Source organism: Hirundo rustica, chromosome Z (assembly GCF_015227805.2).
Source record: "Hirundo rustica isolate bHirRus1 chromosome Z, bHirRus1.pri.v3, whole genome shotgun sequence".
NCBI classification, from domain to species: domain Eukaryota; kingdom Metazoa; phylum Chordata; class Aves; order Passeriformes; family Hirundinidae; genus Hirundo; species Hirundo rustica.
The window spans coordinates 16427244-16571422 of record NC_053488.1 but is presented as its reverse complement, the minus strand read 5'-3'; the positions used below and the strand labels follow the sequence as shown (position 1 = coordinate 16571422).

General features: G+C 41.4%; 1 protein-coding gene across 1 annotated transcript; it reads right to left on the bottom strand.

Annotated features, from left to right (window-relative positions):
• Positions 1-53906: 53906 nt before the first annotated feature.
• OXCT1 (3-oxoacid CoA-transferase 1) lies at positions 53907-142494 on the bottom strand. Its single transcript, XM_040089497.2, has 17 exons — positions 142305-142494; positions 138771-138879; positions 137351-137441; positions 125974-126109; positions 121468-121617; positions 119643-119749; positions 113023-113083; positions 96314-96421; positions 93615-93726; positions 93054-93148; positions 92329-92377; positions 89119-89191; positions 88284-88359; positions 70839-70928; positions 66001-66081; positions 63876-63977; positions 53907-57730 (listed from the first exon to the last, which is right to left on the bottom strand). Exons 1-17 carry the CDS (start codon positions 142374-142376, stop codon positions 57695-57697), a joined length of 1548 nt encoding a protein of 515 aa, XP_039945431.1. The 5' UTR covers positions 142377-142494; the 3' UTR covers positions 53907-57694.
• Positions 142495-144179: the final 1685 nt, after the last annotated feature.

Genomic DNA, 144179 nt, shown 5'->3' with positions numbered 1-144179 from the left:
CTGCTGCGCTGGGTCACTCTTCCACAGGTGCAGTCCTTCAAGGACCGGCTGCCCCAACATGGCCACTGGGCTCGTCTCTCCATGGGCCTCCCACAGGCTCACAGCCTCCTCCAGGAGCCTACCTGCTTGGTGTGGGTCTCCTCTAACAGCTGCAGGTGGATCTCTGCATTGCCAGGACTCCAGACATCTTATCATCCAGACCAAGGCAGCTGGATCAGTTCTGGAACCAGGATCAAAATCCCATCAACTGGATCAGTGCTGGAACCACGATCGATATCTTGTCATCTGAATCAGTGCTAGAACCGGGACTGGCAAAACTTCAGTGTGGAAGAAGGAGCTGTAAGAGTTCATCCAGGATGTGCTCCAAGTGCTGAGATCAGGTGGGGTTGAGGAGCTCCTGGGCTGTGGTCTTGACAACCTGGAGCAGATCGAAATGTGGAAGCTGGAGATACGGGAAAAGGCCCAAGGCATCATCGCGGGTCTGTATCAGGTCAAAGCCAAGGTAGACAGAGCTGTCAGGAGATGCAGGAAAGCTGGGAATGGATTGAGGAGCACTCACACTCACAGGTCTTTATGAGCAACTTCCTCTGGAGTCTTGTGGCCACAGAATGGGGACCCCAGGACCCATGGAGACTACTATGGATCCCCCATCAGCATCAAACCCCTCCAGTGCCCACAGAATGGTGACCCTGGAGACCTCCTGTAGCCCCACTCTGCTACCAAAACCAAGCCTGCAAAGCCAATCCACCCCTCACCTCTCTGAGTCATGTATTGAAGAATTAACATTAAAATCCACACTCATCACATAAGCTTCACTTAACAAAAACGATCAAACTAAACAAAAGGGAAAAATCCTGACACAAAACCCAAAATAACAACAGAACAGAGAACAAAAATGAACATTTTACACAAAATCCACCCCTTGACCCTTCACCACAATGACAACAAAATTTCCTCACTATCATCCTACTCTATAAGTCTATTCAGTACTTGTTTTGTTTGTTACTTCTCCCACTTAGTATCCTTGTCTTATAATCCTCATGCTTGTCTGCATTCTCCACCAAAAAGACTGTCATGAGTTGTTGGTTTTGCACAGCTTGCTTTTGGTAGCGGGAGGACCATAGGGGTGGCTTCTGTGAGAAGTTGACAGAAGCTTCCACCACGTCCAGAAGGGCCAGTCCATGTTGGCTCTGAAGATGGATGTGCCACTGGCTAAGGCTGGGCCAATTAGAGATGGTGGTTATGCCTCTGTGACAACATATTTAAGAAGAAATCAAAGTCTCTGGCACAATTTTAATTCTAGAAGCCAGAGAAGAGGAAGAGATGAGAACATGTGAGGGAAAACAATGTGGTGACACCAAGGTCAGTGGAGAAGGATGGGGAGGAACTGCTCCAGGTGCCAGAGCTGAGATTTCTCTGCAGGCTGTGGTGAGACCAGGGTGAAGCAACTGTGCTCCTGCAGACCTTGGAGGCTCTTGGGAATGAGAAGATCCATCTGCAGCCCATGGGGGAGGTGACCATGCCAGAGCAGGTGGATGCCTGGAGGAGGCTGCAAGTGGAAGAAAAGCTTTGGCAACAAACAGACCAAACCCCCCATCCCCATGTCTCTGAGCTGTCAGTGAGATGTGGGGGGAAGGGGGTTGGGGAGAAAAAGGTGGGTTTAAGAGTTTATTTTGATTCTCATTATTCTGCTCTGATTTTTTTAGTAATAAATTCACATCGTATCTCTTAAGTCAAACCTGTCTGACCCTTGGAGTGTTTTCTCCCAGTCCTTATCTCAACTCACGAACCCTTCATTAAACTTTCTTTCCTCTGCCCAGCTGTAACAAGGGAAGGTGAGTGAGTCGCTTTGGTGGGTGCCTGGAGTTTGGCCAGTGTCAAACCAAGACACCTGGAGAGATACAAGGCTGCCCCAAAGCCACTCTCTCACTTCCCACTGCAGCTGGACAGGGGACAGAAAATCTAATGAAGAGTTCATGGGTTGAGGTAAGGACTGGGAGAGATCACTGTAGTAGTTATCACATTCGCTGGATACACGGAAGGTCTCTGGTTCGAAACCAGGCAGAAACACCAATTAATGTAGTGGTTTCATGTTCGCCAAATTCTGGTTACTAAACTTAGTGCAGTGGTCCTAGTGTTTATTCTCTTTTTGTGGGAGAGAGACTAGGAGAAAAGCAAAGCGGGCTCAACCTTAAAAATTAACAAATACTTTTATTAACACATGCTAAAAGAATGGAAAAAGAAAGTTGGAAAAAAAACTAGAACAAAACAGAATGAAACTCCAAAAACACTCTTCCCTCCACCTAAAGTGTTAACTTTCCTACAAAACAACATAAAGAGACAAAACTTGTAATTTTCATGTCAGTTTCACCATTTGAAAATAGTCTTTCATGAATTCTTTAGGAGAAAACTCTCTTAGAGTTATGGATCCCACTGACAACCTAGAACAGTTCTTTTGCAGGTTTTAACTGTCACAAAAACAACCACCCGGAGAAACCTGCCTTTGTGACCCCTTCCATTAGCAGTTTCTCAAGCTGCTCATGGGTCATGGGTCTTAGACTTTTGCATACTGGGTGTCACCTTCTAAAGATTAATAACTCCAAAGGCAAAGGATTCTTCATCTCAAGGTACAGAGATGCCTTCTCACTTCTTCACTGGTGCAGAGGGCTTCTCATCTCTATCTCTGTTCAAGCATCTTATGGGATTAATATTACTTAGTCCGTCACAAACACCTTTGCTCAAATCCACACACAAATCTAAACAATCATCTCCCCAAATGCACATCTTTCCATGATTTAAAGGGATAATCTAAATATAGAGTTCATTTCCATGGCTCAGTAAGAATGGAACAACAAACTCCTCAACCCTGTGTCTTAATAGTCTTTTCACTCTCGCTCCACTGACTTCATGCTATTTCTTCTTTATGTTCACTGTGTCCCTTTCTTTTCTCTCTCAGAGAAGGACCAAGCCCTGGGAGCTTCATGTTGCTAGGAAAGGATTAAATCTGCCAAGAGTCTCTTCTCTCCTGCGGTAGCTCATGGTGTTAGATGTTCAAGACTACGTGGGTGAGGGGAGGAAGAACTCACACAGAAACATCAGAAATCAGAGCACCCAGATAGCCTGGAGTTCTTGGGTTTGGCTTCCCGAGATTCAAGTGGTTTTAGAGTCTTTTTGCCTTCTGCAAAGCCCTGAACTGGACACAAGAAAGAGTCTTCAGGTTCTGATTTTCAAGGTTGCGCGCTTTGTGTACTGTTTCTTATCTTACAACTCTCTCAATGCCCAGCTGAGGTCTGTGCAGCTGCTTGGGCATCTGACAACTCCCCCAGCACTGGGCTGTCGCTGCCTCTTATACTAATTGTTACATACTCTTTATTTATAGTTATTTGCCAATACCTATCACACTAAACAGATCATCCCTACTTTGACCCAATCTCCTTAAACTACTTTGGGCCACTGTCACTGCAGAAAATGAAGGAAAAAGAGAGAAGAAGCAAGAGACAACACCCAAAATCCTCCATCTTGCTCCCATCTACTTCCATACTAAAATCCCAAGACTACGATTTTCCACCCTGTGATAAGCTAAATTACTATCTTTCACACTCTTGTGGCCTGTAATTCATCTTGCAGTGTAGGAAGCCTCTCCCATGGACTGAGATCAAAGCCAGTGTCTTCCTGGACTCTGGGCTAGGGTCCCAAACTCCCGTGTCCAGGTCCCAGACCCGCCCTGTCCAGGTCTCTGACCCTCCAGGGCAACCAAAGGAATGCCCTGGAATCCGACACAGAATCACAAAAAAAACCAGGCAGGATCATAAATACCTTTTCGGCCCACTCCTCAGTGTAATTCGGGATGGCCTCAGCCTAAATGGTGCCCATAGCTCTCATCAGGGGCCCAGCAGAGATCCCTCCCGTCTCTAGGGAAGTTTGGAGAAAGTAGCTGTTGTAAAGCAGCGACATCTCCTTCCCCCACCCACGTGGGAGCTGATAGAATCCAGCCAGGCCTCAGGCCAGCTCCCCCCCAGAAGGGGGAGAAGTAACAAGCCCAGTTCAATGTTACCTGTCTCTCTCTGGCCAAATTAAAAAAGGGCTGACCTGCAGGAAATCGAAGGTTTTTATATTGATACTTCCCAAAGTTGCAATTGACATTTTCAGTGGTCAAAACAGATGCCAATATTCCAACTAACCCTCTGATAGGTCCCTGTCCTTTCTAAAGCAATTTCCAGGTCCTGACCCAGAAAATCATTCCACATTCCTCTATGACTAAAAAAGTAAACTGTGCCAACCCATGACATTCACCAATCTTTAGGAGAGGAGTCTCTCTTAGAGTCATGGATCCCACTGACAACCTAGAAAATTTCTCTTGTGGGTTTTTTAACTGTCACAAAAACAACCGCCCGGAGAAACCTGCCTTTGTGACCCCTCCCATTAGCAGGTTCCCAAGCTGCTCATGGGTCATGGGTCTCAGACTTTTGCGTATTGGGGTGTCAGCTTTTAAAGATTAATAACTCCAAAGGCAAAGGATTCTTCATCTCAAGGTACAGAGATGCCTTCTCACTTCTTCACTGGCGCAGAGGGCTTCTCATCTCTATCTCTGTTCAAGCATCTTATGGGATTAATATTACTTAGTCCATCACAAACACCTTTGCTCAAATCCACACACAAATCTAAACAATCGTCTCCCCAAATGCACATCTTTCCATGATTTAAAGGGATAATCTAAATATAGAGTTCATTTCCACAGCTCAAATGGAATGGCAAACTCCTCAACCCCCTACCCCAATAGTTCTTTCACTCTCGCTCCACTGATTTCATGCTGTTTCTTCTTTATGTTCATTGTGTCCCTTTTCTTTTCTCTCTTAGGAAAGGGTTAGGCCTTGGAAGCTTCATCTTGCCAGAAAGGGTTAAATCTGCCCAGAGTCTTTTTCTCTCTCTTTCTGCAGTTCTCAGTGTTAGGTTTTCAAGGTCACGCTGGTGAGGCGGGGAGAACTCCCGCTGAAAAAGCAGAGATCAGAGCACCCGGGCAGTCCAGAATCAAAAAACCAGGCAGGATCACAGATGCCTTTTTTGCCCACCCTCAGTGTAAATCGGGGCGGGCCCCGGCCCAGGCGGGCCCGTAGCTGGTATCAGGGCCCGGCCGGCAGCGCCTGCCCGGCCCCGTGCTGGCAGCAGCTGGGCCCGGGGGCACGGCCCGGCCAGGGCCGCTCCTCTGGGCCCGCCTCAGCCCGGCCCGGCCCTGGCCAGGACAGCGGGGCCCGGCCGACCCCCGGCTGCTGTACGATGTTACCTCTCTCTCCAGCCAAAGGGAAAAGGGCTGACCTGCCGGAAGTCAGTTTTTTTTATATGGGTACTGCTAAAAGTTGCATTTGACATTCTCAGTGGTCAAAACAGATGCCAATATACCAAACTAGCCTTCTGATAGGTCCCTGTCCTTCCTAAAGCAATTCCCAGGTCCTGACCTGGAAAATCATTCCAGATTCATCTATGACTAAAAAACCAAACTGTGCCAACCCATGACAATATGATTCACCAAATACCATCATAGGCAAACCAGGCTCAATTTACACATATGAAGTGAATTTTTACTAACAAAATCAGAGCAGGATAATGAGAAGTCAAATAAACCCTTAAAAACACCCTCCCCCAGCCCTCCCTCCCTCCCAGCTCTGCCTCCTACCCCAGCAGTGCAAGGAGACAGGGAATGGGGGTTGTGGTCAGTTCATCCCCCAGGGCTTCTCTCGCTGCTGAGGGAGAGGAGTCATTCCCCTGCTGCACCATAGAAACCCTCCCATGGGAGACGCTTCTCCATGAACTTCTCCAGCACAGCTTCATCTCAGGGGGAACAGCTCCCTGCAAATTGCTGCAATGTGGGTCCATCCCATGGGCACCAGTGCCCCTCAAACTGCTGCAGAGTGGGTCACTCTTCCGTGGCTGCAGTCCTCCAAGGACAGGCTGCTCCAGCCTGGGAGCAAGGCCTCTTCCCACAGGTGTCCCACAGGCTCCTCTCAGGCACCCACCTGCTCTGGTGTGGGGCTCATCCTGGGGCTGCAGGTGGGGTGGATCTTTGCATCCCTGTGGACCTCCCTGTGCTGCAGGGGTGCAGCTTCCTCACCGTGGGCTGCACCAGGGGCTGCAGGGGAATCTTGGCTCTGGCACCTGGAGCACCTCCTGCCCCTCTTCCTTCACTGGCCTGGTGTCTGTAGAGCTGTTCTCACATGTTCTCACCCCATTCTGCTCTTGCTGAAATTAAAACCATGCAACTTTTTTTTTTTATTTCTTCTTAAATTCATTCTCACAGAGGTGTTACCACCATTTCTGATTCGCCCAGCCTTACCCAGTGGCACATCCATCTTTGGAGCCACCAGGGATTGGCTCTGCTGGACATGGTGGAAGTTTCTGGCAACTTCTTACAAAAGGCACTTCTCTGATTCTCCTTCCCGACCTCCCCCCCCCCCCCCCCCCCGCTCCCCCCCCATCAAAATTAGGTTGTACAAAACCATTACATGAAGAAATGCAACTGAGTTAGATCTGACATGGTGAAGTTCTGTGATATGTCATCAGTATATCAACATGTTAATCTCTCTGGTAGTGAATTTTCTTCTATGTTGTTTGAAAATTCTCAGATTACGTTTTTTTCCTGCAAAGTACTGTCTCAAGACTTTCAAATAAAAGGTCAGCTATCTGATTTGTCCCTTACTGGTGATAGATCTGCTTCTGAGGTTTAGTCTTCAGCCAAAAATAAGGGCAAACTTCTGATCTTAGCTAGATTGTCTTAGCATATATTAATTATATTATTTAAAAATTGCCATGTATTTTTAGGCTGGATAAAACAATGTAGGGTTTTGTAAGACTGTAGAGCTCAGAAGATGCATAAGGGCTCCCTTTGCCACCTGCTGAAATACAGCCATTGGTAAAGATAAGCCATCTCTGTCACAGACAAGTGTAAAACAAGAATGGCAGACAGCTCCACCTTAGAGAGATGAGGACACCAAGTCTGGCAGGTGAGGATGCTGACAGCAGGAACAAAGCACCAAGAGACACTGACGTTCAGCTACCACTTGGTCTCTCTAAATCAAGACTGAGTATTTTTCTGGAAGATAAATCATACATAGATCAATGACTCAGGGTGAAGCTTTATAGCATGTGGCACATGGGTTGGACTGACTAACTGAAGGTGTCTTCCAGTGTTTATATTGATTAATCAGCTGACCAGGGGAGTGAATGACAGATCATGCATTCAGTGAGAACAACAGGCAGGAATCCAGGCAGGCAGGGCATATGAACTCCTGACCTTTCACTGTGCAAATCACTGCCCCTTAAATAAATAAAGCCATAACATATTATATAGGAAGGTACGCAGGATTCTGATTTCCCCCTCTATGGTAAGGCTTTTTTCCTTAGGAAACTCTCTGTTTATCTCTATGCTTTTTGTTTGTTTATTTGTTTTACTATGAGACAAAGGATAGGAGCAGTACACGACTTTTTTTGGTAGGTCATGGTTTTATATCCTACATTGGAAAATGAAATGTAGCATGAAATTTACTTTTTGTAGTAATGTGAAATTGGATCAAGTAAAAGCAATTTCTGGACTCTTAGCAGGGAGAGCACCTTAAAAAAGGCTGAAAAGGCCTCCCTTCAGTTTTTAAAAAATAACCATCAGATTTGTACCTTGTCTCACAGTGATTTTATTACCATCTGATATATGAATGATATTGAATTACAGATGGATCACCATATCAAAACACAAAATTATGATATTTTCCTTTTTTCTAATGTATTGTTCAAATTCTTTTTTTTTCCTCTCTGACTCAATAAAAAGCATCAGGCTCTATGCAGCTGCAGCTAAAAGATCTTCCACTATAAAACATTGGCTCTGTTTGCAGCAACTAGGACAATGGTTTTTATTTTAATAACAGTGTTCAGTGATTCATGTTAATAAAAAGATCCTCAAGAAGTATAGGCCTTCAATGCTTGGATTTTTTTAAAATTAATTATTCTCCCATCTGATCATGTTAGTACAGTTCAGAAATCTCTGGAAAAAGTGTCATATTATGACAATTACAGTTATTTACCCTCAGGCTAGCAGAGCAGATAGCTGCCTGGGAAGTTGCAGCAAAGTAGGGAGGAAGTATCATAGCCTCTTACCCAGTGGCTTCTCCTTGCACTTGATTCTGCTATGCGAGCTGGGTGACAAAACAGGAGCTGTCACAGCGCTGCCCAGCTCCCCCCACACATCTGCCTGGCAGCACCATGCAGCAGCATATGCTCTGCCACAGCCCACAAGGTACAAAACAGCCTCGGGGTACAACAAGAGAAGCTCTTGAAAGAGCTTCTGATAAGATGCTATTTACCAACCCCATAAAAAAACCAGAACAAAACAAAACAAAACAAAAAAAACCACAACAAACCAGACCTCATCAAATAAAACAGCTCTGAGACTACACTGATCCCTAGAAGTCCTCCAAAATACCTCCTCACAGTGAATATTACATAGCACTAATATACACAAGCTGGCAGAATAAGTGAAGTGTGTGTTCCGCCATGCATCCTTAATGCCGGCAGCCTGTGCATGGGGAAAACAAGCCCACTCAGAGAGCAACTCTCTTCTTTGCATTTTGCATTGCCATGCAGAGTACCTAGCAATACTGCTGAGCCCCTGTGGTTTGAGTAAATAAACAGTTCCAGTTTGTAATTAGTATGAAGCAGAATGATAAAATGTAATGAAAAAAGAGACCTTCACTAGGCCATAAATAATTGTCTCTGACACGGCACTGAAGAGTGATTTGTCCACGTACAAGAACGAGGCAGGACAAACAGCAAACTGTGAGAGTTTTATACATGAATAAATTAAAATTATCTGGTTGGAAAATAAACACACACATGCATAGTATACACAGAGATTTCACTGACAAAATTGCTGTTCTTCTGAAGCCATAGTGGTGGAATGATCAAACTCAGACAAGTATTCAGATGCTTGGCTTCTCCTGCTCAGGCAGCCTTACCACAGGAAAGGGATTAGCAACCAGTAACAGCTTAAGCAGGTGCAGAATGAGCTCCCAGACAGCAAAAGTGCTGTTAGATTTGAGAAAGTCTGTTTCCATGGTTTCTACAAAAATATTCCAGGTAACATTAAACCATTTGCTTACCCTGTTTCAGTGATATTCCCCCACCTGATGGCAATGGTGCAACAAAAAATCCTTGCCCTAGCATTCATGTCTTTTAACTGGAGGATGTCCATTCCATGCCAGGAAGCCACAGGTTGAGCTCCCTGCATTCTGCCATTTTGCAGAAGAGGTGGGTGATGGTGCCCAAGTCACTTTGGCTGTCCTGGTGTCCATGAGCCCCAGGAACAGCTCAGAGCATCACTGCAACCACTGTAGCCCTGAAACTTCCCAGTCGCCACTCCAGGATGTAGTCACCTGTTTAAACCCTGTGATTACCTCCTCACCTTCTGTATTCATTCATCAACACTCTCTGTCCCTGCTGTCAGCTATAAAGACCCTGTGGACCCCAAGGGTCTGCCCAGATCCCCACTGCACTAGGAAACCTCATCTAGAAGCGTGTGAGCACCCAGCACCTGCCTGAGCTGCCCAAGCTGCCAGCTATGGGCTCTCCTAGAACACCACATTGTAAAGGATAATGAAATACTCCTGAGGGTGGCGGGAAGGTGACTGTAACCATGCTCAGAAGTGTGGCTGGAGCTCACATCCCGGTATGAATTAATGTGGATTAGAGTAGGCACACATCAAAATGGGTGGCTGGTCCCTGTGGGGGCGTGAAATATCCTGGAGCAGTTAGCCACTGGAAACTATTGACAAAGAGCAGTGGATTTTTTCTCTTGAAATAGAGTATGGACAAACTAAACAGAAAGAAGGAGTTTTAAGGGTAAGAGGTGTGTGCTTGGCACTACAGCAAGAGGTGCAAACTGCCAATAATAGTGTCAGGCTGGAAGTGGGAAGACAGCGGTCAGCATCAATGGACAGTGGAGAGGGTGACATGCAAAAGTGGGATTGGTAGACATGTGAATAGGAAAACAAGATGTGAGAGACAGAGATAGTGGGAGACTATATTTGATGGCTCAGGAAGGCTTGATTTCTATTTGCGCATCTGCAGGCAGACAAATTTCAGTCTGAACTTTGTTTTTCATGGTGCTGGTGCTGGGTGGCATCAAAGAATGGTGCTTTTATCTCTGTTGTCTCTGCAAGAGGTTCATTCCCATCATCACATGCGACTCAGCCTCAGTTTCACAGCCTTTTAAGGCCACCAGAACTGTAGCCATTAATAGAACCCAAAACTCAAAATGGTACAAGTCTAAACAAAGTAAAATGCTTTCCTGCAACTACATTTTTCTCTGATGACATACTAAAGAATGACCCATACCTGGCTTCAGATACTACACTAATGGGGGTTCTGTAAAAGCCTGTATATAATCTGTACCGTCCTGATTAGAAATGCATACACAGAAGGAAGATGGTAATACTATGCATTAGAACCACTGTGAATTGCTTTATGTAGTGCCTTCTAAAGTTTGTTCTTTGGTTTAAATCTAAATGTGGTGAAAGAAAAAACAATCTCTGTTCAGATCATCTGGGAAAATATTGTTTAATGTCATTAATATTATAAAAGAACGAATTACAAACCCACTGTTTCTTGTATAAAGCAGTCCAACTCTGTAGACTCAAGGGCTTTTTGAAATATTCCTGCAGACACATCACTGGAAAAGCCTGCTGGTGTCTCATAGCACCATCCCCACAGCCTGCTTTGGATGAGCACTGGGCACTTTGTGGACTTTACTGCATAGGTTTTCACAAAGAGTCAGGGTGTTCCATGAGACCAGCAAAACCTGGGTCTTTATAAGAAGGCAGAAGGCTGCTGCTCAGCCACGGTCTCTAGGGCTTAAAAGCATCATCAGCAGAGACTTCCTGTGTTCATGCATGACTAGTGTGCGAGAGACTAAATATCCATGAGCACTGCATGATTTTAAAGAATAAACAAGTAACATTGGGTGCATTCATTGCCTGGACAGTCCAGAAAAACCTTCATTTTGCACTTTGAGTGATGGCACTGATCATGTTCTTCACCAGCAGCATGACTGCTGCACATTCTGAGTAGGAAGAGGGAATTACATCTTCTGCCCTCAAAGGACAAGGCAATTATTCCTTTTGCGGGGAGTGAATATGCAGGATTTCTGCAAACTGGGAAGAGTGACAAAAATATTCCTAACAGAATGATTTGATTTTGCTAATGGACAATGACAAAACTGTCCAGAGCACCTCACCTAACAGACCAGCTCCCGCTGTTTCAATACACAAGAGTCCCATGCACACATGGAAGTGTGGTGCACCCCTGCAGAAGATGCTGACATTGCAGATCCACATGCTTCTCATTTAGGGCAGTGGGAGATTGTGAAATGGGCAGCTTTTAATAATCCTTGGTCACAATTTCTATGCAGACGCTTTGTAAAGGATCCCTAAACAATGTGCCAGACTCCCATGGCTACCATTAGAGATGTCCTATGGACATCTATGATTATAGGTAATTATTAGTCATCGTTATGAACAATTTATTGACCTTTTTGTATTTCTTTATCAAGTTAGCCACAGTAATTTTACCAGTTTACCCACAGTAAAGTGCTTAAAAATGTAATGTAAAGTAAATACATTTATTTCCAAACTGTGTTTTTCAAACAAAAATAAAAATTCCCTATTGAAAGATAAAAATGCCAGTAGGTTGTATTGCTCTGAAAAAAGGACAACTGCTGTCAGACACACCACATTTACCTGCCTGCATGTACACAGACATGTGTTGTAATGCATTAATTGGGTTTATATTGGGTTTTATTGGACTTGTAATACATATCGTGGTTTTTCCTTACTCACCTGTAACCTAACTCTTCCACTGCCACTTCTCCCTGATTGGATGATGTCTTGTCCCTGCCTCTGGGCCCTGCCCCCTGTGGAAAAAGCCCCCGTACGGGTGGGGCAGAGGTCTCTCAGGCACCGGAAAGCTATTGGGAAGATCTCCAGCCAAGGCAGTGCAGAACTGGAGAATAAAGCAATATTCCCCCCCCCGGACAAAGAGCAGGCTCTTCCTTTTGCCATTGGCAGTCGTCTAGTCTCGTGGAGAGTTACCACAGACATGTCTATTCAGTTCCATGATTTGGAATTGCCCAGAGACTTGTCTCCTTGCCAGGCCATAGGTCTCAGTTTCTGTCTGACCCTGCTGGCATTTCCAAAAGAAATCTCCCTGACAGATGAACTAGTTTGGTCTTTCATGTTCTATTAACCAAAACTGATCACTAGGGCACCCTGCTGCAACAGAGGAGGAAAGAGCTAGGCAGTGAGGAGCTGAAGACCTATTGACTGACCTTAGATTCAGATACTGAGTCAATGTTTTCACAGTATTTTCCCTCATAATTAAGTTTTTCTTTTCATCCTCCTACCATGCACAAAAAAAAAAAAACACCCCCCCCAAAAAACCACCAAACCAAAAAAAAACCAAAAAACCACCCACAAAACAAACAAATCATTAAAAATAAAAATTATTAAAAAAAAGAAAAAAAGAAAAAAAAACAGGAAAAAAGCAGGGTTGCATGCTACTGATGCCATATGGGAGGCTTCACATCTTTCACATCTTTCCCATGTCTGCTGTCCATGCAGAGCAAGCAAAGCACACACAGCAGCAGCATGAGTAGTAGGAAAATGGACATGCTGCCTCATTGCTTCATTTAACATTCCTTCATAGTCCTAGAAGTTGTAGGTGCTGCAACCCTGTTGAGATTTTACCCTCAGTCTGATGTGGGTTATTTTTGAAGTTTGCAGAAGACATTCAGTTAGTGCAGAAGCAAACAAAAATATTCTTTTTTTAGAATAGACCATACTCTTAGAAAATGCTGCATCACATTCTCCCAGAGACCCTTAATTCTCAAAAAATTCAGCATTGTTTCATTGTGTACACCATCCTGTCAAAATTACCTTTTTTGTTGGGGTTTTTTTTTTTTTGAAAAATTGTTAATTCAGTGGCATTTGCCTACCCTTGGAGAATATAACAGAAGAAGATAGCTAAAACTTGTTTTTCTGTTCCCAAGAACTGATCTTCCACGGTTAACGCTCCACACACAGCACCCAGCAGGTCCCATGACTTACTGTGGGAGAAGTCTAAAATCCAGAACTCTGTCCCAGGCAAAGACAACACATTACTGAACATTAGAGAGACAGTTAAACAAGAAGCTTTTTTGCAAACAGTTCCCACTTGGCGGATGTTATCTTTTGAGATATCACAGACCCAGTTGATAGGACTCAGCAGTTTGAAGAAAAGGTTTTAAGCAAAAAACTTCACTTAAATAGAACTTCGTGGTTTCATGAAGAAAGGCTGGAAAAAAAATGCACAACAGATGGACACAGGAGGGTAATTTTAGTGATGATAATTTTCTGAAGATTCAGCCAGGAATAAAAATTTTAGAAAGTAACATCTCCTACTTTTCAGGGGTATTGGCAGGGCAATGAACAGGGGTACTCTTATAATGACCAAGTGCCAGGTGGCAAGCGTCAAATTTAGAGGGACTCCAAGACATCCACCCATCTGCCAAGACATTCTCAGGCCACAAACTCAGCAAACTCAGAGCCTATGATGATAAAGCAAGATACACCCATAGGAAGAGAACAGGAGAGACTGGGGACATCAGGGGCTCTCCAGTAACTGCAAATTGATGTGCTATTGGAGGTGCTATTATTTCCTGCTGTTTTTTAAACCACCACAGAGATATAAGCAGAGCAAGAAGAAGGAAACATGCACTGAGACTCCTCTGCATGCCCCAGCAGCAGCAGAGCAGGTTCACTGCCCTGGCTCATGAGTCACTGTTTTGGGTAGAGCCAAAGAGAAACCTCAGAACCCCAGAGAGCTGTGACCAAATGAGCTCTTCACAACTTTCCTCTTCAGATACACAGAAACTGTCTTCTATATGAAAGTACAAATTTATCCATAACCAATATACAGTCATTTGATCCTGAGCTTATAATGTGTTTCAGCTCAAAAATCTTTTTTCCTCTCCTCAGCATTTAGCATCCAGCTTATTTATTAAGAGACATTATATCTCCTCTGACCTTTGTTTGACCTGGCTAAAGGAGCTAAACTCATCAGAGGAAATGTTGTAATTATTTTAAAATGCAATTACCAGTTCTGCTAACAACAGAGAACAGAGAGACTACAAAGTCAGGGGACTTCAGTAGTAACAATTAAAATAGGAAGGTGCCTTAGAGGTTTTAGCTGGAGACAATCATTAATTTCCCAAATATCTGTTTCCCCATGAGACAGAAATTAACAAGTCTTCTACTAAAGATAAGGATAATTCACTTTACACTCCATGATAGGAAACCTGTCCAGCATCTAGCCAGCCTCCAGCTGGAACAGCTCTTTGTTGACCTTCTTGTCTTTGCCAGAGTGGATCTCAGCAGGTGCCCCCAGCCACAGCACAGGCAGTGCGTGCATGAGCTGTGGCAGGAGGCAGAGTACTGGCTGTGCCAAGGAGCACTGTTCTGCAGGTTATTAGTAAATTTATTTTCCACTGACATAGACATTTCCACTGACATTGGCTTCATGTCCAATCAAGTCTATTTTCAATCTTTTTTGAAAGAAAAAACAACCCCATATTTCTTTTCTTTATCCAAGTTGTGATTTTAAAACACTCATGTTTTTACTTTGACGTGTCAGAAATGGTAGGGCAGCTTAAAATTAACTGGGAAATCTGACCCCTTATTTGGGTAGGGACCTGTCATTAAATCAGAAGCAGTCCCTATGACAAACACTCCATTTCCAAGGAAGAACAGCAGAAGAAATAATTCTGATTCAAATTACAGCCTCCTCCAAGAAGTCAGTGGCTGAACAAACTGGACATGAAGCTGTGCCTGGGACATGGCACTGCTCACCAACATCTGGGAAGAGGTGCCCTGGAAGGGCACCCTGGAGGCATTTGTTCAGGAGGCCTCCTTTTTCAAACTAGAGCCATGAAGAGGTGCTGGGCACGACATTAATACAAACCTATTCCAGAAAGAAGGATTAATCAGCTGCGGAGCCCTCTACCCTATCTGCCTCACTGTGCTTAAATCAAGGTGAGTCTTAGAACATCTCTATGTGTCCAAGACATATATTACATGTAGAAAGATAGTGTGTCTGTGTGAAACCCTGTCGTGGGTTAAGCCCACCTCGAAACTCAGCACCACACAGCCACTCACTTACACTCCACATCCCAGCCCCTCCCTGGTGGAATGGGAAGGAGAATCAAAAGTAAAACTTGTAAGCTGAGATAACTGAAAAGAAGTAAAATATATTAAAAAAAAAAAAAAAAAAAAAAGATAAAACTGAAGAAGAAAACAAGTAATGCACAATAAATTGTTCCCCACCTGCTCACCAATGCCAAAACTTGCCCCAGTACCTGATTGGCTCCTTTTCAGGTAATTCCCAGTGTTTATGTTCTGGCCATGTCAGTCTGTGTATGGAATATCCCTTTGGCCAGGTCGGGTCAGCTCTCCTGGCCATGCTCTCCCAGCCTCTTGGGCCCCTGATCACTGCAAAGCATGGGACATTGGAATGTCCTTGACACAGGGTAAGCATTAATTAGCGACTATCAAAACACCACTGTGCCTCCAACATGATTCTCATACTGAATCCAAAACACTGCACTGTACCAACTACAAAGAAGAAATTATCCCAGTCAAAGCCTGGAAAAAGTTTCTTCTATAAATGCTAGAGAAACTGCTTCCATTTGCATAGAGGAAGAAAAATACCTTTGCCCTGCAATCTGATATGGCTTGTAAAAGCTGTAGGAGATTATTTATTTTCCTCATCTGTAGTTTCTCGGTTTTTGTTCAGAGATTCAGGTGGTTTTTGAGTCTTTTTGCCTTCTGCAAAGCTCTGAGCCAGACGTAAAAAAGAGACGGAGTCTTCAGGTTCTGATTTTTCAAGGTTGCGTGCTTTGTTTATTGTTTCTTATCTTACAATTTTCTCAGTGCCCAACAAAGATCTGTGCAGCTGCTCGGGCATCTGGTGACTCCTCCCAGACTGGGCTGTCGCTATCTTTTATACTAATTGCTACGTGTTCTTTATTTATAGTTATTTGCCAATACCTTTCACTTATACTAAAAAGGTCATCTCTACTTTGATCCAATCTCTTTAAGGTACTTTGTGCCACCGTCACTGCAGACAATGGAGTGAGGGAAGAAGAAAGAAGAAGCAGGAGACAATGCCCCAAATCCTCCATCTTGCTCCCATTCACTTCCATACTAAAACCCTAAGCCTACTGTTTTCTCACCCTGTGATAAGCTAAACTACTATCTTTCACACTCTTGTGGCTTGCAATCCTTCCTGCAGTGCAGGAAGCCTTTCCCATGGACTGAGATCAAAGCCAATGTCCCTCTGGGCTCTGTTCCAGGGTCCCAGACCCCCCTGTCCAGGTCTCTGACCCTCCAGGGCAGCCAAAGGAATGCCCTGGACTCCAACAGTAGTTAAATTTTCCCAAACTGCTACATTTTCTTCTATGAGTAAAAACATGCTAATGGAATACTACAGCTCTTTGTTGGCAGGCCACAGTTTACATCCTGCAATGGTCTTATGGGCCTTTGGCCCAGTGCTGGTACGTCTCAGGGAGGTTACAAGAGAGGACGCAGCTTAAAGCTCCTGGCAGAAGCTGGAGGTGAGTAAATGGCTAGGGGTTACAATTAGGCTGTCTGCAGGAGGTGTTGGGACACTTGAATCACGCGAGAGCCTAATGCATCACCACAGAGCTGCCTCATTGATTACCTGTCCCACTGCCTGCCCAGGCTGCACTCCAGAAAAGAGAAACAGAGCAAGAAAAAAAAAAAAAAAGGGCTTGTGTACTCATGGATACTGCCTGCATTCATCTCTGTGGCAAGTGCTTCTCCCATTGCTCAGGATTATTTAATCCTGATCTTTCCTAGCTTTCCTGAAAGCTTGGTTCTTTTGATTTATGAAAGAGATGCATGCATGCCCGTTCCAGTGCTGGAGCTTCTGGGCACAGCGTTGGTGCCAGCCAGAGATGGAGCACTTTGCTGCATGCCAAGGCATTGTGCAGGGTTCAAGGCAGACTGTAGGGATGTGGTGTAGTGGTGCAAGAGTTGTTTTATTAAGTTATTAAGTTATTTTTGTAAGATTTATAAGTTATTTTTGTAATGGTTCATTCCACTGTATCCCCCTGTGTTCTGTAATGGTTTCCCCCCCTATGAGTTAGTTATATAACCAGACGTTTTATGTCAGTCATTCCTCCCCTGCACCTGTCCCTGTCAAACCCTCCTCTCTCTTCTTGGTTGCCCTGTCTGTCACTTCAAGACCCTTCCCTGGATTCTGGAAAGATCCAAGAGAGGTGTTGAGTGATAGGCTGATGCCCGGGGAATCCCCTCCTCCCCTCTTGTGATTCGTTCATTGTTCAGAAGTTGACACCCCTGTTACACCCCTGTGTTCCCTGATTGGCTGACCCACTGTCGCCACCCCTGGATCCTCCCGCGGTTATAAGTGGCTGTCAGGCTTTGATCTAGGCTCTCTCTGGGCAGCAGTTGTCTGAGGCGGAGCTCCTTACCAGACTCCCCTTAATAAACTACCTTTTACCCTGCTCAAAGAGAGTCGACCCTTTTTCCGTCACCGCAGTCATGATGCCAACAGGTCCATTCGCCAGTGTGGGGAACCAAAAACCCACCGGGAGGAGGTTACTTGCCCAGCTTGTAACCCCGACCGATCCATGTTGCCGCAGTGCAGAACTGAGCTAGCCTGTGGTCAACGCCTGCTAGGCGTGAGGGACACTGCGACAGTGTGTCGGCGCCCAACACATGGCCCCCTGGACGAAGTGGACTGTGCAGCATGGACTGGGACTTCGAAGAGCCCCAAACCAGTCCTTGGGTGTCGTGCTACCTCTGGTAAGAGCGGTTTTTAAACTATCTCCCAGAGGAAGAAGAAGGCAGCTCCAGAGCACCCCCGGAGTCTTCTTCGGGCAATGGACTGACAACTCCAGGCTTTCTAGGTTCCCTGGAGGGAGTGGGTGTCTCCTGCAAGCGGTACTTGCTTTTGGTGGGGCTCCCCCAGAGGGAGACCCAGTTTGGAGGAATATTCCTCAGGAATCCTGATAAAGGATTTAGGCTGTGCAGCCTGGAGGGGGTGTGGAGGTTAGTCCCAGCCCCCTGTTGGAAACGCTCCTGAGAACTGTCTTTCATTACTTTTGTTGTTTAATCTTTTACTTCGGTGCAAATCGAATTAGCGCGGTGGCTTTTTTCCAGTTTTTTGCAGCCACCAGTTTTGCTTTTGCGGTTCCCCCAGGTGGGCAGAGAGGACTGTGGCTCGGTTTTAGGAGATAAAAACCATGGTTGGGTTTTACTTTTGGTTTCAGTTTTGCCTGGGTGTTAGCTGGGAGCGACACATATCGGGAGAGATGGGTGTAAAACTCTCTGTCATTCAAAGGAGTATGTATTATACTTTTATTTCAGTTTCACAGAATGCTCGATTTAAATTTTCAAAAGGCAAATTAAAAGGGGTTGTTCTCTGGCTTTATTTGTGTTTTCCGCAAGTGTCCCCTGACCAGATTGGCAGCCCCGAATTTTGGGGCACTGTAAGAAAGAAAATGACTCATTTGGCTGGGTCGGGAGACAGAGACACTCTGAAATATTCTAATTTAGCAGCGCAGCTGTGTTCGGCGATCAGGTCTCAGAAGGGAATGCAGAAACGGCCGAGTTGCGAACAGCTGCCCCCCAGTTCCCCTGCCCCTCTGCCCCGATCCCCTTTCCCCGGAAAAGCATTCTGAAGGGAGTGGCGGGAATTCAGCCTGCCGGCTCAGGCTCCACTGGAACGCTCCGACTCCCCCGCCCGCCCAGCCGGCGCAGCCCACACAGCCAGCGCCTGGCTGCGCGGGATCTCTCGGGCAGCCCCAGCCAGACTGCCCGAAAGCCTTCACCGTCCCTGTGTTTCCCAGTTCAAAAACCCCGACTTCAGTTTTCTGTTAATAGGGAAACAGAAGCACAATATGGGTCCCCCTTTTCCTATCCACAAGATGGCGGCGACTGCGTGGCGAGGCAGTCTCCATCCCCCAGTCCTTCCCACGGTTTCTTTGATCCAAGCCCCTCACCCCGCCCTATCCCTGTGACACCCTGTCCCCGCCGCGCCGCCCCCCCACCCCGCCTGCCTCCTCCGCGCCACTCATCCCACCTGATCCCGGTGACGTCGCTTTCCCCGCCCCGTCTGCGTTGCCAGTGTCGCTTTGCCCCGCTCGCTTCCCAACCCCCCCCGCATCATCCCTACCCCTGGATGACATCATCCCCTGAGCGAACCCCACACACCGCCCCCCCCCCAGAAGGCGGATGTCCTGGGGTCCTGGTTCCCACGCCCCTCCTTCCAGTTCCCACGGTCCAAACCCGGAAGCTAGTGAGCCAGATGCCAGTGCCGATGGAGCAGCCGGCTCCCCCCCGTCCCTACCCTAGCCCCTCTTACCTACCGAAATTCCCATGGAGGCCAAAACATCAGAGCTACTTACCACCCATTCCCACAGGCCACCAGAAGAGATTTGTGCAAAGCCCGTAAGGGATATGGATGGGATAGTCCCTACTTCCGTGGTCTTTTGCATGCAGATCTCTTAGGGGCAGAAGCTGTTCCTGCCAATTTAAAGTAGCTGTTTTCTTGCTTGCTTAACTCCACAGAATATAGGATCTGGGAGGGAGCATGGAAGCAGCTGCTCAGGGATTCCCTGCCTGGTCTCCTGAACAACATGGAGACAAGAGTGGATGGTGACGGGAACCCCCTCACTCTTGAACATCTCGCTGGTGAGGGGCAGTGGACAGGGGCAACTGATCAAGCTGCCATACCCCAGCAGTGCTTCCATATAGTGAAAGAGGCAGCCTTTATAGCATTTTTTGGGATGCAGTCTCATGGTCCAGTGATTCCTTATTCAAAAATAAGACAGGGCCAAAGTGAATCTTTTACAGATTTTGTGAGGCTCTCTAGAGCCATTGAAGTCCAAGTCAAAAGTGAAGGGGCACGAGAGGGCATTTTCGGGGAGATTGCATTTTCAAATTCAAACGATTTATGTCGCACTGCAATCTTGAGTCTTCCCCTAGACCCTCCACCCACTCTGCAGGACATGCTTCGGGTATGTCAGGTAAAGGTCCCGTTTATGAGCAACTCCACAGGACAGCGGCCCAAATTACACCATGCTGCGACCATCGAAGCTGAAGGCTCCTGAGAGACATCGAACACCAGGAGAAGGCCTTCTGTTCAAGGCTCCCAAAAATGTTTTCTATGCGGGAAATTGGGGCACTGGTCCTCCCAATGCCCCCTTAAAAAAGAAATTGAGGAATTTAAAAACAAAAAAGGGGGAGGAGAAGGGGGGAAAGGGAGAGGGTTTAAACCCTCGCAAAAAAACTAAAGGGGGAGAGCAGGTCCACCCTGCGTAAAGACAAAAATGGGGTGGACTGAGCAGAAGGGGAAGGGGGGGGGAGCCAAGGGAAAAAGAAGGAAAAGCTGCCTTGCCCCATTCGGGGTGACAGCACAAAGAACTTACTGGAAATGACTCACACGGACCATGACATTGCAAAACCAATTTTGACAACTGATTCTAACTATACACCCTACTGGTTACGGCTCACAGAGGGTTTGCACCTGAAAGACGTCGATTGGAAATTGGTGTCAGTCAACAATGCTGAGCAGGGCAATTGGCCAAGGGTCGAAGGTAAGCTCATCGTTGTGGGGGATTGCAAACACACTTCACAAGAGATCGAAATCCTCCCGGGAACACTTGACAACAATCCCGGGAGATTCGTTCTCTGGCGACGTTGTACCCACCCACCAACATTCTTACCAAAAGGACAAATAGTAGCGCAGATCATACCCTCCTCAGAATGCCCGGAAGACAGCATACCAACAGCTTCTCCAGTGCATAACATCACAGAGACAAAGCCCCAGGTGGCGTGTGAGTTGAGTGTGGGTAGGGAGGCCCTTAACATCACTGGCCTCCTAGACACAGGGGCAGACGTGATGATCGTGCCTACCAAGTATTGGCTGTCACATTGGGCCTTGCAAAATGTGGCTGGACACATGCAGGGTATAGGGGGAATACAATTGGCTAAGCAATCAAAGAGTGTGGTGCAAATTAAGGGGCCAAAAGGGCAATTGGCCAGTTTACGCCCTTTTGTTTTGGATTATAAGGAACCTTTGTTGGGGAGAGACCTGATGGCCCAGTGGGGGGTCACAATTGACATCCCAGACCCCTCACAGAATTTTTGGGCAGCGGCCGCTGAGGAGCACCCTACCCACAAGCTGAATTGGAAAACAGATTCACCAGTGGCCGTTTTCAAAACAAAAATTAAAGGTGCTTGAAGAGCTCGAGGAGGAGCAGTTGGCCAAGGGCCACATTGTAGGGACAGCCAGCCCTTGGAATCCTCCGCTTTTCATCATCCGGAAGCTGGGGAAGGACAAGTGGAGGCTCCTCCAGCATCTCAGACAAATTAACAACGTGATTGAAGACATGGGCTCTCTCCAACCTGGTATGCCTTTCCTTACCATGCTCCCACAAAATTGGAAATTGGCAGTAACAGATATAAAAGATTGTTTCTTCCAAATTCACCTACACCCTGACAATGCCCCGCGTTTTGCATTCTCAGTTCCCACCATTAACTTAGAGGCCCCGAGGAAATGCTACCATGGGCAAGTTTTACCCCAAGGGATGAAAGTATTGCCAGTCATCTGCCAGTGGTATGTGGCTTCCTTGCTGTCCCCGGTCCGCGTAGCCGCAGACAAAGCAATCATCCATCATTATATGGATGATGTCCTTGTGTGTGCCCCCACTGATGATGTCTTGTCCCACGTGCTTGACCTGACAATCAATGCCTTGGTTGTTGCAGGGTTCCACCTGCAAGAAGAAAAAGTTCAAAGGATGCCACCTTGGCTTGGAGGTACCTTGGGCTGGAAATTGGCAAGCGGACCATTGTGCTGCAAAAATTAGAAATTAAGGCCAAAATCAAGACCCTCATAGATGTCCACCAACTGTGTGGGGCATTGAACTGTGTGAGACCCTGGCTAGGTCTGACCACCGAGGACCTGACCCCTCTTTTCAATTTATTGGAAGGGGGAGAGGAGCTGAGTTCTCCCAGGGAACTAACCCCGGAAGCAAAGGAGGCGCTGGAAAAGGTACAGCATCTCATGTCCACTCGGCAGGCTCACCGGTGTGATCCAGACCTACCTTTCAAATTTATAATAATGGGAAAATTGCCACACCTCCATGGGGTCATTTTCCAATGGAGAAATAACATCAAAAAGAACCAGGGCAGAGAGGACCCGCTCTTAATCATAGAATGGGTCTTTCTCAGCCATCAAAGGTCCAAGAGAATGACACGTCCACAAGAACTGGAGGCTGAACTGATCTGGAAGGCCAGAGTCCGGATCAGGGAATTGGCCGGGTGTGATTTCGAATGCATTCACATTCCAATTGGATTAAGATCGGGCCAAATTACAAAGGCGATGTTAGAACACCTGCTTCAGGAGAATGAAGCACTGCAGTTTGCTCTGGATTCCTTCACCGGACAAATTTCCATTCATCGGCCAGCCCACAAAATTTTTAATCAGGATGCCAAATTTACATTAAGTTTGAAAAGTATTCAGAGTAGGAAGCCTTTAGAAGCCTTGACAGTTTTCACTGGTGCATCCGGAAGGTCCCACAAGTCAGTCATGACTTGGAAGGACCCTCAGACTCAGCACTGGGAGGCAGATGTTGCCGAGGTGGAGGGATCACCTCAGGTTGCTGAGTTGGCCGCTGTCATCAGGGCTTTTGAAAGGTTCCCCGAACCCTTCAATTTAGTAACGGACTCCGCTTATGTAGCGGGGGTGGTATCCAGAGCAGATCAGGCCATACTGCAGGAAGTGTCTAACACAGCACCGTTTGAGCTGCTTTCTAAGCTTGTCAAACTTGTCTCCCAGAGAGAGCAGCCATTCTTTGTGATGCATACGAGATCACACACTGATTTGCCAGGGTTCATAGCTGAGGGGAACAGAGGGGCTGATGCTCTTGCTGCTCCTGCAGTGATGGCCCCATTGCCGAGCATTTTTGAGCAGGCAAAGCTCAGCCATCAGCTTCACCATCAGAACGCACCTGGCCTTGTTCACCGGTTTCACATCACTTGGGAGCAGGCTAAGGCGATTGTGACCACGTGTCCCTCCTGTAACCAGCATGCACTTCCCACCTTGAGTGCGGGAGTGAACCCCAGAGGTCTGAACAGCTGTCAGCTGTGGCAGACTGACGTGACACATATCCCCCAATTCGGCCAGTCTAAATATGTACACGTCTCAGTGGACACCTTCTCCAGCGCAGTCTTCGCTTCCGCCCACACAGGGGAGAAGACCTCGGATGTAAATAAAACACCTCATCCAGGCTTTCTCCTTCATGGGCATCCCGAGGGAGTTAAAAACTGATAATGGCCCAGCGTACTGCTCCAGGGAGTCCAGCAGCTTCCTGCAACAATGGGGAGTGGGACATAAAACCGGCATTCCCCATTCCCCGACAGGCCAAGCCATGGTGGAGAGGACCCACCGGGAGATCAAGAGCATCCTCAACCAACAACAACAGGTTTTAAAAACAGAAACACCACAGACCCGATTGGCCAGGGCTCTGTTCACCATGATTTTTTTAAATTGTACTTTTGAATTTTTAAACCCTTCAATTGTTCGCCATTTCGGGGCAAACCCACAATTAAACATCAAAGAGAGGCCGGTCATGGTCCGGGACCCTGAGACTGGAAGGACAGAGGGACCTCACTATTTGGTCACGTGGGGTCATGGATACACTTGCGTGTCCGCCCCCACGGGGCTGAAATGGTTGCCATCAAAATGGGTGAGACCCTATGTCCCGAAGAGGGGGAGAAGAAAAAACTACCTCAAGTAACACAGGCAGCATTTAGGCAGAGAAGGAGGGAAGGTCTTTCCCAGGATGGGCTCCTTTTCCTAAATGACCCTCTGTTCGAACAATTATTGTTTGCTTCGGTCATTTTAGTTACGATGGAACCTGTCCAGCGCCAGTCCCCAGTGCTGAGGAAATTCCACCTGCTTCTCAGCATCCTCCTGCTCGCCAGTCTCGCTGTTCCTGTCTCCGGATGGCTGGTGCCCCAGCCCAAAGCCAACGTTTGGGTGACTCTGGCCAGGGCAATGGGGCAGGACCACATTTGTCTCTCAGCCACATCAGCAGACAACCCACTTATGACCTGCCTTGTGGGGATCCCGTATGGACCCAAGGAGTTACCCGCCAAGCTTTTAGAGATCACAGAGCAGACCAATAGAGAGGGTGCCTCTAAGGGTCAATCTGTATCCCAGCTATCCCCACCTGATTATTTTCTTGACGTTGAAATTACATTCCCCGTTAGAAATCCGTTTCTGTTATGGAAAAAATACATATCCACCCTTTTAACCTTAAGTTTTCCCCTCAATGAGTTAGAAATTTTGGGTTCCTCAAATGCTTCTTTTTGTGTTCATTTTATGTTTACCCCCCTTTAGGGTCAGGCGAGATCTTATCAGTTTGTCTATCAAACCAAGGACGTTTACACAGCCAAAATATGGTGCAGCTGGATCGCCCATGTGGAGATGGCTTCAACAACTGATAGGAGACCCCTGGCCCTTCCTAAAGGTGTGGTTTTGATTTGTGGGGATAGAGCATGGGCAGGCATCCCCCCTCACCTTGTAGGAGGACCATGTACTTTTGGCTGGTTGGGCATGTTTTCCCCCAACAAGACCACTCTCATGTATTGGCAGCGAAAAAATTCCACCAGCAAAAAAGTCCAAAAAAGAGATTTGGTCTCGCTCGATGCCAGCTGTGACTCAGAAATTATACATTGGTCAAAAGTAAAAGGAGCGGCAGTCACAGTCTTTTTACCCTGGGTATCGACTGCGAAGGCTCTAGGTGAGCTCCAGGTGAGCTAGCTCACCTAGAGTGTTGGGTGGCTAAACAAGCAAATTTAACTTCCAACACGCTGGCTGGCCTCCTATCAGATGAGGAAGTAACAAGGCAGGCCACACTGCAAAACAGAGCAGCAACCTCCTCCTCCTCCATGGACATCGTTGTGAGGAGTTTGAGGGGTTGTGCTGTTTTAATCTGTCAGTGAAGGCTGAGGACGTCCACAAGGCCATCCAGAGCATCCGGGGCATGATAGATGACATCAAGAAAGAGACTGGTGACTGGCTGAGTGGGATGTTTGGGAACTGGGGCATTTCGGGCTGGGTAGGCTCAATTATAAGATCAGTCCTGTTAATTTTATTTATTATTGTATTAATTTTAGTTATGATTGGTATTGTCAGAAGAATGTTAAATAGGTTAATTTCTACCACCACACACTTCCCCTCCGTAAACCAAGTTGCTGTGCCATCCGTGCCTGAATGGGAGGAGGGCATGGAACTGAAGGAAGACTCAGAGGAAGACGGAAACCTAGAAGAAGAACCTCAGATGGAGTGGCCCGTTCAACTAGAGTGGTTTGCTGAGGCATATCCAGACTCCGAGTATCATCCTCCCCTGTTCCAGTTATTCTCCTCTTAAAAAACAAAAAAGGGGGAGATGTAGTGGTGCAAGAGTTGTTTTATTAAGTTATTTTTGTAAGATTTATAAGTTATTTTTGTAATGGTTCATTCCACTGTATCCCCCTGTGTTCTGTAATGGTTTCCCCCCTATGAGTTAGTTATATAACCAGACGTTTTATGTCAGTCATTCCTCCCCTGCACCTGTCCCTGTCAATCCCCCCTCTCTCTTCTTGGTCGCCCTGTCTGTCACTTCGAGACCCTTCCCTGGATTCTGGAAAGATCCAAGAGAGGTGTTGAGTGATAGGCTGATGCCCGGGGAATCCCCTCCTCCCCTCTTGTGATTCGTTCATTGTTCAGAAGTTGACACCCCTGTTACACCCCTGTGTTCCCTGATTGGCTGACCCATTGTCGCCACCCCTGGATCCTCCCGCGGTTATAAGTGGCTGTCAGGCTTTGATCTAGGCTCTCTCTGGGCAGCAGTTGTCTGAGGCGGAGCTCCTTGCCAGACTCCCCTTAATAAACTACCTTTTACCCTGCTCAAAGAGAGTCGACCCTTTTTCTGTCGCCGCAGTCGTGACGCCAGCAGGTCCATTCGCCAGTGTGAGGAACTAAAAACCCACCGGGAGGAGGTTACTTGCCCAGCTTGTAACCCCGACCGATCCACGCTGCCGCAGTCCAGAACTGAGCTAGCCTGTGGCCAATGCCTGCTAGGCGTGAGGGACACTGTGACAATGTGGTGCCCATCCTCGTGGTATCAGCTGCCTCCTTCATTGCAACTGCAATAGAGAAATTCAAGCAAATAGAAATTCAAGTAACTTCAGTACTTTCCTACCTGCTTTAGCCCTGTAGTGACAGCTTTAATTAGTGTAGATAATGCCACAAGAATAAAATCCTGACATAACTTAATGTCTCTTGGTGGTATATAAATGTCAAGACATTCATGGAAGAGAAGTGTTGCAGCAAAACCAATGCAGTATTTTCATTTACTGAGTGACAGATGAAGATGCAAATGTCACCAGATGGCTGAAGGGTGCTGTGCAGATAAGTGCAGGTGGCTCACTGTAGCATGCTGCCCAAGCTGATGTGAACCATTGCTCCTGGGAAGGGGACACCCCAGGCAATTTGTACTAGAGCTGCCCAGGAGTCCATGCCAGGACCAGGCTTTGGTCATTCATCATACACTCATTGAATAATTTGGTTTGGTAGGGGACCTTAAAGATTACCTAGTTCCAACCCTCTTGCCATGGGCAGGGAACCTTCTACCTGACTAGGTTTCTCAGAGTCCCATCCAGCATGATTTGGACATTTTGAGGGATGGAACACCCACAGCTTTTCTGGGAAACCTGTTCCAGTGACTCACCAACTTAGGATTTCTTCCTAATATCTAAACTTAGCTCCTTTGAGTCCTGTCCCTCTCCAGCTTTCTTGTAGACAGCCACCATAGATACTGGCACATGTTCTACAGTCTTCCAGAGACTTTTCTTCTCCAGGCTGAAAACCCCCAACTCTTTCAGCCTCTTTGGCCTATATGTTGTGGGATACATCCCTGCAGCTCTTTCCTCACTGGAAATCCTGCCCATAAATCATGCACAGGCAGAAGAAAACACAGGTCCTTGAGGTAGAGATGGGGGAGAGAGGCAGAGAGGACCCTTTTACCAAAGTCCTTCACACAGTGAGGATTTGAGCTCAAAGGCACCTTGGCAGTATAAGCAATGAGTAGTAACAGGATATAATCTGGACACAGGATTTCAGTCTGAAGATGATATGACTTTAAATTAAATTAGCCTTTATGTTCTGTTCAAATCATAATCTAATTTTACTGACATTTTCAGAAGTCTCCAACAGTATACACAGCACAATTAATGCATTAAAAATTCAAATGGCAAGTCAGGGATAAGCTTAATAAATGAAGAACAGAAATTGTTTTCTAAAAGGGAACAAGCTCGCTCTTCCTTATGCCTCATTTTCATTGTTGGCATTGAATGTTATTTTCCATTTCAGGACTTTTAAATGCGGACCCAGGTTTCATCAGCACATGTAGCTCCAACCACTGAACACTACCAGGTCCCCAGGTCATGATCATAGCTCTGTGCGGCCTTCCAGCACCCTGTCACAACAGGAGCAGCCCAAGTCTGCCAGACACAGCACAAGAACATGTGCAAGAGTTTCACACGCACCACTTACTGTGTGGCTGAGGATCTCATCCCCTTCACTCCTGCTGAAAAAGAACCCAACAGCAGTTGGAAAGGCCAATCAAGACCTTGCAGTTGGATGAACTCGTAATTTTATGCATCTCCTGAATCCCTGAGGAAATATCCTGGAGTAGCAAAAAGATTATCTACCTTTTATTCAGCCACAAAGGGATTTATCTGAGAAAGGTGCTACAACAGAGAAATTCCCTCATGTGATGATGCCAAGAAAAATGTTGATATATAATTTAGAGTAAACAGGCTGAAACTCCACATTATGCAAAGCAAATTCCTGTTAAAAGCAGGTTTTTCATAAGCAGGAAGCTTAGGCAAAAAATCAATGATTAAAAATGTCAGTTGATGGTCATCATCTAAGAAATTACAGAAATGGCCAGAAAACACTGTAATGTAGACATGTTAAAACAGGCTCTAGTAAAAAAACCAAACCAAACCAAACCAAAACAAACAAACAAAAAAACACCCCGAAACAGTCAAACTGTTCTCTCTCTACGCATTAATGACATCCTTTCCGTCAGCAAAGAATTTTTCCAGCAGTGCTCCACACTGTGAGGAAATTGCAATACATGAATTTATTTTCCAAGTAGGTGATTTAAAAAAAAATATTAAAGCAAGACAGAATCAAATTCTTACACTTCTTTCCTCTGAAGGACTGAAGGTCAATTTTCCCGACTATCAAGATTTTAGTCTTTAATGCACCTATTTTCTTAGGATTTTTGTTTTCTTTTTAAATCAGATAAGCCCTTGGATAGGATAGACTGATTTTTGCAGCTAGTGCTGCTCCAGGAGGCACGTCTCCTTTGCCCGTTTCCTGTGTGTTTGTAGGTCTCCTGTCCTGAGCACTCTCCTGCAGCACCTGCCCACAAGCATGCCTGTGAGCTGTGGGTGAGAGACAGAAAAGAGATTAATGGAAAAGCTTCCTTGTAGTCCGTGTGCAAAGGCAGATACCCTGCCAGACAGGAATACATCTCCAGTTTTGCCCACTTCCAAAAGCCTTAGTTTATCTGCAGTCATGTCCTCAGCAGAAAAGTTCTCATCAAGCTGATCACATCCCATCAAAGGGGAGAGCAGGCCACATGTGGGGGGTGTGACCATCACTCTGGAGCACGGGAGGCTGTGGAAACCCAAAGTGACTGCTCGGAGTGAGCAGAGCCTTGGAAGGAAAGACTTCGGGGTGCAGCAGGGACTAGAGGGATTCTGGTGGAGGTTTTGTTTAGTTGTCTTTTCTTTTAAATCCTCATTCCTAATCTGTCTCACTTAGAGGTTTTTCATCAATCTTTCAGTTTGTTGCTCAGGCCCTGGGGTTCAGAGTCTTTTGGTGTCCTTGGCGACTGTGTCAAGGGAGTGGTACTGTAGCTGCCCTCAGAGCTCGCACTGGCTAGAGACCCATCAAGAAAGGGGGAATCTATCCACAGACCATTCCATTCCCATTCAAAGGCAATATGAGTGACCTTAAGAAACAGAAATAATGCAAAAGGTTCTAGAAGCTCGTGATTTGTAATATTACAGGCTGTGTGACTTGGAAAGGCATCTTCGGAGGTCAGCTTGTCTAAACAGCTTCCTCAAGCAGGTCACCCAGGGCAGGTTGCACAGAGCAGCATCCACTTAAGTTTTGAACCTCCTCAGGGATGGAGATTGCACACCCTCTCTGGACTGCTTAAGGCATGAGGATAGGCATGATATCACTGACAGGCATGATATCACCATCATAAGTATTTCAGTCTCAGCTTTTATAACATGTGGCCATGTAGAAAGTAGTTTTTCAGCTCATGCTTAGCCCAACTAGAAAAGTCAGTTTTCTTCAACTTCAGATGTGTCCAGTCAAATATATTTCCCACTAAACTAGTGAATCTGAGAAATGTTTAGCTTGGAAAAGACCTTTAAGATCATCGAATCCAACTGTAAAAGGCATGGATAAGGCCTATTGCTGAGAAGTCCACAACTGCTCTGATGTGAAGGTACTTTCAGCAGCATTTCACGCCTGTGTCAGGTCCCAGAGCAAGAGGGGAAGGCTGCCTTTGCCACTGCAGACTCTGCTGTGCCTGAGCATGTCATCCTGATCAGCTGAGATTCTGGTTTGTAGGTTTTTTAGCAGACTAGACACACAACACCTTGTCTTTTGCTCAAGCTTGTTCTTTCAAAATATTAATGCCTCTGTAAATTATCTTACTATGAGACTTCAATGCCAGCATACACTTGCCATGATACCATGCACAGAGAACCAGCTAACCAGCTGACTCCACTGTACGGTGTGTTTCCACCCCAGGGGCTAGCAGGAACACTCAAGCACTGTTCCATGCCATTGCCATTGCCAATAGTGTGCTTGATGGCTGCAGCCTCATCGTCCTCCCCAGGAAATCTGTGCCTGCAGGGCAAAAAGGCCTGTCAGCTTCCCCGCAGCACCCCACTGTCCCTGGTGCCACATTGAGCAAACCCATGGGAAACCACAGGCTGAGATTTCACAGTTTGCTGCAGCAGCACTCCCTCAAACACTGGGAAAGGCATCTAACACTGTTCCCAGCAGGTGCCTGCCATTGTGCCCCATTCCCCCCAGTCAGCTCAGCCTTTGGGAGCATCTGCGTGGATGGTGCAGTCTGGGAAGTTTGCAGCCTGGATTGCAGAGTCTGGGCATGGCCCTAGCAGTGTGTGCTGTCCAGTAAAGGCAAGCCCCTCAGATGGTGAGTTTAGGTTAGTCTTTGCTTCCTTCCTTTTTTCACCTGCAGAGGAAGGGGTGCTTGCAGGAAGTAACAGCAGGGCTTGACCCATTCATCTTTGTACTCCCATCCTGGGGCCATTCCAAATCAGCCCTACTGCACCCATGCAGTGTCATCACCATCCTCATGTGATACATCTGCTCTGCTTGAAATCCTATTCAGTGTTCATTTATTTCACTCATGACTGTCTAACTTCTTGGGTGCACCTGTGTGCCCCTTTAGGAGTACACCAGGTAACGGCACCATCTCCTTGTTGTTACCACTCCTGGATGTGCAGGAGTAGGCAGCTCCTGATTTGGAGAATAAAGTTGCTGAAGTTTAGGTCTAAGTTTACAGAAGGATCTTTTCTCTGCCTGACACAGAGGACAGCAGATGCCTTCTGTGAAGGACCCCTGCAAGACCTGGAAAAATCGGTTTCCCTGGGGCAGCTCCTGCTGGTTTGGCTTGCCAAGCAGTCCCTTCCAGGGACTAGGGGGTAGAGGCTGGTGGAGAGCAGTAAAATCTGGGACAGTCTACCTCTCTCTTCACAGGCCACTGAGGCTGAGGCAGGCCCAGTACCTCCATTAGATCCCAGCGCAGCCAGCCCAGTTCAGCCTCCAGCTGATGCTTTAACGTTTGCTGTGGTTTTACTTGCTCCCCTGATGTTCCAGGGATGTTTTAATTCCTTACCAGGTGTGGTGGAGAGTAAAAGTGACCGTGGGAGACATACAAAGAGACAAAGGAGAGAAAGAATTTACGTCTCTTAATTTGAATATACCAGGACAACGCCTGGTACCTGACCCTCAAGTTATTCATGTACCTGTCCTGTTTCCCTCAGGAATGTTCTACAGTGTCCCTTTGAAGAAGGCTATTTGGATGTATTAAAATAAAGAAAGCATTTGCCCAGTCCTTCCTGCTCTTATACATCCAGCAATTACGGGCTGACATCCAGAGCTGGGCTTGAATTCCTCTAGGATCTAAACCTCATGGTTTCAGTTTCTACATTTGCAAACCTGGTTCTACAAGTCTCTTACTGTGCAGTAACTCACGTTGTGGATCTATATGAGCCCATTTTTCTGTGAAGAAAAATAAGAAAAAGTTCTTTTTCTTATTGCTGCAGATATTTAACACCACAATGCTTCTTAGGTTGCTTCTCCTATAGATATTTCTGAGCATATGAAGGGAGTGAAATCACAGATAACCCTTCCAACTGCTGGCTTTTAGGAACCAAAAGCCAAGTAGTAAAAATCATCCATCACCTCAGGGATAAATGAAGATTGAGAATTTAAAAGAAGAGGAGCTGAGTTTCTCTTAGCAAGTATTCAGTGAGAAGCAGACAGCTACCTTCACCAGGTGCCTGGGATGTACTCTGGGGCTAGAATCACTGCCCAGCTGTGGAGTCAGAGAAAAGATCAGGTGAAATTCAGCAGTGAAAACCGGAAGGGAGTGAAACCAACACTGCGAAGTTAGCCCAGTGTGTCAGGAGATCACCTCGAGGTAGAAAGGGAGCAGCTAAGAAAGCCATGACTCTTCCATAAAACTTTGATTTGCTTCCATCAGTCATTGTTACAGTGGATGCCATCCTACACATCACCAGAGGACATTTTTTTGTCTCTGGGTGTAACATGCATTACTGCAGGACAGTGCCTACCACTGTGAGGTGCTGATAAGCTGTACTGAACCCCATATAACTTCACATGAGAAATCAGGAGAACCGTGTTTTGCAGAGTTTTACATCCCATGGTGCCCATCAGTGACTACATCCCTCCCAAACTCCATCCTTCCTCAAGTCTTAAGCTGCGCTGCTTTCATCTTGTGGAAGGCCACTAAGTTTCATCAGTCAGTCACAGCCCTGCTCATATTAACTCACTGATCCTGTGATAAAATGATTTCCCTTTACTCCAAACACCACCCACAAATGAGGTATTCACAGGCATCATTGTCTGCTCAGCTGTGGACAGGTGTGCTCTCCATCTTGTTGATGGTTTCCAACAAAATAAATCATCCTGTTTCTGCAAGCAGAGAGGCTGGTTAATATATTAAGATGTGGAAGAACATGAATTTAGTGAAGAAACAGCATATCTCGTGCACTCCAATGGTCTCCTCATGCATTTGGGTTGGCATTCCTGAGCTCTATTCCATTAGTGCCAGATATTGACAGTGCTACCAGGAAGGAAAAACTCAAGATGAAAAATCAAGTGTATAAGAAAAAGGCAAAAACTGCCTGTGGGGTGTTTCTGGTGTCCAGGCAATGACCCTTTAGGCATCTAGACACTATCCAAGGTGTTTAAACCTGTTTCAGAGTGTTCAGCCAAGACCTCAAATCTCTGAACACATCACTTTTGGAAATGTTGTACTGAGTGGGATGCACCCTTTAAAGAGAATCCAAGCAAAGCAGGCAGGAGGGAAAGGGACCAGCAGGGACCCAACCAGTCTGTCTGCCCTACCACCTCAGCACAGTATCCAGCACAGGCTGTCCATCTGGGAAGCCCTCTTGTCCAAAACTAAGCTGTTCTTAAGGCTTCAAAACCTCAGCTACTGAATCATTACTTTCAAAGACCCAAAAGGCTGGTTCTTTGTCAGTGTGGAAAGACACTTCTTTTAAAAAGCATTTGTTCTCCTGCCTTGTAAGAGCTGACCAAAACCTCACCAGCACTGGGGATAGAAAGCTTCAACATTTTTTGCGCAGTTATCTGCATCTTGAAAGCTGCTGTCTGGTTAGCTTTTGAAAATAACTTCTCAGAGAACATCTGGAAGCTGCCTATTTTATTTTGCAAATGCACTGAAAATAAATGCTTCTAAGGAGGAATGCACTAAGGAGGAATATTTTTATCTTTTTCTTTTTAAGTGGATTTTTATACTGAACTGTTTTATTTTGCATTTCATTGCAACAAAATGTTCAAAATAGTGGATTTGAAATTAATATTTATCTCTTTTATATACATATATCTTTTGTAAAGGAAATTTCAGGCATTTGGCTTCCTTTTCATTTTGCTTTGAAAACAAATAGCAACAATCTGTGGTTTTCCCAGGAAAAAGGAGTATTGAATTTCGACCAGATCTGATTAAAAAATCTGAATTGTTATAGTCCCAAGCATATGAATTGCAGAGTTTTCTCAGTATCTTTACAAACAGTGATTTTTTTCCCCCATTTTTCCTTAAGTTAACAAAGATTAGTCAGCTAGCAGAAGAGTCTAGGGAAGAGTCTAATTTGTTGCTTCTTAATGGTACAGATGTAAAACATTATCTAGATCCCTATTTACAGCTAATAGCAAGATAACATACCCGAGAGACAAATCATAGGCTCTATAAAGTGCATGATAGCTCCGAAACACAGCACCCCACAGCATTCAGCAAATAACAAAGGCTTGCAGAGGCATTATTAAGTTTATTGTTAGAGAGTAATGATGATGTGAATGGACACAGGACTATAAATAATATAATTTCGCAAAAGGCTGCCAAGATTAAAAAATTGAAACTAGCACCATTGCAGCACGATGGTGGAAGTGAACAGGAGTGAAGCCCTGCTGTGGGTGATGGAGGAGGGTCCTGGACCAGCTGCTCTGAAAGCTGGTGGGAGGGTGCTCAGCCACTCCAGTGACCCTTACTTAAAGGGAAAAAAAGTCTGAAATCCCATTTGTTTGCCTTCAGTTCTTGTTCCCAGGCTTTTGCCAGTGTGACAGCTTCCCTGAGTGGGGACATTTCTTTTGCTGAAGTGTTGGCTGGAATGGCGTGAGATGCCAGGGTGGAGGGGCCCCAGGCATGCTGGGGTGGGTGGGTAACCAAAATCAGGCAGCACAGCTTCAGCAGCAAAGCTTTCAGCTTTGATAAAAGGAAAAAAATGTGATTTTTTTCCTTGCATTTCCTGCTGTGAGATGTCTCATTTGCCAAACTAAAGCACTTTCCTCTCATGTTATCTTGTGGTAGAGCAGGAAACCTGCCCTACCACATGCACCTCTCCCTGTGCTCCATGCAGCACTTCTCTCTGGCCCCTCAATACTCTACACAGCATGATAAAGCCCAAGAAATAGTCATGTAATATCTTCATCTTTTTCTAAGGTTACTTGAGGACTTCCATTGTGAGCGACCTGGAAAACTGCCTTGAACAACAGTATCCTGTAAGTCCCTGTGGCCACAAACGTCAGAGGAATGACCCTGTTGTAGGGGCGTGGATGAAGGTTGCACTGTCCCTTGTGCTTGCTCCCTTGGAGCAGGTTTCCCTTATCAAAAGAATGTTTGCATTGGAATACACTATGTGATATATGTCCTAAAGTTAATTTGTGTTAAAAGATACAAAGTGTAATATCATCCCTATAAGTTTTGTTTTAATCCAATATGCTATGAGTTAACTCAGAAGAAAGCAGCTCAGTAAAAGTACAGGAATTTCTCTCGCCTGAAAAGACAAGGTGGGGGGCACGAGACACAACATGATTAGAATTACCAGGAGAGAGACACAAACATGCCTTGGCTAAGAATCATTAAAAAGGAATGTAACATCTGTTCTAAAGTTACTTCATGTTAATAGAATATAAAATGCAATACCGACTGTATAAATATAAGTTCTGTATAAACTAGCACGTTAGAAGTTAAGTTTTGTTTTAAAATAGCATTTTGTGAGTTAACTCGGGAGGAAGGGGACTTAATAAAATACAAGAATTTCCCTAGCCTGAAAAGGCATGGGAGGGACACGAGGAGAGCTTGACTGGAATTACCAGAAAGGAGGACAGAAGACTGTCACTGCCAGGAATCGCTGAAAGGAAACAAAAGGCAACAGAAAACGGAGATGATAGCCCGGAGAACCCGATGATGGTTTCAGATCCGTATCTAGATGGTCTCCGGCTGGAATTAACATGTCTACACCACACCTGGAACCTACCATTAACAGCATTGTCCTCCTCCGCTGATCCATTCAGACTCTTAGAACTGAAACCTGCATGTTTAATGAAGCTGCCTCAGAGGGAGGACTTTCAACATCCCGAGCTTCTCTCCGCGATCCAGTGTATAAAAAGAGACTGCTGCAAACCACAAGTGTGCACTTGGGGATAACAGACTGGCAGAGTGTGTTATCGTTGTTCAAGCAGCGGCGACCCCAGGCTCAACGCTGTCCTTTTAATTGTGGCTGTCCGAGACTGTTATTTTGTCTCTCAATAAAATTCCAAGTTTTGATTTATCAAATTTGGTCTACATCATTTATAACAATTTCTGGTGACCCCGACATGATTGAAGTGATACCGGGACCCCCGCCGAACCCCTGTCTCTGACCAGGAGGCGCCCTGCTGAATTCAGCAGCCTGGTGGAGCTGGGAGAGCCGGGTGGAACCGATCAACCACACGATGGACTAAAACAGCTAAAAGCCACATTTAAAAGGGGATAGGCGAGGTCAGAGCTCTCGGGGAACTCAGGGAGGTTTTGGGGAGCAGAACCTCCAGAGCTGCGGTGAAGAAAATCTACTCGTTAAAGTCTACGTGCACGAAGAATCCACGCAGGAAAAGGATCGTAAGTATTGCGTGGTTGAGAGGGGGTGACCGAGCGTGTGAGTGAGACGTGATTTTATCACGAAGCGAGTGGGACCCCAAAACCGCAGTTCCACTTCCCCGCGAGGGGTGTGGTCGGTTGCAGGGGAAGCGAAAATTTCGGGGGTAAAACGGACCTCACCCGTTAAGCCTTGAAAACTCGGGGAGTTTTGGAAGGGGGATCGGTCACAGGAAGGCTGAAAGGGAAGGTTACGTCCCTACAAGGGTTCCGGGGACTGGTAAACTTTTCATCCTAGGACTGGGAAAGGTCCAAGGGAGAGAGAAAGGAGAGCTCACAATCACCAGAGAACACCCCGAGGGGGAGCGATCACCCTTAAAGAGCCAGTATCTGGTGGACCCACACCACGGGGCAAACAAAAAGTAAAAATAGTAAAAAGGCTTTGAGAAAAGCCAAACAGGGAACCGGTAAAGGGATCCCTGAAATCCCGATTGAGAGTCCATTGGGATGGATGTTAGAACATTGGGACGAGTGCCCCATAAGGAAAAAGAAGTCGAAGAGACAGATGGTACATTACTGTATGGAGATATGGGGAGGGGTAGAAGTACGGGACCATGTAACTTGGCCTATTTTTGGGACATTTGAAGAATGGCTTTGCAAAGCACTAACACTTTATGTCAAGGAGAGGGGAAGTGAAGAAGAACAGGGATATGCAGGTATCTGGGGAAAGACTGATGCTAGGCTTTTACCTGTGAAATTAAAGGGCCCTACCTCTGTCTCCGGGGATAAGTGGGAACCTTTAGATAACCTTCCCCCACCTTACATAGTGCCCTCGCCCCCTCCCCTCCCAGGTCCAGATGACCCCCAAAACCCCGGGAGATTGGGAAATCCCTCGGGGCAAGGGATCCCCGGACCCTCACCTCCTCTTCCATCTGCCCCTCCGTTAGGACCACAATCAGGGGCTCCGTTCCCACCGGTTGGGCTCCCTCCCCCGCTAGAACCGGTGCCAGCTCCTCGGCCATCAGGGGGAGTGATGCAGGTTCCTCACACCCGTGCCCCGTCCCTCGATAGCCAGCCGCTTGAATTAGATCTTGCGGCGTTCCTTAGCCTCGCTCCCATGGCACTGCAGATCCTGACAGAAGCTAAGCATACCCCACCCGCTAGGAGGACTAGAAGGCAGCTAAAGAGAATTAATGAAGCAGAGAGTGAAGGGGAAGGGGAAAAGGCACATCTATTTCCCTTAAGAGAAGTACCAACCGCCCCTGGAATTATTGGGTATGTAAACGTCCCGATTAACACCAGTGATGTGAGAGCTTTCAAAAAGGAGATGGGAAAGCTTATGGATGACCCCTTAGGAGTATCTGAAAGGCTGGATGAGTTCTTGGGAACTAGTATATGTTCCTATGAGGATCTCACAGCCATTTTGAGGTCCTTATTCAACACGGAAGAGAGAGAAATGGTACGACAGGCAGGAATAAGGGAATGGGAGCGACAGAACCCTCCGAGTACCCCGGGAGATCAGAAATGGCCAAGCCAGGATCCCCGATGGAATGCCCAGACCGAGGAGGGTAGGAGAAACATGATCGATATGAGGAACATAATCATCCAGGGAATCAGAGAGGCTGTACCCCGGGGGCAAAATCTAAGTAAGGTTTTTGGGGAGTGCCAAGGGAAAGAGGAAACCCCTACCAAATGGTTAGAAAGGTTAAGAAAAAGTCTCCAAATATATTCGGGAACAGACCCTGATTCTCCTGTGGGAGAAGTATTGCTAAAAACCCAGTTTGTAGCAAAATCATGGGAGGATATACGGAAAAAGTTGGAGAAAATCGAAGGGTGGCAGGAGAAAGGATTACAGGAAGTACTGAGGGAAGCTCAGAAAATATATATGAGGAGAGATGAGGAAAAGCAGAAAATACAAGCTCGAGTGCTGGTAGCAGCTGTAAGGGAAGCCCAAAACCAGGAACGCCCTCAAGCTTCAGAAAAACCCCTAAGGAAAGGACCATCGAAGGGACCAGTGCGTCCACAGAAAGGGACCCCGGTGAATCGAACAGAGGGGCTGGAATGCTTTTACTGTAAGAAAAAGGGGCACATAAAAAGAGATTGCCCGAAAAGGATGAGGGATGAAAAGATGTTTCAAGAAGATTAGGGATGTCAGGGGCTCTACATTTTGGGGTCCATAACATCAGAAGAGCGCTTGATAACATTAAAAATTGGACCCAAGGGAACGAAAATGGACTTTTTAGTAGACTCTGGGGCTGAGAAAAGTACATTTAAAGAGTTACCCCCAGGATGCCAGGTCAGCAAGGAATTTATGGCGGTTATAGGGGCCAAAGGAGAACCTTTTAAAGTTCCCATAGTGAAGAATGTAGAGATTGAATCCGACAATAAAATTTGTTGCGGGGACATGTTATTAGTAGAGGAAGCTGATTATAACTTGTTAGGAAGGGATCTGATAGTAGCACTGGGTATTAACTTAATCGTAAGGGATTCATGGATAGTGGTTAGTATATATAAACTAACCTGTGAGGATGAAGACAAAATTAACCCTAAAGTGTGGCACACAGGGAGGGAGGCCGGGAGGCTAGACATGACCCCCATTTCAGTTGAAATTGAAAGGCCCGAGGACCCCATAAGAATCAAACAATACCCTATCCCCTTAGAAGGAAGACGAGGACTGAAACCCATAATAGAGGATCTAATAAATAAAGGCATTTTGGAACCTTGCATGTCAAGGCACAACACCCCAGTCTTAGCCATTAAAAAGACAGATGGGAGCTATAGGTTGGTGCAAGATTTGAGAGCAATAAATGAAAGGACAAAGACACGGTTTCCTGTAGTTGCCAATCCATATACTCTTCTAAATAGAGTCTCCCCCGAGGACACATAGTATAGTGTCATAGATCTAAAAGATGCATTCTGGACCTGCCCTTTAGCTGAGGGCAGTCGGGACTTCTTTGCATTCCAATGGGAAGACCCTGACACCAATCGCAAACAACAGCTAAGATGGGCCTCACTTCCTCAAGGGTTTGTGGACTCGCCCAATCTATTTGGACAAGCCCTAGAGCAATTGCTAAGCCAGTTTTCTCCCAGGAAAGGGACAAAGATCTTGCAGTATGTAGATGACTTATTAGTAGCTGGTGAAACAGAAGGGGATGTAAGAGAGTGTACCATTGAATTATTAAACTTTTTGGGAGAAAAAGGTTTGAAGGTGTCTAAACAGAAATTACAATTCACCGAGCCAGGGGTGAAATATCTAGGACACTGGCTCATAAGAGGAAAGAAAAAGTTGGATCCGGAAAGGATAGCCGGGATTTTAGAATTGCCTTCCCCCAAGAATAAAAGGCAGGTACGCCAATTGTTAGGGCTGTTGGGCTATTGTAGGCAGTGGATAGAAGGGTATAGCGAAAAGGCAAAATTCCTATATGAGAAATTGACAAAGGACAAGATAAAATGGACTGAACAGGATGACAAGGAATTGCAAAGACTGAAGGAAGCCTTGGTAACCGCACCTGTTTTAAGCCTCCCCGAGATAAACAAAAAGTTCCAGTTATTTGTGGATGTAAGTAATCACACAGCCTATGGGGTTTTAATGCAGGAATGGGCTGGAGATAGAAAGCCTGTAAGTTACCTCTCAAAATTATTGGACCCTGTAAGCAGGGGATGGCCCACATGTTTACAGGCCATAGTGGCTGTGGCCCTATTAGTAGAAGAAGCCAAAAAGATCACATTTGGGGCTCCTATGGTAGTCTATACCCCACACAATGTGAGGACTATCTTACAACAAAAAGCTGAAAAATGGCTCACAGATGCGAGGCTTTTAAAGTATGAGGCCATTCTCATCCATGCTCCAGAATTAGAACTAAGAACAACACAAGCAAGCAATCCAGCAGGATTTCTGTATGGGGAAGCACTGGGTAAGCCTGTGCATAATTGTTCAGACTTGATAGAATTGCAGACAAAAGTAAGGGAGGACTTGGAAGATGAAGAATTAGATGAGGGGGAGAAATGGTTTGTAGATGGGTCAGCCAGAGTCATAGAAGGGAAAAGAAAATCAGGGTTATGCCATCATAAATGGGAAAACCGGGGAAGTAGTCAAATCAGGCCCCCTAAGCACTTCTTGGTCAGCCCAGGCATGTGAACTGTATGCAGTACTACAAGCCCTGAAAGAACTGAAAGGAAAAACAGGGACCATCTTTACTAACTCTAAGTATGCTTTTGGGGTGGTACATACTTTTGGAAAAATTTGGGAGGAAAGGGGACTAATAAACACTCGAGGGAAAAACTTAGTGCATGAAGACTTAATAAGACAAATCCTCGAAGCAGTAAGAGAACCAAAAGCTATTGCCGTAGTATATGTAAAGGGTCATCAAGCAGGATTACAATTCAGAATAAGGGGAAATAATTTGTCCGACCAGGAAGCCAGAAAAGCAGCTCTTCTCACCCTTGAAATCCCTGAGAACATAACAAAAGGTCCCCAGGAATTTCCTCCGCATCCCACAGAAAAAGAAATAGAGGAGTTCAAAAAGATAGGAGGTACATTAGAGAATGGGAAATGGAAACTCACTGACGGTCGAGAATTGATTCCAAAAGCATATGCCCGAACGATACTGAAGAGATTGCATTCTCAAACCCACTGGGGAACTCAGGCATTAGCAGAACAGTTCCTGAAGTTTTTTAGATGCAAAGGTATCTTCGAATTAGCAAAGCAGGAAGTTCAGAATTGCCTGGTGTGTCAGAAAATTAATAAGTCTAGAATCAGACAAAATATATCGGGAGGACGCCCCTTAGCATACCGCCTCTTTGGGAGGATTCAAGTAGATTTCACTGAACTACCTAAAATAGGAAGGTATAAATATTTACTGGTAATAGTGGATCAATTAACACACTGGGTGGAAGCATTCGCTAGCCCCAGGGCAACAGCACAAACAGTGGCCAGAAGGTTACTGGAGGAAATAGTACCTAGATATGGGATCCCTGACTCTATAAATTCAGACCAAGGAACCCACTTCACATCAAAAATCACAAAACACTTGGCAGAGGCCTTAGGGATCAGATGGGAATATCACACACCTTGGCACCCTCAGAGTTCAGGCCAGGTGGAAAGAATGAATCAGACTCTAAAAGCTCAATTGTCAAAACTCATACTAGAAACTAAAATGTCATGGGTAAGGTGTCTTCCTTTAGCTCTCCTAAATATTAGGACCCAACCCCATTCAGGTTCTGGTTTATCCCCCTTTGAAATGCTATATGGAATGCCATATGAGCATGGAATGCCGGTTGGACACCCCTGAATGGAAGATTGCCAGATCCAGTCTTATCTTGTCTTAATTAACAAAAATTTACAGGAGCTCCGAAAACGCGGACTAATAGCACAAGGCACACCTCTGGGATTTGCTATTCACAAAATCCAGCCGGGAGACCAGGTGCTGATCAAGACGTGGAAAGAAGCCCCATTGTCACCGCACTGGGAGGGACCTTTTCTCGTCCTCCTCACCACTGACACGGCAGTGAGAACAGCAGAAAAAGGTTGGACCCACTCATCTCGGGTGAAAAGAGTTGAACAGCAAAGCAGCTCTCCGCAGTGGAAAGTCACCTCAGCTCCAGGAGACTTAAAGCTGAAGATCCATCAGGAAACCTAATGACCAGTGCTTATCGGATAAGTTGTAACCAAGCAGGATGTCCCTGCTATCCCTTTGCTCATTTTAAGTGCGGGTATTGTAAACAGATTTGGGTGACTCATTGTTACAGGGGAGCCAGGCCGTGGAGTTTATGTGAACATTGCTTTGAGGAGGAGAACAGGCTTACGAATCTATTTCTATACATTGCCACAGAATCGGGTCTTTTTGAATTGGATTCTCCTGAGTGGTTCCATTACTTCACGAACGGGATAAGGGGAGGACTAAATAAAAGGGCGGAGCCACTCGTGATTGAGTGTAGGAGAACAGTGAAAGTACCCTGTTTAGCTGACCAAGTGAAGATAGCCAAGTGGGAACAATACAAAAGGCGATACGCTCAAAGGAGCACCTGTAGGGGCCCGGAAGAATATCCCTGCTGCCAGGAAGATGGTTTACCCCGCCGTTGGTGGCACCCCAACAGGCGAAGGGTTGAGCAGAGGGATACGCCTATGGGTAACCCTGGTGATCCTGAGCCTAGCCGTGTACCCCACGAATGGCCTCCCCAACCCCAAGGAGAAAACAGGGAAGGGAACTGACCCCCCAGAGGTTCACTCAGAACCTACCTGGGATCAGGTCTCGAAATCCAGGGTACGAGTAGACTGGTCTACATTGCAAAGTGGAGGGGACTACAAATTGAATAGTGGGTTCCAAATGAACAAAACCAATAACCCGATGGCAATGTCCAGGAAAAGAAGAGAGTTAAATAGCTTACCTTTAATTCCTACTTGTAAGGAATACAATAAAACTGTATGGATTGGGGGGAAAAGAGAAAGTACCTTTGTGGGATACTTACAAGTTAACCAATTGTGTTATGATAAGAAAAAATTAGAAATGTGTACCCTTAACGGGAAAACATATTGGGTGGGACAGAATAAGAAACTGCAAACAAATTCCTTAAGCGGAGGACCCATATTACTGGATTTGTTGAGTGAAAATGATGAAAGGGTATGTTTGAAACTAGAAAAGGTGTTCTGTTTTTCTAAAGATGAAGAAGGATTGGACCCAGAGAACAAGATACAAAAGGTAGCCTTAGAGCTCAAAAGGCAGGAATTAGAAGCAAAAAGAAAAAGAATGGAGCAAGAAAGGATGAGGACACTTAGCGAGCAATATGAGCAATTAGAAAGACAATCTAGTGACTGGAGCTTATCTGCCTCCAGCAAAAACCTCTTCCTGGATCTAGTGCGAGAAATTGCTACAGAATTGGGACTAACTAACTGCTGGATCTGTGGAGGATTGAGATCAGCAGAAAGGTGGCCCTGGAAAGGTGAGAGTTTGGCCCCTGAACAACTACTAAGGTGGGATAACAAAATCTTAAAAACAATGACTCGGCCAGAGGGATGGACACTGGATGAACGGGTAATAGAGACAATTTGTATTAGCAGGGAAGGAAATGCATACAGTGAGACAGTAGGTTATACCCCATGCCTATCCACCCTAACTGTAAACTCAAACAACAAGTCCAGAATGTGGCAACCCGAACCCCCCCATGGGTATTGGGGAAAGAAAAGGGAGGAAGGATGTAATTGGATAGAAGAAATTGGACTCTGCTGGCACAAATTAACAAATGCTAACCCATACTACTCCCTGACTGACTTAGTAGAATTTTGGGAAAACACAGAAAACATATACATCAGATGGAAAGCCCCAGGTGGAATCTACTGGATTTGTGGGAAGAAAGCTTATAGTGAGTTACCCTGAAAATGGAAAGGGTCCTGTACCCTAGGAATGATTAGACCCTCTTTCTTTACACTTCCCCGAACGGGCAGTAATTTACTAGGGGCTCCTTTATATGAGACTCTCAGCAGGAGAAGACGAGAGATAAAGAGGGAATTTCCACAAGTAGGGGGGAATCAGAAATGGGGGGAGGAAGAATGGCCTGCAGAGCGCATTATAGAGTATTATGGCCCTGCCACATGGGCACAAGATGGGAGCTGGGGCTACCAGACTCCAGTATACTTATTAAACCGATTGATTAGGTTACAAGCTGTAGTGGAGATAGTTTCAAATCACACTTCAGATGCTCTGGAGCTGTTAGCCTGACAGCACTCACAGATGAGGGCATTTGTATACCATAATAGAATTGCCTTGGACTATTTATTAGCAGAAGAAGGGGGTGTGTGTGGAAAATTTAACGACTCAGAGTGTTGCATAGAAATCAATGACTATGGAGAGACAATTAGAGATTTAGCGGCAGAAATAAAAAAGGTGGCACATGTCCCAGTACAAAAATGGAATTCTATACTCCAAGCTTCTTGGTGGGATCAAATATTTGGGGCAGGAGATTGGTGGAAAAAAGTGGGATTCTTTATCCTGTGTTCCGTAGCTGGATTAGTTTTCTTGCCCTGTCTAATACCCTGTCTAATTAGACTAATTCATACAGTAGTCCAGGGAATGCAAGTGGCAGCGCTTCCTATGGACCCTGAATTGGCTTCAGGGGGGGCAAATAAAAACAAGGCGGTCCCAAAAATCATGAAATTGAATGAGAAAAAGAGTAAAGCTGCTCAGGTGTTAGAAAAATTTGAAGCTCGGATGCAGGAAGAAAGCATAGAAAAAACCTATTGGAATGAGACAGCTGGAGAAATACAACCAGAATAGTCAAATGGTTAAGAGGCTTTTTTATCTTGATAGAGAAAAAAGACTATAACCAGAACACGAATTAAATTGGTGAATTTAGAAGAGGGGGGATTGTGATATATGTCCTAAAGTTAATTTGTGTTAAAAGATACAAAGTGTAATATCATCCCTATAAGTATAAGTTTTGTTTTAATCCAATATGCTATGAGTTAACTCAGAAGAAAGCAGCTCAGTAAAAGTACAGGAATTTCTCTCGCCTGAAAAGACAAGGGGAGGGGCACAAGACACAACATGATTAGAATTACCAGGAGAGAGACACAAACATGCCTTGGCTAAGAATCATTAAAAAGGAATGTAACATCTGTTCTAAAGTTACTTCATGTTAATAGAATATAAAATGCAATACCAACTGTATAAATATAAGTTCTGTATAAACTAGCATGTTAGAAGTTAAGTTTTGTTTTAAAATAGCATTTTGTGAGTTAACTCGGGAGGAAGGGGACTTAATAAAATACAAGAATTTCCCTAGCCTGAAAAGGCATGGGAGGGACACGAGGAGAGCTTGATTGGAATTACCAGAAAGGAGGACAGAAGACTGTCACTGCCAGGAATCGCTGAAAAGAAACAAAAGGCAACAGAAAACAGAGATGATAGCCCGGAGGACCCGATGATAGTTTCAGATCCGTATCTAGATGGTCTCCAGCCAAAATTAACATGTCTACACCACACCTGGAACCGACCATCGACAGCATTGTCCTCCTCTGCTGATCCATTCAGACTCTTGGAACTGAAACCTGCATGATAATGAAGCTGCCTCGAAGGGGGTCTTTCGACATCCCGAGCCTCTCTCTGCGATCCAGTGTATAAAAAGAGACTGCTGCAAACCACAAGTGTGCACTTGGGGGATAACAGACTGGCAGAGTGTGTTATCAATTGTTCAACCAGCGGCAACCCTGGGCTCGACGCTGTCCTTTTAATTGTGGCTGTCCGAGACTGTTATTTTGTCTCTCAATAAAATTTCAGATTTATCGAATTTGGTCTACATCATTTATAACACACTATTATTTGCCAGACTTACCACCCTGGGAGAGTTACTGTATAATTTATTATGGAAAGGGCATTTAATAGGGAGAACGTACAGGGGGTCAAACCTGCTTTACACTCAGTAACAGCTGACGTGAAGATTAAGGGAAAGGATGAGCTCCTAAAGATGCTGTCAGATGGCAGGACAAATAATAATTTTTCTGGTAAGAGAGAAACTACCACTATTGGCCAAAAGTTTCTGTTTAAAACAAGTTTCACAAGACTTTTCTCAGCCACGGGCATAACAAGGAACAAATTCTTCTCCTGTGCTTGGGAGTTCAGGAACTGCTTCTCTCCAAAACTTGTGAATTTTAAAATGAGCTGGTTCTTCCAGATAGTCTTATATTTTCCTTTGTCTTTCATTGTACCAAGATCCTCTGGGGACTATTCCAGAGCCTGAATAAAAGCCAGAGTCCAAACTGAGCACACACAGAGCACCCTTATCCCAAGCCATGGCCCCCAGCAGGTCCTTGCCTGGAGGCTCAGCTGCCCCAAGGGTAACAGTGGCCTCAGGCTCACACCAGCACCCTGGCTCTGGCGTCACACACAATCCCAACTTTGTAATGAGATATTTATTTTCACCTGTCCAAGAATAACCCATGGGAAGTAATACAGATCTCCACTACTGAGGTGAGATCTTGCCCTGCCACCACTTCATGTGCTTTGTCAGTTCTAACACTGTCCAAAATACAAATTGATAAACTTTATGCTCTTCAGTGATCTAAAAAGCTCTCACACTCTGAAAGCTGCACTTTGACCTACTTGATATCTCACTCTTCCCTCATTGTAAGCGGCCTCAGGATTTTAATAAGCTGCACAGTGGCTTTTCCAGGACAGGCAACAAGACAGTGACTTGGCCAAATAGATTTTAAATTATCCTTAAATGATCCTGTGGCATTTCTAGTCCCGTGCCACTTAATATCACTGTAACATGTTTGCCTACCGTTTTCTCCCCGTGTGTCTTACACAGGTGTGCATATGCTGAGGATCCTGTTAGGATCATGTGGAAGAAGCATTTAAAAAACCTCCTGTTATAAGAAAAAAATAATGATTTTTTTTTTTTCACACACAGGGAAAAGGGTGAAAAAATACTGTGTTCGTACATGACTGGGGAGAAAGAAAAACAGTGGAGGAACAATGTGGGAGAGACAACCCTGCCTGTGCTTTCTGGAGATGGTTCTTAGCTGCAGGGATTTTTTGTTTGTATTATTTGTATTAGCAAATACCCCTGCAATTTTACTGTGAACACTCAAAGAGTAATAAGAGCCCTCTTTTTTGAATATATCTCAGCCACAGCTTCATGTCATGTGTAAGGACCTTTAATGTTTTGTGATGCTTTAAAAATTAGAAGATGCTGGTGGGGGCTAGCTGGCACCCTGCCACCCAGAACCTCACAGGTGAGGCAGCAACCAAACCCTAGCACTCTCACCACCAGAAAATCATGCTTTGAGGAGGAATTAAGCTCATGTTAGACCACCAGCTTAATTTACCTATGAGAACATAGCAGCTTTCCTTCTCTGCAGTCCTGGCTTTAGTGGCAGGAACCAGTTAAGAATTGACCTTTCCTCCTGTAATTCCAGTGCATTTGGGTATTACCCTTCTGCAGATGAGGATGTGCTGAGTGCACCATTTCCAGCTGCACCCCCACCAGTCCCCTGGGTAATTGCACAGAGCCTGAGTGCAGGACGCTGACCTCCTCCTGCTGTGACACATGTAACCACATTCCCCAGCAGGGATGGCAGTGCTGATTTATTCAGCAAACCCAGTTATCTTTTTTCATTTCCCAACTTAAAGATTTTGTATAACTGGTGGGACTCCAGCTGTATTCATTTTTATTATGGAAGCCTTCATCTGCGAATAGTGGTGGTAAAATTAGAGCTTGCTCCGTCTTCTCTGGCCCCAGTAATTACGAAGATTAATGTCTGCTGCTAGGTTTGATTTGACAAAGCCCCCTTAAACTGTGAAGCACTGTGTGAATATATAAAATTTGGAGTGAGAAGTGACAAGAAATTCGCAGGAAAGCCGTTCTCTTCCTACGCTCTTCATTTACTCGATTTTTACAGAACCTGTTAAATTAAATCTAGTTTAATATTATATTGCCATTATTAGATTATTTCAGATTATATTATTATTAGAGTATATCTAGGTTTTAGTGCAACCCTTCCTAATATTGGAAAGCCAAGCACTTAAAATACTTACTGTGCACTCAAAAATGAAAGTCCATACTGGGGAGCAGTAATCCTGGGATCCTTAGGGCACAATCTCACTAAATTAATGCACGTTTAGTAGTTAATGCTCAAGCAGCTAAAATTGCTCTGAGCAACCTCCACTTCCCTACACTTTCCCCATGCACCTGCCCCAGCTAAAGCATCATGCTGTGCATATTCTCTTTACTAAGAACTGGCCTTCCTTTGGGGAAAGTGTGGGGAAGGTACTGCCAATAGTTGTCCTGTTAGAAGTGTTATTCTGTATACAGAAAGCCTTCAGATGTTCCCACCCAAGCCAGGGTTCAACTCTCAGCATCTCTGGGAAAAGATGCAAAATCTCTGCAAAGCAGGCTGAAGGGTCTGCCCTTGTCACACAGCTCTGCACGGTCTCGACCAGACTCTGAGATGGGAACAGGCAGCATGGGGAGACCTGCATTGCACAGCACTTCCCAGCTTTCCCATCCCACCATCCCTGGAAGAGCAGTGTGTCAACTGAGGATTCCCCATTTGCTGGTGGGTCCTGCTTGGCTGCCAAAAAGCCCTCTCAGCTCACAATGACTGTTGTCTGACTTCCTCTGACCTTCACCTCTAAGCTCATGCTTCTTGAGGTGCTCCTGGAGATCCCCAAGCTCACACTTAAATATGATTAAATTTGAAGATATCACAGAATCACAGAAGGTTGGAAGAGACCGTCAAGATCATCAAGTCCAACCCATGCCCTAACACCTCAATTAGATCATGGTATCAAGTGCCACATCCAGTCTTTTTTTAAACATGCCCAGGGATGGTGACTCCAACACCTCTCTGGGCAGACTATTCCAGTACCTTTTCACTCTTTCCATGAAAAACTTTTTCCTAATATCCAACCTATATTTCCCTTGTCACAGCTTGAGACTGTGTCTTCTTGTTCTGTCTGTTGCTGCCTGGAGAAAGAGACCAACCCCCAGCTGACTACAACCACTCTTCAGGAAGCTGTAGAGAGTGATAAGGTCACCTCTGAGTCTCCTTTTCTCCAGGCTAAACAACCCCAGCTCCCTCAGTCGTTCCTCACAGGGTTTGTGCTCCAAGCCCCTCACCAGCCTTGTTGCCTCCTCCGGACACGCTCAAGCATCTCAACGTCCTTCCTAAACTGAGGGGCCCAGAACTGGACACAGCACTCAAGGTGTGGCCTGACCGGTCCCGAGTACAGGGGAAGAATGACCTCCCTGCTCCTGCTGACCACACTATTTAAGATATGTTTAAAAAACACATGCACTTGTTGAGATCCCCTACAATAGGATCCCATCCAAATCAAGAGCCAAGAATCATGACCTTGGTGGGTGTGTTTGCTGCCCCAAGACCAGAAGTGCTGTGATGTGATGATGCTGCTCCCTGGTCTCTCTACCGCTTTCAGTTCCACTGTGAAAATAATCTGTTACAAAGTTAAAATCCCCATGGAAAAAAGGTCTCATGTTCTTGGATTCTCAGAGGGATTTTTTTGCAGTAGGTGAGATAGCTTGTTTGGTAGAGATATACTCAGGAGTGATTTGGATAATTAATTACCAGCCATGACCTCTCCACTTTTGAAAGGAAACTATTACTGATCATCTCCCTTTCTCAGTTTCTCTGTGACAGGTTACCTCCAGGCTTTTATTATTACAATATGGCATTTTTTTTTCCAGATTGGATGAGTTTTGCGACTCCACATCCAAAGTGGTTCTCTGTAATTTTGTCCCACTCGTGAACCAGTGATGACTTTCCTGCACAACTGAGGAAAAGTATTTTGGAAATGATAAATTGGCTTTTGCAAAGCTGTGGTTTATTTTATATTGATCTGCAATAAGCTTCTTCTTCTTGCTGCAGCAGTTAACATGTCCTAAAAATGCTGAACTGCTCTTAATGAGAACATGGATATGCTGTTGCAGAATAATTTCACCATCCTTCAGTTTTATAGCTAGCAGATTTATGCAGTTGGCTCCCCGCCCCCCCCCCGGTTCCTTTTCCTTTCCAGGCCAAAGGCTACCTGAAGAAGACAAGAATCTGAAAATGCTGGTATCAATCAATACAGCAGCAGAAAATCAGCAATACCAGCCTGTAATCCTGAAGTATTAGTACTACAATGAGAAGCATCCCCTGGTGGAACTGAAAGTTCCAGCAGTGGTTCTGCCATGCAGGACAGAAGAATGTGCTTGTGCCATTTCAGTCCCAGATCTCAGCTCCTGCCTTCTGTTCCAAAGGAGTCCTAAGTCATCCTCAGCACTGTCCCCCACCACTGTATGAGCACAGCCCACAGGACAAGCCATGCCTAAGCCTAATGTCTTCTTGCCCCAGTGGGCACAGCAGTCAGGAGAATGCTCAGGGCTTGGGGAGCCAAGCCCCTGGCTCTTTGCTCAGATTCATCCTCTTCACTGGAGTTCATTATTTTGATTTTTCAAACACAACAGCCATGTGATCTCCAAGTTGAAATAAAATTAAAAACAGAGAGGAGACCATACCGTAAATCTGGGGTTTTTCTGACAGGAGATGTGTGAGTGGTTGTGCATTAGGAACTGGCCAGAACACCAGAGATGCTGATCCTCAGCAGTGTCTCTCTAACACCATTCCCAGCACCATCTCTGCCCATGACGCCCACTCTACTATTCTGGTTCCAGTTTCCCTGCTGCTGTGGCTCAGCAGAACACGGGCACACACAGTTCTACTTTTTCTGCTCCCCCTAAGAACAAGCCCAGGCAAGGAGAAAAACTGATGAAATTTGAGCAGTCTTCCTTAAGCAGAGGAAGCTACTTGTTTAGGATTGGTAGGGTGCCACAAAGAGGAAAGCATGGGTAATGGGTTTTATTGAAGCAAATACAAGATGGAATTAGACAAAAATGAGTGTCAAGCCAGAGTGTCTGAATAAAGTTTGTATTTTTAGCGATATTATTGGACAAGACAGCCTTGCCTGCTATAGCATCACATAGCTTGCCTTGGTTTTGGACAAATCTGAAAGAAAGTGCTAATTGTTCATACAGCAAATTTTCCAAACGGGTAGAGAAAACATGTTTTTGCAGGATATAGGCAACAGATCCCATTCACAGTCTCTATTCACTCACTGCTTAAACAGATGGGATTGAATTTGTATTAAATTAATGTATACTTTCTTAAGTGGCATGAATGTGTTGCTACTGTGGCTTGCCTTTGGGGTTTTTTGGGTGGTATATAAGTTTGCTTTTCATGGGTTTTCTTGTTCAGTTTCTGCAAACTAATTGTCCTCTCAGCTACAGTTTTTGCTCTTCTTGAAACACATTGTCCCTGCATTAGAGAAGTTTTCAGTTCCCTTTTCTACCTGTGTATTATACACTTTTCAGCTACAGAACCAAAGGGAATATTTAGGAATTTATCCAAATAATAAAAGTAATTGGCATGGGCATCTACAAACAAATTTGATGCATTTAGACAATCCAGTCTTAAAAGGGAAAGTCCCTCTGTGTACTGTGCTGAGGTGCCACAGCAGTACATTGCTTGACCTGCCAGTTCTTTAAAAGACTTCACCATTTTACTGCTTGTCCTGAAACACCTTGCAGGTAGGTGCCTACACGAGGGGCAGCACATTTTGCCATGTGCTGAGGTGTGACATGCTGTTGGGGGTTAGGTTTGTTCCTTTTTTTTGTCTTATAGAATTTTTCCCCAGCAGTTGCTAAGAGGCTAAGTACTGGTGCTTAGATGGTGCTTGACCAACACAAAGGAGGTGGCTGAAAGTTGGGAGGGGGAAGAGCACCCGAGTTTTGGGGCAGGAAGAGGACGGGACTGGGGGAGCTGGGGGCTCGTCTTGCTCTGGGCATCGGAGAGAGGCCGCCAGGCTGCTGCTTGCTGTGGGAGGAGCCCGCTATCAACAGAAAGTCCGGTCCTGGTAATCCTACCATCAGCAGCTCATGTGCCCAGGAATTCTGAGCCCCTTCGCCTGCCCTGCTGGAGCTGGGCCAGCCCTGCCCGGGAGTTTCCACCGCTCCAGGTTGGTGCTCTCGGAGTCCCAAGGGATCAGACTGCCCCGGGCTTTGTGAAACAAAGCCCCTCGAGGTTCCTGGTTCTGTTTATTATTAATGCTGTAGTTGTTGTTTGTTTGCTTTGTTATACTTACTAGTAAAGAACTGTTATTCCTACACCCATACCTCTGCCTGAAAAGCCTCTTTAATTTTCTAAATTATAGTAACTTGGAGGAAGGGGATTGGAATTCCACATTCCTAAAGAGGCCCCACCTCTCCCTAGAAGATACCTGTCTTTCAAGCCAAGACAGAGGGGAAATGAGTTGCCTACACATTTGAAAGCTCATGTTAATAAAAGAATAGCCATCCCCTGAAGGATATTTAAGCCTTGTCACTGCTGGGAGAATGACTTGCACACTACATGAGCACCTCCTGCTCCTTTTTGACTTCATTCACAGCCTTGTGGCTTTTGTCATCCTTTCTGCAGAAGAAGACATTATTCCCTGGAGCAGCTCTCTCACCCAGATTCCCAGGCAACATGGCTGGTTAGGTGTTTTCCTGGGACAAGAAAGATGTACTTTGAATCCTGCTGGACAGGGTTAGGAGCCAAACCTTTGCAAAAACTCTCCCTGCTGAGTTAATATGGGGAAAGAAACATCACCACAATTTTTCAAAGGAGATGGGGCTGTGCCACTTCTATGTTGAAAACAGCACGAACCTACATACATGGTGAGAGCCTTTAGCAGCCAGGCGGGTGGACACCAGCTTGTGAACCTCATACAGGCACAGGTTTGAGAGAAGCATGATGATCTGCAGTGCACCAAAGGCAGCATTTCTCACCTGTGCAATAGCAGCAGGGGCAATGCCTTAAAGCAGTACAGCAGCTGTAGTCTAATCATCTATCAAAGATTTACACAAATTAAACAGTTTTTCTCTGGATTGCAGGCTCAGGGGACAGTTCTAAGAACATGGAAATAAAAATTCTAGTTCTAGACTCTACTGCTCCCACAAATAAGTAATGTTCTGCTTGCTTCTGCAAGCAATTATACCAATAAAATACAATCAATAGAAAGTATCATGGGAAACACGGAGAACCCATCACCTTGAAGGCAAGGATTTCTCCCATTTCTCCCATCCATTTCTCCATCTTCTTCTAAATGTGTACATGAACAGGTGAACCAGGCACAGCAAGTTTTCTTAACCCAAACACAATATCTACTTTCATCTTTGCTGGAGCCTCAAAACCTGATGTTATGTAAACACATTCAGAAAAGGAATTCCTTCCCCATCCTGGTGTTCTCTGAAATTCTTCCATTTAAAGCTGCCAAACACATTGTGGTATGGGTATGTTAAGATCCCTGGGCTCCAGGAGCAGATGGCTATGTGCAGGAGAGGGGTTCTGCTCTCAGAAGACTACAGCTGTGCAGCAAAGAAAATGTATCAGACGAGTCCCGTCCCAACTTCTGTGATCCCCAGCCTCCTCACTGGTGGGGTGGGATGAGGAGCGGAAAAGGCCTTAGCTCTGTGAAAGCACTGCTCAGGATACAGGAGACAGCCCTGAGTTATCAACCCTGTTTTCAGTACAAATGCAAAACCCAGCCCCATGTGAAGAAAATTAACTCTACCCAAACCAGCACAATATGCAAAACAGAAGACATAAAAGGTACCACAAAACTACTCGGATATGTCTGTAACCAACTTTCTTTCTTGTCAGAGGAAAACATAACCTTCCACATTTGTATGAGTGGATTTCAGAGCTGCAAGACTGCTGTATTATCCCTGGGGGGTTGGCACTTACCTTGCTGCCCCCTTCACAGGGATGTTGGATTTTGACCACACATATAAATTACTGACGAGTTTCATTTCAGAGAAAAACATCAGCGTTTTTTTAAATGACTCTAAACATTTTTCTTCACATTTATCAACCTGCTTTCTGATGATACTGAAACGAAAACGATTCTATGACACATTTATACATGACCTTATGACAGGTATGGAAGGATGACTCCACTACACACAGACATTTTCATCCCTTTGCCATCATCTACTTTATCATTCAGTAGGTGGTTAATGGAATTTGTCTTCATGTGTCATCTAGTACAATTTTCAGAGTGCAGCCACACGCTAACATCGATGATTAACATCTCAAATGTGATCAGTTCTACAGCAGTTTTAATCAAAAGGTAAAAAATCGCTTCTCTAAGGACTACATATGCAGTCCATTATTTAACTTGATTGAAAAACAAGTCATTTTGAAAATGAATGTGATAATTATGTTTGAGATTGACCCAACACAGACATCAGTGAGAAGAGAGAACATGTAGAATCCAGCTGTTAACTGATTTTTCGAGCTTCATTATTTCTGTTTATCAAACCAATCCACATTCAGACAAGACATTGAGGTTTTGCCATATGCTGAGGTGTGACATGCTGGTGTGAACACAAGCTAAACTTTTACTTCTCCCAAAAGCAGAACAGAACACCACAAAAAATTTTAACAGACAAATTGGTAGACAAAACCTGTAATTTAAAACCTTTATTGATTGTTTTGCAAATACATAGGAAGGACTTTGATGTTTAGTCTGCAGAGTTTACAGCAATGTTCTCTATTTTTTTTTTTCTTTTTTTCAGGGACAAAACCCCAATAAAATATAAAGTGAAGTCCATTGTGATAATATAGTAGAATCATCATATTCTTCAGGACAAAGAGTATCAACTGTCCTTGTCTTGTGAAGTGCTATCAGGCAGGGAATGATTTCTGTCCCAATAAACCTTGATCCCTGCAATACCAACTATTGCAACTACTGCTCACATTATATCTTACCTGTGAACCACACTAGTGTCCACAGAGAGGGAAATACTTAGGAGCATTTTAGGAGTGCTTTAATTTTTATTTTGCTTAACAAATTAATTTACAAGGTGGATTCAAAGCTTGTTGCAATTAGCTTTGTGCGGACTCATGACATTTTTCGTAACAACACCAGTATTTTACCACAATCTTTTGTCCTCAAGATTAAAAAATTCATGTGTGACATGCATATCTTGTCTCCTGTTGCTACAGCATTATTGCTGTATGTGGAGAGAGCCTGTTCTCCTTTTATCCCCAATTTTCAGCACCAGGTACTTCTGTTCTCTTGTATTAAAACTGACACAAATAAGACAACAGAACTCAAACGTACAGCACGAATGACAGTTTACAAGTACTCTTCCACACTCTTGATCAAGTGTGATCCCCAAATTGAAGAGAAACAAATAACCTCTTGCACAAAGCTTAGCTTCTTATTCCTCACAACATCCCTGTGAGGTAGGAAAAAAACCATCCCCTTTTCCAGCAACAGGAGACAAGGCAGAGAACACCGCTGTCATTTCACAAGGCAGTAAGTAGAGAATCAGAAAATCTGGAAATCAGGAGTTCTTGGGTCCTAATTCTTTGATTCAGAAACCAAGATGCTAAAATCCTAGACATTACCAGGTCATTAGTTTTTATATAGCCATGTATTAATTACAACAATGGCTTCTGTGCGTGTACCAGCAAAGCGAAATTCTATGGCGGGAGCAGTGTATACCTGATCCTACCCTCAGACACTTCTATACTTCACAGATGTGTAAATGTTTACTGTAATTAACTAATCAGTCCTACAACTAATGTAGCATAAATTGCAAAAGATCAACATTTTAATTTATAGATTTCGTTAAGACTTGCCCATCTATTTAAATGTTTGTGTTCTGTTTGTGTTCTTTGGTCGTCTTTTTTTTTTTTTTTTGGTGGGTTTTTTTTCTCCTCTGGATAAGTTAACAATAAATGCCTTCCCTTGTATAATAGTTTTTATAATACTCCCCTAAAACCATCATCCATTTTGGGTATTCTGTACAAGACCTTTGAGTGACGATGAACAAAAAGCTTTCAGGGACTACACCAATCCCCTCAGAGTAGCTCTTCACCCATCTCTAGCCCTGAAAGCAAAGACAGGCACCTTTTGCTGTGTACAGCACCACAGGGGTCAGAATTTCACCAAAGTATCTTCATGAATTAGGGAAGAGGCCTCTGGGCTGCTCAATTCAAAAGTGAAACAGTTTACAGTGAGCTAAAATAGTCAGGTTTTATTAAATACAGATTTTTAGTCTTCAAAACCTCAGTGAGCAGAACTTGAGTCCACCTCCACAGAAAAAAAAATGGTCAAACTTGTGTGGAATGAGTGAGTAACACAGGGAATACATCTAAACAGCCTAAATAGAGAAAACGTGAAAACTAACATGCAGTGTTAAGATATCCCGCAGTGTAGTTTTAAGTCTTCGATGCAAATTACCTATCAACCAAATCACTCGTATATGTTAACCATGAAATTAATACTGGTCTTTGTACAACGTATTTCTTTCCCACAGACTCAGCATCAGGTCTTGCCTATAGATGCAAGGTACACAATGGCCTACCACCCACTAGCAGCCATGAGTTCAAGTCACAGTTTAGTATTATGGGAATACTTTTGTACTGCCATAACAGTGTTTACAAAGGTATTTTGTTTATTTCTTTCTGGGATGAAGGGTAGCCTGTTATGGTATTGACAAGAGATTATCAAAGAACTGCTTAGGGTAAGCGAAACTATACAATGTAGTATCTCCAATCGAAGCAGTTTTACTGCTGTAAAACCCATGTGTGCATCAAAACGAATTTTGTAACTGTTCCATGAAAGAGAAGCATTTTGTATTTTAGAACAGAAAAGTGCTGTACAAAGGCTAGTACAAGAGCTAAATATTGCATGATTTTTCTGTCTTGTTGCCCAAGAAATGTGTTACATTCCTTCCACAACACACATTGACTATGGTGAATCCCTTATTCACTTAGTATTAGAATGCCTTTCTATGTCATGTGCTTAACATGCTTATTATACGTATGATAGGCATTATGTAAACTTTTTCTCATGCATCTACATTTTACTTGGTTTTCAGTCACTTAATATGCTGCAGTCTTGATGTCACACATTATGTCAGGAAAGATTTTAACTGAAGTGTTTTATATGCTCCTATTTATACAAATGACAAAAATGACAGAAACCATTATATTGGAGAGAACACTGTATTTTAGTAAATGTTGATTTCCAGTCAATTTTTGTTCTCTATGATAAAGACATATTGTACTGATTTGGTATGTGAGATCCAAAGCTGTCATATTATCTGTTTGCAAAAGTAACGAAATATAAAAATGATTTTGAAATTAACAGGGAAAAGAAGGCCTTCATCAAAATGACTCTGAGATAATGTCTTTTCATTTTGATTGTCTCAAGTTATGATGAAATTGGGTTCCAAATTCTTTAGATTTAGCTGGTGCCTTGGTTGACAAGTGGTGGATATTGTTTTTACTCTTAACCATCTGTATTCCCTCAGAAGAATCTTCAAAGTGTCCACAACCTTCTCTTCCCCTGTTTCTCTGTGAGACACTGGAAGGACAGACCTGACTCCAAAACAATATTCACTTGCCCTTGACTGGGAGCTGGGGGAGAAGCATTATATCTGGAGAATAAGAGCAGTTCATGTGGGAAATTGTGCAGCCTCCAGTAGTCTGCACGAGGATAGACATTTTTTCATCTTCCTCCTTCACACTAGCCCCATACTAGCTTGTATGACTGAAATATAAAGGGTCACAGTTGGACTTCGGGAGGTATAGGCCTCTCAATACCAACAGACACACACTGTGAAAACAGCAGATATATTTAGGTCCCAATTATTTCCACTGGCTTAAACAATTTTGTTACAAAATGATTAAAAGGTTCAGGAAAAGGAACGTCCATATTCCCAATATTTTTCTACAGATATATATAGTTGTTACAGACCACTCCAGAAAAGAAAACCCCACATCTTTGCAGGAGAATGGACCTGATAAGTGCTGTAGTTCCAGTGCAACAGATATCAGGAAACACAGAGGCAAACATAAGTTTTGCATGTTTTTTTCTAAATCTGTGTAAAAAAACCTAGTATTTGGCAGAGACACTACAAGGCTTTTTTTTTTCCTTTTTTACAATGATCATTAACATTTTCCTATAACATAATTCAAAACACAGAGAATATATTCACCATTCCATTAAAGTTGGTAATGTTATGAAAGCAGAATACAATTAGGCTTATAGTCTTAGGCTTATAGGCATATTAGGCTTGAGTTTAACTATCTGGAAACTACTTAGAGAGCCCTTAAAAAAAAAAAAAAAAAAGAAAAAAAAAAAAAGAAAAAAAAAAGGAAAATTGCAAGACAGTCATCAGTTTATTCCATTTGGAAACAAGCCTTCTTGTGAATTAAGCCCAGTCTGTAATTCACATTTAAATCTGCCTCATTGGTATTAGTTTCGGTGAAACCTAGAAAAAAGGAGGGGAAAAAAAAAACCACACAACTGTTGTCATACAGATCTAGCAGTACAACCCACCATTCATTTCCACCTGTATCAACCATGTACCACTGAAGACTAGAGACACTGTACTTATTTAACCTGTCATATTTGCAATATGTCAGAGATAAAAACTACCACAACTAAATTTTCTGATGCAAGAATACAAGATATGTGTGGTGCTAGTATCTAGACTCTGAACTTCATTTATTTTGAGATATATTATTAGTGTAAGAATGCAAGCATATTAAACTTGGGCAGATGAACCTGTACTTGCCGCCTACACCATCTTCTGTGCAGAAACAGTCAATCGAGTTTTGGAACATTCATGTTAGCAGGGGATATGCAATCAAAGATATGCACGCAAAGTTATACAATAAACACTCTGCAACTATTGTGTATGGATACATTTGATGGGATTATTTGTTTGATGATGATATATTACAATATCAAATTTATATTTCTTATTTTTTAAATGTCTTTCTTCCATTCACATTCAATTTTATCTGTTTGATGACTATATACTCAATTAATTCCAATTTTGCATTTCTTAAAAAAACCTTGCATTTTTCCATTCACATTAATTTTTGTGTAGGGACACATTTATGTATTCTATTGTTTTAATTCATTCACTCACAAAATTCAATTAGTGATATTATAAGATGTACAGCAGACCAAAAGTAAGTAAACCTAAATAGGAAGGTAGATGAGGAAAGGTGTAATTAGGAACAATACTACAGAGAAGACTTTGTAGAGCAGCAGTGGTTAGCATTTGCTTGAATGCTCACTCCAGGTCTACACAAAACCTCTGAGGAACAGGTCTCCACAGAAGATCCAAGCCTCTTTAATTATCTCCTGTTCCCAGCTCAATGCCCCAGGATGAAGATCAGAAATAACTCACGTGATTTTACTCTTTCAGGATGAAAAACAGCTTCGTGGAAAACCTGGCTCTTAGTTGATTAACATGCCCCATCACCTAATGCATCCTCCTGCCTCCTTAAACCATCTTTTTCAGTTAACAGTACTCAAGAAGCTAACTCATAAAAGAATAATATATAAGTGCTTTTTCAAGCATTAATGCCTCTTTCTTTTAGAGGCACAGGGCTGTATTTTCTGTACCATTTAGATTTCTTTGTGATCTTTCCTCCAGCCACTATGTATCATCATTTCTAACCTTGTGAGAACAGCCACTGAGGAAAAAAGTTAGTTCTTGAAGGATGTGTTTACTGTATCAATTGCTAATAAAATGTTTTCAGTGGATGGCAACAATTCATTGTCTTTTTTCAAAGTTGTGCGTGAAGTAGAAGTAATAGGTACAATGTATCAGTATTCCTGGATTTATTCCAGAAACGTTTCAACACTTCAGCGTCCAAGTTACTACGTGCCTCACTTTATTTGGGCCTATTTCTGCCACTGCCAAGGATGGTTCCATTGAAATAAAGCTAAACACTGGAGGTTGAAGATAGAAGCACTAAAATTTGTATTCTGCAAACAACAACAAAGGCAATTACTGGAGAGATATCTTTTTTTTTCTGATGTTGTAGATTTCAGTACCATTGAAACATCAAGCATTTTACATTTGATGAGCATATTACACTAAATGGGATGTCTGCACATCTGATGCTAACAGCTGTCATTTGTGTGTAGCACTCACTATCCACTTCAAATGGGTCTGATGCCTGTGAGTCTGATGTGCCATAATGTCTGCTCAACATAATGAAGGCGGTGAGAGACCAGCACCACTCAGAACTAGACCCAAATGCAACTTTTGCTGTAACTAAAATGTGATTAAACAAGCAGAAAAAAAAAGAAAATGCCAGTGTAACAAAATGGATGGTTTCAGCTTGGAAAACAAGGAACGATCAAGTCTGAAGTGTAGAAAGCATTTCCAGACTCCCTGAGTCCACTGCTTAGAATCACTAGAGACAGCCAATCCAGTGCTAAGAGCACAGAATTTATAATGCAGACTGTATTCACAGTGCACTGCTTCGGAGTTCCTACTTTCTTATGGTACCTCCTAAGCAACACATTCTTAATATTATTTCACTTACAGGAAGAACACCGTATCTTGGAAGTTTCAAATACTTTGCTAATGTTGGACAGGTAGGTGTAATGGGAGGAGGCTGCCTGTGCAGTTCAGTATGTGGCCTCACAGCTGGTAAGAAGACATCTGGGCTCTGGGGCTTGCTGCAGTTCAAGCCTGCTGAATCTCTGATTCCCAACCCCTAAGTACCCTTTTCAGCTACTCAAACACCCTACATTTATTTCATTGAAGTTCTATGTATTGAACATTCCTTCAGGTTCTGATTCTGAATAAGGCTGAATTCTGTTAAGTTTCATTGAACTTAAGTAAGCAACAGCAAGTTACTGTTCAAAAATTTAAAATGAGCCCCTCAAAAAAAAAAAAAAAAAAAAAAAAAAGGGAAAAAAAAAGACAGCACATTTTGTTAAATTTATAAAAGTTGCTTATCTCTTATTAACACCTATTTTTTTCATTTCAGAGAAACACAGTCCACAATTCTAACATCAAATACATATGTATATATATCTGATACAAAAATCTCTTCTTAATGGTTTTTGAAGCAGGGGTGATTGATCATGGAAAAAAAAAAAAACAACCCACGACATCCATTTAAAAATCAACTTAATCTTGCAACAGCCTCAAAAGAAAATGTTCCTCAAAGGAAAACGTTCTTCCAGAAAATAAAATCCATATCCTGTATCATTTTGAACTTAGTGGTTGTACTTGGACACACAATTTCAGGCTTTAAGATTAAGGGAAGAGAAAGGTTGTGGTGGGGATTTGCGACTTATCCTTATTATTTTTTATAATTAAATACATCTGCAAAAGTATGTTCTGTCACAGTCTCATTAATGGTAAAAGGCAGTACAAGCCCAAACAGATTGCCTGCCAAGGTGATCTATATGATAGGCTACAGAAAATCTTATTTAAGCATGTAAGATAAGCCAACATTTTGTCTTCACAGCACAGTAAAATCAAGGGCGGATTGTTTATTTTTTAAATTATGCCAGTCTATAATGAAGATTGTTGGCTCTAATCATGTTTCCTTTGACATTTTGTTTTGTAAATGTTCTTTAGGAGATGTTTTCCCAAGTAAGTAAGCAGGCTGTGAAATGGAATTGTATACTCAAATTTGTCTCAAATATGGCCATACAGACTATGAAGTTCTCCTCTCCAAACAGGATTTGTCTGCATGGGGTGAGACAGTTACATATAAAGATACAACCATCTCTTAAAATCTCATTTCCAGTGAACTTAGAGAGACACTTGTTTTAGTTCAGATCATGCTGCATCAACTGAAAAAAAAAGCTACTAGAAAAAGGGGTCAGCTCCTCATTTTCCTCTGATTAGTTCTGTTTCAAACTAGGAAAATATATGATCCTGGTTTTACTGTGGCAATACAATATCACTAAAGCTTCTGTCACCAATATAAATAAACCCACGATGTCTTATTGAGTGAACATAAATAATCACAAGCACAACTGTTACTCTTGCAAGAAAGCCCAAGGCAGGATTTTGAAATGTGAAAAAAACCCACCAAAGGTGCTGCAATCTGAATAACTGCCTATCACTGTGCTTAAAGTCCTATTTTCTGAAATTCAAAACTAAGCAAAGAACCTGTAGTTGTTTGCTGTATATGAAATTCAGGCTGTCAAGGGTCCAGTATTACACAACAGCATCCCAGTTTTCCTGTCAAAGATTTCAAAAGATTTGGTAAGGATTTCAATGACAGCAGGACTGGGACACTGGCCTGGAAACATTCTTTACAGGATTGGGGGGCAGGGGTGGGGTGGAGGGAAAGGACTAGAGCACTCCCACGCCACAGGTTTAATAAACAAATAATTGTGGTTCATGTCATGCTTTCAGTCTGCCATGTTGTAGGCACTGGGGGCACTTTTGTAAGGAGCCATCAGTAAATCACGCAGAGCACACACGCGCTCTGGCAGGAGTACGGGCTTTGCAAACAAGCATTGCTTTGCAAGCATTTATGCAAGACACTGCTTTCAAGAAGTACACGTAAATGCATAAACCAAGAAGCACCTACGTTTTTCATGCCCACAGCTTGCGATTTCATGGATGACTGTGAAAGCCAAACTGTGCTGGAGTTTGCTTTCTGGAGAGCTAGGAAATGGTGCCTGTGAAGGTTCCCTTCCTGATCTTGGAGAGACACATCCCAGGGAGCCAGGCAGTGCATTGTTCCAGTACCTCCCATCAACCCCTAACTTCAGGTTAGACTAAAGATTTGAAGTTTATATCACTCCTTTGTAACATTTCCAGGAAAGCACCAAGGAATGGTGGATGGTGTTAATCTTTTCTTTGAACCTAATTGTCTTGTCCTATCATACCTGCTGCTGCAAAGCTTAATCTCATAGCCCATAATTTTAATCATATAACTTCTTTCTCTAAATTTTTGTTTGCTTCTCCTTTCACTGCCTGGAGCATAGGCAGCTCGCCTTTACTTCGGGAAACATCACTTAATTCAATAGGTATCTCTTGGTCATCTCAAACCAAAAAAAACTCAGATCCTTTCAAACCAGCATGTTTTGAACAAGTAAGGAGTGTTTCCAGTGTCTTCTGAAAACAGAAGTCCTTTCCTGTAGTTTACATCTATTTAAATGCTTACTAAACATTGCACCTTCAAATTCATCATGAAGTTACTCCCCAAATTGAATCAAAAAGAACAAAACAAAGTGACTGTGATAGATACAAACCTACAAAGTTCATTTTTATGTTTTACTTCTGTATGCTAGCTGCTTGACAGGCAGATCAGCCCAAGAAAAATAAGCCCTGACATTATCAAAGTCCAAAAATATTGATTTTTTTTTACTAAATCAAAGTAAGAAACTGAATGAATAATTTCATTTCCACACAGAACTACTGTATATGGAAGGCAGCTTCCATTTTAAATTAAAAGAATAACAACGACTTCCCTAAAATATTACATGGAAAGCTAGTAATCTAGCATGGTGAGATTCAGCAAAGTGATTCTTTAGCAGCTTCCTGCATTCTGCAGTTGCAGGCCACTAGTCTTTAATCCAACATCTTTTTCTCAGATAATAAAGGCACTTTCAGCAGTGAAGAGACCTTTATTTAAAATATCTAAGGATAAACATGTGCAATCATTTTTATTTATCAGAAATGGTTTCTTCTGGACATAGGAAATAAATGAAATTTCACAGGTTCATTGCACAGAAAGTTTCCTTACTACCAAGAATATGCTCAAAGCCTGGATAAAAACCCTCGCACATACTAAACGCACTGGAGTCCTTCAATTAGGTGCTATAACCATGCCATGAAACTCTGCAAAAAGGAGTATTTTACTTCATTACTATGTATTCCTGAACTATTTTTATAGTACAATTTGTACACTGTCATACTTGCTGCTCTAGCCAAAGAAGGGTTGAACTGCCCCAGAAGACTTCACAACAGAAGAATAGATTTTGAAATGTTGATGTAGGGACAGGGAAAGAAGAAACTATATTATCAACCATACATGCATTCAGTTACACTCTAGAGTGCTATAGCACTCCATTAATAAGGCAGTTTTGTGTTTGCATTAAGTGCAACTTAAGAATTAATGTGAATGTCAAAAGGCAGGTGCTTTCTGGATTAATGCAGAACCTAAATTCCATTTGTACAAGGTAGGTCATTGATAGGCACTACTAACACAGAGGGGACAACCTGACAGGTAGTCACTCCTGTCAGGAAGACTCACAACTCCACCTAAAGATAGCATGAAAACTTAGCTACAGAGAGTTAGGTGAACTAACTTACACAGTGAAAAAAATACATATTTATCCATCTCCCAGAGATGAATCAGCTCCCATACTCAAAGCATCAAAGTTTCCTTTCCACTTGTCATTTTATTCTTAGTTATTTCTCCATCTCTCCTGGTTCTCCTAGCTTCTGATGCTTCCAATATCATCACGCTGTATCAGTCCCAAATTATCTTTCATTGCAAATCTCACAATAATCTATTCAGTTCTCACTTATCAAGATGAAACTTACTTCAATTACAAGTCTTCATGTGGTAAGTATTTGTGGAGAATATTTGTTCTGACTCTAAACTGTACTGGTTTGTAAAATTACTTACTGTGAAGTCACAGCCAGTGCTTTTCTTGATATCATCTACTGTCAGTCCTTCCCAGATTTCTATGAGGGTCAATCCCTTCTTCTTGTCCACATCAAACACTGCCTATTAAGTTCAACAAGCACATAATTATTTTATTATTAAAAGAGAAAATGAGGATGTAAATGCAGTAACGTACAAAAAGGTGTGCTGAAGTAGATAGCATTCCTTCAGTAACATAAGATGCCACTTTTCTCTTTCATGACTGACCAATAAAGATTTCTGCTGCATTTATTTGTACTGAGAAAGAGAATCTAGAATGTGTTAGAATATCTAGAATTGAGTATGTGTTAGTTTCGTGGGGGAAAAGTACAGCTGCCCATCACTGCAGGAAATGTGGACTGTGCCTGCTTCTCCAATCTGGTGAGAATGAGAGGTTCAAAGGAGAGGGCTGAGATGTTTTTTGCTGCAAGACGCTGTTCACCAAGAGACGACAAAAGAAATAAGGGAAGAGAATGTCTCCCCTATTCTTTTATTTCATTTTATGGCCAGTAGAGAGATCATCTTTGGCTGACTGTAAGTTTCTTCAACAGCTACAGCATACCCAATGCAAATGCTATAATTTCTAGAAGACAGCAGTGAAATACAAGATTCTCTGCAGTATATTTAAAAGAAAGCTTGAGAGGAAGGAGCTGAAGGAGCAAAGGCTGTTCTATCTGATGTCTTTGTGTACTCCATCTCTGAGACTTAAAGTGCATCAAATAAAAATACCTGTAAAACAATGTGCACTTTAATAGCGCCTACCAGAGGGAGATACACAGGTTGCAAGCTAGTTGCCAGGGAAACCATAAGGTCTAAAGTAATTTTTATTAAAAATAAAAGTTTAGTAGCAGAAGACCAGCAAAACGTGAACTCGAAATGAAAGTGAAGTTCTAAGTTCATCACAGAAGCGTCCTGCAGTCTAGTTGTCCTCTGGGCACATGAAACTGCTTTTTATGGGACTGGAAAAGGACAGCTTCTTTAAGTCTTCAAAAGTGAAGCTGGGCATAAGGAACATTCCATGATGCTACTGAGGAAACAGAATTTGCAACACTATCTAAATTTTGTTGCACATTTGTATAAATTCCTAATAAAGCCACAAGATCTGGTAACTGATGAATATTAGAGACATTCCTACTTGTTTATTTTCTATTAGTTCTTGTTCCCTCTCAGTTTCTTTGTACCTTACATTTGTACGTGACCAGTTGGTAGAAAACTAATTAAAAAAAAAAAAAAAAAATCCATATTTCAATGTATTTTCCCTTTGTGAAGAAAAATCCTATAGATGTAGCAATATCCCACCATGAGAAAGCAAATTCTTCATCAGCACCTTTGATGCATTCTACTTGGCATGATAGATAGCTCACAGAGAGACTACTCTAAGTCCTTAAAAATGTAAACACCAAAAATAAAAGGTGTGTGATTACAGCAAAAACCTTAAGTCACTTATCCTTTGCTAAAAAGATCCACTAATGTACTTTGAGCAGCAGCAGTATGAGATGCTCGTATGTACTTCCACTGGAGAATAAATTGCTCCACAAATTGAATCAAAGACAAAACAGCTAAAGCTCTGCTACAGCCACAGGTTTCTCTGAAACAGTATGTAGTATACATGAAAAATGACAACTGTCCAAACTATGCGTGCTCTTCTGGGGAAAAAAGCCAAAACAAAACAAAATTATAAAAACAAACAAATTAAACAAACAAACAAACAAACAAACAAAAAAACCCACCAAAAACCTACCAGAAGCAAACAACAATACCTCTTTGCCTCCCCAGCTGTCATTACAGCCATATTTGAAAATTTGCATGACACAGCAAATTTTCAGCAATACTTTGCAGGAAAACAAGGAGATACATATTTTTCATGCCTGTCATACGTGGTATCTTTGTTCTGAAGGCATCTCAGCATACAGTGCAGTATACTAGATGTCAAAACTTTAAAAGGAAAAAAATGAGTCCCAAGACTTCTGGACCTAAACCTCAAGGCCATCTTTTCCCTTCAGTGGTAACACTTGATGAATATATTCTTCATTTTTGCTAAGCTTTGCTATTGTTATTAGGGATAGAAGACAAAATTATTAACAAGGAGTCAAGAAAAATACTTTACCTTTTCTGTAATGATGCGGTCAACACATTGTTTCCCAGTAAGTGGTAAACTGCATTTTTCCAAGATTTTATGGACATTGCCCTGTTTTTAACAATATACAAATATCAGTTTTTAAAAATCTCAAATATGTTCATGAAAATCACAGCTGTAGCCATTCAGTGCTATTTAAACATTCAATATGCTTAGACCACTCTTCAAATACACCTCTAAGGCTGACTAGTAAGAATCTTACTGTACCACTGAGAGGACTCTTGAGTTTAAAAATCCTGCATACTGCTGCTTAATAATCTGCCCTTCCTGCTACAATGTGAGGACAAGAACCTCACTGATGACACATGAAGGACATAAATTAGGAAACAACATTATGGGCAATGTATTTCCCTGTCTTATCCTTCATCACAAACAGTGTGTGCAGGATCAGCTACAGACAGAGTTCAAATGTACGGTCTCTCTCTGATCTCAAAACAGTAAAACCAGTTTATTTACACATATTGTCTCTAGGAAAGTCCTTGTCTTTTTTTCCTTTCTTTTTCTTCATTTTTTAAAAACAATAGTTCAAAAATGGCTCTAGATCATACTAAGTTAATGTCGGCTGCAAGAGCTCTGAAGGGATTTAAGGCAGATGGATCACTACTTATTTGTGAGTGTTTTACAGAAGTAGCTTTAAGTGCACATTTCTCCCATTACCACATGCTTTTATTTTTTTGTCTAATTATCAATTTTCAGTTACACATTTCAAAACTCTCAGAGTATAACATGTCTCATTCAACCATTTAGAATCAGCAGTTTACCTTAAGGCTTAATCAGGAGCCATATCACAGCCAGTTTGACTACTGAATGATAACACAGTGAACAGTCAATGTGCTTTTGAATTTGTCTTTCTCTGTGAGGAGCTATTTCTTCATTCTAGTTACTTTTGATCTACTTATACCCTGTCCGTCTTGAGAATGTCGTTGTGCCATCTGCCTAAGAGCCAAGATTAATCTGTGCTATTTGTAGTATCTTCAGTTAACATATCAGATACACTTCTCAGCCCTGTGAAATGAAGTGTCTCTTTGTGGAACCCAACAGAGATTGAAACGCATGGACATACAGAGGTGACAGCTTGAATGGCTCCTGTGACCCTGAGAACTAATACATTTGAGCTTCTTAACACTTGAGCTGAAGATTACTGTATTACCAGCTAGCCTTAAAGATGAAATGCATTTCCTGATCTTTTCAAAGGCTGGACTCAATGATCTTAGAGGCCTTTTTCAACCTAAATGATTCTGTGACTTTTAGAAGACACCCAACAGGGAACAATAAGAAGAACAATGTAAATGGAACCGTATGATTTTTACCATCTGAATTTATTCAGATTTATTCAGGATTTGTTCAGATAAAGAAAAGGACTATTGTGTAGATACATAAAACCTTAGGTGTTCCAATCTGCTTTAAATAAAAAATTCTCTTGTTGAAGAACAAAAATGTCCTTAGTCTTCCACAATACATTAAAATCAGAACTTTTCACAGTATGAGAACAGAGTTTTCCATTCAGTGCTCCATATTTCAGTTATGTCCAAATCAAGTGCTTAAAACCAGTCTCCATTCTGTTCTTCTGAACAGTGGAGACAACTCATTTCACAACATGGAACAATTACCAGCCCTTACTTTACTATGTTTTGCAAAATATGTCAATGATGGTAAGGGGTAAGAACTTAATTTCTAATTCTCTCAGGTAGTATTTAGCAAATTAGACACAGATACACAGGGACTGTTTAGATATTCAATAACAAGCTTATATTCTATTATTCCTTTATACGTGACTAGGAAATAAGAGGTAATCTAGCAAAAAATACATTAAGAAAAACTAATGAATTTGACGTAAGGTCCATTTGCCAAGTGTCTCTCAGTGGCCTAAGCATATAGAAAAAAAATTGAAATATCTTTCTGCAGATATGCCTTCTTGGTTCCTGATATGCTGTAATGCACATATTTTCTGAGGCAGAGACTGCTTCCATGCAGCTGTATTTAAGAGCCATTGATAAACTCAACCTCATAGAATAGTTTAGTCTCTTCTATATAGACTTAATTCCTTGAGATTTTTGCATCATTCTGCTATCATCCACAACTTCAATGGCTGGCTGTGGAAAGCGTTTTGTCTTGTTTCAACTAATTTCAGTGAGTTATCCCTACTTTGTTCATGAGGCAGTGGGAATTCTGCATCCACCTTCTCCAGTCCCTCATCATTTTGTGTACTTGTCTGTTACCCTTCCTCAAGAGCAGGTCTTAAGCTGAAGATTCTTCTACAAAGTTGATTTCATGTTGTCTCATCTATCTTCTGTACATTTTGGGTTTCACTACATCTAGAGACTTAAGTAATTAAAAATTTAATTAACTTGGGACTGAGCATATTTGTTTGTATTTGCAACATACTGCTTATCAGAGTTTTAAAAGAGTAAAGTTCCTTGAGTATTTGAGTGGTAAGACAGTTACTATTTCCAATTTAGTGTAATTTTATAATTTAGTGTAAATTATATTCTGCCTGTGCTGCAAGGACTCAGCCTATTTCTATGTTTAAAAACTGCAACATGTGTTCTGAAAGGAGAATGGCTAGAAAATTCTTAGAAAACTTACTTTAATGTTTAACAAGCCATTGGTATTATTAAAAGAAAACAAACAACCAAACTTGAAAAGGATTAGAAGTTCCGTCACAAGATCATAACTCAGACAAAACTAGAACAAGAACTACCTCTTGCAGCACCTCTTGAACGTGCCCATTGAAGGCACTGCCCATACCCCGTATCTTCCACTATATTTCCATTCATCAGATCTTGACTGCTGTTGATTTGCAGGAAATTTTCATGGTAGATGGTAGGTTTCTTATTTATTTGGAGAATAAGATTACAGAAACTTCCCTTTACTAAAGAGCCAGTAGACACAAGAGACTGCTCAGTACATGCAGACTGTTCTTTCACTCAGTAGCACATTGGGCTTCGAGCAGGGTGAAGGACTCCTCTTCTGATGAGACAGTCAGATGCAGTAAGTTTTTGATAAAATATTTGGTGTAAAGAATTGCAAAGCCATGAACAAAAAATCAACTGTGGAAGATACAGTCACCCCCAATAAAAGGCTTCTGACTTTCGAAACTGGCCCCATGTATAGCCCCCTGGCTATATTTGCTGGACTATTAAAAAAAAAAAAAAAAAAAAGGAAGAGCGTCTGAAAACTCTAAAAGCACTTTTGATCTCTAAGCACTAGATTTCTATATGACATCATCATATCTGAGCAAGCAAAAGGCATCAACATGAAGACCCCAGAAAGTGGCTAGGTAAGAGGGAAAAGTGCCATTTAAAAATAAGAATAAAATAAAAAACTATTGCATATTGTTAGTTTGGCAGTGTCTTCGCACAAAAGCAGAAGAAATAATTTATGAAAATCTGTAATTGTCTCTCCAGAAGTGCACACCAGGTGCACCATGCACAGAAGTGCCCAAAGTAGGCATACACATGCCAAAATAAATAATTTTATGCCTGACCTATTCATAACAGGGAACCTATCTGTTTTTATTCTTTTCCTGTTTCAGTACTCCTACAGACAAAACCAAAACAACCCAGTAAACAATTTCCAAGCATTGTTTTGGAAAAATATTGTAGCAATAATACCTTTAGGAGAAAAACTGGTTTGAATAATTACATTGTGTATGGACTCTAAGCCTCAACCAAATTCCACATTAAGTAAACTTTTAGCATAAATATTTACTCAGATCACATTAATACCTGAAGTGTGTGTCTGAGCAAATGGATAACTTGCTATGTTACTACAGTTTTTGCAAGGCTGTGTGATAGTGAAGCAAGTCATAAAGATTAATTAATTTTATACTTTCATTTACTTATTTATGCATATAAACATTAAAATTATCAGGTTAAATTGAACTCTGTTACTCAAAATGTGCCTCTGAGATCACAGTTTAGTATAAATAGTGAAACTACTATATTTTTCAATATATATTTGTTTTTATTTTCAAGTGAAAATTAATTCTTCAAATCTCATTAAAAAACCACACAACTGTTAATATTTTTTACTCGCATATTTACATATTTACTATTGTTTACCATCCAAGTTCTGACAAGAGTTATTACTTTGAAAATACAAAATAAATTCTTGTTGCAGACATATAATAAATATGGAATAACAGAAACACAAAAGTTAAACAAAAAGTAAATTTTTAAACATTCGGGGTAGAGATCTCTGTCAGTACATTTTTTCTCCAGTGTTAGAAGTTTCAAATGAAAAGTTTCCTATGATCTTTTGTGGGGGACTTCTATCTATAGCATATGCCTATATCACTGCTCCCACAAAGATGTCTCTAGATTAACCACTTACACATAATGATGTAAGGCAGCCTGCAACCCATTATAGACGAAACTATATATTCTATTAAGCTGTCAGTACCAATTTGACTGGCAACTTCAAAGGTAAATATCTTTCCAACATAACAAGCATTTAACCACGGGAAACCTCGTTTTTCAAATTATTCTGAGGGAAAGAGTAGAGTAGTACCTACTATAGCTTTGGAAATGGCCACCCCCATTAAATCTGCATGAAGTAGCTTAAAAAATGTGTGGACCTTTTAAACATGAATTTAATATTTCAGTTTTTTCCTGTGGTGAATGATTCACCAACAAGAGTAAAGGAAGCATATTAACCTAGCCTCCAGTTGCATCACCATAATAACTAACAGCAAAACTGTCAAATCCTCACAAAGTAGCAGAATGAATATATCTTTTTTTCCTGTTTATTTTTTGCCTTTTGTGCAGCACAAAACTCTGATTTAGAAAGAAGTGACAGAGCCTTACCTTGGCTGAGTGCTCCATGGTGACAACCACTTTGGTCTGCGCACTGGATACAAGGTCCATGGCACCCCCCATTCCTTTCACCATCTTACCCTAAAATGAATTTTTTAATGGAAATGTTATTTTTTGTTTGTTTTTAAAAGATAATACTGTGGCTGCAAGTGACAGCACAAGATAGTCAACCTTTCCTGCATCAAAAGCCCACCTATTTCATAACCACGGTATTCAAACACCAACAGAGTGAAAAGAGCTATCTCATTCTCGGCTCTAGATGACGCATAGGAGAAGAGTGATGAGTGAGAACAAGGAGAGCCACTGCCACAGCTGTTTCCCTGGGGTGTAACTGAAATCTGAGTGGTATCACTGGCTTAGTGGAAGCACTGAGGGGCAATGAATTTAGTCCCAATGGTTTTGTCCCTTAAAAAGCAAAATGTATATCCTCCTGTTGATGGAAATGTCACTGCTTCCCCAAAAGAAATCTCTACCTATAAAATGCAGCAACAAGAACATCTAAACTCTGTACATCCATCTGACAGTTTAGAAAGTCTCTTGCCACTTCAGAAAGCCATGCCTTGTATCACTACATCAGCACAAATCAATTGTTTTTGTTATATTCCAGATGTTTGTAGAGGTAATTTCAGAATATGGGCAAATACATAAATATGGCTCAGTATTCACTTCTGTTTGTCCCTCAAAACAAGCAATGCCTTCAGCCTCTGGACTCACTCTTCTCTTGAAGTGTGTTACAACTGCACTTGCTATCACAGCAGGTGTCTTGTGGCTTGGTGTTCAGCTACCTCTATTTTTACTTTCCATAATGCCATATCATTCAATCCTGCCTGCTTCCATTACCTTAACCTGGATGCATCTGATCTTGGAAGACAGAGGTCCAGACCTGACACACTACTGACAGGAAATCACCATAATTACAAAGTTCTATGCATATGAGCAGAGCAATCACTTTTGAACAAGTACTAGACTGTTGTTGTGCATTGTTTGGGTTTATATTGTACCTCATTTTTATACTGGGTTTTGTAATGGCTCCTTCTGTACCACCCTGTTCCCCTGGAAAATGTATCATCCCGAGGTTTGTCCCTGCTCCTTTTCCCTGCCCATTTTCCCACACTGTAATCCAGCTCTGTTCCACTTCTACCTTATCCCTGATTGGGTAGTGGCTTGTCTCCGCTTTTAGCCCCTTGCCCTGGATATAAGCCAGAAAAGCACGTGGATCCCTCTCTTAGCCGGGGGACAAGAACTGGGCTCCTGACCCAGGTGGGGGCAGGACCACAGGAGAAAGACTGAATAAAGCCCTGATTCCCCCAGGATCAAGGGCAGACCTTTCCTTTGCCACCGACGGGTACCTGCTCTCTTTAAAGGAAAAGGTTCACAGCCACTCTGGGATCTATGGGGCCCTGAGGAAAAATCCTTCCAACTGTGGTTTGTCTCTCAAGCTAGCCGAGGCAAAAATGGAGCCAGGGGGCTCCGAGAACACAAAGGCAGCCTGTTTTCCACTGGATTCCAGAGGAAGACTGGATCAACTGGACCCTTTTTTTGGACCCTTTTTGCCATCACTGGACCCTTTCTACAGGAACATCTCTACTCCAACAGAACCACATCTGTTACTCCACAAGGATTTATGTGGACCGCTTGTTTGTTTGTTTGCTTGGGGTTTTTTGTACTACTACATTTGTATTTTTAACATTCCTAGTAAAGATCTCTTATTTTGCAATTACGGGCTTTCTTTGCCTGAAAGCCCCTAATTACAAAATTATAACAATTTGAAGGCAGGGGATTTACATTCTCCATTCCAAGGGAAGCTCCAGCTTTCCCTGTCCTGTACCTCTCTTTCCAAACCAAGACAGGCCTTGTGGGGAAGCCATATGAGGAGTGGCTGAGGTCAGCCTGGAGAATAGGAGGTGAGACCCCACTTCAGTTACAACTTCCTCCATAGCGGAAGAGGAGGAGCAGGCACTGATCTCTTCTTTGCAGCGACCAGTGACAGGACCTGAAGGACAGGCCTGAAGTTGTGTCAGGGAAGGTTTAGGTTGGATATAAGAAAAGTTTTTCACCCAGAGGATGTGTTTCACCCTGGGCACTAGAACAGACTCTCAAGGAAGCGGCCAGAGCACCAGCTTTACAGAGTTCAAGAAGCATTTGGACAGTGCTCTCAGGCACATGCTGTGACTCTTGGGGATGGTGCTGTGCAGGGATTTGTGAAACATGACTTTAAAGAGTTAAGATTTTAGCTAAGGGTTAGAAGAAATTTATATCAATCAAAATGTAAGTTAGATTAGTAAATGGTAGGTTAATGATTATTAGATGCCCAAGCTAGAGCTAACTGTTATATCATGAGCTTGTTTATAGAAAAAGTGGAGTAAGTGAACCGTCATAAGGACAGATTGAAACCACTAAGAACAATGGCCAGCACATGGACTTGGTATCAATCAATCACAAAGCAGGGGACCTTGGATCATGCCAGAGGGTCACAGAGACCTGATGAAGACTCTCCTGACTTCATCCTTTGAGACCACTGACCCAATTCAAGACCACTGACCCAATTCAAGAGAAGAACTGCGCACGCGTGAAGGACCAATAGCCTCATTTTAATACAGAGCGGGGATGGGAGGTGCTGGGGTTATGCATATGTATTGGATGTAAGATCTTGGAAAATAAACAGAGAGCCAAGAGTCTTGTTCGGGGCGGCAACACCTTTTGTAGATGACTCCTGTGCTGCCCACCGGTGAATAACCATACCACTTTCTAACTTTAATTAGTTAGAGGGTCTTTGTCCGTGACTATATCGGTTTTCAATGACTCAGTTGGACTTCGATGATCCATGTGGGTCCCTTCAAACTCAGAATATTCTGATTCTGTGATTCTGTCAATTTCACAGATTACAATAAATTAATTTCTGCCTCAAACAGTTTGCATTTTCTTTTGAGTAGTTACATGGACAGTAATACATTTTCTGTTACAGATATAAAACCTGTAAGTTTATTATTAAATGCTCGGAAAACTTCACAGTACAAAGTTTTTCTCTTGCACTTCCTTTTATCAGATATGTGATCCAATACCTCACAAGTATCACTACCTATGGTCTATGATAAACATATGGAAGAGACTTGTCTCATTAAACTGCCAGGCCAGCTACTTGTTAGTCTCCAGATCACGATGGTCTCTTATGTAATGAAGGCAGTTGTACTGGTTTGGCACAGCCTGGTTTTCAGTAGCAGACGGGCTACAGAGGTGGCTCCTGTGAGGAACTGCTGGAAGCTTCCACCACATCCAGCAGAGCCAAACCCTGATGGCCCTGAAGATGGACATGCTGGGCCAAAGCTGGGCCAATGAGAGGAGCTGGTAATGCCTCTGTGATGAGATATTTAAGAAGAAAATCAAAACAAAGTAACAGTTTTGTGCTTCTTGTCAAAGAGGAGGTGAGAACATGTGAGGGAAAACAACATGGTGACAGCAAGGTCAGTAGAGAAGGAGGGGGAGGAGCTGCTCCAGGCGATGAAGCCGAGACTCCTCCGCAGGCCATGGTGAGACCAGGGTGAAGCAGCTGTTTCCCTGCAGCCTGTGGGGATCCACGGGGATGCAGAGATCCCCCTGCAGCCTGTGGGGATCCATGGGGGATGCAGAGATCCACCTGCAGCCTGTGGGGATCCACGGGGGATGCAGAGATCCACCTGCAGCCAGTGGGGATCCACGGGGGATGCAGACATCCACCTGCAGCCTGTGGGGATCCACGGGGGATGCAGAGATCCACCTGCAGCCTGTGGGGATCCATGGGGGATGCAGAGATCCCCCTGCAGCCTGTGGGGATCCACGGGGGATGCAGAGATCCACCTACAGCCTGTGGGGATCCATGGGGGATGCAGAGATCCACCTGCAGCCTGTGGGGATCCATGGGGGATGCAGAGATCCACCTGCAGCCTGTGGGGATCCACGGGGGATGCAGAGATCCACCTGCAGCCTGTGGGGATCCACGGGGGATGCAGAGATCCACCTGCAGCCTGTGGGGATCCACGGGGGATGCAGAGATCCACCTGCAGCCTGTGGGGATCCACGGGGGATGCAGAGATCCATGCACAGCCCGTGGGAGAGGTGCCCATGCTGGAGCTGGTGCATGCCTGAAGGAGGCTGTGATCCCGTGGGAGACCCGGTGGAGAGGGGGGGCCCTGCTTCCAGGCTGGAGCAGCCTGTCCCTGGAGGACTACACCCCGTGGGAAGAGAGCCACGTAGAAGCAGTTTTGGGAGGGCTGTGTGGCTGTGGGAGGGACCCACGTTTGCAGCAGGTGCAGTTTGGCTGCTGCTCATGAGAGTGGACCCAGGCTGGATAAGTTCACAGAGAGCCGTTTCCTGTGGGAGGGACCCCATGGCCTCACCAGGGAAGGACTCCTCTCCCAGAGCAGCGGAAGAAAATCTCAGTGGTGAACTGACCAAACCCCCCATGACCTGTACCCCTGCACCGTCAGTGGGAAGGAGAGAGGGGCTGGGGGGAAAAGGTGTTTTAAGGGTGTATTTTATTTCTCATTATCCTCCTCTGATTCTGTTAGTTATAAAATTTCACTTTTCAAGTAAAGTTGAGCCCTTGAAATATTTCTCCTGGTCCTTGTCTCATCCATGAAGCCTTTGTTAATTTTTTTTGCCTTCTCTCTCCTCTGCCCAGCTGTAGCAGAGGAGGGTGAGCAAGCAACTCTCATGGGTGTCTGGTGTTTGGCCAGTGTGAAACCACAACAGCAGTATTCACACACACAATAATATTCCTATTTTCCTACTGTTGGCACAGTGAAGAATAAATTGCATCTTCCTAAAGTATAAACAAGCCCTCTGGCATTGTTCAGTCAGACCAATATTTTAAATTTATCACATAAATTATTGTTACTACTAAATATTTCTTTGTAAATACAAATGTGAAAAGGATTTATCTCTGTCCCTAACTTCCTGGCACTGCTCAGATCATTCTCCATCCTGCCTGGAAAAACACAGCTCTCACAGAGACTGCGGTGACCTGCCTGCCAGAGACTCCATGGCAAGATAATGCAGAGTAGCTGAAGATGACATATCATCTCCACAGTAACTCAGAATATGTTCGCAGTGAGGATCAGACTATCAATACATCCATCCCGATAATGCCATTAACTCATTTTCCAGGCCTTTTCGTACTATTAACTACAAAAGACCTAGAGCAACCAGTAAATTCCTGAGGAACTAAGTGCTGATGAAAGTCATCAGCAAATGTACTGCTGAAGAAGCTGTCACACATAACTGAGAGAAGAGACATCGTCCCTTTGTGCATGAAGAAAGAGGAAAATGCAAGCTGAAGAGAAGGACTAGGGATTTTAAATTGCTTCATCCGCTCTTCCTCTTCAGGAAAATATATTCATTTCTATAAGGTGATGCCTGGTAAAGCAAATCAATTTAATATTAAATGCAAATAACCAAGTAATTACATGCTTTTATTTTGAGGAATATCCAAAGCATAAGAGACTTAGATTGCTCTCAGTGCACCTACCAAACTACCACAACTTGCATTTTCCCCCACACCATACTGGAAAAGGGGACAGCTACATGCTAAATTTGAATTGAAATATTCAAGACTAAAAGGTGATTCCAAAAAGACACTTCACTCATTTGCTCTACCCTGCTCCCTCCATTTATTTATTTAAGATGATTTTTGTTAGTTCTTAATTACAATGGTGCTGCTAGCTTAAGAAATCTTTCAGAAGGAAAGGCTTAGTGCAGTGGTAGAGCACTGGTAATTTGAAGCACTGTTATAAAACCCATTTCATCAGACAGAGCTTGAAGTAAGAATAAAAGATCTTTGAATTAGCCATGGGAGGTCCAGTGTTGGCAGTTATTTATCAGAGAGTTGGGTAGAGAACAGACACAAGTTGGGTAGACACAATTTCCTTGCAGCTTCTCAGTTACAATACAAGGTGGGAATTATCCTTTTCCCATTGTGCTTTCTGCAGTTTTTTTCTAAGTTTCATGGACAGTTTGACATGGACAAGTCATGGAAAGTTTGGACCTGATGCTTTGGGTTTTCTTAATTGAGATCATCAGCTCTCCTGCTTCTTTGTGTAGGTCAAAAACCTACACAGTACTAGTGGAACTTCTTATAATGCCTACTTATTGCAAAATGAATAATTTTGTTATTGTGGTAATGGGGCATCTTTAAGAAAATATGAGAGAAGGGTATTTATTTTCTCATCTAATGAGTTTATATCTGAACATTATTTGAGTCGTCAAAATACGAGACCAAAGTGCCTGGGGAATTAATTTAGCCTAATAGTAATTCCTAAACAGGAACTTTCATGTTTGTTTGGTCACATGTGGCACCCAAGACAACCTGGCATTTGGAAACTTGTGGGTTCTCCAATGTGGGCCAGACAGTCAAGATATTTTTCAAGAGAATGTGAAGTTTTGCCTAAGTGGCATTTCAAGCAAGCTAGAAAGGTGCTATAGCAAGCAGTAAACAATTTATAAGAAAATCCAAGCAGATAAACAGATAAAGAAGAAATAGCTGAGAAAAAGGAGAAAAAATCAGGAGCCTTCTAACACTATTAGGGTCTTGCATCCATGCTGGTGCCTTAAAACTTTCCTCCATATTCCCAGGAGAAACGACTTTTCTTCTGTAACTGAACTTTATAACTACTCCCAACATCATATGGAAAAATGCACCTGAACTTTGCTTCAGTTAAAATAGCATGATCTTTTGAGACAGACAGGTATTGCATCAACAGTACAGCAGTGCTGATGAGCTAATGATGAGTTCAAGAAATGTGATATATGTGCTAAAGTTAATTCGTGTTATCAAATTATAAAGGGTAAATGTTCACTGTATAAATATGAGTGTTAAAGATTTGTTCAAACTAATATGGGTAAAAGTAAAATGGAAAAACCAAAATAAAAGAATTTCCTCAACTCGGGAAGCACGGGAGGGACACGAGGAAAGTATGATTGGAATTACCAGAGAGGGGGCCTAGAAACTATCGCTGCCGGGAATCCCTGAAAGGATACAAAGGACAACGGAAAACGGAGATACAAGTCCGGAGACCGAGATAATCACTTCAGATGGATATCTCTACTCGTCTCTGTTGAAAATTAACATATCCACGACACACCCGGGCTCGGCCATCAGCTGCATTGTTCCACCCTACCGGTCCATTCAAACTCCCGATACCGGGACTTGCATGATTAATGAAGACGCCTCGGAGGGAAGACCGTCAGAATCCCGGACTTCACTCCATGATCCAGTGTATAAAAAGGGGCGGCTGGAGACCGAAGTTGTGAACTTGGGGGGGGTAACAGACTGGCAGAGTCTGATATCCGTGTTCACCCAGCGGCGATCCCGGGCTCGACGCTGTCCTTTTAATTGTGGCTTTCTGAGACTGATATTTTGTCTCACAATAAAATTCTAAATTTCTGATAAATCGAATCTGGTCGATTTTATTTATAACAAGAAACAATGAAAACTTGTCAGTGGTAAATTGAATTATTCCATTGAAAACTGAATATCAAAGCACAGGCAAGGTGAAATGTACACATGCTTGGAAAGGAATCAAGCCACATCCCTCCTAAGAGTCCTTGCCCATGTTCCCAGCTGCCCTAATACTGTATTAAACAAATAGCATTCAGTCTGAAATTTCTCTTTCTTTGAATTATATAAAAGAATATGCATGCCCCACACTACGCTTGAAGTTAGTGAAACTGCTGTTTCAAAAAGTCTTACAGAAGATAACAAGTGCTTCGACTTTAAAATGCAAGCTTCCCATTCAACCTCAATTTTCAGGCATCCCCCCAAAGACTGTGAACAAGATGCCTAGGATGAGAGAGAAAAGAATTTAAAGACATCAGTGTTGTCTTTAATGGCAATGTGTCAGGTATGAAAGGAAAAATGGTATGAAAGGTGTCCTTATGAAAGGAAATTATTGTATCATGCCACGGTCAGACACTAAAATTCAGAGTAACTGGAACAATATGAGCTTCACAGAGAAAAGAAGAAGCTAAGATAATGGAGTGGATGCAAGGTACTGCCATCACAAGCATCAATTGTTCAAATGCTACAGTCAAAAGGATAAGGTGAAAGGCCCTTCAAAGGTCTCTGCCCCGCCCCTCTCCGCAGTACTGCTAACACACATCAGCCACACAGCTCTCCCTCTCTGCATAGGTACTTGCCAGCACACACGGGTCAGCACCAAACAGCACAGCATAGTGAAAGAGGTCATCAGAGCCATGCATAATAATCTCATCAACTGCTGTGGGGTAACACCTGGTTGGTTTGGGAAAGTGCATATTAGCCCCAAACTTTGTTTTAGGGGGGAAAAAAAAAAAAAACAACAACAACAAAAAAACCCCAGAAGATAATATTAAAAAAACACAGATGTATAAATCTACAATAACTTCATAAAAATATAGATTAACTTCATAAAAATATAGATATCTCCTTGCTCACAGTCCTGCCCTGTATTTAAAGGACAGGTATATTTTTAGTTGATTCTAAAGTGAAAGTCACAAGTCTTCCAGATTTCACTTTCCTTTTTTTACCGTGGAAAAGACTGGATGAAGATTGTGTCAAAAAAGATGGATAAAACTCACGTATTCTGAACAATACTTCACTGATTTTATGTCCTTACATATGTCCCACTTACAGAATTATTCAACTAGGACAGCTAGATTAGATTTTACTCTGAGAAAAAAAAAAAACAACAAAAAACAGTAGGAAGTCATTAACAGGACTTTTCAATCAGAAAAGTGGGTAATGCAACAATAGAACAAAAAGTTAATACTGGCAGAATACATCAAAACTAAGCACACTGTACATGCACAATGGGGTAAATGTATTTTTTTAAAAAGATACAAAAAAACCCCCTAGTTGTGTGGTTTAGCCGTACAAGAAATGGTCTAGTTTTGAAGAATGTTATCCAGGTATCTCCTAAGACACAGACAAGCACATAGTGAAAAGCAAAATGGAAAAGTAAGTCTAATTTCTGATAGAATGGAGTATATGTTTTGAATTACTTCTTTTTCTTACCAAAATGTAAAAATAACTCTTCCCTAAAATTTGACATACACAAATATGTGCACTAGCTATTTTTATAATTTTATTTTCCATAATCAGAAAATTAGGGCTGTATGAAACATGTGCAAAGAAAGTTGGGCAAATTTCATTCCTTTATTCTCCCATAAGCCTAACTTGAAATAACCATTGGCAACAGATTTGAATGAATACACTGAGAAGCTGCATCTCAAGAAGAATGCAAAACAGTCTGTGACATGCTTCATTGAAATGGATTTACTTTACAGTGATGAATGTTATTTCAGTCTAACATTCAGATGAATGTTATTTCAGTAGTGGGACAACTAAGCTGTCCATTTACCTTTGCATGCCATTTCCAAAACACACAGCATAGCATGCAATAATTAAATTTACTGCCAACATAATACTAGTCTCACTTGAAAGTGATGGTTCCATATCGTAGTAACAGTTCTCACCACTAACCCACAGATCAGAAGTCCTTTGACATAAGCTTATATTTTTGAGACAGGCAGAATTTCTTCAGCTGCTCTCATTATACAGAAAGCAGAGCTGCCACTTCCCACACTTAAAATTTAAGAGTATGAATAAAATACCAATAGGGAGCTCCTACATTCCTTCCATGCAGTCTGAAGAGAAATAAACATGAGGAAAACTGATAGAAAAAGCCCTCAAAAAGGTGGAAGAAGTAGAGCCAACACAATACACTCAGTTTCTCCTCTTTGGCTTGCAATAGTGATAATTTTGTGTTGCCAAGGCTCTGCAGGGCTTTCAGGCACATGTTTGTTGGGAGATAAGCAGTAGGCTCATATATTACTGTAGGGGTAATTTCAAGACGTGTGTCTGGAAAAACCTTATTGTCTTGGTTTTGAAAGACAGTTGCCTGCCAAAGAAAGCTAGAGCCTCCCTTAGAATGATGAATGTAAACCCCATTCCCTCCAAACTATTATAATTTTGCAATTAGGGGCTTTCATGGGAGTAACAGTTCTTTACTAGGAAAATTAAAATTAAAAAAAAACCAAAAACAAAAACAACAAAAAAACAAAACAAAACAAAAAAAAAACACCCAAGCAAGGAAGCAAACAAAAATCCTGGAAAAACCCTGAGAGAGTCAGGGATACGACCTGGCACCCTGTTGGTCAGGGTGTTGGAAGCAGTCCAAATAAGTCCTCCTGGAGTAACAGATGTGGTTCTGTGGAGCAGAGATGGTCCTGTAGAAAGTTCAGTGGTGGTGAGATGGGTCCAGTCTTCCTCCGGGCATGCAGTTGAAAAATCAGATACCTTGTGTCCTTCAGTCCCAGTTTTTATCTAGCTAGGAACAGCTGGCTGCTCCCCCACTGTGTGGAGCATCTCACAATGGGATGATGGAATGTGTCATGTCATCCGTGGGCCCTAATGGCCCATTATCAGAGGATCCATCCTGGAGGATGGAGGGGTAGTGAAAGAGATAAGAAACAATGCCCCACCTGGTTTCAATGGCTGGGCCATTATCAGAATGGCCTCCCCCCTGGAGTTACAAGAGAAGGATAAAACATCCCCCAAAAAACAGCTTTCAACAGATGAAATAGAATACACATTTTTAGGTTATATAATATGAGACACTAATACATCATACTAAACCAATGTCCCATTGAAAAGTAGATTTCCAAGAAGACTCTGGGTAACTGCAAGTCTCATCCTTCTCCTTCGTCGAATTACTGATGTAGCCCTACTCATGTCCTAGACATCAGACAACTCAATATTATTACTGAGAGAAACCCAAGTCACTGAGCATATTTAACCTGCATATTTTCTATTCATACATACTCATTTTCTATTCATTCATTTTAGCCCATTTGTAGTCCTTCACACATTTTATAGGTAAAATACTTTCCTTGCAATACTTTCCTTGTACAGCTTAAAACAAAACCCTGAATTTAATGCATTCAATGCCACAGATATACCAGGAGAACTAGGAGAGTAATTAGACAATATGCTCGGATTCAAAATTAAAATATGCCTTGTGCAAAGACACTCCTACCAAAGCAAAGTGACAAACAGGCTGCAGTAGGGCTCCTCAGGGAGGACCTACAGTGCTCTCAGGCATTCAGGGATGTATTCAGGGATACATGTACTTTCTTCCATCATTAAAAATGATAATTTTGTATAAGAAAAACTCTTGGTGTGGAGCCCTCTGTTTCCAGGTTTGGCACTACAAATAGCTAAAAGCAAAAATAAAACCAAAAACCCCTCATGCAGACACAGAGTAGCCTGGTCTCTGTCAATTTACCTTTATGTTAAAAATGTTTTTACTAATGAGGTCAAAGTGTCCAAAATTGTGCAATATACGTACTTTGAAGCGCTGTAGAAAAACTACCAATAATGTATAAAATTATATTCCTAATGCCTGAGGTTATATTAACCTCTACAGAGTGTAAATTAAAAGATTTATTTTTGAATTTGAATGGGTCTCTTCATCTCTTCAGATAATCTTCTTTGATAAAGCTTAGATTTTTTTTTGTAATTTCATTTAATTCTTTAGTGCATTAAAATCTCAGGCTGTTGAATCTAAAATGTAAGGATTTATTTTTTTCCAAAGAATAATACAGATTTATGTATCCAAACTGCACCTCCTGCACTAATTACATCACTCTCTTCTCTTAGTGCTAACTGCACTACCTTAGCAATCTTAACACGAACTTTAGACGCCAGTTGAAGAATATACAAAACTAAAGTTTATTTTCTTAGTTTGTACTGTTTGTAGAGAATGGATTTGTAGGGATGCTAAATACTGTCAGGTCCTGTATCATCTCTGAGGCTGCTGCTTGTTAACTTCTAGACACTAGGCTTTGAGTCTGTTTCCTTAGGAAATGGCCAGCCTCTTTTCTACCTTTGGATGTATCCTGTCTGGCCTTGTGAACTTACACAAATCCAGTTTATTAACCAGTCCTCTTTGATGGTGGGTACTAAGTGCTATATCTACACATCTCCTAAACACCTCCAGAGATGCTGACTCTAGCACTTCTCTGGAGAATCTGGTCCAATGCTTGGCAACTTTTTGATGAGGAAAGTGTTCCTATTGTCCAATCTAAACCTGCCCTGAAAAAAAATTGAGGCTGTTTCTTCTTGTACTATCTTGTACTATCAGCTATTGCGAGGCTGACCCCAGAGGCTGATGCCATCAGGCTACAGCCTCCTTTCAGGGGGTTGTAGGGAGTGGTAAGGTGTTCCTTGAGCCTGCTCTTCGCCAGGCTAAACAACCCCAGCTCCCTCAGCAGCTTCTCACAAGACTTGTGCTGCAGACCCACCACCAGTTTTGCTGCTCTTTCGTGGACATGCTCCAGCACCACAAAGACTTTCCTGGGCAGTTTTCCAGCCACTCTGTCCCAGCCTGTGGCACTGCCTGGGGCTGTTGTGACCCAAGGGCATGACCCAGCACTTGGCCTTGTTGAACCTCATACCACTGGGTTCAGCCCATCAACCCAGCCTGCCCAGATTCCTCTGCAGAGCCTTCCTGCCCTCCAGATCAACACTCCCACCCAGCTTCGTGTCACCTGCAAACTGACTGAGGTACACTCAATGCCCATGTTCAGATCATCAATAAAGACAATAATCAGGGCTGGCCCCAATACTGAGCCCTGAGGAACTCTACCAGTGACCAGCCCCAGATGGGTGTAACTCCATTCAGCACCACTCCCTGGACCCAGACACTCACAGCTCTTTACTCAGTCAACTGTTCACCCTCAAAGCCATAAGCAGCCAGTTTGTCCAGAACAATATAATGGAAAATTATGTCAAAAACTTTACTGAAATCTAGACAGACAACATACAGAGCCTTTCCCGCATTCATTAAGCCAGACACCCTGTCTGGCTTCTGGTATGGAAGAAGATCAGGTTCTCAAGCAGAAACTGCCTTTCCTAAACCCATCTGTCTGATCCCTTGGTTGTCCTGTATGCCCTGCATGATGGCACTCAGGATGATCTATTCCATGACCTTCCCTAACACTGAGGTCAGGCTGACAGATCTGCACTTCCCTGGATCCTCCTTCTTGTCCTTCTGTGGACAGCTGTCACACCTGCCAATCTCAGTCACCATGGATATCCCAGGTTAATCATGACTGCTGGGAAATGATGGAAAGTGTCTCAGTGAGCCCATTCACCAGTTCCCACAGTACCCTGGGCTGGCTCCCATCTGCTCCCATAGACCTGTGTGTGTCTAAGTAGCACAGCAGGTTGGTGACCAGTTCCCCCAAAGTGTGGAGGCTTTATTCTGCTCCCTATCCCTGTTTTCCAGCTCAGAGGGCTCAGTCCCTAGAGAACAACTGGTCTTACAACAAAAGACTAAGGCATATAAGGTATTATAAACTTCAGCCTTTTCCATGTCTTTTGTCACTATGTTTCTCCCTGCCTCCAGTGAAGGACGGAGAACTTCCTTAGCCCTTCTTTTATTATTGATGTATTTGTAAAAGCACTTTGTACTGTCTTCTATGGCAGTAGCCAAATTAAGCTGGACTTTGGCTCTTCTGATACTCTCTTAACATAACCTCATTACATCCTTGTAGTCCTCTTGAGTATGCTACCTTCTCATTAATGATTCATTACACAGTTATATTTTAGATGTATTAGATATATTCTGATATATCTCTAGTGTCATGGACATTTAATCAATTTAATACTTCCAAATTCATCAATTTCCAGCTGCAGAGACCCTCCACTATTGTTTCAATTCTTCTGCTGGTACAGTGTGTCAGCTGTATCAGTAGTCATTTTAGGGTTGTTTAATGTTAGGGGTTTGTTCAGAAATGTGTATTAAAAAGACAGAAGTCTTGGGGTCATAGGGCAACATGGTGGAACTTCTGGTGTTTTGTTTTGACCTACACCCAGCCTCTGATACATGTCACAACAACCATCACAGTTATGTACCTTCTCTTAGGAAGGATGGGGAAAATAAAGCAAGCTTTGTGCAAGCTGCAGCTGTAGTATTTTTTAGTAGACTTGGCCCTTGCAGAATGGCAGCAGAAATTGTTTCATAAAAGCTGCTATTCTTAGGGTTTCAAAAAGACACTAGTTGAAAGGAACTGAAAATAAGTACACGTATGGATATATGCAGTCAATCGCACAACTTTCAAAAACACATGTGTGACAACTAATGCTGTTGCTCTGTACAAGCCAGGAAACTGCCCTGCTGGCAGCAATTTCTGATATTAATTTGAGACACACAGATAGGTCACTCATGAAATGAAATGTGGCTCCATCCAGTAGTAACCAGCCATGGGTCTGGCCTATCTGTCCCACTCCATGGTCATGACCTCTGTGCTTCTCTTCAACCTCTCTTGGCCAGCTTCTCACAGCCACATTCTCTTCCCAGGAGATACACAGAAATTTGCCTCCTTCTCTTTTCCCTCCTCAGAAACCCTCTTGTTAGTTGGAGAAATACCAAAGTAAGGAAGACAAAAAGCCATTAAGTTGTAGTGCTTAATGGAACAAAATTACCAATAAATGTCAGTACTTAGGAAGTAAATTCCGCCTAAGCAAACAGCATTGTTTACTGCACGAGCTTAAAATATTCACACCCTCTTCTCTCTTTACTCACGGGATTTTTCTCTCCATTAAAAGTCAGAAGATAAGAGCAAAGAAAGGGCTGTAATTACTGCAATGAGACTTCTTCAGCTCAGTTCCTTGTAATAAGTGCAAGTAAACACACACATGCACATGCTATGGCCCCAGTGTTCCCAAGTTCTTGTGGGACAGAAGGGACTGCTTCATAATGGTACTTAACTCAAAACATATAGAGCTATTACTTGACCTTGAAATAATGGCAAATATCATCAATACAAGAATCCAAAAGCTACAGTATGTAAGAAAACTAAACCAAAACTGAATGAAAAGTGAAAAATGTTAGAACAAAATACAGCTTGAAGTTTCCTTACACCATTAATTTTCAGCAAAGTCAATCTTTGTATCACCCACACACAAATCTTGTGACTAAAAAAGAAACACACCTTGCTTATAATTAAATTTAACCAACAATAATATATCATCTTATTTACAGGATAAAAGCAGGGAGCAGGGAGATCTGTATATCTATGGGCTGGTTAATCCCATTTTAAAAATCTGTACTGTAGAATAGTAGTAACATATCAATAAAGTAGATTAAGAATCATCCATCCAACAGATCTCCATAAAAGTAACCAAAGAAAAAATATTTCTGCTTGGAAAGGCTCCTGGTTAGATTTATGAAGTGTCACTGGCATATTTACTCACAAGTAAATACAAACTCACTGCAGAGGATTTGCATACAAACAAAGATTAGTATGTGTGGAAAATGACAACAGTAAAAAGTAACAAGGATCCATCTGATGTGTACTGTAGTGTGTAGTAACAAGGTGCATCTCAAAGGTAACAAAAAGTCAAACAGTATGGAAAGTTGTATTTCATACTTTCCTGTTTTGAAAACTGTGAAGACCCAGGGGTCTACCACCAAGGGAATTGTGTCTCAGCCATGGAGGGGCTGAGACAGACAAGGAGAAACGCCCCTCTATATTACGGTGAGGAAAACCTTCCTCCCATGGGAGGAAGCCACATGTTAATATCTCTTAGATTTGGTTGTTCTATTGGTTTTTTAAGTTTATGTCACCCTGTTCAGCCCTTGTTCATCATATATGCACCTCTCCAAGAATGTTCTTCCTCTCCTTGAACCCCATTGGCTCTGTCTTGCCAGAGTACCCCACCGTATTACCCTGTTGGTTCCCCCCGGTTCCAATTTACCCCCCTGCACCACTTCCCTTTATCCCCATTGGACCTTGACCCTCAGATACACCCCATTTGTCTTGTTTATGACCCTGTGCACTCAGCCCCTTCCTCATTCTCATCCTGGTTTGCAACTTCTCTTGTCCCTGAATCTCTATTCTGTGTCCCTGGACCCCTTTGCTATTGCTGCCTGTGTTCCTGAATAAACAGTCTTCAGATATTCAAATGAGAACCCGTCTCTTTGCCCTTTTGTCAGTGCCATTACAGCCTTAGAATCCCGTGATCCTGGGCTCAGAGACACGAAGTCACTCTTTAGGACCCTGGGACTGTCAACATGCAGTAACAGAAAATGTACCTATTATTCATAAATTTGGGGTTGAACAGAACTGAGAAGCAACTTCATAGGTAAAATAAACAATATCAGATATAAAAAACAATCTTCTCGATATATATGAATGCAAAATTAAAATCAATATCTTTTAGAGAACGAAAAGCACTGAGGGAAAAACATGTAAATCTGCACCATTTTGAGAAACATTACAATCAATTTTAGCTTCAATGTTTCAAGAAATGCATGTGTAAATGGATCTTTTTATTAGTACAAGATGCTGTCTTCATCTTTTGATAGTCCAAATCTTGAAAGGCACATTTCAACCCAGCCATAACTCTTCTCACTTCCCCCAACTACTCACACAGATACCTGGACTAGCCATTCACACAACCCTTTCTCCCACATCTGCTTGTATGGCTCCAATGTCAGACTCTGTCCCCCTCCAATAAAAGCACCTTATGCTCCAGCCACTGTTCCATGACTTCTATGCTCAAAGGTTCGCTGCAGGTCTCTCTGCTGGATTCAACTAATGCTTCTCCAAGAAACAAGGGCATTCATTTGAGTTTTTGTCCTTCTCTAATCATCTTTCACTTTCCCAAGGCCTTTAACACTCCTCAGGTAGACAGAAATATGTCCCATTACTTCAAACAAGGCTAATAAGAAAATTTGCTTCTAGGTATCTTTGTTATAAACCATATCTTAAAGTACCATATTGAAAGGCATTGAAAATATCAAACCTGTCAACAGTATGAAAGTTACTAATGTTGTTTAATGTTAGAACATGAAGTTCAAAGAAAGTTCAGCTGTTTAAATAATGCTGGAATTAGCTTATGTTTCTATCATTGAAACCTGAAGGTCTGTTTGGCTAAATACAGTACCACTGCTTTTTTCTTAATGTATTTGAAAAGGCGGTGCTGCAATCTTTTGACAGAAACACAGAAAAATAATGCAGGCTTTAAAAAAAATTTTACAATTAATTACATGCTGGTTTACACTTTCCTTCAACTTACTGCTCCAGGTGTAACCATACAAGAGTCGCCACTGCCAAGAGAAAGCATCAGTCCTCAGCAAAAAAAAAAAAAAAAGGTGACATCTGAATGGCATGGACATAAAAGGCAGGGAAAAGGCTTGCATAAATAATGTTTTGCTTTCCACAATGTGCAACCATAATTTACAAAGGCTGACTTCTGATAACCGATTGCCTCGTCCCAGCAGTATGCAGGAAAAATACACATATCCTCTATTCTAATACTTTCAGGTTGTGCGCTTTTCTCCTTTGCCTGGCTCTCAGCTACATTTGCGTCATCCTAAACACAGTACACTGACAGTGGTTCAAAAACATACTTACAGGAATCATCCAGTTGGCCAGGTCACCGTACTTAGACACCTGCATAGCTCCAAGCATTGTCAAATCAACATGGCCTCTGGTAACAGAAAGTGTGTAATTAGCATATCATGTTCAAGTAACGGCCCACAAATCTTAACAAGTTTTTCTTCATTCTCATTACATCAATATTTATAAATGATGGCATAAAGGTAGAAACCATTTGTCACAAATGTATTTGGGTTTTTTTCCCTCTAGATGTGTCACTGATGCAAATGTCTCTTTATGCCTACTGAGCCTCAAAAATGTTCCTACTTTTGTCTGATTTGGTTAATTGCATGCGCAGTCAATATTCTCTGAACTCATACTTTTTAGTGCACTCCTTAACATATTTACATGCACCCATTATCTTTTCAGAGCCATTAGGATTTAGTATTTGTTTGCATCCAACCTCCTTTCTGAAAAACAAACAAAAAGCAGGTGCAGACATTGAATTTCCATTAAGGAGGTGGAATGAGGATCACAGTTGCAAGCTGAGCAAAGAAAATATACTGAGTGCAAGAACAGATTAGATACTTGGAAATGACCAAAAAATAGTTGTTAAAACATCATTATAAGTGTGTTTATAGATGGCCAGGTGGTGGTAGGCACAAACATCACCATGGTATCTATTAGTTTAGTGGGTTTTTATTTCCAATAGCTAGATCTACCCTCTGTAAACCATCACTGATTAAGTCCATGATAATTTACAGGTTGTTAAATGCTAACCACATTTGGAAGAAATACTAATGAGTTCAGCCACTGATGCAGTTTATTCTTTTCCAGTTTCAAAAAGATCAGAGTTTGTGTTGCTACGTACCCTCTTATCATTGCAAATGATTCATCGCTAGAGAAATAGGAAGATCCTGGAAGAACAGTGACTGTCTCCTTACCTGTAAAAGAAATAAGCTACAGTATGCATTGTTTCTTTGACAAATGAAGTCACAGCTGTTTACCAAGCAAAAAGAGGTTTTTATCAAATTCCTTTGTATTCAGTACAACTACAGACCTGATTACACTTCCTACATCACATGTAAACCTAATCAATCCTGTTGAGTTGTGAAGCAGCTTGTTAGAGTTTATAATGGTAGGATTGCCTGCTATTTGACCACCAGCAGTTCCACCAAGCCATCACAAACATGAGAGTGTATGAAATATCTATGAACTTTAGCTTTCCGCTCCATTTACAGAAAAAGTGAGAAGTAACTGTCTTTTTAAACACAGATAAATGGAGATGCTGCAAAGAAAAGCAAGCAGATCAGATTGAACAGTTTATAGTGCTAATGATGAAAAATACAAAAAAATAAATGACAGGTGTAGTCTATTCTTCCTTTTTTAAAGGGCACAAGAAAATGTGCTTCTGTGTGCTGTACTGTTCTCTGAACAATGCTTGAGTCAAGCAATGGAGCACACCCGGAAATGTCTTATTTTGATTATGTTCAGGGCCCTTTACTTCCTCTTCTGCCAGCTCTTTGAATCAGTCTAAGCAACAAACATTTACACAGGGTGCTTCTGAAAAGGCAGAAGGAACACAGATGAAGGTGAAATTATTTTAAAAAATTCGTAAACTTGAGAGAAAAAAAATCAAACTATTTTAGCAACATGCGACACAATGAAGAAACAGAGCAGCAACAAAGGGGAAGGGGAATGATGCATCATTACACAGTTTCCAGAAAACAGAGGGAAAAACACAACAAGTTTAACTAAGAGAATGCAAAAAGGGAAAGAAACAGTGCATAAAACTTAAAATAGAGATCTAAGATATGTGCTTTAATTATTGAACTCATCTGAGGTATATTTTATGCCATATGGAAATTAAATAGAACAGTGTAGAATTAGGGTCGTACAAGTGCACACTCCTCAAGAATTCACAATGCTAACAAATCAGACCGCTGAGACAGCCTGAATTATTGTTCCCTACAGGGCACCTGCCCAAGACAGTGAGAGAGAAAACAGGGTTTGCAGTCAGAAACGTGGAGAGAGAAGCCTGGGATAAAGTAACAAGATAATGATGAGAAGAAAGACACACAGGCTTAGGACCACAGAATAATGTAAAAAGAGCACCACATAACCCACTTCTTAAAATGTTCTCAGGAGGTAAGTACTTCTATATCTGCTGCAATACAGTAGTCTACCTTTCAGTTGCAGTCAAGATATACTTCCAGTGAGACATTAAAAAAACGGGACAAACAGAAAAACCCACACATATTTCAGAGCAATACAATTATATTAGCAGAGAAAAATTTGGCAAAAGCCCAAACCAGGTATATGTTTTAAAAACCTTAAACTGGACTTTGGGGCTGATACTGGATCATTCCAGTTAATGAATGAGAACAAGATTAATTTCTATTCCTCTGCCATTCAGCTTCTGTTTTCTTCACATGGTTTTACAAATTTGATTGGAAAGCACCTAGAATGGTCCTAATCCAACCATGTGAATGTTTCAGCAACTACAGCAATAATTATTTTGCTGGTAGGACTGGTGTTTGTCTATTGCATGTCCTGTTTACCGCAGCTTCAGAGGGACATGTGAAGCTGCTTAACACTGAATTAGCAATACTACAATAATCTAATCTTCATGTTGCATTCTGACCTGTTATGTTAGCTTCATCCCTTCCAGATTAACTCTTAAAAAATATTATCAACTAAAAATAACAATTCAAGATCATCTCAATTTCCATGTTAAAGTTTTTAGAGAACTTTTTTAGAGAATTTACTAAGCTCTTGGATATTTTTTTCACAGTAATTTTATTAATATGTTTGTTTTGCATACACACCCATAATAAAACTTAAATTCTAAAGTGCATGCATATAATTTCACTCATAGTATTTTTTTTCTTCAAAATATTTTTTTTTCTTCCAGTGACTCCTCTGACATATTCCTTCATGCAGTTCTCAAAACAACTACATATATACTGGTGAAATGCTGGACTCGATTTCTTAAATAATTTTTAATTTCAAGCCAGAAAATGGCCTCAAATAACTCCACATTTAAAATACAGTAAGAGGCAATTACATAGCACTGTGGTAAGTATCATTTAGCTGAGCCAAGCAGCAAATGTTTCAAGTCAGTGAACAATTTCTGGACTGATACTAAATTAAAATTATTTTATGTCAGTGCTTTTTGACTTTTCAGAGTTTAACTGTACTTGCTAACACCTACTGAGAAAGGTACTGCCTGCAGATACATATGTAGACACCCATACATGTATTTGTATGTATGCATGAGTATATTTGAATAAAAAATATGAAATGTGTATATTTTCCATACCAAAAAAACAAGTCTAAAATGTCAGGTATATAATCTATACCATTAATATCAATAACAAAGTTACAAGGCCCACTTCTGTTTGTCACAATGCAATATTTAGGTGTATTTTTACATGGAGACAGAGAATGTACACCGGCACAACTTTTCCATGAAAAGAACAGAAATCAGACAGGTGCACTAAATCATAAGAAACTTACATTTTTACATTGAATAGCATCTTCTGAGGTGAAAAGCCCCAAAGCAGCTGGGCAACAACAGTATGTGGTAACTGCCATTCCCTCCTAAAACTGGCAAAAGCAGCCACCCACAGCAGCACCCTCAGTGTGCCAGGTCCCAGCTGGGCAGCTCTTTCCCGCTGCCTTGGTTGCCACTCCCTCTCCAAATGCAAATGAGTTATATTCATGGCTAGGAATAAACCAGGCCATTATATACAGAATGTTTTAAAACATGTCCCAAGCATAAACCACTGAAAACCATTTTCTAGAAGACTCAAGGTGAAAAGCAGCAGGAAAACAAATCCATATTCCCTTACAGGCTGCACAAAACAATCTCACTTCTGAAAAGGATAATTTGACCATTTCCTGATGGGCCTGGAAGAGAGTCTTCCCCTATAGAAGAAGACTGTCACTTAAGAGAAATACATTAATATTTATTATCAAATAAAACAGGACTTTAGGTTCAAATACTGTATCAAAAGAAAATTTTTAAATTAACATGGTTATTAATTTTCCATTAATTAGTTTTAATTAAAGTATTTACCTGCATTAATCAGATCTGGATCTACTTCATTTTCAAGTGGATAAGGACCCTGACAACAATACAGATATATGTCAAGCTTTATACTAAAAGACCTTTAAAATACAATTAATAATTGCCATATTATTTCTGATGCTTAACCAAAACCAGATCATGGCAGACATGCATTTTAAAATCTTTTTTTAATCAGAATTCTATTTTTTATCAGAAAAAACCCCCTGACATTACAAGCCATTTTATATCAAGTATAAATGGATGGCCGAATGGACATATTTTTCAAGCATGTTAGAATTACTAAACAACCATGAAGCAAAAGATTGGTTTGATTTGGGTTTCTTTTTGCTCTTAACCAAAGTGACAGACATTTTTCTGAAAAAGGTCACAACTGCAACTTCATAAAGCCATATTACAGTAAAAATAATATTTAGTTTAAGCTTTATTTGAAATTATGCTTGCTATGGTTTACAATGCTTGGTCTTGCAAATTCCTGATGGTTTTGAGGCCAGAAACACATGCACTTAAGGACATCCCTGGCAAAGTTGCACCATAATCATAAAATGAGCATCTCCTAAAAAACTTCCATGCAGCACAGTGAGAATTTTATGATGACATAATATAGCATATATATATTTTAGTAATATAATAATCAAGTTGGAGGTGGGAAGGAAATAAAACCCAGCCACAGCAAAATAAAAACACTATAATAACTGACCAAGATATATTCTTACCAAACCCAGGACTCCATTTTCACTCTGTAAGTGAACAGTTATGTCTGGACTGATGAAGTTACTGGCCAACAGTGGGATTCCAATACCCAGATTAGCTGAAAAGAAGTGGTTAAGGCAGAAACACTTACTGCAAACTAGTAAAGTTTAAAAAATTATTATTATACTATGAGTGGATTAGAACTGTTCCCTTCATAAGCACATTGGTTTTTACTTACATACTTCACATTTGTGATGAATTATTTTGCCATTTGGACTGTCTAATTGGATTTTGTCAAATCCTTTACATGACAAAAAAATTGACAGTGCAAATAAAGCTTCTTTTCCAACTTTTTCAAGAAATTCTTGAAACACATTTAACTGTTAACAAAGCCACAGAACATAAAAACTCCATGTATTTTATGCCTTAGCATCCTTTCTATTTCAATTGAGTATCAGTAAAATCAGAGAACCACAAGGTCTGGTAAAGACAATGAGCTGTTAATCAACCTGTTCTAAACAAACCAGATGGGTTTCTTATTCTAGTCCGCAATCACTTTGACCTATAGCACAGCTGAAGGATACCATACATGCCATCTTCAAACTCTAAAGCAGCCCGTTTGATGATCCTCTCCCTCACATTGTCCCCTTTCTTTTGTTTGGCTGTTGAGTCTTCAGGCTTTCGGATTGATAAGCGCTGCAAAATAAGAAGTAATCCTAAGTAAAGATCAGAATCGGGATTCTTGCTTCTCAAGACACAAGATCTTGATTTGTGATTGCACTGAGATACCTGGTCTAAGAATAAAGTTATTTTTTCATCTTCTACAAAAACCCGACCTTTTATTTTATGCATTCAAGCTTAGCTAAGCCAACGGAGTCATTGAATATCGCCAGTGACAGCCTACGAGCAAAATATTATTTTTTTGTCTGTATTGTCAAGCCTGGTACCTAGAGAAGTGGTGAAGAAGGCACCAAGCACTAGTGCAAATACTAGCAAGTGTGAGATTCATTACCCCAGAGATACGTAAATAGATTCATAAAATGTCAGCCAAAAATACAAATACTGCTCTCTTTATGCATTTATTCAATTCAATGAGCTATTCTAAATTTATAAGGATGAGACAGACAAATGCCATTCATCTAAAAATACCGGGAGCTAAGAACCAAAATTTTCAAACATAACTGTATAATCTTGCACAACACATGAAGTGGTTTCCTGATATTTTCTTATCTTAAGTTCATGTTTTGTAAATCACATGTAGGTGAAAATGCCATTACATTCAAAAAGTTTGTAACATCTTTCTTTTAAATTATTGTCTACATAAATTATGTTCTTTGCACATCTCTCCTATGCATCTCAGATTCCTCTGGGCAACATCATGTCCTGTATCCCCATATGTCTTCATATCCTCTCCTACTTCAGGCTACAATTAACAAATCAGAAAAAATTATCCTGTTACTTTTCATCACCACAAAAGAATTTTTGCTAAGTCACTTTCCCCTTAGGCAGTCAGAAACAGCCAGTATCAATCTTCTTTAATTTCCCATCAACTTTCTTTTTATGCCTTGGCTACCTTCCCTAGAATTGCTTCACTTGTGGATTATGGATAAAGTAAGAAGAATTATAGAGGGTTTCTACACAGCAAAGAGAAGGCTGGATAGAAATTATAGCTGGTACTAGGAAGACCACTTCTGAGCCGTATTAGGCAGGAACTGCTATTTAAAGCCAGTAAGAATTATGACAGACTATCTTCTCTTTATTTCTTATATTCCTCATCTTCTCTCACCACTTACCATAATCAGTGCTTTTCTGCGTACAGCCAGTTAATTTACAGAAGAGTAAATAAATCTGCCTTTTCGTTCCTATACCTATTCCTAGAGACGTGCCACTGCCAGAATAACAAAATTGCATAACAGAAATTAGTGTCTGTTACAATTTTGCTTGGCAGTTTAGAGTAGCTTTCCTCACCCCCGCCCCACTTTTTTTCTGTAGCATATATGGAAGGGGACAGATGACTAGGTAGGTATTCACCAGGTATTCAGGACTAAATAGCTATTCACTTCTGCAGCTAAGATGCAGCAGAAGTAATAGTTTAATAAATGAAAAAAAGATTTCTGTCATAAAAGATAAAGAGCTTTTCTGGGAGATAATGCAGCCATTCAGAAGAAGAAAACAGGCCATTAACTGCAATCTAACCCAACACAACCAGAGGAAGGAAAAAAAAAAAAAAAAAGGTTTGACACATCTGTTTTCAGTCAATTACTTAACAACATGCAATATGCTCTTGCAGAATGAACAGATGGAATTAAAAAAATAATCTTCTTAACCTCAGCATTCATAAAAGACAATGCTTGGAGAAAAGGCCCTGTTCGACCTCCTAGGACTTTGTGACTTGATTTTAATAATAGAAGTTTAATTATTACAATTCCTTTCTGCACTTTTTTTCTCACAGATTTTTTTTTTTTTTTCCCTTCTGTCATATATCTTCTCTTCCACCAGCTTTTCTGATGACATTTTGAACAATTTCCACATCCAGACTATGGAGACACAGAAGAAATACAGAATTTTCAACTGCACTTTAAAAACATTGTCACATCATCAAAATGAATATAGGGACACAGCCTAAGTGTGGCAAAGCCACAGAAACAACAAAGAACAATTACATAATCATAATTTTCTTGCATGTTTTCAGTGGTGGAATATTATTGCAGCAATTTCAATAGCTATTGACATTTATTCAGACGAGAAAGCCCACCAGTTAAAAAAGTTCCTGATTAAAGAAAAGGGAGCAAAGGTTTCCAAGACCTTTGCAATATAACATAATTCAATAAATGGCACAAAAAGGGATGAGGCTGGCCCTGTGTGCCCACATTAAAAGCTGTCCAGTGGAGAAGAAAGTATCTACTTATCAAAGTCAGATCCTTGTCTAGGTGTTCTCCTTGTTGCATCTACAGCAGGCGAACTGAGAGAGGGAAGAAGAATTTAGCAGCATTTTCCACTAGATTTTCAAGAGCAGTAAAGTTATTCAGGGCTACAGGCAGATGCTCTAAATTATTCAGGAACTGAACCATAGAAGCTGAGGCGTAAGAAAGAAGGCTCAATCCTCAGGCCCCCACCTAACTACGTAAGTACCTACCTAAGCTCCAGTTTTTAGCAAAACTGGATGGGTCTTTCTCATACTATTTTCTCAGTGCAAAGACTTGGAAGCTATGCTAAAAACAATGCAAATTTTAAATACACCCCAAGCTGAAATATGTTGTGACTGAGAAGCTCAGCTACTTACTTCAATTCTCTTCTCAAACTTTTCTCCTTGTAACAGACGATCAACATAGATTTTGGGAACATGAATGTCTTCTGGGGCAAATGCTCCTATATCAACAATTTCTTCTACCTACAGAGTGAAAAGGAAAAGGGAAAATATTTAGAACAAATTATTCAATGAGAGGTTTGAACACCCATGAAGTATTGAAATTAAACATTAAATATACAGCAGATCATGTCAAGAAAACTAAGGAATCAGACAAAAAAGATATAGTCTTTAAAACAGGTTAACTTAGACGCTTATCTGTCCTCTTCTGTCAAAGTATATTTCTTCATACAAATTGAAGGTAATTTATATTTTAACAGGCCCATTTTTATGGTCAGCTTGAAGAAATACGACATGTAGTTACATCAGAGTTGTTTGTAACTACAAAAAATTTCTGCCCAAACAGAGGAAAACAATATGCTAGTAACAAAGTATCAAAATATAAGGCAGAGGTATTAATTTAGAGCATACAAACACAGAAGCTGAATCAAAAGTTTTCGATAGTGTACTCAAAACTTAAAGAGAAAACATTTGAACTGTAAAAATGGATTGCAAGAGAGAAGACAAAAAATGAAGATCTAGAAGTCTTTACAGTTAGTGAAGAAGAGCCCAAAATGACACTCATCCACACATAGTAGATTTGAAATGTCACCTCTCAGAAGCACCACAGACAATAGGGGTTTCCTTTTTTCTAGGCCTGAGTTGGGGATGATCTAGTTAAGAGACCCTGCTATAGACAGATACCCACAGCACAGACCCTCAGCCATGGCTGGTGCTTTCCCAACAAGTCTGAGGTACACAGAGCATGTCTTATTCTGCAACAAAACAGACACTAATGCTAGTGCTGTTTGCAGCTGCACCGAATCACAGGGAAAGCATGTGTTAGAGCAACAGTCTAAGATAACGTACAACAATCTACTACACAGGACATAACAACATACTCAAAGATTAAAAGACAATTTTCAAACTGCTTTATCACTAGGGATTCATTAAACTCTTAGGAATGTCCAAAGCCTAATAACCCCAAAACAAGACCCAGGGTATGGTAAGGGTAAATCTTTTAACAGCTGCCATCAGTGAAGCAACATTAAAGAGTTTAAAACTCAGTTTGACATCCTACTGGACAACATGATCAATACTAAAATCTATAGTACATGTGATAGACAATTACTTTCCTAATGTGCCTTGAAATGTGACAATAAACAAACCAAGAAACCAACCAATCCACCCTAAAAACAGGAGAGGGAGAAGAAAAATAAAATAAAAACCACAAAACCTAAAGATCACATGATCAGGTTCAGATGATCCCTAAAAAAAGCCCTGGGTTAAAGAAACAGAAAGGATGTGAAAACTGCAAGGCAAACATCCTAAGCAAAAGGCAATTAACAGCTACAGCAACACCAGGCTGTAGAGGACAGCAGAGCACCACATTCAGAAAGCCCTTACCCACAAGATAAGCAGAGACCATCATTTCTCAGCATCTTGAAAATTCTGATTTGGTTATTCGTGAAAAAATGCTACCATTTCATCTATCTCACTTGAAGTTTCTAATTTTATACATTCATTTTAAGACTAATATGGAGACCAAATCAAACACAGGGTAAAATTAAAAAATCCTGAAGCACACAACTGAAGCATGCTGCACTTTTGGTGCAGTGACTACTGTCAGAACATCCTCAGAAGGGAGGAGAAGCAGGAGACAAGATTTTCCCATGAAGCAATAGACAATCAGACGATCTGCTTGCTACCAGCAGAATTCCCAAATTCATCCTTTCTAATTAAATTTGTCTTCACTTATCAGATGAAAAACTAGGCCTGGGGAATACTAATTGCTCCAGATTTGAACTTTCTCACAGAATAACTACATTTATTTGCTGCTGCAGCTGAGATTATAAAACCAAAATCTTGGCACAATTCAACAAACTCGAACAGAATTATGCTGTCAGAAAACTTGACACACTGAGACTCTCCCCCCATGGAATACACAGAATAAATTATTCATCCAACAATAAATTGTTGGATTTTGTTATCAGTCATGCCATTCTGCTAATTGGTTTGTATTTTGCCTCTTGGGACACAGCAGTCAGCCTGATAGCTTTTCCTCTACTATTCCCAAACACTATCCTAAATGAACATAACACTGCAAACTGTATTTTGTCCTAGAGATTTCAGATAAGCCTAAGGATGCCCGAAAACTGGAACACTTTTCCATGTCGAATTTCCATTATGTCGAATAAGATCAAATGTAACTAAAATGAAGTATGTTCAAATATCTCCGCAGCAGTAAAGAGGAATTTTGAAAAAGGATGAAGAATTTGCATGGGATGTATGAAAAACTAATTGTCTTTTGGTTCTGCAGGTGGAAGAATCAGCACATTTACAAGGAAAAGGGAGAATTCATGCAGAGGAAGTACAAACGCCATTTGAGTGCTCCAACCCTCTCTCCCAGGGAACTGGATGATGAGGTACATGGGCTGCCTGCCATCAGCATTGCCAGAGATGCAGCTGAAGTGACACCAGGAAATGTGACGGCTAAGGGAATCAGCTAAGGGAATCAGCACCTTAGTGCCTGTGGCCACCGCAAGGCATTGCCCAAGTGTCTTCCTAGACAAGAATGATACTGCAAATTTAATAGTCCCATCACTGGTCATATTCACTTCCCTTTCGGGTTTTTTATCTCTTTATGAGTTGGCTCTGTAACACCTCTGTAGACAAAGCCTCAAGGAGAAAGGCAGGAGAGCATCCATGTTAATAATTTGAAGGATGTGTATGAGTTTTTCTCCTGCTCTGCTCTTGTCTTACCTATGCTTCTGTTCTTTCATTTCTGTACTCCCCCATCCTCAGGCTTTATTTTGTAATGTACAGAAGAATATTTGCAAACATCAAAAATCATTATGTGTCATCCCACCCAAGAGACACCAAGTCTGGCAAAGCATAAAGAGGGAATTAATCAGGGTAGACCACCTCCTGTACTCCTTGTAATAAGAAAATCAAAATCCTCTGGTACCTTTTAGATTGCCTTGATCACATGCATTCATCTTAAATCTTCATTTCATCAATGTGCAAAAAGACAGAAAATATTTACATCTTTGTAAAAAGTAGCTACAGGAGACCATGAGGGCTAGCTTCCCTCTTCTGGGAAATTTTTTCATTGTTTCAAGAGTTTCACAGTATTGGAAGTTTCTTCACAGGGACAGTGTTCTTGGAAATCTCTGATTGTTGACAATGGAAAGAGGATGAATGAATTCAGTCATTTCTGAACACTGGTTTATCTGTAAGTGCACCCAGAACATAAAAGCTGTTCTCCACTATGATTCACAAGAGCCTTCTGCCATTCCTTTTGGTATCAGCACTCACAGAGGTAGTGGTCATATGTGATATACAATATAATTTCCTTCTGTAATTTACAATTACTTTTCCTTTGTAAACAATTTGAATTCCTTTTCCTTACAGAAATTCAGCTATTCTTCTAGTTTTATTTCAGAATTTCTGAAGGCTTTCAGAGAGAAAAAGGGAATCTTGATAGTTATGGACTTCCAGTTAGAAAGATAAAAAACTATGATTCCTTACCAAAAACTGGTAAGGAAATAACAACGACAAACTATTTATGCCAAAACACTAAAAAATAAAAAGGCCTTTGATTTTAGTAGGTTCCTTTCATCTATTTTTGCAGCCTAACTATGTACTTTATGATATATTAAATGTTTTCAGCTGGTTTAGTTTTAAATCTCAGTTTTCATAAAACTAAGCTATAACCAGAAATTACAATATAATTCCTTATTACAGAAAAAAAAAAAAAAAAAAAAGAGTGTGTATGAAAGAAAGAAACAGATGGGGGCGGGAAGGGGGAGAATCAGAGCCTAACAAAACTATGCACTTTGAAGTAGATTATTTTTACACTAATTTTATTAAATCTTTCTATCACTATCTTAATTATCTTAGTTCACTTCAGTTCTTCAAACTGAAATAATGATCATTCCTAGCAGAACATTAGTAAAATAAAACATTACAGTTGGTCAAATGTCCAAAACAACAAGAGGAATGAAATAAAATTTAGCCACTTAGATGCTCAGGAAAAACTCATCAGTACACATTTTCTGTTCACTAGTGGGAGAGTCAGGATGTCACATTCATTACAGCATTCATAAAATCCTAAAATTAAAAAAAACCCCTTAAAATAAAAAAGGGCTATAAGAATAAATTTTATGTGTCTGCATTCAAGATCACAGACACTGTGATCAACCATTCATGACAGTTAATGACAAACAAGAGGGACAAAAAGTTAACATTAATTGTTTAGTCTTGTTGGAGAGGATGAAATAGGAAAGCCTTACAAATATGATTGCTTGGCAAAAGTTTCTATGAGTATGAAACCTACAAGCTAAACAGAAATGAAAGCAAGCTTTGAGGTGTAGGATGCCAAGCTGGAAGACAGTGATTGAGTTAGCTGAAGGCAAAATCCCTGTTGATTGAGCAATATCCCTAACAGACAAAAGGATGCCAAGGGTCCAAGGGGGAGGGGCCTTGCCAAGGTGGCAGGGAAAAGGAGTCTAGAAAGTCGCTTTTAGGGTTTGGAATGTAGCACAATATGGCCATGTAGTAGTTCCTACAGGCTGTATGTAAATTCTGTAGCATTTGTGTCTTGTACTGGTTGGTTAGTGTAAACTAGAATATTCAACACAGAAGGAGATATAATGCACTGTAACAAGAACCGAGGCCTCTTGGCTTGGGCACACTTTTAGCTGTGGCTGGCAGCTTAAGCAAAGCTCTCGCACCAACGAACTATGCAATAAACCACATGCTTCAAGAGCTGCCCTGGACTCCAGAGATCTCCCATTGCCGTTGCTACACTCTCCTACATAGACTGAATTTCACAAAAAGCTTTGGAATTTTAAAACTATGAAATACTCTCTAAAAACAATTCACTAGAAATTAAGAACACACTATACAAACTTTCTTAATTATAGAAAAAAAGCAAAGCAGATTACTGAATTCTGCAAGCAGGGAGATCAAACAGAGGATCTTCTGAGTTCAATTCTTTCCTTTTGTAAGATAAGACAGACCATGAAATTTCTACTCCTGTCAAAGTCCTACAGTAATGGAATGACAACTAGTCAATATCCATCCTGAAAAAGAGACTTCTGTAACTTTAAAATCAAGCAACTACCAAATAGCCTTATAAAGACACATCTTGGTCAACAGTTACCACATTGTGGTCACATCAGACTTCAAATAAATGTTTTCATGAGCATACTGTGGGGCAGGGAACAGAAAAAACCTGTACAGACCATATTTGTTATATTTAACAAATATATAACAATAACACGCATAACAATAACATATATATATATAAAATAACATATATATAAAATAACAACATATATATATATATATATATATATATATATATATTAAAAACACCATATTTGTTAGAGAAGCTTTCACACAATGAGCCTGGTCTGGGTCATACTGAAGGCCCACTTAGCCAAATAACCCTTCTTAGCAACAGGGTCTTAAAAGGCAGTGTGGTACTTCTGGTTATATTCTCCCAGCTGCTAGCAACATGTCAGTTGCAGGATGTCCTCAGTCAGAGGCCGAACATATTTCACCTTCTTCATGGCTTCTGATGGAACTAATTGTTTTCTTAGAACCCAAGAGACTCTATTGATGCATTTCTTAAATTTAACTATTATGAAAATAATTTTGTACTACCTCTTGTAATTTCACTGTGTGCTCCCTTCTCTGTGTCATACAGGAGCAGAACACAGCAGCTCTTTATTTGTCTGGTTCATACTGTTGAAGATCTTACGTACTTTTATGTGTTTTCCTTCCTTCTAGTAGATTGTAAACCTCTGTCATCACCACAGAGAAAAACAGTGAGATCTGTTGCCAGGAGGTTGTATCTGATGATTAGGAAAGCAAAACTGACATAAATCTCCTACATTTGTCTCCAGGTTTTTCATCATGTGGCTACAGATCCTCCTAAATCAGGAGCCCCTGCTAGAATATACTCAATTCACTTTTGTTTTCTCTGTTCTAAATCTCCTCAATTACCACCTCCACTTGTAGTTGCCTCAGGCTTAATCTCCTTTCCCACTTCTCTGCACCTGCTGCCTGTTTCCTCCAACAGCCCCTTTCCATTCCACGCATTTGAGATCTTCCTCCATGCAGACAGCAGAGGAGAAAACAGACAGCAGTAAATTACCTGCTCTAGGTACTCACAGCAGCTCCAGGATAAATACCACAAAGAAAACAGGAAGTATATTTTATTATCTGTAAGGGTTATGCTTACAGCTGTGTGCACGCATGGAAAAACATGAAAAATTTAACCACCAGTCTCTGAGGAGGTTCTGCTATACATGTAGAACTACACTTCAGAAATTTTTAAGCCAGTCACATATTAGCACAGCAAGGATACACAACAGTCTTAAGTTTCAAGGACATGTTTGAAGTCTGAAGATACTGACATTTCTCTAAGAAGTTTCTCCATTAAATTAATGGGCTTGCTTGTTTGATGACTTGCACTAGTACGTCTATATAATTCAATATCCACTAAAAAGTGAAAGTGAAGATACCTGCTTTCCTATCTCCTTAAATTAATTCCTTTGGATTTTACCCTATTATTTTATGGTAAAATTACCTAAATTGAAAGTATGAGAGATTACTTTAAGATCCAGCAGCCCCAGCATTACCAATCAAACCAGGCTCCTACAGCAGGCACACCTAGGGAGTGATTCCTTCCAAAAATCTGTGGTTGCTCTGATATAAGTAATCAGTGATCTCCAGCTGGCTGTGATCACATTTTGTGACTTCTGCTTTCTTGATGAAATGAGGTGATAAAGCACCCAATTTGTATTCAAAACCCAGGTTCTTAACACAAAATAAAACATAACCATCCATGTGGGATTATACAAAATCATCTTTTCACATCTGGAGAAGGAAATTTTGAAAAAATAGTTCTTTAAATTACATGATGTAATTATTTTTAATCATAGAATTAAGTAATGCGAGAAGAGCCAGAAGACAACCAACAAAACTCCCATAATCAGTGAATATGGTCTTCATTTGCTAAGGACCAGTTAACAGCAGAAGAACCTGCTGAATCCAATCTCTGCTGAATAAGGGGACTGACCGCATCTCAAATACTTCCATTCCAGAACAGAATAGCTGCTAACAATATTAACTCCACTGGAATATAATTTAACATTTTTGCAAATAAAACATATTGCTTTAAATACATTATTGCTGTACTTTGTTACTTGTTTTCAAATTGCTTTAGATTGAAAGCCTTTGAACTTATTAGAAGGTAAAAATAAGTAACTGACATTTTTATTTAAATTATTCACATTTTCCTAGCAATAACTGAACCCCCCAAAAACCCTAACCATAATCACAACAAAAGATTTTATTTTCTTACTCACATCAGAGAAATGACAAATGAAAAGAGACTAGAAGAATTCTCATATCCTATGTATTCCAATAAATGTAACTTAAAGATCAGGAGATAAATTTAAGCTTTACTTTCAAAAATTAACTAAGTGGAATTTAAATACTGAAGTGAAAAGTAGAAAAGTAAAATAAAAATAAGAAAATAAATCAGAGATTTAATTGCAATATCCAAGAGGTGATTTTTTGTACTTTACAATCTATTTAAGTGCAACTAAACCCCCCTCAGATTCAAGGAATATCGCTAACTAAGGATCAGACCAGAACATGCTCAGCAGAAGATATATAGCAAGGTAATGCCAATGTATTAGCAGCTGGTTCGCTAATTATGTTGCTGGTTCTCTCTGGTAAGAAAAAGATACCCTGCAGGCATTTCAATAAAGGAAACAAAAAGGTAACTTCATCCCAAAATGGCATGTTCTATACATCTGTTTGTTCTCCTTATTTCAAATGTTCATTAGAGACAGCAGTAATTTACAAAGAGTTATGAAAACTACTTGACATGCTACCAGTTTGTTTCTCAACAAGGGATTAGTATGGTCCATTTCACCTTCAGAATCATAGCAGATATCCCAAGCCCCCAAAATATTCAAGATAAATAAACTTCTCCACAGTTTTGAGGAAGAAGGTAGTGAGCGAACCTTTCAAGGAAAAGTTTGAAAGAAAGAAAACAATTGATGTGGCTTAGACACTTTCGAGAGACCACAGATATGTGGGTACAAAGAGATTGTCAGTAACATTTTTAAAGAAGAATTAAAGTTTTCTTGCACTTAATCACTATCATTCCTAAAATCTGCCTGGAAAAGACAGCAATAGACATATATGGAAATAATAATAATAACAATAATAACAAAAACAATAAAAAAGTGCTTTATAAAAGCACTTTACTATTATTTGAATCTGGCAGAAACTTTTAAATCAGTCCTTCAAACTATAAAAATGGGATTTTTTGCTTATCATAGCCTAATGAGAAAATTCTGATTTCACTAGAAATGTTGAAACATTGTCTTGAGCCCAAGTGCTCCTTATCCCATTGCTTCTACAGCCACTTGGTACATACCTCCCCCATGCTAATCAGGAATATTTCACAGAATCATCTGAGTTGGAAGGATCCACAAGAATGATGGAAACTTTTAAGTGAATGACCTGTATGAGGATCAAACCCACAACTTCAGCATTACCGGCACCATGCCGTGACCAGCTGACGTAATCTGATCATGTCTTTGCCCTTCTCCGCTTCTTTCAACAAGAAGAAAACTGAAAAAAATACATTTGACTTATTCCAAAGGTTACCAAAAAAGAGGAGTGTGCTTACTTCTCTATAACAAAATCCCAGGAACACCTGTTCAAACATGAAGTTGTTTTATGATTTGTTTAGTTACTGCTTTCTCCAGATGAATTAGAGGCGGCAAACTAAGGATCTTTGTACCTAATTCATGGGAATAGAAATGGGAGTGCATTTCTCCACACTGGATACCTGAATGTGAGTTCTTTATAACAGAACTTAATAAAGGTTTGGGGACGAAACAAAACCAAACCAACCAACCAACCAACACCCCCCCCCCCCGCCCCCCCCCCCCCCCCCCAAAAAAAAAAAAAAAAAAAAAAGGAAGACTAGGAAACTGTTTGGGACATAGAAAACTACTCTGTTGTCCTTGTTCATTCTTTTAGCATTGTCTGCAGCCTGAAAAATCAGCATGATTTAAGTCAAGTCAGTCTTAGTATCTCAACCTACTACTCCTCTTTAATTTTGGGGGGTTTTTTAACTGAGTAATTCAATAGCATTTGCAGGAGAGGGATGCTACAAGAACTAAAAGGATGCTGCTAAAATCTGATTCAATTACTCAAAAAATTTCACTCCAGCAATAGTTATGAGGCTGAAGCTTTTCAAATCTCATATACTGATCACCTGAAAATATACATTTGCTTCATGTCAGAAGGCAATTTTTTGGATGATTTTCAGTTCAGATGTTAAATCTTTCTCATTCTATACTAGAAATCTTCATTAGAAATTTTAATAGCACAGAAAACAAATTAATGCTTTAAGATACCAGGATATACACTTGTAAATTCCTTGAATCATGCCTAAAACTCTCCCATCTTTTCAGTGCTATAATAATGTATGATTTTAAATGCAATGAGAGATAAGTCATTGATTGATTTACACATCTTATACACAAACCAGAGCTAAAAAGTTAGAGTATTGTCAATCTAATTTTCAAATTTTCATGACAGAAGACATGACTACTATTAGTGAAATATATTTCAAATGCACAGTCTATGAGGCTTTCTATAAAATGTTATGAAAAACTGTCTAAATTTAGCTTTCGAAGCAAACAGAGGCTTTCCATAAGCTTCTCCAGCACACTGACTTCCTGGCAATCTGCAGTATCTACTGATCAACCATGAGCTTGCTTTTTCTTGTTCTTTTAAAATGTCGTATTTGTTCTTAACATATGTGACAGGCATAATAGGGATTTTTTTCACTGAAGAATATATTCACATCTGCAATGAACTTATGAAAGGTGAATGCTGAGAAAACTCACGATATACATTCAATAAAGTATAATTTAGAAAGGAATAAAATAAAACAGTTAAAACAAAAATTCAAATCTTCCAGCAGTACATTATGAATAGGTAAAACTACCTGAACAGCAGTGAGCAACAATTTGATCTGCTATGAATTTTAACTACTTAATATTCACTACTTGAGCAATGAAGTGCCAAATCTGAAGCAATTTAGTTAGATGTTATATATAAAAGAAAAGCAACTGTAGGGGGAAAAAAACCCCAACAATCAGGAAATAAAAGAACAACAGTAAAAATACAACAAAAAATCCCACCCAAACAAAAAACATCATCAAACCCCACTTAGCAACATTAACTATTAAAGTTGTTTATTCCCCTGAAATTCACAAAATAGAAGAGTCACAGAATAGAATATGCTGTGTTGGAAAGGACCCATTAGGGTCATCAAGTTCAACTCCTGACCTGGCAGAGGATACCCCAATAATCATACCATGGATCAGATGCATGTTAACTAAATGTGACAAGAACTACCATATGAACTCCCTTCTAGCCCAATACTACTCCTATTCCAGTACTTTTATAGTCATTTTAAGATGGTCTGCATCACAGCCCTAGAAATGTTTTGTTTTTTTCTATTCCGTTTTTAATAAGCACATGCACACACAGAAGCAAAAATCAAATACAATGAAGGAAAATAAAACCAACAAAAGAGTATTCAAGTCTGGGGGTGGCATTCTTTTCAGCAAACTATAATTGTTACGGCAATGGTGTGCAAATGTTTCTAAGGGCAGCTTTTCTAAAGCAATACTAGTAGTCCCTGAATTCAACTCCCATCCTTCTCTGATGTGCTCTTTAACTTTCTATGACTGGCATCATTATAGCCACCAAATTGGTTGTTAACCTCGCTCAATACTGTAGGAGAAAAGACATTAAACACTTCAGCCTTCATTCTAATCTGCACTGATAATTTTAGTCCCTTCATTGATCGGTGAAGTATTCTTGATCTCCCAGTCCAGCATGTATGTATTCTTAAAAAGATTTCCTGCTACTTTCAAGTACTCTTTATTTTGTACTGGGCAGGATATTTCTTAGAAGCTTAAGCTTTTTGGTTTGCTTTGGTTTTGTAATGCTTAGATTTGGACAACTGACCTTGGTTCTCACTTTCTATCATGTTTCTTTTCTGTGTCTGAAATTATGGTTGTGATCAAGGTCAAACTCCTACTGCTCTTCCAATATTTCCTCCATGTTGGAAAACGTCATTCTCAAGCTCATTAACACAGTCTTTCCCTAAGTTAATTTCTTCTTTCCCTTCTGTATTTTCTAAGAATCATGAGCTTGTATTTCAAAGTTGCCCTCCCACAAATGTGCACTCAAGTCTTTCAACTAAGAGTCCTCTGGGAAAAGTTATTTTAATGTCTACATATATTTGGGTTATCTAAATTCAGATCCACAGGCATTCCTGACTCAGGATTTAGCCAAGGCCTAAGCATGTTAATACACTTCCGCAGTCAAGAGCCCCAACTACCTACCTACGTGTTTAAGATACAAAGTTTTTTATACTTATTATACACACACCATTATACTACATACTTTATACATATACATATACTACATTATACGACTATTTTATACATATATACATATACATACTATACATTACACTATACCATTATAAATATATATATAATGTAGTATATGAGCATACTATGGCAACTAGAATTCTACTATCACTTGTGCCAAAAGCAGCTGGTAATGTGGCAGGACTAAGAAGTTCAGTGTCCATCCTGTATCAAACGGGATTCCCAAAAAAAGCCTTTCCACCACTGCAGATGGGACACTCAGTCACAACCATTGCCCAAGGACACACAGACTCACCACTGAGCAACTAAATAATATCAACAAAAGCTATAGCGTCACAAAAGCTCAGTGGTTACAGCATTTGCACAGAAGGACTTCAATTCTATGTCCTCCACCCTGATCTGTGGTTTCACAGAAATACACAGTTATGTAAAGTCTGTGCCTGTCCCAAAGACATCCTCTACCCGGGTTCACTTTGGAGTTCCATGGCTGGAGCATCCAGGTGACAAAAAGATTCTACTAGATGATTGTTTCATTTTAAAGTGGTATTTACAAGCTTTTATAGTAAACTGTCACTATGCAGAAATCTTGAAGAATTCCTCAAAATAGTGCTGTGCATGTGAGGAAAGTTTTGCCATTGTTAAAGCATTTGGAGGAACAGACATACACATACAAGAACGGTTCATTTTCAGTTTCCTCAATAAAACCAAATGTCATTATTTAGCACAGATAACAGGATACAAATAGCTTATTCAACCTGATTCTGTCCCTTAGTGCCACACAGTTCATTGTACTTGAGAAAATGGTGCTCACTGATGTGGCTGTGTTGTTACTAGGCAACCAGAGATATAATGTGAGGCTTAATGATTTTTATTTAATGCATTTTTATGAGAAAAGTACACTCTCTTTTTTTCCCTCCCCTGATATTATTTGAGGTGTAAATGCTATTTACCCAAGGAGATATATTTAGCCATCGTCTGTGATCTGAACAAGAAAATCATTCAAACTGGGTATTCAAATAGCCAGTCAATAAATATTTCTAAACTTATTGACCATTACCACTACCAAACACTTCCACAGTGGCAGTGGCTGAGATCTCAAACCACTTCACAAGGGAAAAATATTCAATAGGTCTCTCAGCAGAGAATAACAAGAAAACAGATAAGAGCTCAGGGTTATTTGGGACACATCACAGACATTTAGGTACTCTTCTGTGGCAGAAAGCAAGAGCCCAAGCCTATATCACCTTTTCCCATGATGTCATGACACCACATCTGGCAAGGTCACAGCTTTTCTCCTGTGGCTTTGGGTAGCCCCAGTTCCCTACAAAAAAAAAGGTGTCATGACCAAAAGCCCTGGTAGGGCTCTACTCAGAGGTGTCTCTACAAGGAGATGTAGATGCAAATGTTATGAAGCATCCTGTTATCACAGCCCTTGCTCTAGGAGTCTAAGCACACATCCAAGAGGCCTTGCTGCAACTCCAAGCTGCCTCGCAGCTCATTTCCTATCACAAAATTCAACAGCTCTGTTGAGGGTCCTGACAGGACTGATACCTCCTCAATTCAACTTAACCTTCATTCAACAGTGTTGGAAGTGTTACCACATCTATAACACCAGACAACTTCTCAAGTTTCTTCACATGCTATGCTCTTCCTTTCAATCTTTACAAGGGCTGGTGGCTTGTACATAACTTCTGACGATTGAGTTTCTTTTGTATCGGCCAACTTCTCAACTCTCCCATCTTTGCTACATGAGCAGGAGAGTGTTTATAGATCTGAAAAAACCTGAAAGCCTCAGGCTGAGTGTGTGTGTGAGAGCTCAGGTTCAAACAAAGCTACAGATCCGACTGCATGCTTAACTTCTGTAAGTTCTACAAGCTGAAGTGAGAAGCAGATGAACTCCTTTTATGTATAAAATCATCTCGCTTTTATGTATAAAGCCAAAATAACATTATTTAGCATTTGTCTCTGTAAAAGTTAACTTCCAAATAACAGTAATCATGCAGTTCAGCTGAAAATTTGATTTTTACCTTTAATTACAGTTCACCTTCAAATTAAAGTAGAAATTCCATCGGACTTGGCACAGTTATATTTCTACAGTTATCTGTTTCTCAGGAAACCTATCCTTATTATCCTGATAGCAGGTTCTACTCCCTCTCACTTAGATAAACAAAAGAGATACATGCAACAGTTAAAAAAAAAAGTGCAGATCAGTAAGCACTTGTTGCATTTTATTAGAACCTTACAATCAATGTATTTCTGATCCCAAAATGAGTACTGAATGGCTACTTCTGACCATCTCCCTATTCAAAATAAACAAGGCTGAAAATTTAATCTGACATTTTCAAAATCACTAATTCTTCACCATGTGTCCAAATATACCAGGTAGTACAGTCTGACTTCCTCCTTCTTCAGATGCCTCTATGCATAGCCAATCTTGCTTCTCACAATACAGGAGAATTTTTAAGCAAACAATAGCTATCAGTCTGTGAGTTTGAGAAGTGGGGGGGGGGGGGGGTGTTTATCTCTCCTGCCTTTTTTTTCCTCTTATCCTTCACAACCACAAAATGTGTCTGCCTCTGAATTGTTACAATTATTAAGTGTCTCTGTGTACTTCAGATAAAAGTGTGTAAAACACCAAACAGACTAAAACTATAGAACAACAGCATTAAGTAAAGAAAAAAAAGTCTTCCACTGTGTATGCATGTCAGATTTCACAGCTAGTAAGGTTAACTTAGCAGGACATGTTAACAAATTGATCTCGAGTTAATTTCCTATTTTGAACAAGTTCACAGATACATTGAGACTGGATTTCCAGTAGTTTTTATTTCATTACTTGTTGTGTTCCTCTGAGGAATGGTTTTTCCCCTCAGAGTCCCCCTGAAACCTGTGCTATGTAGTTCAACCCTTTTTCCCTATCATACCTACTCCTGACCCTATTGGCTCAGGGCCAATATCTTTCCTTGGCCCAAAACTAGATATACCCCTGTTTCTTCCTGGTTCGCTCTCTCTCTCCTCAGCCTCCTGGAACATCACTTCGAGAATAAAGCTTGGACGGAAGCTGGGGGTGAGAGCCACTCTTTTGAAATCTCTATTCTGTCTCTCTGAAATATATTTCCCTAAAACCCCTGAATAACTGAGCTAGCGAGAGCCGGGGGGTGGCTAGAGAGAAGTATATTTTCAATTACTACCTTACTATGCCAAATGCCGTTCCATTTTTTTTATCAAATGATCAGAAATTAAAGTAAACCTCAGGAAAGAGAAAACCCCAGTTAATAACCTTATCCTTGAAGACAAGCCTGACCTGTAGCTATTTTGATGAAAAGGACCAGGGTTGTCTTCAAGTCTCTACTCCTAGAGACTAGAACTGTCTGCTTAAATTCAGTTAAATGTTCAGTCAGTGAAAAACATAAACAGAGGTGGGAACAAACGTCAAAATTTAGAAATCACTGCTGCCAAGACAATATCTGAATTACTACCCTAAATAAATTTTTTTCTTCTCCCTGTAAATGGGATTGAGGATTTTCATCTTCAGCCTTGAACAACATTAACTAAGGAGTCAGGCAAAACTCAAATTTTTAGTTGCCTCAGTTTCCTATTGATGAGCTAAGACAGCTTATAGTGCTCAGTACTGAGGATGTACTAGACACCATATAGAGATACCTCCTTTTGATTCCCTGGGTTTTAACTCCTAAACCCAAACACATCATTCTGAATTCCACTTTGAGAAAATTACACTTAGATGTTAAGTAAGGATGGTTCAAAATATGTGTCCTAAATCTGTGGTTTTGCATCTTCATCTAATTTGTCCATAAAAAAACAGAATTGTGAAGTAATATTAATAATGCATTTTGCAAAAGATTGACAGTTTTTAAATAGTATTGAAAATTGCAGTAAGACTCAAAGTGGACACAGTACACAGCAGATCTACTAACAACTGATAAATGGAATTACAGCAAGAACGATGTCACATCAGTTGCTCACTGACAAGAAAATTCTACCCTATCGTACATGGATAGAAGAGCAGAGAGAATGAGATGGAATGTAGGTGGAAGGCTTTGATCTACTTAAGTTCTTTAAATGCCAGACTGAACAAGGTGTGAAGGACAAGTGTCTAAAAGGAAAAATTCTTTATTTAATTTTTAAAGAGGAAAATACTTGAAACCCTTCCTAAAAACAAGACATGAAAATGTTTTGCTGCATTGTCACTGTAAGTCATGTGGCAAATATCATGGTATTTTTTGTGATAGTTCTGTAAGGCACAATGAAATAACTGAAGTTCCCAAATGTATTATCCAGAGATGCTTATATAACAAATATATTTTCCAAATAACATCTTACAAACAAACAAACAAACCCCCAAACAAAACAAACAAAAAACCCTGAAGAAATAAAAGCCTCTTCTAAAAACCATTTACTAGAAATAGTCTAAAAGAGTTTGACTTGATCTTACTGCCAAACTGTATTTAGCTTTGATTATATATATAAAAATACTTACCAGCGATTGAAGAAAAACCTAATAGAGAGCAGCCTATCTTTTACATATTGCTATGCTTTAGCATCTCTCCAGGCACCAACATTTTTCCAGTGTAGGCTGCTTCATGTTTTTAAATATTATCATTTCAGACAAAGAAAAAGGGCAAAAAGATTGGAAGAAAATTCTAGACCAGCTAGCCCATCCTCTTTCTCAAGACGAATATATGTATCTCATTGTGGACTGATATTTATGTAATTTATTAAATTTTGGAGACCACAACTGTGACAGCTCTATTGTTTGCCTAATGTCTTATGCCAATCTTCTCAAGCACAGCCTAAGCCTCCTTTCCTCTTTCATCCACACATTACTTTATTTAACAAATTTGAAGGCTTTTGCTTTGTTTCCCTTTCAAAGGCTGATCAGAGTGAACATGAAGTCCTGGTCAGCATCAGATGTACAGCAACAAAGGAATTAATCACCAAAGCAGAGCATAGCATCAGGAGAAGGCAATCCAAGGAGAGAGGTTAGAGCACTGTCCCTGATTTGAAATCCTGCAATGATCTGAAAGCCTCCCAGTCTGTCTCCAGAATACCATGTAAGATAAAGGGGTATGTTGACTATACCGGTATAGGGTTTACTATGTTTCCATTCCCTACCTCTACTACAGTTGTCTTTGCAGCTTTGCACATAGGTTGGTTGAAGTTTCTTGCAGTTTTCCTGAAAAAAAAAAAAAAAAATAAAAATTAAAGGCTGTAATAGTACAATGAAAGACTGTTCAGACGTAAGCTACTAAAGAAACGTCTGTATTTTAAGCATCACAAAGCTTTTTGCCAAATAGCTGGAGAACTAATTTTAAAAAAAAAGTACAAAGGAGAAAAAAGTATTATGGAATTGCATAAGATGCAACTGAAATGAAATAATATTTTGCTACATTAGAAAGTATTTATTACAGCTCGTTTGACTTTTAATCAGCACACTGTTTAATTGAAATTGGATATGTTACTGATATCTTCATTTATTGGATCCAAAAGCAGCAGCAACTTGGACTTTGTACAATGCCTTTATTTCACTGCACAAAGAATGAAATTAATCTCCACAGGGGACCAGCACCAGGCCTAGCAATCTCTCAAGTATGCTTTCCTAACTCAAGACTAGAACTTGGGATAGCATTTACCCAGTAGTAAATGCAATCCAATTCTCTTTTTATATATATAGATATAGATGTAGATATAGATATATAGATATATAGATATAAAATACAAAATAAACCTTGTGTCAATTTTGGCACTTACTGTAAGATGCTGGCATTCACCCTAACCATTCCTACAAAGCATTTCTGCACTAAGGAAAAGGGACTTCTAGAGAGTAACAGCAACACTTGACTGTTGAGAACCTATGTATACTTGTGTTGGGAACTGCACCAAGATCCTAGTAGGCACAGGGAAAACAAGTGACCTGTGTCAGCCACTCTATATGTTTTTCAGACCCCCCCCCCCCAAAAAAAAAAATGTGTGGCACATTTAATAATTAAGACGTACTATGACGGTTTTAGAGGTGTTCCACTTTCTCAACACTCTTCCCTGTTAAAAAGCAGAATTCTTGAAAATTTTTCATCAAAATCCATGAAACCAGGTTTCAAAGTAAGACAAAACCTCCTTTCCCACATCGTTTTTCCACAGAAGTATTTTTTGCCCCCGACCATCCTTATTTCACAGACTTACAGAATCATTTAAGCTGGGAAAAAGCTCTGGAGTGCAAGAGCTGACCTGCAAGGCGCTCTCCCTCCCGCTACTCTCCTTGGCGCCAGGACCATGTCCGGCGCCGCCGCCGCTCCGAGGCTCGGGGCGCTGCTGCCACCGAGTGGCGCCGGGGGCCGCACGGCGGCGACAAAGCCCGACACCAACAGGTAGCCCGGACAGGATCCCAGGGCACATACCGACGCAATCAAAGCTACACCCAAAGACACGTATCTTGGGGAAACGCCGTTTTACTGGCAATACACAGAAGCTGTGAAGCCTCTAACAAAGGGTCAGCCGTGTCCTGGGGAGCATCAGGCACAGCAGCGCCAGCCGGGCGAGGGAGGGGATTGTCCCGCTCTGCTCCGCACTGGGGCGGCCTCAGCTCGAGTGCTGGGGGCCACAGTATAAAAAAGATACTGAACTATTACAGAGTGTCCAAAGGAGGGTCACAAGGATGATGAAGGGCCTTAAGAGGAAGCCAGATCAGGAGCGGCTGAGGTCGCTTGCTCTGTCCAGCCTGGAGGAGACTGAGGAGAGACCTCACTGCAGTTACAACTTTCTTGAAAGGGGAAGAGGAGGGGCAGGCACTGATCTCTTTCTTCTCTGTGGTGACCACTGACAAGACCCGAGGGAATGGCCTGAAGCTGTCTCAGGGAAGGTTAAAGTTGGACACTTGAAAAAAGTTTTTCACCCAGAGGGTGGTTGGGCACCGGAACAGCTCCCCAGGGCAGTGGTCACAGCACCAGCCTGACAGAGCTCAAGAAGCATTTGGACAATGCTCTCAGGCACATGGGGTGACTCTTGGGGTGTGCTGTGCAGGGTCAGGAGATGGACTTTGATGATCCTTGTGGGTCCCTTCCAACTCGACAAATTCTATGATTCTATTAATATCTGTGCATGGGTCTTTTTGGTAGCTATACAAACCCAAAAGAAGCAACACTAAGAAATAAAAGAAGGAAAAAAAAAAAAAAAAACCCACACAGGAATTTATACTCTCCTCTGAGAGAATACAATCCAAGTTAGTAGTGATTCAGGAAAAACCACGCTAAATTAGGCAGAGTAGCAAATGAGAAGAAAAATAAGAGTTATAAAAGCTGAATTAAAATAGCTGAGAAATGGATACAGATAGGGGAAAGGAAGATGACAAAGCAATTCAATATTGTATCTCATGTAACTACTTTTCTGAGCCAAAGATTTTCTCATGTAGTGGCTACTCTGCTAGTAAAAAAACTCCTGATACTAAATTATTTTTACATAAGGAAAAAACTACAAGAAAACATTTCAATGTTAATTTGACATCAAGAAGAGCTAATGGTCTCTAATCTGACATAATTTATAAAAGCTTCTGCTATTTAAACTATTGAGTTAGTAAAGTCGTTTCAGAAGCAGCAGTCTTTTACAGGATCAAAGGCTTTCTTTGTAAAGAACACACCATCCAGAAGTTTTATGGGATCAAAGGCCTTATTTCTAAAGAATACATCATCCAGGAGGAAAAGAAAAGAAGCGCTACACTTATTTTCCAACACAGAATAATGTTAAGGGGTTAGCAGCAGGAAATTCAAAAATTTGCTAGACTTTTTTTTTTATTATTTTGTTACTTTTTTATTTTAAGAAAATTTTCTGGAGATCTAGACTCAGCTCAACAAAGTTCCATTGTTACACTGGATTTCTACGCTGATCCAAAGGCATGACATCTTTTCTCCCAGAGGCAAAAGATAGCTAACTATCTTTTGTTCATAGGAGACTATTGTTCATAGGAGACTAAACCAACAAAATACATCCACTACATACCTAATGATACGAAGGTGCAGAGACACCTCAGGTATGAGCTGAACTGAGGTTTTGCTGAACAAGTTGAAGCATGAAGAGATGACATGACTGTGACAGAAGAGGTTCCGACTCAGGTTATCCCTTCAACATTTCTGCTTCTTTGTCAGTAGTCTATTTTCATCACCAACAAGCCCCATATTTGCTTGTAAAGTCAAAGTACCCTGGGCTACAACAACTAGCAGAATGGTACCAGATGAAAAAGGCGGGGAGCCAAAGGAGGCAGACAAATCACTCTCCGTGATATTTGAAAAGTCATGGCAGTCAAGTGAAGTACCAGGTAACTGGAATGAGGGAAAGATGGTTCCCATCTTTAAAAATGACATAAAGGAAGACCCCAGGAACTACTGACCTGTCAGCCTCACCTCGGTGCCGGGGAAGATCATGGCACATACTCCTGGAAGCTGTGCGAAATCCAGGGAGGACAGGGAGGTGATTCAGGACAGCCAGCAAAACTTCACATTGGCTAGGCAAGTCCTGCCTAACTAATATAGTGGTCTTCTGTGATGAAGTGACTTCATCAGTGGATGGGAAATGGCTATTGATGTCATTTATCTGCACTTCTGTAAAGCCTTTGACATGGCTTTATAGCTCCACAACATCATTGTCTCTAATTTGGAGAGAGATGGATTTGATTGCATAGACTGTTTGGTAGATGAGGAATTGGTACAACAGTCACGTCCAAAGGTTAATGGTCAATGGCTCAGAGTCCCAATGGACATCAATGACAAGTGATGTCCCTCAGGGGTCTGTACTGGGACCAGTGTTATTTGATATTTTCATTAATGACACAGATGAAGGAATCGAGTGCACCCCCAGCAAATTACAGATGACAGCAAGCTGAGTGGTGCTGTTGACACTTCTGAAGGATGGGATGCCATCCAGAGGGACCTGGACAAGCTCTAGATGTATGCTTGTACGAGCAGATCATGACAGTAGCCCATGGGAATCTGATGAGATTTAACAAGACCAAGTGCTGGTGCAGCACCTGGGTAGGGACAGTGTGTCAGCCCAGGCTGGGCATGAACAGACCCAGAGCAGCCCTGCCCAGAAGGACCTGGGGTGCTGCTGGGTGAGAGGCTGGACATGCCCCAGCCATGGCACTCACAGCCCAGAGAGCCAAACGTGTCCTGGGCTGAACCCAGAGCCCCGTGGGCAGCAGGGGAGGGAGGGGATTCTGCCCCTCTGCTCTGCTCTGGTGAGACCCACCCAGAGCACTGCATCCAGAGCTGGGGTCCCAGCATGGGAAGGACAGGGACCTGTTGTCCAGAGGCTACCAAGATGATTGGAGGCCTGGAGAACCTCTCCTGCAAGGGGAGGCTGAGAGAATTTGAATTGTTAAGCCTGGAAAAGAGAAGGCTTCAGGGTGACCAAATTACAGCCTTCCAGTACCTGAAGGGAATACCATGCAACATAGATGGACTTTGCACAAGGGCATGTGGTGACAAAACAAGGGAGAATGGCTTCAAATTGAAAGAGAGGAGGTTTAGATTTGATATTTGGGAGATAATCTTTACTGCAGGTGGTAAGGAACTGAAACAGGTTGCCCAGAGAAGTTGTGGATGTCCTATCCCCAGAAGTGTTCAAGACCAGGCTGGATGGAGCTCTAAGCAGCCCAACCCAGTGAAGCATGTTCCTGGCCCACATCCAGAGGCTAGAAGTGGATGATATTTAAGATCCCTTCCAAACCAGCCCATTCTGGGATTCTCTGACTATGCACAGAAGCAGTGGCACTCCCTGATATCATCCCTCATGAGCAAAGCCCCAAGGGAGGCTAAGACTGTTGTTAGACAAAGGTAATCACTGCAAATAGTCCACTGAGCATGAAGATGCCTGACATAAGATGCCAACACAACATACTATATGGAACAAAAGATCTAGGGCTCATGATGTATAACTTTAAAAAACAAATAAAACAAACAGTTTTAAAAACAGCTTTCAAAAGAAGTCGGTGCCATTCTGAATTCCAAGAAAACAGTATAGCTTGATGTATGTATGAGAATAGGAAAAAAAATTAATGCCAGCCTGTGGTCCAAGTAAGTGTACCTAAAATACATCCTCTAAATTTATAAAATCTCTTAGCTTGAAAGTGATTAACAGTTTGGCAGACACACCATTGCCACTGGCTTCACAGCATCACAGGAAACAAACTACCATAAATAGTACCACACAGCTGTGAAAGTGGTAGCAAATAGCAAGTGGTAAGATGACCCAATGCTTCTCTGTTCTGTGTTATCAGATAACCATGTCTCATCCAGAAACAGAATAGGTCACTGCTTATCATAAGCAAATGCTTTTGAGCTAGCAATATTCTATATGGAATAGGACACCAGATGATGATTAAGCTTCCATCTTCAATTAGTTACAGTTGAAGGGAGTCAAAATTTTTAGGTCTTCATTCCAGATGGAAGTAGTATCTGTTATCAGCTGTATTGTGTGAATGTGGGAGACGTAACGAAGACTTCTGAAAGAAACAGGAAGAAGGAAAGGCATAGAGAACAAGAGGACATAAAGGAAGAGGGTAAAAGGAGAACACAACCAGTCTGTTTCTGCAAAGAATGAAAGAACTTTTGAGAAGTATCTACTATGCATCGGTAGAAAGAGACAGGATAAATACACAGAGAGTAAAGGCTCAGGATCAAATAAAGACAAGTCCAGGGGAGAAGAGCGTTTCCTGTATTCAGTGTACCAGAGCCTAAGGAGAGCAGTTTAGCAGCCATCAAATTCATCTGCACACACACAAAAAAGCTCAGTTCTCAATCAGACACAATATTGTCTTACCAGTGGGCAAGTCAGACTGTCAAGGGTTGTGCAAAATAAATACTTACTTATTAATTTTCAAGTATTTTAATTTATTATTAATTTTGTAGGTATACAAATATATATATACACACACACACACACATACATACATAAAGAAAAGCATTACTTTACAGGTATTATTTTATACACATATTTTTCATTTGCTTTTCCAACTCCTTGTTTGTTCCAATACACAGACAGACTCTCAGTCAGCATGTGCTTGTAATAAACTTCAAGTGATAACTACAATACTTACTTTTTCATCTGAGAGCCATAAGACAAACAAATAAAAACCAGGCATTAAACATAAGCAAACCTCTCTCCTACTTCAGTTCAGGACAAACCAGAACACAAACAGAGCACCTTGTATAAAAGACTTTCTCAGTAGTGCAACATCAAACTTTTCATTGGAAAGATGTTTAAATTCATATGATGCCTTTCCCTACACCACTGAGATGAAATCAACTTTAAATATAGTGTTCTTTAGACAGAATCAGTTTTCCCATCACTGACTGGCCAGAAGACTGACTCTTCTGTAGTACATGAACTTGTACTTCTTGGGTCAGCCTTTAATTGCTCAAGAAAAAGGACCCAAAATAACACGAAAATGAAAGAAAGAGAATGTCACTAAATTTCTCAACGGTCATCACAACAACTTCAGTCTGCTGTGTCTCATTTTTAACTATGAGTGCTTTATTTCATAGCTATGTTTGAATTCTCAAAAGTCATTAGAAAAAGCAATTATATTTTGGTGTTTTATAGCACTGTAACTTGACAGTAGGGAAAGGCAATATGAAAGAATATGAAATCAGTAAAACATTATTTTGCCATTATACAGGAGACAGGATTCTCCTCATTCATTACCTAAACTATAGAATAATCTTTTCCCACCAGTAAACAAGTCATACCTGAAAATTATGTTTCCTGCACGATCAGCTTTCCATGCCTTTACAAGAGCAAAATCTCCTGTAATTGATTTCTCCAGAATAAAGTGACGGCCATCGAACTCCCTCACCTACAGAAAAAAGTACAAAATTCAGATTTAGGTTTCTTTCAACAGATTTCATGTGTAATACTTATTTTAGGAGTTAGTTTTCCAGACTATTATATTTCAACTTCTTTTTGTACTCCACAAAATTTTAACTGAAAAACTGTGATAACAGAGAGGCATGTAAAGGCTATAAATCCCAGTTTTATCATAGTATCATGGTGAAACATCATGAGAATCCATATTCCTCCTGCTCCATCTACTGGAATTAGACATGCTTTGTCCTGCACATCAACCAGCTAACCAAAACACGAAGTACTAAAGCAGAATTATTGAAAAAGTTCATAAGCACTGCCCACCATCAGAAACCTCAAATCCAAAATTAAGTCAATTCAAGATAGACTATTCAAATCATGTCATCTAACAGGCTGAGTTTCATTTGGTTTTCCCTGCATTTCTGAGCAATATTTGCAATGAATGATACTGTGCCTGAAGCCATATTATGGAACAGGGACAGAGATAGTCTTTTAATCCTATAAAGAGAGATGAAAGATTACCTATCTTATCAATGTAGAAGGTAAGAGTATACAAAAATATTACTTGAGAGTTTTTTAAAATTGCAGAAAGGAGAAGGAAGTATGAGGGAAGTGTATCAGACATCAGCTTGCCAGTACCATAAAAGGCGATCTGAGCCTTTATAAAATGACACTTCTGTGCAAAATGGATGTGGAGAACAGAATTGAACAAATCATGCTAGTCATGTTATTAGCACCCCAGAGTTGTTGAACTGAGGAGGGTAAGAGAGATTTTCACACAAATGTCAAAAGAAAAACAAATGAAGAAAAATTTTATTAAAATTATAAGTTATTTAATGAACAAAAGATTCCCCCAAATGGTAAAATGTCATAATGTAGGAAAAAAAAAATAAGGGAATATAAAAGACTAAGACAATGTCTAGATCCTGCAATTAGTAATGTATAAAATACATAAAAACCACGGGTTAGGATGGAATTACCTTTACCACAAAAATGTTCTTGAGGTGAAATTTAATGTTGTATGCAACAAAAATACTAGCCCCACCCATTTCTTCAAGAAAAAAGATGGCACTGAGATATCTCTTCCCTTCTCCAAATTCTACATACCGTTTTAAAATGAAACCCTTGTTTCTCTCTTGAAAGCTGCAATCTTTTTATTTCTTCACAGTTTTAAAAACTGAGACTAAATTGCATTTCAAATGTAGGGAAATTCGTTTCCTGAAATTTGTGTTAACTGAGCTCTTACCAGTTTTACATGAGAATGCACCATTTCTTCTAAGGCTGAAGCTCCATGTATAGCTGCAGGGCTGCTTACTACATAGTGCAGTATTTAAAGAGCACCTGCCCCACTAACAGGAGACTGTTCTCAAACAACTCTATGCCCTACAGTGGCACAGTACAAAATCTTGTTTGAATACACAGCAAACACGGGCAAAGAACAGTCAAGTGAAGAGTAACTCAGCAAGTCAGGCTTTCACTTGGACCAGGTCTTGATGCTAGATCACTCCAGAACTGTAAAAACTTCACATCACAGAGGACAGCTGTAAGCAATGGAAGCAAAGCTAATGTGTTTGGTACCACAGATATCCAGTTAACTGAATACAGTAAGGTTAAACTTAACTCCTTCTTAAACTTCTGTTTATCTTGGAAATATGTTAGGAATTAATTTTTCGATGCTGAAGGCTTCCTAATGGCAATCAGACCTCTTACCTCTCTTGGCTGGCTGGCAATGGCAATAGTGCCATCTGTGTTGTACTTGATGGGTGCACCCCCCTCCTGCACCAGGGTGCCATAGCCAGTACTGGTGTAAAATGCTGGGATTCCTGCTCCTCCTGCTCTAATACGTTCAGCAAGTGTACCCTATGGGAAAACACATTTACGAAATCATCATTTGGGAACAACAAATCCAACTCTGATGAACGGCTTGCATTAACTCTATTTTATATGCTGTCATTTGTAGCTTTTCCTTCTGTACACAGTAGACAGATGTGATCATCTATTTCTTCCTCACATTTTAGCTTTCCTGTGTGGGACTACTACTGAATATGGCAAGAAATGCTTGACACAGAGTCATTAATTGCTGAAGATGACACTATCATAAAAATACCTACCAAATACCAGGGCCCAGCACTTGGCTATGTCTCCTCTCCTTCAGTTTGTTCCCCAACCCACTAACAGGAGACTCTTCTTGAGAATAGCACAGTGTTCTTTTTTTCTTTCCCATCTGGCTACATATCCTAGAAGGTTTTTCCTCTCTGACAGTCCTTGATATTCTCAGACAGACATTGATATTCATTCTTCAACATTCTAAGAAAAACTTCAGAACCCACTCCTAGTTGAAACAGCCAAACATGGCAGATGGAAAAAGGAAGAGGGAGTCCAGTGATCTGGGTTGCCAAAAAGCTAACAGAGCAGGGCTTATACTATCTTTGACCACCGTGTCTGCACTCTTCTCTATGTCAAGCTATAGTACAGGATACTAACAGCAAAAATTCCTCATTTGCCTTAATTGTGGACTTATGGCCAAAGATGCATTTTGCTTTTCATTATTATAATTTCCTGGATTTTTTTTTTTTTTAATATTCTTCTGTATTCAAAGCAAGACAAGAACATTGTGGTCAATTATCCAGTTTAACAGCCTCTAGAACACAGATTTTATCTTCCCCAGTTATCCTGCAAGAAGCACAATGGCTTCTGATTTTCAAAATGGTACCAAGAGGCAGATGCAAACCATGCAACAATACAGAGTCCTGTGCTCTAAGAAGCCTTAGCATTTCAAGATCTCACTGTGATCTCTTCTTTACTGTGCAACAATAGTACAAAAGTCTCTCATTTTGCCTAAGGTTACACCAAACTATTTTAGGAAAGACTATTTTTTTTGACACAAATATTTCAAGTCCCCACGTCTCCTAGCAAGAAATTAATTCACCTTACTGTTTCCCATTATATACTGTAGACCCATTATTTTCATGCTGGATCTACATAGCTGTCTGTAGTCCACAGAGCCAACTATATGTCTAAGGAGTTCATGGTCCTCTAGGTGGAAGTACTGAACATTAACTCAGAAGGAAAAAAATGCATTGTGTGATTTCTGACATTTGAAGTATCAGACATGACAAGTGTCTGGCTATTTTCAGGTCTACTGACTGGGTATAAAAGGTACTTTTCCCCTCATGTCTGTAATTCTAAGAAACCTTCTCTCACGGCATCCTCAAAGGCAAGCTCAGGAAGATTGGACTATGAGAGGGCAGTGAGATGGATTGAGGACTGGCTGAATGGCAGATCTCAGAGGGTTGTAATCGGTGGCACAGGATCTAATTGGAGGCTTGTCACTAGTGGCGCTCCCCTAGCTTCAATACTGGGCCCAGTATTGATTAACTTGTTCATCAATGGCTTGGAGGAAGGGCAGATGCCTCCCCAGCACGTTCACTGATGACACAAAGCTGGGAGGAGTGGCTGATACCCCAGAGACCTGTGCAGCCCTTCAGAGGGACCTTGGCAGGCTGGAGAGATGGGCAGAGAAGAACATCTGAAATTCAGCAAGGGAAAATCTGGGGTCCTGCAGCTGAAGAGGAACGATCACATACACTGGTACAGGCCAGGGACTGCTGGGAAGTAGCTCGGTGGGGAAGGACCTGGGGGTCCTGGTGGGCAACAAGCTGACCATGAACCAGCGGTGTGTCTTTGAGGCCAAGGCCAGTGGCATCCTGCAGTGCATCAGGAAGAGCACCTTCAACAGGTCATGGGAGCTGACCCTGTCCCTCTCCTGAACCCTGGTGAGACCATGTCTGGACTGCTGTCTCCATTTCTGGGCTCCTCAGGACAAGAGAGACATGGAACTCCTGGAGTGGGTCCCAGAGTGAAGGGTAACAAAGATGCTTAAGTGACTGGAGCATCTCTCTTACAAGGAAAGGCTGAGGAAGTGGGCCTGTACAGCCTTGAGCAGAGGTGACTGAGAGGGGACCTTATCAATGCCTATGAGAATCTGAAGAAGGGGTACCAACATGAGGCAGTCAGGCTCTGTCCAGAGGTCCTGAGAAACAGGACAAGAGGCAATGGGCAGAAACTGATGCACATAAGTTCCACCTGAACATGAGGAAGAATTCCTTTACTATGACACTGACCACACACTGGAACAGGTTGCCCAGAGAGGTTGTGGAGTCTCCCTCACTGGAAATAACCAATCACCACCTGGACACAATCCTGTGCCATGTGCTCTGGGATGACCCTGCTTGAGCAAAGAGGTTGGACCAGATGGTTGGACCAGACCCACTGTGAGTCCGTCCAACGTGACCCATACTGTGATTCTGTGACTCAAAAGAGAGGGAGCTTAAGACACTATTCTTAATAAAAACTTAACACAGTTGTTTTTCCTAGAAACTTATATAAATAGCTGTTTAAAACCCAAATTTTATGTGTCACTTCTGAAAATGCCACACACTATCATGCTCTAGGCTTTAAAGTTAGAGCACCAACTTCAGAGAAGTAGATCTCTGAAGAGAATGAATAGAGCATAACTGATACAGATGATTTTAGAATCTCATTGCATTCATGCTATTTGGGTAGCTTGGCAGTGCTAAAATAATTGAAAATATTGTGCTAAAAAGTCAAGTTTTAGATTTATACTCATAACGATATGCACAGTTTAATTTCGTTAAGAGTTAATGAACAAGCCGAAAATGGTTTTGTCTCACAATGAATGAAACCCCCGAATTTGATTCCTGCCCACTAGATGGCAGGCATTGCACATACAACATCCCCAAAACGCGCCACCAAGATGGGAACGGAGCCACTCCTTGACTGCCTTCCCTTTTTAGGGAGCCACAGTACTGCGCAATTTTCTACAGCCTTAAAAAAAATCTACATATATGTGTGTGTGTGTAGATTTTTTAATTATCTAAAAATATGTATTATGTGTAGATAATATGTGATTTTTATAAAATGTAAACCTATTTGTATATAAAATATAAACATATTTGTATATAAAAATCTACACACACATATATATGCTTCAGATTAATATAATTTATGATTAATTAATTAATTCCATTAAAGGAATTTACACAAATAACAAACAGATGAATGACCCTAAGATGCTGTATTGGCTTTGCAAGGTTTTCGTAGCTAGAGGAGTGGTTTCTGTGAGAATATGCCAGAAGCTTCCCGCAGTGTCCACAGAACCAGTGCCAGCTGGTTCCAAGGCTGAGCAACATCAGCAACAGTGGCAGTGCCTTTGGGACAGTGTATTGAAGGAGAACCTCCTGCACAGATTTAAGTACATCCAGAGCAAAGAGGAGTGAGAACATGGGAGGCGAACAGCTCTGCAGACAACAAGGTCAGGGAAGCAGCAGGGGCAGGAAGTGCTTCAGGTGCCAGAGCAGAGATTCCCCTGCAGCCCGTGGCAAGACCACACTGAGACAGCTGTGTCCCTGCAGCCCATGGTGGGCCATGTGGGAGCACAAATCCACCTGCAGCCCCTGGAGGACCCCAAGCAGGTAACAGCGTCAAAGAAGGCTGTGACCCCATGGGAAGCCCATGCTGGAGCAGGTTCCTGGCAGGACCTGTGGCCCCATGGAAAGAGGAGCCCACATTAGAGCAGGTTTGCTGTCAGGACGTTGGAGCAGCCTGCTCCTGAAGGACTGCACCTTATGGAAGGAACCTGTGCTGAAGCAGTCTGTTCCTGAAGAACTGAAGCTGTGTAAGAACCCACACTGGATGGCAGATGAGCATGAGGGGTTCCCCTGAGCAGAAAGGAGCTGCACAGCATGTGATGAACTGACACAACCCCCTATTCCCTCCTCCCCCCGTGCCACTAGCATGGAGGAGGTAAACTGTGAATAAAGTTACAGCCAGGAAGAAGGGAGGGTTGGGGTAAAGTGTGTGTATGGGAAGGGGGTGTTAAGATTTGGTTTTACTTCTCTAAGCCTACTCTTATTTGATTGGTACAAACTAAATTAAGTTCCCCAAGCTGAATCCATGGTGCCCATGATTATAACTGGTGAGTGATCTCTCCCTTTACTTATCTCAACCCCTGAGTCTTGTTACATTTTCTCTCCCCTGTCCAGCTGAGGGGAGTTGAGAGTGAGGCTTTGGGGGGCACCTGGAGACCAGTCAGGGTCAGGCACAGATGGCAAGTGCCTTTTGCACACAAGCAAAACATTTGGATTGCAAAACAATTTTATAAGAGCACTTAAGCATCTTAGAGCCACTCCTTACCTGTGGTGTAAGCTCAACTTCAAGCTCACCAGATAAATACTGGCGTTCAAATTCAGCGTTCTCTCCAACATACGATGACACCATGCGTTTTATCTGCTTTGTCTGAAGCAGAAGACCAAGTCCAAAATTGTCAACACTGTGTAGAAAATGCCAGACAATACAGTTTTGTTGTAAAAAAGCACTTGACAAGCTGTAATGACTTAACAAGAAGAAATAGAGTTATCTCCCCTACACATAAGGATTTGAAGACAAAAATCAAATTCCAGCTTTTATAGGGTAAAGCATCAAAACTACAAGTAAAATTTAAGATTTGTGTTGAGACATCATCTCTTCCAATGCCCAGCATAAATCCAAAGCTTCCATTTAAAGTCATTTCCCATGTGAACTGCTAAAAATACCAGCTTGACAAGTGGTGTAATTTCACATATCTGCCCCTTTAAAAAGCCTTACCAAATTAATAAAAAGCCAGACATGGTTTTGAGTGAATAAAGTCTTATTTTCGTTCACACTCCTGCTCACTGAGAAAAAGACAAGTGAATGCTTAGCAGCCCAAGGAGAAAGGTATGTTGATATTTATAATAGTAGTTTCTATACAAGGTAAGAGAATGTATTCAAAATTTCTTACTATAGTAAATAATTTAATCTCTTACTAAATAACTCCCTACTCCAACAAAGGATTTTGGCACTACAAACAAGATTTTCTTGTCTGTTTCAGCTGAAACCAAATGCCAGAGATGTTATACAACCTATTTCTTGTGCCAGTGCTTCTAAAATTCTAGTATCCTTCATGATGTTTGTCATGCTATACTGTGTACTATTGGATAAAGAACATTTTTCAGGAGTTCCTTCAACCAAGGTTGCTGTGTAAAAAATGCTACTTCAATTAAAGGAAATATGAGGTTAATATATAATAATGGAAATAAACATAGATGATATTACAAAGACATGTTTCTTTCACCTTTACAACATATTATGCAAGATGCCAGCAGAACTGGTACATGTGTGTGAAGCTCCTCCCCATTTATGTTGCTCTCTGCATCATAAAAGCAGAGAAGTCAGATCTTCCAGTTCCTCTGCACAGAAGATGCCATGATCCAGAATTACCTCACAAAAAATGATACATATCTGCCATGAGTTGGCTCAATTCAATATGACTTAATTATCCTCACAATGGCTTCACATTTCAGGATTAAAAATACAGAAAAATACAAAAATAATCCTTTAAGATATTGATTATTCATCATTTTGTAATTAACACACACAAGCTTACAATATATGAATCCTGTTGAAAACAGAATCCTGTTGAAAACACCCTTCCTGAAGAAAAGCTAAAAAAACCCCACCCAGATTAAAAAACTTCACTATTATGCAGCATGCATTTTCAAATATAAAAGTGGTAATGCTTGACAGCCATAGCACGGGCTGCAGTGATGCAGGAAGGGAGGAAGGGAGAGGGGCTGAGCGAGCAGGATCAGCACAAGCTCTTTATCTCCAACCGCAGCATGGACACACATGCGGCCCCAATGCCTTTGGAACTGCAAGCATCATGAGCACTGTTTTAAGGTTAGGACTAGTTTAAGGAGATGGCCCACTTCAGTGCATACTCAAGCATTTTGGAAACTGGAAGAAAGGAAGTGAAACAGTCTTTTCTGATCTGGTTCTCTGAATTTATTCTGTGTTCTCTAGATACAAAAGAATGTGATTTAGTATAAAAGCTTGCTCCACTCTCCAACTCTGACCAATCAAAAAAAGGTTAAAAATCTACTGGTGATGCAACTTCCAAAGTGTTCTGGTGCCGAAACCTTGGGACTAGAATGTGCGTTGCCTAGAAACAACCTGTGTTTCTAACTCCCCACAAGAGATGAAATCCTCCGGTTTGCAACTGGAAGAGCTGAGACTAGAGAATAAAGAGGAGTCTTGTGGACAAAAGAGATTACAAAAAAGAATAAAAATTAAAAAGCCAGAATTTCCTGTACAGGTTAATTCAAAGCAGGACAATTCCTCTCACATAGAAACCATCAAACCCTGACCTCTCATTATAAAAGGCAATGTAAAAGGTAACGAAATTATAAAACGCAATGTAAAAGGTAAAGAAATGTAAAAGACCTGCCAACATCTGATGACAATAAAACGGGTTGGTCTAACTACAGCACTGTGTGGCAAAAGTACAGAATTCAAAAAAACCTGTGTAGTGCTTTCTAGAGCAAGAACAACAGGAAGCTTCCTGAACTGCTTGCAAGCCAGAGTGCAATTTCTGTGTATCATCTGGGTGATTAATTAACACTGCTCATATCGTTACAAACCTTGGAAGTTACCAAATAGAAACGAACACTTCTGCATAAAGACAACTAAATACTGTGTGCATTGATGTAAGACAGGATGGCAACAGAGGGTCAGGAGCAGATTTGTAATGGTTAAAGAAATTTCTGCTTCATTTCACTAAGATCCATAATCCTTCCTCCTACATTCTCTGAATCAGCTACTAAAGCATATTATCCTTAACAGGACTTTGCATATCACTCTGCAGGATTCCATGTGGATACACTTGATTCCCTGATCTACTACTGTGAGGTATCTTCTATCAAACGAAACTCAGTAGTTGTGAAGAAATTAAGCAGAAAGTTGCACAAAGGTTATTCTGTCACACTCATGTAAACTTGTTTTTCACTTCTTAAGTCACTCTTTCTCCTCTCCTCAAATGTAGCCAATTTGTTCAAAAAGAAAATTGCTGTGAGGATCTGTTACTGAGCACACAGTCATATATGTTATTTCCCCAGCACAATGAGAACAGGAATTTCACCTTTCAAAAGTCATGCACCAGGAGGCTCTGTTTGCCTGGAAACACAAAATTACTTCAACTCCAACATGCATTTTATCTTCAGAACAGCATCATAAAATCCTGCTGCCATTAATCATACAGGGTTTTTTCAGTTGTACATTTCTTTAAAGAAAATACACCGCCATCCATCTCTTTTGAGGATGCAATCTGTATTCAGGTTTCCAGCTAAAATAATCCTTTTGCATTCACATGCATCAGTTTTCATCTTGGTCCAAAAATCCATTTTGAGCACTTCAGCCTATTTTATGTTTCCTATGTTTTTTTCTTACATGTCAATGTCCCAAGAAACATGCACTTCATACAGAAAACACTGTTCTCATTACTATTTCCCCTGCCCTTTTATTTTCATGAGATATCTCTATCCCATATTACAAATTTCAAAAACCCTCTGGTTTATGGAAATTTCTTTCAATATAACAGTTCTATGGCAATTTTAAGTTATTAGTTCTCCCTTTCTGTATTTTTTGCTTTATTGATTGTATTATTTTACGCATAGGAGCTTTTTGAACTTTTCAGCTTTAATTATGTTTACCCTCAAAATGTTACCCATAAAATATCTGCCTTGCAGGCAACATTCTGCCTATCAAACAGTAACCATAAAAAGAAAAGCCTTTACTGAGTGCATGAAAAGAACGCACCCCATACACCTTTTTGAAAAGCTGGATTCAGTCCTTTAAAAATTAAAACAAAGGCAAATGGAATAGAAATATGTTGCCCTAGATAGGAAGGAAGAAGGCATAGTAGAAGTTGACATATTTGTTATGTGTGCAGTCAGAAAAGGAAAAGTACACATTAATGCTAGACAGTGAATGCATCCTTTTACCATCAGAAATGTTTGGATTTCTAGAAGCTTCCTCATTCTGTATTAAGATGAAAAGTCAATCAACAGAATACATGAAACACATACAGGAAAAGAGATCTAACTAGGCATTCATGAAGGACATAGTGACCCATGCTATAAATGCAGACAAGAAAATAAAGGAGCTCTGATAGTCTAGTAGCACATTCATTCCTATTGTTTTGTCCCTCTCAGACGTACAAAAACTTCCTGCCAAAAACTATGTCTGCATTTTCTAATTTAAAAAATTAGCCAAATATGACTCCCAGACAGATCTAACCCACACATCTCCAGTGTCTGGAAGTAGTCAAGGGCAACATATCAGTATTTCACTGCAGATAATAATCTGATGGTCTCAGACCTTTTTCTTTGGTGGCTCAAGCATAACACATTCTACAGCATCATAGGGAAGAAGAAATAACCTACATTTCCAAACTGATAAAAACCTCACACACTATCAAGCCCTACACAGCCTGATGAAACAGGAAATAGAAATTTGCATTCTTATGCAGAAAAAAATGGCTACTTGGAATGTCACAAAGTATACAGTGCCTTATTGCTGGCAGGGGCAGGGTTTGAGTAAAAGGAGACATCACAAGATAATTAAAACTATCCTCTCTCTCCGCCTTCCTAAAGATATTTGTTTCTAAAAAATGTGGGTGTCGCCAGAACAGACTGGCTGCCCTTACTGGATGGAAAGCAGCATCAGTTAGAATGAGAGCCTCCTTCCAGATTTCTTATATTTATTAATCTACCAATTGTTCAAAGATTCTCCAGAAGCTGATATTCCTAGGAGATTACACATGACCAGAAATCATTAGTTATGAAATATTAACACGAATATCTTGAGTTTTGGAGAATTAAAACACCTTGGCCAAGGACTTAACATAATACACCACCTGATCTTTCTCCTCTCGTAATCTGGGAACTGAAAAGATAGGAGGGTAAAACTACACTAACCTTTAAGACAACAGATTGAGAAGGAAAAGCATGCAGTAAGAATCCTGGGGCAAGGCTCCAACTCAGGCAGAAACTACAGTTTCTTCAACTAGCTGTTGCTGCAAAAAATTCACATAAATGGTTCATTCTACTCCTGGAAAACACTTTATGTAAAGACACTAGTCAGCTTCTGGAGGTAGACAAGCAGTCTTTTTAGGCATTCATCAGCTCCAAGCATTACATAATGAAGCATGAAACTTGATAACATATGGACCTGTTCCAGAAATAGAAATTTTTTTGGCAACAGACTAGGAATGGGGAAAGGAAACTATTTCCTCTGAATTCTTCCACATTCTCCATGTAGATCGAGACTGATTTCATTTGCAACATCAGCTTTTTCAGTCTTCAAAATTATTTGCTCCAAGTTACATGCCATTACGCCTTCTGATAGAACCACAATTCCTAAGGAAGACCAGATATGCTTCCCAACTAAAAGGAATGCATCAATCACTACTTGTGTGGCATTTCCTAGTAGCAGAGACTTAAGCTTTCAGGCTCACTGGGGTGCCTGACTATAGCATGAAACTTTACCAACATGAAAGTTACATGGATAGAGGTACTGCCTGAGTTCTTAGGGACACGCATTCTTAGGTCCACAAAAAAAAAGTTTAATCCTGGCAGCACCAGAGAGATCATTAACAGCCTTTGTGCAGAAAATGAATAAATGCCTACTGGATCGTAATTGCTGGAAGATACTGAACAAAAGTGCAGGCACACCCAGGGCAAAATTAATATAGACAATCAGTCATATAACAGTTTTTAATAACTCATCTTCCCCAGTCTTACAGCTGACTCATAACAATAAGACTATGTCCCACAATAATTTCCCCATGTGTTCCACTGTAAGGTTACTAAAGAGCCAGCTCAGTTGATACTGTGTTTCTCCTTCTCTGTCCCTCACTTCCAGAAGGATAATAAGAATGTGAGAACAAGATGGGGAATAGGTGTTAACTAACAGAGAGACAAAAACAGATTCAGCTTATAGAAAGGTAAATTATTCATAGGTATAATGCTTATTTGCCTTGTTGTTTCTTGTCTTTAGCCAAATGTCTTGACACTGTCTTCAGGCACCTTCTTTTCCTAGAACATTTTCCCAAATGTCTGATTGCAAATTGCTTAATGGAAACAAAAAAAGAGAAGATGAAGCTCTCTGAAGAACGAGAAAAGTAGCTCTCTGAAGACTGAAAAAGTTTGGGTGCTACCATATGCTATAGCAGTCCTGTTCAGAAGACAGTGAGGGAGGGAGGGAGGGAGGGAGGGAGGGAGGGAGGAAGGGAGGAAGGGAGGAAGGAAGGAAGGCCACGGTTGTGGAAAATCACAAAGCGCTGTGTATAAACTGGCGTATGTGAGCCCTAATCTCCCTTTACTCCTTCTCTGCAGTGTCCGCACTTGTCCTTCTGCTACTGAAGTATTCTCATGGGAACTCTGTCCTCTCTGCTCTCATAACTTCATCACAAGTCTCACAGCAAAACAGCACTATTGTTCCTCCACCATCCTTCTCCAAAAGGGATGCTCTTCTGTCACAAGGATGGGTGCCTGCATGTCACAATGATAGGTGCTGTTTCTGAAGAGAAGAAACACTGTACATTGCATGGTTACATCAGCAGCAAAGTCTCTTCTCTTCACATTCCTTTCTGGTATGAAATGGTGTAGTGTGTTTTTATGATAACTAGTAAAACAACTCTAGTCAGAACTTTTAAAATATACCATATTTTTCCTTCACAGAGAAGTTATATGGTATAGAAGTAATTGGATAAGTATGTTCATTTCATCATGAATGCATCACACTTCAACAGTCACCCAGCCGAAAGGTAGGTTTAACTTTCATTGTTGCTTTTCTGTAACCAATCCCTCAACCATGCTGAGTTCTATACCTATTTTTTTTTCTCATTTGTCATCACAACCAGACAGTTATGTCCACAGCTGATTTCTCAATAGTTCCACGTAGTACAAAGTTAGTACAATTTGCCCTTCCAAAATCCTAAATAACCTCCACACTAAAATTAGCTAGATGACCTAGGCAGATTTTCAAGGATTTGCAGTTCACAGTGCCAGTAATTTAACAGCTGCAATAAAGCATCTGATTAGATTATTTATAAAGAATGCAGACAATTTTTAAAAAAATCAAATTCAAATAACCAAGTTCACTGAAAATATATAGCCTCCTGATTTTGGCAACTTGCCATGTGAAGGATTTTACATAACATCATTCTTCTCTCTCTACCAAGAGAACTAAGAGTCACTGGTGATCTTGTTTTTCATTTCTGAAAGTATATTTAATTTGGGATATTTGAAGAATCTCTTATGAATATACAAAAATTACACACACGATGTAAGACACTCTGAGAGTCACCTTGATCCCATCTCTATGCACATACAAGCCTCCATGCCAGCTCCTCAGACATTTTCAGTTACATTTTAACTTTCTGAATCAAAATATTATCAAATTTATTCCAATAAAACCACCTAATACCTAATGCTATATGGAAGAACTTCACAACCTTGTGTGTATTTAAAATGCAATTTCCACATGATGGTATTTTTTTATATACATATTTACATTTAAATATGTTTTTAATAAGTGTAAATAATATAAAGACAGATGGACACATATATATTTTAGTAACAATAACAGTGGAATTAAGCCACATGAGCTACATGCAAGAAGAACCAGGGAAGCCATGGCAAAGGTGGCAGACAGATTCTGGTTTTAACAGAAACATACCATTCAAAGAAATTACTGAAAAATGAGATAACCTTAAACTTTAACTTACAGAACATTTATCAAACCTATCTTAACTCCAAATTATTTAATTGCTAAGAATATAAAGATACATTTTGTGCTTCAGAATATAGGGTGCAGTAAACTTACCACTGCATCTGATCCCACAGAGTACTGCCTTTTGGGGATTTGGGAACTACAAATAGCCCAACCCATCAGGAAAACAAGAGTATTATGCTAAGTGACAGCACTCAGGCATTATGCTCAAAAGTGCAAATGTTTATCTCAAAGTTGTCTTTTCCTTCCTAATGTATAACATTGTAGCATTAAAATGCCATCAAAAAGAATAGAGACCAAAGGTTCAAAAAGCTGGTAATGCCTTATAAGAGCCTAGTCTGAACCAGTGATAATCTGACAGATGCTGTCAATCTCCTTTCAGATGATCACCCAGGTGATAAGCAAGTAAGATCTTAACTGTGACTTCTCTATTTTTAGTGTAAGTAAAAACCTTTTGTTCAACACTACTGCATTCAAAAAGGATGCATTTTTAAGTCTCAAAAGCAGATCAACCCCAAATTCAATAAAACAATCTCACCACACAAAAATAATAGGCTTCGTTTTCACTCTGCAAAATTCTGTCTATTAGGTGGTAGATACAATGAAAATGTTGATTTCAGCATGTGATTACAGACAAAATTATTTATCCATTTTATTAAGCACAATTAATTAAAAATAATAATTTCATGCACATCTTTTTAACTTTCATTTTAAATATTTGGCTATGTTCATAGTTTTTGTTGCAACACAGGTCCTGAAACAACAGGTAGTCTGCATTACGAAGGTCTTAGCACAGGCTGAGTAAAAACATCCAAGTCCCAAATTCCAAGTAACTTGAAATTAGTATGCAACAGGATACCATGAAGTTACATGGGGATGAGTAAACAGACAAAAATGTACAGTATACTAATCACAGCTATGTTGGAAATTTACTGAATCAATGTTTAAACCAAGATTTTAAAATCTGATTGATTGATTGATTGATCCATTCATTCATTTTCATTTATTTATTATTCTTATATACTTTTAGTAATTTTAATACTGGCAAATGTGGAACGAACCAAATTAAAACAAGAATGAAGAAAATCTGGAATAAAATGGATTTTGGTGGCCCAGTGAGACAGAATACTCTCAAATTAAAGGGCTTACAAAAACAGTGTAAGTAAAGTGTTTACAGTATGAACAGTAAAGGCAAAACAAGTTATACGAGAAGGTGTGAGAGACTGCATTTTAGAAGCATACCTATCTATCACAGTTATCTTTCACTATTGCCCTGGTTCACAAGCCTCGGTCTCCCGTGCAGCAAGTTGTGTAAATACCAGAGGTACTGGATATTTGAACTGCTTCACTTTCAAACACTTTGCCTTGTTTGGCTTGGCAAAAGAGCAACTGCTCTTAAAGGTGCTGTTTCACTGGCTAGCACACAATATGAGCACAAGCATAAAGTCCAGCAGCAGACAATAAGCTGAGCAGCATGACAAAGAGCACCCCGTGCACTACTGTACAACCTGTCATTGAAAAGCTTTAAACAGCCCAAAATTAGGACTTCATCTGCCAGCAATTACATGATTTGAACAAGTTTTTGCAGCAGGAATCTCCTTCCAATTACACTGCAGCACAGAACAGTAAGCAGGATGTGAACTTGTGAACATGCTGCTCCTTTAAAGTTGCTCCCAGAGACTGCCAAGCATTTCTAGGCTCTGCTTAAGCTTGTTTCCAGCTAGAAAAGTTGGCAAGAATGGTTTGGGACTTTCTAATTACTGCTCTCCCTTAGATGCAAGCAAATCGCTGTCTCCATTGCTGCTATTTTTGTTATGAACAGACAGCTCTGTAACATTCAGTGGTTCTTGCATATTGAAAGGCATGTGACTTAATCCATGTAGCTGCACTGCTCTCCAGAATAGGATGTCTGTCTGTGCACTTGGCTCCTTCCCTGCTCCGATTACAAGCTGCCTGCTAACCCCTACAGGATAAGAAAATCTGACCACAACCAATTACCTCCTATTTCTTGTAAGAGCTGGAGAAAAGAAAGCAGCTGCAGTCAAGAAACTGAAACACATCCAGGCATCAACTGCAGCACAAGGTGACCACAGAAAAGTACACTAAACCTTGTGGCAATTTGAAAGTGGCAAATCACTCATACCACAAAGTGCCCGACACCTCAACATTACAGGAATAATTCACCCTTTGAATACAACTGCTGTAGGGTATATGATTGCTGTGCTACTTCAGTTGTAAAGGCATTTATTAGTGTTGCAATATTTGATAATACCTCTGTACTTCTAGATATGGTATTAGAAGATGCTGAGAAGATGCATGGTATTATAAGAGCATGCTTTTTGACAGGCTAATTAGAAGATTAGAAATGGTATCAGTTGCTTTGATGAGAATTCTGACTTTATTTCTGATGACAGATGTGTTTTAACCTGGTTCCCAAACACCACTAAACTGCAGCAGGCTAAGCTCCATGCAGTAGTAATACAGTAAATGAAAATATGGATGAAACTGTTATTTTATTATTAATTAAATTCCAAAATAAGTTACACAGTTCAACAGGAGAGTAAAATTTGTATTTTTACATACTAGACTTTTAGAAAAAACTCTAGATGCCCTTGAGCATTTTCAAATTGCTACACTGTTCTGTGAGGAACTCTTCAGGTTTTCATGAATGTTCATAGAAAACTAGTTTCAAGAAAACAGAAATTAAATTTTGCCTTCCTGTCAGCAGCCAAGAGTTTTACAGAAATCACTTCCGCCTCAAAATCCAAAGAACTAGCACGAAAGTTTATATTATTTCAACAAAAATTAATTCTAACCTATAATATCAGCAACTATATTCAGAATACAATAAAAAATGTCTTTTTCATCCTATTCCACAGGGCTCCTCTTTCTACTTTTTCTCATATTCACACTTTCACCTGCCCTTCAGGAACATCTGTGCAATCTCTCTATCTGCAAATATATATGTGTGTTATTCAAAAATAAGACTATGAGGAAAGTTAATGATCTCTAGCTCTTGATCTTTCCACCCAAAATTATTTCTGCCTTTCTTTCTCCTTTCTTGATCCAGCAGAAATAAGTTTCCCACAAGATTCTAAGGAGCTTAAGTTTGACTATGTATGTACCAAATACCAATACAAATCATCTCTTATCCAATGAATGTGCAAATGCTATTTTACATATTAATATTTTTATTTAATTTCATTTATATTATCGTCAATGCACATCAACAGAAGTGGTTGTAGTTATTTCTCTATATGGAGATCATTAGGTATTGCAGAGTTTACTACAATGAACAATTGTGTAAAAATTAGCCTGAATGAGAAGACGAGGAATTATACATGAAAGTAGTCTCAATTTCAATCCCACATGAATTTCTTAAGGAGCAAACATTAAAAAAATAAATAAAAAATCTGAAGACCCATTAAAAAGACTACCCATTTTTTAATCTTAGATATTCTCCACTGTTTTTGTATTGTTTGCAGTTTTTTTAAAGTAACAAAAATACAGTAAGGGGGTCAGAAAGCACCAAACTGTATTTAAAAAATATATCCCTATTTGGAACTTCACAAAAACACACACATACACACAAAATCACTGATACTACCTTTAAAATCTGTAAGTTAGACTTTCCAGTTACAGTCAACCAATTAAATATACATCAATTTAAATATAAATGTTTATAGTAATATAATTGCAAGTCTCTACAGCATGACAACTGGTCCCTGACAAGGTTGAGTATACATATAGTACTGAACTTCCTGGGGTCCTTCCAAAAATAACAGTTTCACACCAAGCTGTCTGGTTAAAATAAAAATTATGTTGGTGAAAAGAAAGATTTTTTTTTCATATATATCAGCATTTTCACATAATGGGAATCTTTAGTCAGTACTTAATAAACCACAGACATATGAATACCTACCCTGCATTGTTACTGACTGCTGTTATTCCCTTTACTCCAGTCTTCAGTAAACCCCCAATGAGGTTTTCAGGAATCCCACACAATCCAAAACCTACACAAAACAAAAGAAATTTGTTTATTTAACAAGTGTTTGAAAGAACATAAAATGTTCAGAAGTATGAGAATTGAAAATCTTTTCTGAGTAGAACAAGCTCTTTAGTCAGCTAAGTAAATCAACATTTCTGGAAAGAGTTGCCCCCTAGTACTAGACTCTCCCACTTACCAGACACTTCCCAGTTTGGATGAAAGCTCTTTACTCATCAGAGGGGGCCCTTAGAGAAGAGCTCCAGGGCCATGGCTCTCGTTATGTGTGTCCTCAACCCTGAACTCATTATTCCTCCTTCTCTTTCTACCCACTTAACCTCCCTATCTTTGCTGCACATCCCATAGCTTAGCCTGTAATTAGGTGATAAAACTCTGGGAGTCTGAACACCCTTGGGAGGATATCTGCCTGGAATCACAGTAATCTTGATTTCCACAAGAACATCACACTGCCACCTATTATGCGAGATTCCAGTACATCTAAAAAAAAATACCACGTCACACTACAAGCACTATCTTTTCGCAGAACCACAAAATCAATTAAGTTCTAAAAGACCCCTGAGATCATCAAGGCCCAGCTATCTTGGGTTCAAATATTCTTTTCTTCATGAAACAGTAACAACAACAAAAGCAAACAAACAAACAAATTCCTGCAGACGGAATTTTGCCTCCTTACAAATCTCCATAGAAGCGTTTTACAATGTTATGTTCATTACTTCTGCAATATTAAAACAACCTAAGAAATGGATAAATCACTTTTTTTTTAAATGCAAATTGAACAGCAAAAAAATTGTGGAAAGCATCTACAATATCCAAAAGCTCAAGTGAAAGTACAATGCAACATCTTGACTCTTCTGGAAATGCCACACATAAGCATTAAGTGCAATATAGATAAGTATTATCTTCATTTCTTAACACAGAAACAGGTTAGACAATTTGTTCAAGGTCACAGAGACCCAGAAACAAGGCAGACAAAGGATATAGAAAATGCTAACATAAAATAATCAAAGCAAATTGTGTTTATTCACCATGTAAAATAACAATGATATCTTGAAAATTCCCAAGCTCATTTTCTGGATTGAAACAAAGAGTCCAATTTTTGTTGCTGGGGAAAAGAACCTATTTTTCTGAGGCTTCTTCCCCTTCCCCATGACACAACTTGGATTTTCTCACTGAAAGAGTATTCCTCTCACAAGCAGAGTAGGAAACCACCTGTTTAAAACATCATGCAATTCCATGGACTCTCAAATTAGTTAATAGTAGAAGAAACAAGATAAATGAGTAAAAAGTATCTCGTTAACATAACATGATTGTATCCATAAAGATTTTAAATATTTACCACCAACAAGTATAGTTGCCCCATTGGGTATATCTTTTACAGCTTCAACAGGATCAGTGTAAAATTTGGTATTGCGATGACAGCTTGTAGAAAAATAGCATCCACAAGCCTGCAACAACAATAAAAAAAAAACAAGTGAATGAATAAAAGGCATTATACAGTAGCTTTGTAATGAAGACCATGCCTCTGGCTAGATGGAGGGCAGGGAATAGAAAAAGATATTGCTACTGTAAATACTAAGGAGGGAGGTTGGGGAAGGGAGAGTGGGGGGGAGGAGGGAGGGAAGTACAGTGCAGGTCTCCAAAACAAGAGAATTCCATCCTGAATTACTGACAAACTGTGCCCTTCTGAGAACAGATTTACAAATGTAATTCCTCAGCACATGCTGGAGCCACCCACAGACTTCTTAAACCTATATATTGCTATATGAGCTTCAAAGACATCCAAACACTAAACAGAAACTGCTTAAAGAAAGAAAACAGCACCAGAAAATTTGAGTGGAAGCCATGGAACAATAGGAAGGACAATATCGTACTGGCAGTATGGTAAGCTGGGCGAACCCTCCCCCAGTTTCCTTGTGCAGTCTTTAGGGCTTTCTAACGCAATCTTAGAGATCCTCATGTTGTTGAAGAACAGCTCAGAATCAAGGAGACTCCAAGAAATGCATGAAATATGAGGCCAGAGGGAAATTAAAACAAATCCTACCCCAAACCTGGATCTCACAGTGCAAAGCCATAACACAATAGTCATCATAACTTATGTATGTACTGCTACGTACTTAGATCACAGTTATCTTTTTTCTCTTTAAGTATTTACCACGAATACCATGTATTAATACTACTCAAGTATTTGTTCAGGCATCAGAAGAAAAATTGACATTTAAGTCACTATGTTGAAACAGTCTCAATAAATACAGAAAATCTGGAAGCTAAAGTACTACCTACTGGTGTTTCAAGTTCTAGCTTGATACCAGGAGTGAAAAAAAATTATAATGTGAAAGAGTGAGAAAAATTAATAAATGAACAAGGTAATCTACACATTTTGAAGACAATAGTCCAATTCTTCCCTGAAGAGTTACCCACAGTTACAATCAGGACAATAAATTTTGGCTCAAATATTACACAAGCTGTTCTCTTTTTATAATTAAAGCTGCAAGAACTTATACTGAATATTAAGAAAACCTTTCTGAATGGAAGCTTACCTCCTTCCCAGTGGAGACACTAATGTCTCTCTGCTCTGATGGGCTCAATAAAAAACCAGTATGTGGGTCATAAGAAACAATGTCATGTGAGAAAAACTGCAACAGCCTTCTGCATGCCAAACTATACCATGAATGTTTCTCCACTGATCCATGGTACTTGAAAAGTCAATGAGTCAGGTGCAGTCCCTTCAGACTTCCCTGAGGGAAACATTGTGCCCATCTTTAGAAAGGGTAAAAAAGGAGGACCCCAGGAACTATCGACCTGTCAGCCTCACCTCTGTGTCTGGGAAGGCCATGGCACAGCTCCTCCTGGAAGCTGTGCTAAGGCACATGGAGGACAGGAAGATGATTCAGGACAGCCAGCACAGCTTCACTGAGGCTGCCTGATCATCATCAAGCCCTGCCTGATCATACTAGTGATCTTCTGTAATGGAGCGCACATCAGTGGACAAGGGCTATGGATTCATCTGCACTTCTGTAAAGCCCTTGACAGAGTGTCTCCCACAACACCCTTGTCTCTAATTTGGAGAGAGGTGGATTTGATTGCATGGATTTGGTGGATGAGGAATTGGCTTGACGGCCACATCCAGAGGGAGTGGCCAAAGGCTCAGGGTCCTGATGGACATTGGTGGTGTATGGTGTTCCTCAAGAGTTGGTACTGAGACCAAGACTGTTTAATATCTGCATCAATGGCAGAGATCAGCTACACGCTCATCCAGTTTGTAGGTGATACCAAGAAGTTGACCCATGGGAATCTTATAGGGCTCCCACAAGGCCAAATGCTGGTGCCGCATCAGGGAAATCCCCGGCCTGAGTGCCGACTGGGAGAGGAACTCATTGACAAATTGGTGCTGGTGGTGAGTGAGAGGCTGGACACGTCCTGGCCATGAGCACTCAGCCCAGAGAGCCAAATGTGTCCTGGGCTGCATCCAGAGCCCCACGGGCAGCAAGGGGGTGGGAGGGGATTCTGCCCTCTCTGGTGAGACCCACCTGGAGCACTGTATCCAGCTCTGGGGTCCCAGCACAGGGAGGTCAGGGACCTGTCAGAACAGGTCCAGAGGAGTATTAAGTGCTGGCAGCCCTGGGAATCACAGTGCAAAAGGGCTGCAAGAAGGCTCAAGGGCCAGGGCTGGAGGGAGGCCAGGCCTCTGCTGTGTCCCTGCACCCAAGCATAGGAAAATATTTCAGAAGCCACATGGTACCTTTTCTTTAATCTTACCGACTGTGTGCAACAGTGGTGAACAGAGCAGCATATGTTACACAAGTGTGCATTTGCAGGTTGGATGTCTCTAATGAGCGTATCTTCTCTTCTGCTCTTCTGTCCTAAATATGTTCCTCTCCTAGTCCTTTTCCTACTCAATCCCATCATTTGAAAGCAATGGGCTTTCAGGAACCTGAGGTACCAGGGATATCCTATGCTTCCTTACACAACAAGCCAGCAAGCTAAGACCTGGCAACAATTCTGGCAGGTTTAAGGAACATGGGGGACAGATGAGCTCCTTTCTAGAATAACCATCAGAATTTAAATATCCAGAAAAGCAAAATTATGACTTACTAAAACAAAACCTAAAAGTGCTAAGATTTGTCCATAAGGATATCAGGAGTAGTAAACACAGGCATCAGAACGTGAGCTTTTTTGACAAAAATAAATTAAGAAAAGCCACAGAGACACTTCTGGCTGAAGAGACAAAAAATAATACCTTTGCTACGGTTACATGTGGGCTGGAAACCGTTAAATCTGTGAGGTTTGGCAGAAGCTTCCCACAGGAAGGGAGCTGCATGGCTGCACAGCACACATTTATGGACAGCCGTACATGGCGGGGCTGCCAGCGAGCTGCGCACACCTGCTGCCCACCTCCGGGCGAGGAGGCGGCGAGAGCACCATGGGAACACACAGTAACGCACTATGACCGTGCTGCCTTTTGAAATGATGGAGATCTAAATAAATAATAATGATAATAAATTAAATATAAAAACAAGACCAAAAAACCTCCAAGCCAACTCTCCATGCCAGCCTCTCAAGGTCACCGCATCCCCACCCTCCGCCGGGCCCGGGCCTGCGCCGGGGCCGCGCTGTGCCCTGCTTCCCGCCGCCCGCGGGGCTGCCGGGGGAGAACACCCTCCAGAACAAAGCCATCGCTTCCCCGCGGGGCGGGAAGCGCCTTCCCCCGGGGCCGCAGGGCGGCCGCCCACCCCGCGGCTCGGCTACCCCCCGCCACACACGCCCATCCCGGCGCGGGCGGCTGCGAGCGGGGTCCCCGCCAAGGTCACCCGGCGGGCAGGGCGAGGCGGAGGGGCTCGGACCCGCCTTCCCCGCCGCCCCTCGCCCTTACCTCAGCCCTGCGCGCGGCGGGGAGGAGGATGCGGCGGCCGAGGGACGGCAGGAGGAATTTGAACGCCGCCATCTTCGCGCCACGCGGCTGTCGGGGAGCGGAGCGGGGTCGGGGGCCGGGCCGGACTGGGGCGGCGGCTGCGGGAACCCAACGCGGGACGCGGGGAGCAGGAGCGGCGGGACAGCGGAACCCGCGGGCCGAGGGAGGACGAGGGGCTCGGCCCTGACGCGCTCTGACGTCGGTGCGGACGAGGCGGGGCCGCCGAGTGAGGGGGGCCGGAGGGTTGAGCGCCTCCGGTCTCCCCTCGGCCGGCGGCTCCGTCCGGGACCCGGGAGAGCTGTCCAGCCGCCCCGCGGCTGCCGAGCACGGCCAGCCCGTCCCGGGCGCTGTCCCACGGGAGGGAGCAGCCCCTACTCCTGTAGCTTCCAGTGACACCTCCGCTCCATCGGCCGGTATGTTCATAAAAACCGTCAGAACCCGCGCAAAACACAGCGGGACAAACTGTGTCAACCACCGAAAAGTGTCACCTTCACTTCGGAAAACAAGACCTTTTCCTGGTTTTCTTTCTTTTTTTTCCTGTTTTCCTTTCCACGATTTCCACAGATGGACAACTCAGATGGGCCATCTCAGCTGTTTTCCCCGTAAAGTTAAGGTGGCTTAAATTTCTGTGTTGTCACTTTGTGACCAAGGACTAGCAGCAGAATTAAGCAAAGGGCAGAAGCTAAGTGGTTAAGTTTGCAGTGCATAGTCCTCAGGGTGACCCAGACTCCAAAAAGCACATGGTCTCCACAGAAAGCCGAGATGCTATGTTTGGGTGGGAAAATGTTACTAGAATAGATGTATACTTGTTGAAGCGGCAGCCACATGATATGAACTGCTGTCCCTTTTGCTGCTGCTAAGAGGAAAATTTAAAGTATGCCTCTGCTATTATTTACACTTCCTAAAAATACCCCGAGTGATCAGTGCATGCCCTAAGGATGCCCAATGCAACAGAAGGAGTCACAGAAAAAAAAATGTGAGAAGCTGTTTAGAGGCAGGAAAAGAGAAATTCTCCTCACGCACATGACAAGTGGTCACACTTCTGGCAGGTCATGCTGACCCTTGTCTTGTTTCCAGGCAGTTTCCGACGCAGCTGCCAGCCTCACTGTAATTTGCCATTGTGGTAATCAACATGCAGGAGGATAAGCTACAAGGAAAACTAGGTCTTCAGAGTGTACTGCTGGTCTACAAAGTGTTTCTGCAGAACCCACTCATTTTATTCAGAACACTGGTCCTGCTTTGCTGGTGGCGGTCTGTGGCCTATGGCATGCCACTCTCTTATATAAGCATTTTGAAAAGTGCTGTTTCCTGTACTTGTTCACATAACAGGCAGACCTTGCAGATACCAGTGAAATGTGGTGGGAATACCTTCACTATTGTGAAGGGGTTTAGTAATTTTTTCTTTTCTAGTTATTCACCATATGTAGCAAGTCAATGAAGTCTGGGATGGTTCCAGGTGAAAAAAGCTACAAATTACAGGGGCATAATGAACTAAACCCAAAATAACAGCACAGCTTGTATTCTTCTGGGACTATGCATTAGTATACAAGTTTCACTGGATTTCTGGACCTTGGTTCTACCTAAATTTCATATAAGCAAGTAAATTCCTTAAGTCATGTTTCCTTTCATGACCAAACTTCCCTAAGCATAGAAAAAGTTTTCTAAAGAAAGTTTATTCTCTTCAGTTCAGTAAGCTGTCTTCCTTTACACCAATAGTGTGCACTCTAGAACTTACCAAAGTTCAGCATTGAGTATTTGTTATATACCCAGCGAGCATTTATTTTACATGGAGTTTGCACTGTTTGGGATTCCAACAGTGCTCCTCTTTGCAGACTG

Bases quoted from the DNA above. Each gene is read 5' to 3' on its own strand.
- OXCT1 (XM_040089497.2), bottom strand. From the start codon at position 142,376: ATGGCGGCGTTCAAATTCCTCCTGCCGTCCCTCGGCCGCCGCATCCTC. The intron at 138,880-142,304 runs GTAAGGGCGAGG...TTGTTGTTGCAG, and splicing joins CCGCCGCGCGCAGGGCTGAG to GCTTGTGGATGCTATTTTTC. The intron at 126,110-137,350 runs GTAGGTATTCAT...TTTTCTACACAG, and splicing joins GCAGTCAGTAACAATGCAGG to TGTTGACAATTTTGGACTTG.